This window comes from Sus scrofa, chromosome 2, assembly GCF_054392235.1.
Source record: "Sus scrofa isolate SSC_HxYL_T2T_F1_AM1 chromosome 2, Sscrofa_HxYL_maternal_Yorkshire_Landrace_v2.0, whole genome shotgun sequence".
Classification (NCBI taxonomy): Eukaryota; Metazoa; Chordata; class Mammalia; order Artiodactyla; family Suidae; genus Sus; species Sus scrofa.
In genome coordinates this window covers 43,573,711-43,695,606 of record NC_139384.1, presented here as the reverse complement: position 1 = coordinate 43,695,606, position 121,896 = coordinate 43,573,711, and the positions used below count along the sequence as shown (strand labels likewise).

The 121,896-nt window shown below is 50.3% G+C and overlaps 3 protein-coding genes across 15 annotated transcripts; 1 reads left to right on the top strand and 2 right to left on the bottom strand.

Moving 5' to 3' along the window:
• The first annotated feature begins 3,967 nt into the window (after positions 1-3,967).
• Positions 3,968-8,928, top strand: TMEM86A (transmembrane protein 86A). The gene is made up of 3 exons (XM_003122930.4): positions 3,968-4,095; positions 6,223-6,487; positions 7,357-8,928. Exons 1-3 carry the CDS (start codon positions 4,075-4,077, stop codon positions 7,791-7,793), a joined length of 723 nt encoding a protein of 240 aa, XP_003122978.1. The 5' UTR covers positions 3,968-4,074; the 3' UTR covers positions 7,794-8,928.
• Positions 8,929-10,331: 1,403 nt separating this feature from the next.
• On the bottom strand, positions 10,332-33,077 carry IGSF22 (immunoglobulin superfamily member 22). Its single transcript, XM_085011821.1, is given in 27 exon segments — positions 10,332-10,543; positions 11,957-12,292; positions 13,043-13,159; positions 13,162-13,341; positions 14,975-15,111; positions 15,113-15,162; positions 15,370-15,458; positions 15,924-16,220; positions 17,150-17,278; positions 17,850-18,023; positions 19,041-19,343; positions 20,348-20,644; positions 20,818-20,959; positions 21,046-21,170; positions 22,200-22,484; positions 23,446-23,718; positions 24,339-24,501; positions 25,031-25,144; positions 26,091-26,189; positions 26,191-26,269; positions 26,477-26,516; positions 26,586-26,685; positions 27,806-27,942; positions 28,165-28,296; positions 30,517-30,650; positions 31,857-32,410; positions 32,606-33,077. Coding segments are annotated over 25 exon segments (3,978 nt in total). The 5' UTR covers positions 30,626-30,650; positions 31,857-32,410; positions 32,606-33,077; the 3' UTR covers positions 10,332-10,472.
• A 161-nt stretch (positions 33,078-33,238) lies between these two features.
• Positions 33,239-97,324, bottom strand: PTPN5 (protein tyrosine phosphatase non-receptor type 5). 13 transcript variants are annotated; one of them, XM_085011790.1, is made up of 15 exons: positions 97,118-97,312; positions 91,764-91,884; positions 72,761-72,837; positions 50,343-50,536; positions 49,701-49,808; positions 49,423-49,500; positions 48,689-48,930; positions 46,754-46,943; positions 43,648-43,732; positions 38,543-38,622; positions 38,222-38,359; positions 37,389-37,499; positions 35,060-35,220; positions 34,850-34,963; positions 33,239-34,398 (listed from the first exon to the last, which is right to left on the bottom strand). In XM_085011790.1, exons 3-15 carry the CDS (start codon positions 72,783-72,785, stop codon positions 34,305-34,307), a joined length of 1,620 nt encoding a protein of 539 aa, XP_084867916.1. In that variant the 5' UTR covers positions 72,786-72,837; positions 91,764-91,884; positions 97,118-97,312; the 3' UTR covers positions 33,239-34,304. The 13 variants fall into 13 exon arrangements, with proteins under 13 accessions (XP_084867916.1, XP_084867918.1, XP_084867920.1 ...); XM_085011792.1 differs by having other exon boundaries at positions 91,764-91,924; positions 97,118-97,306; XM_085011794.1 differs by having other exon boundaries at positions 91,760-91,884; positions 97,118-97,306.
• Positions 97,325-121,896: the final 24,572 nt, after the last annotated feature.

Below are 121,896 nucleotides of genomic sequence, written 5' to 3'. Positions count from 1 at the left end.
GCAAATCAAAACTACAATGAGGCACCACCTCACACCGGTCAGAATGGCCATCATTAACAAGTCAACAAATAACAAATGCTGGAGAGGGTGTGGAGAAAAGGGAACCCTCCTTCACTGTTGGTGGGAATGTAAATTGGTACAACCACTATGGAAAACAGTATGGAGGTTCCTCAGAAAACTAAATATATAACTACCATATGACCCAGCAATCCCACTCTTGGGTGTATATCTGGACAAAACTTTCATTGAAAAAGATACATGCACCCCTATGTTCACAGCAGCACTACTCAAAATACCCAAGATATGGAAACAATCTAAATGTCCATCAACAGATGAATGGATTAAGAAGATGTGGTATAATGGAATTCTACTCAACCATAAAAAAGAACAAAATAGAAATTCCCATTGTGGTGCAGTGGAAATGAATCCAAGTAGTAACCATGAGGTTGCAAGTTTGATCCCTGGCCTCGTTCAGTGGGATAAGGATCATGTGTTGCTGTGGCTGTGGTATAGACTGACAGCTGTAGCTCCGATTTAACCCCTTGCCTGGAAACCTTCATATGCCACAGGTGCGGCCCTAAACACCAAAAAAAAAAAAAAAAAAAAAAAAAAAAATTTACAGAACACTGTAAATCAACTATAATGAAAAAAATCAAAATCTGAAAAAAAAATCTAGCAATGTGGGCAGAAACAGTATCTCGAGCTAATTATGCATTTAACAAATATCTATTCAAGATTGTCTTCTATCTTGCTTAATTCACTTTTTGTAGCTGCCACAATGTACTCTAACTAATACAAATTTATATATCAAAAAAAAAATTGTGTGAGAGAAGTAGTTTTGGGTACAGAGAGAAAAGAATGTCTAGTTTCAGGCAGCCCTATCTCATTTTCTGCCTTCTACAATATGCAAGCCAACATAAAAACACTGTGCAGTAAAAACAATTATTTATTTATTTTTTTTGGCTGCACCTGTGACATGCAGATGTTTCTGGGCCAGGGATCAAACCCACACTACAGCAGCAGCTTGAGCCGCAGCAGTGACAACACTGGTTTCCCAATCTTCTGCACCACAATAGAACCCCTACAATTTTGTTTTGAAACAAACAAGAAATCTTCTTCATAGGAATGAAATTAGATAAGCTCTTTCTTTGGGGGAAAGGTGCAGTGCCTCTGCTTTGTTGGTGACTATATCAGCCAGGTTGCTGGTACACTCAAGTATATAACTGATGAGATGGTAGAGATGCGGGCAGGGTTAAGGATACAGGTTTGGGCTGGAAAACTGACATGTCTTTGTCCAATTCCTCCATTATACTGATGAGAAAACTAGGCTCTAAAGAAGTTATGTGCCCAGTTGTATAACTAGTAAGTCATAGAGGAAAAGAGGAGAAGAGGAGAAATTACAGTATTTGTAGCCTTTCTTCCTTCCTTCCTTCCTTCCTTCCTTCCTTCCTTCCTTCCTTCCTTCCTTCTTTCCTTTCTCCCTTTCTTTCTTTCTCTTTCTCTCTTTCTTTTTCTTTCTTTCTTTCTCTCTCTCTTGCACTTTAGTGCCATACCTGCAGCATATGGAAGTTCCCAGACTAGGGGTTGAATAAGACCTGCAGCTGCTGGCCTACACCACAGCCACAGCAATGCTGGATCTGAGCCCGGGTCTGCCACCTACACCAAAGCTCACAGCAATGCTGGATGATTAACCCACTGAGTGAGGCCAAGAATCAAACAGCATCCTCATGGATACTTAGCAGGGTTTGTAACCAGCTGAGCCACAATGGGAATTCCCAATATTTGTAACTTTCAATCCAGTGTCTTTCCAGGAAGCACACTTTGCAGGATAGAGAGAGAGAGAGAGAGAGAGAGAGAGAGAGAGAGAGAGAGAGAGGGAGAGTGTGTGTGTGTGTGTGTGTGTGTGTGTGTGTGTGTATGATAAAGCCTTTGGCAACAATTCTAGTCTCCTATTCTGGTAGGATGAATCTACCCATAGCATCTGGCTAGAAAGAAAGAAGAGTAGGCAGAGTTCACAGACCACTGGGATACTATGTAGGAGGAGCCTGAGAGGGATTGAGTAAGGGTGTGGGTGAACCTCAGTCCCAAGCCTTGATCCTTACCCTTATTGCACCTGGCTCTGCATCTCTGGTTGTCAGGTGTTTGTTTTTTTTTTGTTTGTTTGTTTTTTTTTTGCTGTGGTGTGCAGCTGCTTGATGTGGAGGTCTTAGTTCCCAGGCCGGGGGTGGATCCTGGGCTGCAGTGATGAAAGCACTGAGTCCTAACCACTAGACCACCAGGGAACTCCCTCTAGTTGTCAATTCTATCACTAGAAGAGGGCTGCCCCCTGCTCTGAGAGGGCGTTAGGTAGACCATGCAGGCCTTAGGGAAATTAGGAAGGGTCCAAAAGAAAAAAAGGCAGCCCTTTGTGGGAGGGGCTCATAGGAGACCTCAGTCTGTGGGTTTCTCTCCAGCCAGCACAGGGAGGGGTCCAGCACTAGAGCCTCAGTGTCCCCATCTAAGGATGTTTAAAACTCCTTAATGGCTGCTAATTAGAATTAAGTAGGGCTGGTTACCCCATCTCAATTCCCAAAACCTGACACACAGCTACTTCCCGCCTACTGCCCAGTGGTTAAGATGTATCTGAAATTTCCATCTCTGGGAAGGCTCCTGGACTTAAATTTCCAGAAACCAGCAGCCCTCACCCTTCACCATCCTACACACGTTGGACTTGGGAGGAAGCTTAGAGATCATCTGCTTATCTTATATATGAAGAAATCAAAGCCAGAGAGGGAAATTGATTCACCCAACTACACGGCATGGAAGTGGCAAAACTGGGACTAGATCCCAGTCCATTTGACTGCCTACCAGTTCTTATGTAATTCCCATGATTCTAAACACATTTAGTTCCATATGTGCCTGTGTGCCTTTAATCTGTGTAATATCAACATTAATCTGCTTAAGTTGCAATTTTGGCAGACTTAGTTCACACTCCTTTGGGTCCTTAAGTATGCTTGGGTCTGCCTACCATTTCTGGTATGTTCTTGTGTGTGTTCCAGTTGTCTCTTGAGTTGCGAGAGGTGCTTAAGGGCAATTGAGTAACCGTGTTTTTTTCATGTCTATAGGCTGCTGCATGCCTATATACGTGTCTGTGTAGACCTGTGGTTGTCAGTTTTCTGTCTATGTACCTGTTTGGCACCTAAGGGTGATTGTGATCCTATGATGTGTTTATGCCTATGTGTGGATCTATGGGGCTGCCATGTGTCTGTTTTCATATTGAAAGTGAGTCTGGAGTTCCTGTCCTGGCTCAGCAGAAACCAATCTGACTAGTATCCATAAGGCCGCAGGTTCCATCTCTGGCCTCGCTGGGTGGGTTGAGGATCCAGTGTTGCTGCGAGCTGTGGGGTAGGCCAGCAGCTACAGCTCCGATTCAAATCCTAGCCTGGAAACCTCCATGTGCCACGGGTGCGGCTCTAAAAAGATAAAAAAAAAAAAGAAAAGAAAAAGAACAAAGTTGTGAGTCTGTTGATTATCGCGTGTCCATTTGGATGTGTCTTTGTACGTGGTGAAGATTGTGGATCTACTTGCCACTGTGTCCTTGTTGCATGTTTATAGGCTGAAGGGAATCTGTCTTTGCCTCTCATCCTGGGGTTTTTAGAAAAATGTGTGTAGCCGTGTGTGTCCATGACAGGAATGTGTTTGGCTCATGGCCAATCTTTGTTCTCACCCAGGGCCTGGGGTCGTGGTTACCTTCTGGGATGCCTCGGCCTACATTCCCAGAGAGGCGGGGCCCTGAGGGCCCCATCGCCTGTCCCCAGGGAGATGCCTCTTTGCACAGGGCAGTAGGGGCGGGGTGGGGGGTGGAGTGGGCGGGGCCTAGCCCGCCTCGCCAGCCGAGTCTGGCCCCCACCAACTCTCATTGGCCGTGTCTGCAGTGACGTCGTGGGGATCTCAGACCCAACTCCTCAGCTCCCGGCGCGCGGGAGGTATTGTCGGTTGCCGAGGCTTTGTTGCGTCGTCGCCGCCTTACCTGGCCGCGGACGCGCCGTGGCTGCGGCAGCCCGGAGTGGGGTGCCAGCCTCCGCCTCTGCCGCCATGGTTTCTCCGGTCACTGTGGTGAGTGAGCGAGCCAGCGAACCAGTGTCCGGCGCGGCCGGAGCCCACCGGCCTGGGGACTGGACTGCGGAAGGCCAAGCCGCCGGGGGCCGGGGAAGGGCAGGGATCCCGTGGCTGCCAGCGTCCCCAGGCGGGAGGCGGTGCTGTCACGGTCCCCCGCATCCCAGACCTCGGCGCCCCTCCTCCGCGCGCCCCCGGCCGTCTCCCGGGAGGGAGGAAAACAGTGGGCACGTGACTCGGAAGCGTGACTTTGTTGATCTCTGTGTGTCTGGCGCGGGTCGGCTGGGTCGCTGCTGGGGAGAGGAAGGGGACGGCAGCGAGCCGCGGGCTTGTGCGTGGGCAGATCACAGCCCAGCCTGGGAGAGGGCGGGGGAGGGCAGGAGGGTGACTGGGACCTCCTGAGAATCCTGTTCCAAATTTGTTTCTTCCCTTTCCTCATCTTGTAAACAAATCAGGGGCGGTGCAGGGGACGCCTCTGAGTCTTAGCAGCCTTGATAACGCGTTGGAGGAAAAGGGGTCGTTCTCCGTTGACACTTCTCCTTGTTCAGACTTTCTCACCTGAACCTTTGTCTCTCCCTCGTCCCCCTCCTCCTTCTAGTGTTGGATTCTCTGACTGCGGAAGCCTCCCCAGCTACTACTGCTTGTTTCTCCTTCTAGGAAATATGGGGCTGGGGGGAGGGATGTAGATACTTCCAAGGGCTGGCAGGTGGATACTGGGGCGATCAGGGGACCTTGAGGATAAGCTGTCTGCTCATCTGCTTATGTCCCTGTCCTGACCAGCCGGCATGAGGGACGCTCCACAGGAAGAAACTCAGTCATCTCTTCTCATTGCTCTCACCCCTGGCAGAGCAAGGATGGGCTTAGACCCTGACCCAACCTTTTGCCTCTTCCCAACCTCCTCACAGCCTGATCAGTCCCTGGGTAACCAGGGACTGGTGGTCTGAGAGTCTGTGTACCCAGAACCCTGTACTGGGTGACTTACCCCTGCAGAGGCATATCACTTTGGGCAGAGCAGGAGTATCCCAGGAACCTCAGCTGCTCCTAATCGCTTCCCAGTACCAGAGGCCCAAGGAAGGGAGCTTCAGTGGATCATGGATTCTGAATAGCAGTAGCAGCCCCCTCCCTCAGCTTGCAGTGAGCTTGCATGGCCTTGGACACAACAACCTTTCTTTAGCTGCTCTCCCCCATAATTCTGCTGAGACCAAATCAGCTGCTCCAACTTCCTTTTTTCAGTTCCTCCCTCTCCTCCCAGCCCGTCTGCTGGCTTCAGATCAAAAGCTGGGAAGAGAACCCCTCCCTCCCTTTCGTGCCTTTTTTTCTGAAGTGCCTTGAGTTGCTCGTATTCTCTGGGAAATGAGACTGCCTGATGCCCTCCTCCAACCCCTCCAATGCCTGAATTGCTGGCATTTCAGGGACAGTGTTCTTGCTCCCAACTCATGGGTCCATTTCTGTAGGCAGCATCCCTGTCTCCTCTCCTTGCCCTTGATGGTAACTTTAGGCTGGGGCAGCTGGATGGGAGGCTGACTTGCAGACTGGCCGAGGAGAGAGGCTGTGGGGGCCAAAATGGTTGGCAGTGCCTACCTTCACGCATTCCTGGCACTCACCTGGTGTTTCCAGGCCCTGAGCTGGTGTCCTGTCCCCATTGCTGAGGATCACGAGTTGGCCAGTTGTGGCATCTCTGTGGATCCTGCTGACTCTACTCTATTCCAGACAGTTGGGGGCTGATGCTGGTAGAGAGAGGCTAAAGGGGCTTTGAGGAGGGAGAGAATGGGGGCAGAAAGGGAGAAGAAGCACTGGGCTGCAGGATGGACCCCCTAGCCCAAAGTCGTATTTTTTTTGCCTAGTGAGTGACGATTCTGGTTCTGCCCCAGGGCCAAAAAAGGACATGAGTTGCAGGAACAGTGAAGCCCTTTCTCTTCCTAATCAGGCCTCTGGGTAATGATGGGCTTGTTCGCACTCTGCTGGCTGGTTGGGGCAGGCCAAACTGGGTTGTATTTCAATCCTCCCTGCTTGAGAGGTGGGCCAGTCTCTGAAGTGGATGCCTGGGGTGAGGTTGCGGCTCTGAACCCCCCTCTGGGCTTCTGAGCTCCCACACTCTCAGTGCTGCCCTTGTCCTGTGTTCTCCAGGTGAAGAGTGAGGGACCCAAGCTGGTGCCCTTCTTCAAGGCCATCTGCGTGTATTTTGTGCTCTGGCTGCCTACATCCAGCCCATCATGGATCAGCGCCCTCATCAAGTGCCTGCCCATCTTCTGCCTCTGGCTTTTTCTTCTGGCTCATGGCCTAGGATTCCTGCTGGCCCACCCCAGTGCCACCCGCATCTTTGTGGGGCTCGTCTTCTCTGCTCTAGGTGATGCCTTCCTCATCTGGCAGGACCAGGGCTACTTCGTGCACGGTCAGTCATCGCAGGAGCTACGTGGGAGGAATCCTGGGGTTGGGGACTAGAGGATCCTAGGAGACCAGGATTTGGGAAAGGGAGTTGTTTTGGTTTGTTTTTTTGTTTTGTCTTTTTGCCTTGAGCCACTCCTGCGGCATATGGAGGTTCCCAGGCTAGGGGTCGATCAGAGCTATCTATAGCTGCCGGCCTACACCACAGCCACAGCAACGCAGGATCTGAGCCGCATCTGCAACCCACACCACAGCTCACAGCAATGCCAGATCCTCAACCCACTGAGCGAGGCCAGGGATCAAACCTGCAACCTCATGGTTCCTAGTCAGATTCGTTAACCACTACGCCACGACGGGAACTCCAGGAAGGGAGTTTTTGAGCAAGAATACAGGGAATTTGAGGAGTTCTGAGGCTAAAGACGGTTGGGGCCCCTTTTGGAGGATGACCTTGTGGTGATATGGTGAGCAGCTTGGAGTGCCACAGAAAAGTTGGTGGGCGGTCTTTACCTTCATGGATTTCTTCCCACTCCTGTTACTCCCAAATGAAAACTCCTGGGAAAGGGAAAAAAAAAAAAAAGGAGTTCCCGCTGGGGCACAATAGGATTGGCTGCATCTCTACAGCACCAGGACACAGGTTTAATCCTGACGTGACACTGTGGGTTAAAGTATCTGGCATAGGTTCCTCCCCCAGAGTGACTTGGATCTGATCCGTGGCCCAGGAAGTCCATATGGCCACAGGGTGGCCAAAAATGAAGGAAAAAAAAGAAAAAGGAATCTCTTGGGTTATCCCAAGCTCTCTACTCCCACCCCATCCCCTGTTACTCAGGACTCACCTGAGCTGGCCTTCAACACGCCGTTATCCCCTCTCGCTCCCAGGTCTGCTGATGTTTGCCGTGACCCATATGTTCTACACCTCAGCCTTTGGCATGCGGCCACTGGCTCTTCGGACAGGCCTGGTGATGGCAGTGCTGGCGTGCCTGTGCTATGCCTTCCTCTACCCAGGCCTCTCAGGTGCCTTCACCTACCTGGTGGGGATCTATGTGGCCCTGATCGGCTTCATGGGCTGGCGGGCTATGGCAGGGCTGCAGCTGGTGGGGGCAGCCTGGCGCTGGACCGAGCTGGCGGCGGGCAGTGGGGCACTGCTCTTTATTATCTCAGACCTGATCATCGCCCTCAACAAGTTCTGCTTTCCTGTGCCCTACTCGCGGGCACTCATCATGTCCACCTACTATGCTGCCCAGATGCTCATCGCCCTGTCAGCTGTCGAGAGCCGGGAGCCAGTGGAGGACTACAGACTGAGCAAGGCTGAATGAGGGGCCAGGTTCTGGTCACCCCTCTCTCTTCTCCTGGGGCTGGGGTCCAGAAACTGGGAACTTGTACGAGCTGGCTCAGGATGGCTGCAGTACCAGCCTAGGGCAGCAGGTACCACCTGAGAAATGCCCAAGTTTGAGGGGGTAAACAGGAAAAAGGATCTTTCTAGTAAAGCTAGTGGTCCAGGACAAAGCTGAGAACTACAAAGGGCCAGTCTAATGCCCCTTTCTGGGGCCAGAAGAAGATATATCTCCCCACCTCTACACCATCCAGACGGTCAAAGCCCCTCTGGAGGGCCATGGTGCTCAGCCCCTTGACCTTCCCCCACTTCTTCTAGATGGAAGAGTCTGACTCACCCACTTCCCTTCTTTCTGATCCGCACAGAGTTGAGGGAGAAGGGGAGGAGTCTGTGCTGGGATGACCCGCATCCAGGGCGTGAAGCCCCTGTCACAGGCCCCTAGTCGGGAAGATTGGAGGAGGGCGGAGTCTCCATTTCCCACATCTATCCTTGTTACTTGAACAATCTCAATCTCTGAAGTGTTGGGTGGGAAGGTGAAGGGGTGTCTAGGCAGGAAGGCAAGATTGGGGACCTCTTTGGCCTGGGAATTTGGGGGGCCTAAGGATTCAGGTTGGTCCCATCTCTCTTGAAGGCCAGCCCAGAGCTCAGGCCCCACACCACCACCCTCAGACCCTATCGCTAGGGCTAGGGTGAACCATGCCAAAGGAAGGGGCCAGCCTGTGCATGGGTGTGTGCGTGCATGCATGTTGTGTGTGTGCACACATGTGCACATGCGTGTGTGAGTTCTGTGTGTCATCTCCCAGCCTATCTGTGTCTTTCTCTGCCAGCTGTCTCTGACCTGCTGTGTGTCAAAGTCTTATAGGGAGAGGGCCTCAGGGAGCTGCTGGGGGGTGCTGAGCCTGGCTTCGAGAGCTGGAGCACTCTCCACATACACTCAGTTCTTTCCTTCTTGCCCCTCCTGCACTGGGAGCAAGAGGAGGGGGCTCTAATGACACTCTAGGGTCATAAGACCCAAGGCACATTCAATGCAAGAGGAGCCAGGATGGGACAACTCCATCCTGTTGCTCATGTGAAAAATAAAAAATAAAAACCAAGGGCCATTGGCTGCCCTGCTTGTCTGCCTGTGTGTCATGTGCCTGTCCTGGAGAAGAGGATGGGGGCAAGGTACCAGGGGCCCTGGACGTCCCCACAGCCTGGGTCACAGTCTTGCCCAATGCATCTTGGCACCATGCTGGCTTCCTGGCTCTGATAACACTGTGTGGCTTGGAGTGGGTTTCACTTCCTGGTCATGTGTGAGGATGTAGTTCAGGAGGATGGGGGGGTGGGCAGTATCTGCCACCAACCAAATTTGTCCTTGATGCACTCCCCTGTGCATGGAAGTCCAGCATCTTTAGTGACTCTTAGTTACCCAGTGTCCTCTACCGCTACCTACCTCCTCCCCTCCCCATCCCAGGCCTGATCCAGATTCCCTTTAAGCATCTCCTTTCTCCTTGGACTCTGGGCTCAGTTGAACAGCTGGGAGGAATGAGATCAGACTGTCTGACATAAAGCCCTGGTAGAATAACATGTCATGCCACTCCAGGAGCATTTGCATCTTAACAGGCAGCTCCCTAAACCAGAACTAGAAAGGGGAGCATGGGCTAGTGGTAAATACACCATCAGTTGAGGAGCTGTACTGTTGTGGGGATGTGATAGGGACTCAAGTCCCATATGGGTGTTAGATGAATCAGTATATTTCAAACCAGAGTTTGTATTTTCTTTAGGGACACACCCGCAGCAGATGGAGATTCCCGGCTAGGAGTTGAATCAGAGCTACAGCTTCTGGCTTATGCCACAGCCACAGCAACGCGGGATCCAAGCCATATCTGCAACCTACACACCACAGCTCACGGATCCCGGACTCACTGAGTGAGGCCAGGGATAAAACCCACATCGTCATGGATTCTAACTGGATTCATTTCTGCTGCGCCACAATGGGAGCTCCCTCAAACCAGGGTTTTTACAGGGATCCCTGGCAGGAGCTAGCAAAAGAACAGAGGAGGAAGGCTCAAAGACCCCTTGTTCCAGGAGCTTCTTGAGTTGTGTGTTTTTTTTTTTTTTTTTTTTAAAGGAAGGATTTTCTGTTGTGAAACCTAGTGAGCTGGTGACCATCCCCTTCTAGCTTTCAGATGCTCTAATTCTCAAAACGTGGGAACCCTGGGCACTAAAGAGTCAATGTCCTGATCCCTTCAAGTCCCAGAACTCTGAAGACACATCTATCTGGAGTGAAGAAATGGGAAGAGGGCAAGATGAAGCCAGCAAGACTTTCCCTCCTACACCCTGGGCAGGGTGCGGGGTGCAGTGTGGCTGTGGTAAAGGGGAAGGTAGGGCAAGGCTCAGTCAAAAGAGGGACTGGTCACTTCGCACGTGGGTGGGTTTTGACCAAGCTCTCAGGGGTCTGGGTTCTGCGTATCCTCCGCTCCCAAGCTCATCTCCTTGGTCCCTGCTGCACACCATGGTCAGGAACAGGCGAGGGTGCGCTCAATTTATTGTCCCTTCACTGAATGTTTACATTGACAAGCACCACAGAGTGAACTGTGCTTCCCTCACTGGGACCACACAGAGGACAGGCCAAGAAGCCCTACATTACAACATCCTCCTGATGCCTCGGCTGGGCTGGAGCTCACATAAGGTACTTTGATTTCTTCTGCAGACTCTCAGTGATGGATGCTAGAATTGACTTGGCATCTTTGTCTGAAAGAGCAAAGCAAGTACTCATTAGTGTTAATGATGCTAGGGGCAAGGGAAACTCCAAATTGCTGGGTTTGCAGTCACTATGCAGGAACCAGGGGTTCCTCAATCCTCCCAGCCCCCGTCTTCCAAGGTCAGCTGAGTGTGTGAGGCCAAGAGCTGCCAGTCATTCAGCATTTACTATTTGCCATGCATTGTGCCAGGCACTGCTATGCACCATCTCATTTAATCCTCACAGCAGCCCTAAGACACACATGGGAAAACAAACTCAGAGTGACTTGCCAAGGTCACATGGCTGGTCAGTGTTGGAGCCAGGGCCCTGGGCCCGTGTGCTTACAAGCAGAATTAAGTTGTCAGGGATCTCTCTAGCTGTGGAATGAAAGCTGGATGTCTCCCATAGTGCCTTCCCTGGCCTAGTTCTCTTACACAGTTCGCAGCCACTGTGGAGGCAGCATTTCTGTGCCAGACACTTAGCTGAGCACTTGGGAGACAGGACACGGTCCTTTCTCCAGAGAAAGTCATCTCTAGCAGGATGAAAAAGGTCTGTAACCATGGAGACCATGGACACCAATAGAGTGCCATGGAGACTTCAGAGAGTGGCAGAGGATGAGGCTCGAGAGAGAGGGTGGCAGGGTTAGGGGAAAGCCTTGTTGATTGTGATATTATCTGATAGATCATGGAAAAGCTAGGAGGGAGATGAAGCAACAGGGAGCAAGGCAGGACATCTTTGCATTTAGGGAGTTCATGCTACTAGCTGTTTAGCTCTGAAGACAGTAGGGTAGGTAGGAAGAAATAAAATATTTCCCTATATGAGCAGACATCACACATGTGTGTGCAGAGGGAGGGCCTTCAGTAAATTCCCTTCAGTGCCTCCCATCTATCCTTATCCTAGACCAGTAGCATGTGGAAATTCCCAGGCCAGGGGTCAAACCCATGCCTCAGCAGTGACAACTGGCAGATCCCTAACCCACTGAGCCACCAAGGAACTCCCAGTAGTTTTCAATCTTGGTTGCATATCAGAACCACTAGCAAAATGTTATAGAGATTCCTTCCAGATCCCTGCCAGGGAGATTGTGATTGGAAAGTCTGGTTTAGGGCTGATCACCAGTATCTTTTTCAAATGCAAGTCTAGGCCCACCCAGAGTTGCAAACTACTGACTACTGACTACTGAGGGGTTGCAAACTCCCAGCTCTGCAGAGGCCAGGCACATAACAAATGATATGGAGAGGATGGGACAGTGTTACCGACGATGGCCGGTTAGAGAATGTTTACCCCACCCAATGGCAGAAGAAATAGTGCCAGCCATAGGAATAGAGTCAACAGCCCACGAGATCACCATTTTGCGCCTCTGCTACAGACAGGACACAGCCGGAGCGCCCGCACCCTCCCCAGCCGGCCGGGTGAGGCGCCCTCACTATAGACAGTGAGCTTGCAGCTGCTGCGGTCCTTGCCCAGCTCGTTCTCCACCAACATGCTGTACTCGCCGCTGTCCTTGAGCGTGCAGGTGGGGATGACGATAGTGCACACCCCGCTGGTGGAGTTGTACCAGAATTTGGAATTGGCTGTGATGTTGACGTCGCCCTTGTAGAGGGTCACGGTGGGCTGCGGGTTCCCCAGGAAGGCGCAGGTCATGGTGCAGTCCTGGCCACGCAGCACCCTGTGCGGCCTGAGCGGGATCAGGAAGGGCGGCGCGTGGCGCCAGTCCTGCTGGTACGGCTTCGGCTTGGTGCTCAGGTCTTCGATTGTGAGGGCTGGACGGGCGGGCACCCCACCTGCTGCGCGCCGGCTTAGAGCTCAGAAGGCACCCCGCAGACCCAGCTCAGGAAACCCCCATGACCTAGATTAGATTCCCACACGCTATGAGCTCTGGGCCCTGGCTTTATATTAGTTCTTAAGGTTCCCCTTCCGCCACCCTCCCATCCTCATGCCGCGGCTGGTTTCCAAGACCTAAACCAAATCTGGGGATTTTTTATGCTTTTACAAACCGGGAAGTCCTAGACGTCTTTCCCGCCGCCAGTTTCCAGACTCGAGCTGTTACCTGGCTTGCAATTCCCCATCCAAGTTTTCCCCAGTGCCATCCCAGCCTCCGCTCTCTCCAATTTAGGCCCTTGTTTCAAGTTTGCCCAAGCGATCCCTACCCTCAACCCCTCCCTCCAGGGTTTCTGGATGTCATCCTCACTACGTGGACCCTCCCTGAGTCCTCACCCCAGTTGATTCCTCTGTACAGACCGCGTCTCTGCTCCACGCTCCCGCCCTTTCCTCCTGCACCCACCATCAACCCCTTCCCCAGGGGACCTCCCCACCTCCACATTAGTCCCACGCCTCAGAACACTCTGAAAGAATATTCTCCCCTAGGCTTCCAGACCTCTGCTTTTCTCCCCAGGATCCCCTACATTAACTCAGATTTTACCTCAAATCCTGGGTACCCCTGCCCACCCATTATCTCATCCCCAACATCAGGGATCCTAGAGGTTACCTGAACCTCCAGACCCCAGACTCACTCTTGTCCTTGTTGACATGCCAGGTATCCTTGGAGTCAAGTGGGTCACTGTCACCGATTTCGTTCCGGGCCAGTACTCTGAAGTAGTACTTCCTGCCTGGGATCAAACCCGTCACCTATACTTGTTGCTGAAAACACACTCTGCCGCAGTGAACCAGGTGGCGGTGCTGGCATCCCGCTTCATGATGACGTAGTGAGCCTCGCTATCCTCCTGCACATGGGGGCTGTGGTTCCAGGTCAGAGTCACGGTGTTGGGGACCTCCTCAAACAACTGTCGGTTTGTGGGTGGCCGTGGAAAATCTGGAAGAGTCCGAAGATCCATCAGTAACCCTGGAGGGGGTTAGCTAGAGTTGTGTGACCCCACCCCAGCCGCCTCCCAAGCCCTAAGGAGGATGGGATGGAGCACATTTACCTTCTTCTTCATCCTCTTCTTTTTTTTTTTTTTGCTTTTTTAGGGTCACACCCATGACATATCCAGGTTCCCAGGGTAGGAGTCGAATCTGAGCTACAGCTGCTGGCCTATACCATAGCTCACAGCAACACCAGATCCCCAACCCACTGAACGGGGCCAGGGATTGAACCCACATTCTCATGGATACTGGTCGGATTTGTTTCTGCTGCGCCACTACAGGAATGCCATATTTACCTTCATCTAAATCTCAGGCAGCTGGGGTCTTGGGGTCAGAAAACCTTTTTTTTTTTCCCCCCCAAAAGGCCACCTGTGGTATATGGAAGTTCATGGGCTAGGGGTCAGAACAGAGGTGCAGCTGCCAGCCTATACCACAGCCACAGCAATGTGGGATGTGAGCCTCATCTGCGGCCTACACCACAGCTCATGGCAATGCCAGATCCTTAACTCACTGAGTGAGGCCAGAGATCGAACCCGTATTCTCATGGATACTGGTCAGGTATAACCCAATAAGCCACAACAGGAACTCCCTAGAAAGAACGTTTTTGCTTCTGTTTTTTGCTTTTTAGGGCTGCACCTTGGCATGCGGAGGTTCCCAGGATAGGGGTCGAATAGGAGCTACAGTTGCTGGCCTACACCACAGCCACAGCAACAGCAACATGGATCTGAGCCATGTCTGCGACCTACACCACAGCTCATGGCAACGCCAGATTCTTAACCCACTGAGCGAGGCCAGGAATCAAACCCGTAACCTCAAGTTTCCTAGTCTGATTCGTTTCTGCTGTGCCACAACAGGAGCTCCTACGGTTCAGGAATTCTAATGAAGCTATATGGCCATGACACTGGGACTGTGAAGTTTCCCTAAAAGGGTTCTCCAGATGACCGTATCACAAATTTTAAAAGTATTCCCAATGATATATAGGCAAGTTACCCTAATTTTTTTTTTTCCCTTTTCTAGGGCCGCTCCTGTGGCATATGGAGGTCCCCAGGCTAGGGGTCTAATTGGAGCTGTAGCCGCCGGCCTACGCCAGAGCCACAGCAACGCGGGATCGGAGCCATGTCTGTGACCTGCACCACAGCTCGCGGCAACACCGGATCCTTAACCCACTGAGCAAGGCCAGGGATCGAACCTGCAACCTCATGGCTCCTAGTCAGATTCATTAGCTTCTGAGCCACGACAGGAACTCCACCCCAATTTTTAATGGTTTCATCTCCATCTAGCCCTTCTGTCCCTTACCCATTCTTTGCTCTCTCTCTGCCCACTGACTTTACTCTGCATATTCCCTGAAGCTCACCAGATATGACTGCAGAGGCTGAAATAAGGGCTTGGTCCTAGTTCAATGCCTCTGGGGCTTCAAGATATTGAGATAAAGTAGAAACAACCTTCTCCATTAAGGCAACAGCTGATAAAGTCTTGCTCTGTGGTGCCAGAGATTTCACTATCTTAAGATGTGACTATACAGTGGTAAGAACTCAAACAGGTGCGTGGACGTCCCCGCCCCAGGCCTCTGCCCATTGTCATACCTGCTACACGCACATGGATGTCATAGGATGCCTCTCCAAACTCATTCTGGAGCAAGATGCGGTACACTCCTGAGTCAGAGCGCTTGGTGCTGTTGATGAGGAACTGCGAATGGTTTTTGCTTTTGGTGATGGTTTTTGCTTTTGGGGATGCCATCCTTCTGCCAGATCACGTTGGGTGGTGGTGAGCCCTGGGTATTGACAGGAGATGGCACCAGGGGTCAACGGGGTGTTATGTGTGGGCAGGCCCTCACCCACTCTTAAGGAGTCTCCAGCCAGGCTCTAATGCCAGGGGTCTGGCGAGGCGTAGAGCCAAAGGCTGAGACTATGATAGCTCTCTATAGCAGCATCTTGGTTAAGTGGTGGGCATCTGGGGGCCAAGGTCAGGAATGACTCACAGAGAAGGTGGCATGGATGCAGACAGCTGTCCCAGTGCGAACCACCATGTGACTCTTCAGCCGGGTGCTGAGGTCAAACTTGGGAGCAGCTGAGATAGAGGAGACAGAGGTGGGGGCATGGATCACTCTTTCCAGAAGACTCAGCTTTAAGCCTCCCCTCCAAAGCCTTTCCCAACCTCTCCTCCTTCATGCTCTCCCTGCAGGCCACACAGACCTCTAGCAACTGCAATGCTGTGAATTTTCCTCCATCTGTCTCTCTCTAATAGGAGATGAGACTCTAGGGCAGGTTTTGTGTCTTATTTGTTTTTGTATCCCTAACACCTCCCTTGTCACATGTATATATTCTTTGGCACACAATGCATGGTTTTTTTTTTCTTTTTTGGAAAAGAAGCCCCTGAGGTCATCCCTAGCTCTGTAAAGCCATGACAAATATGGATGGCTTTTTTTTTTGATCACAGCATCACCCAGTTTTTCCTGTGGGATGAGGTCCCAGAGAGGAAGGTGTGGAGCTAGGATGCTGGGCCCTAAACCGAAGCCCTTCCTGCATCCCTCACCTGGTGGTGGCATCACCCGGACCCCCTTGTCTAACTCCACAGGCTCCCCAACCCCAGCCTCGTTCATAGCCCGGATTCGGAAGAAGAATTTCTGCCTCTCAGTGAGGTCTCCCATTGTGGAGCAGGTGCCTGAGATGGGGATCTTTGTTCACTTGGCCCACTCCTTGGTGTCTTCAGCCCGCATCTCAAGGATGTAGCCAGAGGGTGGGTCTCCGTCCATAGGTGCCCTCCAGGCCAGGGAGATGCTGGAGTTGGAGGAATCAGACACGCGCAGGCCCTGCACCAGGCCTGGGGGTTCTGGTTGACACAGGCAACTAGTCAGCCCCCAAACTCCTCTCCACTCAACCCTGTGCCCAGGTCCCACACTCAGTACCCCTGACACCTAACTTTTACCCCCTCTGTCTTCTGCTCTCACAGTTCACATGCTCAATACCCAACCTTGCACCCTCAACAACCTCCAGGTTCAAGTCTCTCACTGACTCAGTACTTACACTCTTGAAGTCAATACCCTCCACATTCAATATACACTATACATTCACCCTCTCGATGTTCAAAACTCCAGCCTTTAGGAGTTCCTGCTATGGCTCAGTGGTTAACGAATCCAACTAGGAATCATGAGGTTGTGGGTTTGATCCCTGGCCTTGCTCAGTGGGTTAAGGATCCGGCGTTGTCATGAGCTGTGGTGTAGGTTGCAGATGCGGCTCGGATCCCACGTTGCTGTGGCTCTGGTGTAGGCCGGCGGCTACAGCTCTGATTAGACCCCTAGCCTGGGAACCTCCACATGCCGCGGGAGTGGCCCTAGAAAAGGCAAAAAGACAAAAAAACAAAAAAACAAAAAACAAAACAAAAACAAACAAAAAACTCCAGTCTTTGGCCCAGCGCATCATCCATGTGCAATATCCCATCCCTAGGCTCGGCACCCTCCCAATCATTTCCCTAACACCCCTTCTCAATCCTCAAACATGCCTCTAAGACCTCACCTACCCAGATATACTCAATGTTTGATCAAAACTTTTTTTCCACCCCACCTCCTCACTGTCCCTGACTCTCAGTCTTTATGTGAAGACTTGTTCTTGTGTGAATCCTGTCCCTCTCTCAGGCTGGCAGTTCCTGGAGAGTGCAGACTCTGTGACCCCCTCCTGATAGACTTTCCCAGGACGAAATCCTCTTTCTACCTCGAATGGCTAATTCCATTATGTGTTGGGGCCTGGCAGCCCCGTACTCACTGACAGGGTCCTTGGCTACCACCGAGCTGGACAGCATACTGGGCTGTCCGGGGCCTGCCTTATTCACCACTACAACTCGGAATTCATATTCTGTGTCTTCCAGGAGACCATCCACAGTGTACTTGGTACCTGGAATGGGAATTTGAGGGGTCATAAGGCCGGGGGTCCAAGAGGACATGGAAGTGACCATAGAGTGAAAGGACATGGAATTATATTTTTTGCTTTTTAGGGCCGCACGCCCAGCATATGTTAGTCGCAGGCTAGGGGTCAAATTGGTGCTACAGCTGCTGGCCTACACCACAGCCACAGCAACATGGGATCCAAGCCACATCTTCGATGTGCACCACAGATCATGGTAACGCTGGATCCTTAACCCACCGAGCAAGGGTAGGGATGGAACCCTCATCCTCACGGATGCCAGTCGGATTTGTTTCCACTGTGCTGCAATAGGAACTTGATGGGATGCTATTAAAATCCCCAAAGGGGCGTTCCTGTCATGGCTCAGTGGTTCCTAGCCTCGGAACTTTCATATGCTGCAGGTGCGACCCTAAAAAGACCAAAAAAAAAAAAAGATAAAAAAAAAACAAACAAAACCCAAAGGAGCTGGAGGATGGGGTATGTTCAGAGCAGCAGAGGTAGGTGGGTCCACCCAACAAAGTCTTCCTTTGTCCCTCCTGGGCCTCTGTCCCTAGGACCTCACCCTGGATGGGGTCTTTGTCCACTGGCACCCACAGGTTGCTGCCTTTCTTCCTCCGCTCCACAACGTAGCCAAGCACTGGGGCTCCCCCATCTTGGGTGGGGGCGCTCCATGTGATGGTCACGGCCTCTTTGGTCACATTAGTCACTTGAGGCTGGGAGGCAAGACCAGGGGGCTCTGTGGGAGACAGAGGGCGGAGCATGTAGATAGTTGCCCACCCCATGCTGACCTCCCTCTGGTCCCCTCCTTAAAATACTTAAGCCAATGATTGCTTTTTTTTTTTTTTTTTTAGGCCCGTGCCCACGGCATATGGAGGTTCCCAGGCTAGGGGTTGAATCACAGCTACAGCCGGCAGCCTATACCACAGCCACAGCAACGCAAGATCTGAGCTGCATCTTCGACCTACACCACAGCTCACGGTCCTTAGCCCACTGAGCGAGGTCAGGGATTGACCCTGTGTCCTCATGGGTACTAGTCAGATTTGTTTCCTCTGAGCCACATAGGAACTCTGGCATCAGCACTTTTTAAAGACCTCAAGAGATTCTAAGGTGTAGCTAAGATGGAGAATCACTGATTTGATTTTTCCAACCTGTGTGATCCCCAATGGCACAGTTTGTAATGTACTATCTTGACACATAGAGACAGAGAGCTCAGTTGGGAGAAGTGTAGTAAGTAATTAATTAACAATCATAATTAAAATGTCAGTGGTGAGAGTTCCCTGGTGGCTCAGTAGGTTAAAGATCTGGCATTGTCACTGCTGTGGGCCATGTCTGATCTCTGGCCAGGGAACTTCTGCATGTCATGGGTGTGGCCAAAACCTCCCCAAATGCCCATGTGTCAAGGGTTTTCTTTGGAAAAAAAAAGTTAGAATGGATTCAAAGTTATCCAAACATCACTCTCCTTTGGGTAAGGGATGGTTTCTGGAATAGAGAAACAAGCGGGGTATTTCCCTGGAGTTGTGCACAGTTCTGGATATACACACGGGAGCTGGCTGTGCACGTGACCTGACTGGAAGAAGTTGAGAATTCCTGCCCCAAATAATGTTCTGCTCTTAACCCTAGAATTAGTCTGTTTCATGGGACTGCTAGAGATGACCCTGTGGCATCCCCCCCACAGACCAGCATTCCTCACTGGCCGAACAGCCCCCACAGTGGCCCCCGAGTTCCCCATTGAGCATGGAGCCGTCTCACTGACCAATAGGATTTCCTGCAAATACTTCCTCTGTCTCCAGCGGGTCGCTCACTCCTTCTGAATTGACGGCCAGGATTCAAAACTGGTAGGCTTTCCCCTCTTCCACCTTGTTGCTGGAGAATTTGGTGACTTTGCTGCCCACCTCGCTGACCTTAATCCAGGGCTTCTTGCCAACTGCTCTCCGTTCCACTATGAACTGTGTCACAGGTCACCCGCCGTTGTCCTTTGGGGCTTTCCACTTCATGTGCACACAATTCCCGGAGAGCTCCAGGAACTCCACCTGGCCTTGGGGAGGCTTGGGACGGTCTGAGGACAGAAGATAGTGTCAGAATGGGGCTTTGGAACAAAGGACCAAAACCACTCACCAGAGGTTCACCTGACTGGGACATGGCTAGATTCTGAGTTTTGTGGATCCCTAAGAGTTTGATCCCTGTTCCCCTGAGATTCCATCTGCTGGGAATAGGTGACCTGGAGACCTGCAGAGCCCCTGCTTCAGCATATGTCCACTGGTCTTCTTTCAGACAAGGTCTCCAGTACTTTTTCTGATTATAGTTTATTTTATAATAACATGTCTGCCAGTTTTCATCCCTTTGGGGTTGAAGGACTGCTGGGGATAATTCACTCCGTGTCCCCAGCACTGACAACACAGAGGAGGTGCTCAACCATGCTGCTGAACCGAATTGAAACCTAAGCCATCCCAACCCACGGCTTGATGGACATGCACGTGGAGGAGGTGGTGATGGGGTGTGTGTGTTGGATGTTGAATGAAAGAGTTCACTAAGGCCAGCTCCTCCTCTCTTTCCCTAACTTTATGTTCAAACCCCATTTCTACTCCCCTTCCACCTTTCCCTACAACCCCGTTTTATCCCTAATCGTATCTCCCCTCCCCTCACTCTACTTCACTTCCAACTCCAGTTCTCTTCCCAACCAAATTTCATCCCTAAATCCCACTTCTCTTTCAGCTCATTTCCACCTTAGTTCCAACCACTTCCTCATCTCCAAGTCAATCACAATACTTAAGGAACATGTGAAGGTCTATTATGGGCTGTGCACTCTGCTACATTCTTTAAATTCCCTTGAGATAGGCATTTAAAAAGAACATCCAGTTTCAGATGAGACACTGAAGCTCAGGAGAGTTAACTGACTTGCCCAAGGCCACCTAGTTAGGACCTTAGGAAGTGGGCTTCTAGCTGCAAAGCCAGGACTTCAATCCCATGCTTAGCCCAAACTCCAATTCTCTTCTCCGCCTGCGTCCTAAGCCCTGAGCAGCAGGTGCCCCCAGCCCAGCCAAGCCAGGGTACTGCCTTCACCCAGCACGCTGAGGTGCAAAGTGGCTGTGGCTGAGCCGTAGTCATTCTTGAGCTTGAGCAGAATAAGGCCGCTGTCCTCCCGCACACAGTTTGAAATGGTGAGCAGCGCTTGCTCTTCCCCAAGCTTCATTGACATGCGTTCCTCCTCCGTCACTTCAATGCCGTCCTTGTACCACGTCACTTTGGGCAGAAGCTTGGCTCGGAAAGGCACCTTGATGTTCGCCGTGTGGCCCACCTTCACGGTCACGGGGTGTGCGGCCAGCGCCTCCAGTAGCGACAGGTCGATGATAGGAGGATCTACAGGGCGGGTCGGCAGGGAAGACTTGCCCAGGAGGGGTGGGGGAGGAGCCGAGGGATGGAGGAGGAGCCTATGGGACTGGGGGAGGAGCTAGGAGCAGGTGGGTGGGCCAAGCGTGGTCTAGATTTGTCTACAGCGGGGGCGGGTGGGGGGGGGGAAGGGGTGATTTTACCTGCAATAAATACTGAGGCTTCACTCTCTGCACCCCTGGCCCGGAATGTGTACTTGCCCTCGTGCTCGGGCCCCATATTGGGGAAGATGAGCTTGTGCACCGCACCCTGCTTCACGATCTGCACGCCAGGCGAGCCCTTGATCTGTGGGGTGAGGAGAGGGCATGAGTGTGAGTGTGTCTGGTGGATCCTTTGCTTCTCCATTCCCTTCCCTGGCCGTTGCCTCGGACCTCCTTGCCATCCTTCAGCCACATGCCCTCCACTTTCTCGTTGTTCAGAACTACGCACAGCTCAGCCGGGGTCCCGGTGGCCGCGTGCACATCAGACATCCCGCTCTTCACCGTGGCCAGCCGCTCTGGAGACAAAGGAGGCAGGGCCTGGGTTAGGATGTTGAGTGGAAAGGGTCGAGGGAAAACGACGCGTGCGGGGGCGTGGGGTGGTCTGTCAAAATCATTTATGATGAAAAGTTGCCAGTCCTGGTGAAGTGGAGACAAATCCGACTAGGAACCATGAAGTTTCGGGTTCTATCCATGGCCTCCCTCAGTAGGTTAAGGATCCTGCATTGCTGTGAGCTGTGGTGTAGCTCGCAGATGCGGCTCAGATCTGGCGTTGTGGTGGCTGTGGTGCAGACTGGTGGCTACAGCGCCGATTGGACCCCCTAGCTGGGAACCTCCATATGCCGCGGGTGTGGCCCTAAAAAGACCAAAAAAAAAAAAAATCGTTTATGATGAGCAAGATGTTTGGAATTGGGTGAATGGGGAATTGACAGTGGAGGGATTGAAGCAGGTAGAGAGAAGGTTGAGGAAAACAGTGGCTGAGGAAAACAGTGGCATTGGGAAATGGCAACCAGGAATTACAGGAGATGGCACATGGGAGGCTGGTCATCAGAGGTTGGTCAGTGGGGACTTAGGATGCTCAGGTGAAGAAGAAGACTAGACAACAGAGATGCAGGTGGTTAGTGGAGTTGGGATCTTTAGCTGTGGTTATGCTGCTCTATGGGATACTCAGCGCTTACTGGGAGTTGAGGGTCAGGTCAGGTCAGTGAGGAATGGTCAGGGACAGCAAGTAGGGGCTGGCCAGGGTCAAAGGGTGTGAAATGATCGGGGTTGATAGGCATGATCAGAGTCTGGAAGTAAAGGATGGATGAAGTCAAGGGATTTTGGACAGAGTTCAAAAGATGAGGAATGATCAGGGCCTGGGAGGTCGGAGATGATCAGAATTTGAGAGATGGGGGTGGTCCCGGGGCAGGGGGAGGTAGAAATAAATCATGGTCTGGAGGAGGGTTGAAGTCAGCAGGGTAAATGGTGAATTCCACAGTAAGAAACTATTAGGGCGGGGCGGCGGTGGGGATTGGTCAGTGAGGACTGACAGGGTGCATATATACCCTCCACGGTGAGTACAGCAGTACTGCAGTATTCAGTGGGGTCCCCATCCTGCATGGCCACCACCGTGTACTCGAGGCTGTCACTGAGCTGCGCGTCATCAATGACCAGCTCTGCTCGCTTGCCCTCATGGCTCGTCCTGTATTTGGGGCTATGCTCCAGCAGCTGCCCGTCCTTCTTCCAGCGCAGGGTCACATCCTTGGACGTCAGCTCACACTCAAGGCATGCATGGCTCTTCTCTTTCACACGTACATTCTTGAGGTTGCTCGCAAACTTTATGGGGATGCCTACAAAGTCAGACAAACACTTGGTCCTGCTCCAAACCTCCCACAACCCTTCTCTACTGCGTGATGTTGCCCCAGTCTTCTTTTTGACCCCAGAAAGCACAAGGCCGTGTGACACGGAGTGCGTTTGCATGCAATGTGTGACTCACAGAGGTACCGGGCAGGGGAGAGTTCCAACTCTGCCTCTCACTTGCTAGCTGATGGTATGCAATGCATTCTCCCTCTGAGTCTCAGTCCTCATACGTAAAATAGGACAATAGCTTTTTACCTCCTTACAGCCCTGCAGTCAGTTTCTCTAATGACTGGAACTCCAGCCATAATTGCATTGTCTCTCAGTGTCTGGACATGTATACATGCTGTTCCCTCTCCTGAGAATGTCCTCTTCTCTTCCCCTTTCTCTGGAAACCATACCTCTTTTCGTTTCTTTTGGTAAAGCTTGGCCATCATTTCATCACATCCTTTCTGACCTTGCCAGGTGGTACCTCTTCTTTGGGTTCTCACAGCCCCCATGTCTCCCTCCATCACAGCAATGATGATTCCATGTCACATGTCAAGTGTGGTTCACGTGTGCGACATGCTTCCTGATGTATCCACCATCACATGAAACTCTCTAAACTAGCTCTAAGAATGCAAGTAGTCTAGAGTGATGTGCTGTAATATATGATATTAGAGCCCTAAAAGTTAATAATTTCTTGGCCGATGATCTCCCCGCTGGTAGTAAGATCCCAGTGTGTCTTGACTCCTTGCTTGAGAACTTTTGTTCTAGTTCCATTTCCCCACCTGCTTCTCCCTCTAGACTAGGAGTTAGGGAGGAGAACCCTCTATCTTCCTAGTATCCATGATAGGCCCTTGCAAGGAGAAGATGGATGGATACATGAATGGATGGGTGGATAGCTGATGGATGGATAGATGGATGGGTGGATGGATGAATGCCCACCCCTCAAGCTCTGGCCCAACCACTCACAGTCAGTATTGAGCTGGGCCTTCTGAACCAGGTTCCCTACCTCGGCAGAGACCTCGCCACTGTCGCTGAGTCTGGCATCCTTGATCTTAAGCGTGTGGGTCAGACCATCTTCAGACACTGTGATCGCATACTCGTCATCCCTCTTCAACTCCTTTCCATTGAACTTCCACACAAAGTTGGGCACTTTCTTGGAGAGGCGGATCTCAAACACTGCTGTCTGGCGCTCTGTCACCTTCGTGGGCTTCATCTCTCCCAAGAACTTCAGTGGCTCATCTGCAGCAAGAAGTAAGAGGGACAGTCATTGGGCTGCATTTCTGGGCCTGCTTGAGGGGTGGGATGGTGAAGGGGGGCAGACAGATTCAGGTATCACTGGCCTCCTGTAACCCACATCCTTCCTTTCACTGCGCTTATGAATCCTGGCATCCTCCCCAGGAATGATAAGACCAATTTTTAAATGAATATTAATTTGTCTGATTTTAGATATGTTCCAGGCACTATTTAGCCAAATTGCACATATTAAAGCATCCATTTATCACGTAGGAAGAGTCTCCTATTAATTCCCATTCTACAGATGGGAAAACAGAGGCAAAGAGAAGTTGCATACCTTGCCCCAAATACACAACTCATAAGTTTGACAGGTGCAGATATTTGAACCCAGTAGTTTAACTCCAGAGACTGTGGATTAACCATCATGCTACACTGCCCAGGGCCCTTTGTCTCAGTCCTCCCCCTTAGACCCCATGTTCGTTTCCTCCGCTAATTCCCAGCCCCATGCAGTCCTTGCATAGCCCCACAGTCTTTTCTCCCATTTCGCCATGGACCCCATCCCTGGATATTCCTCTCCCCTGACCCTGACTGTGTCCTCCTATGCCTCCTGGTGCCCACACGCATACCCAGGACCGTGAGCTCTGCATTCATCCGCTTGTTGCTCACGCACAGGCTGTAGGTGCCTGCGTCGTTCATGTTCACGTTGGTGATTGCCAGCATGTACTTGGTGCCCATCTGCTTCGTGTCATACCTGCCCAGGGAGTACTGGATCCTCAGGGGCTCATCATCCTGCCTCACGGAATAGGGAGAAAAGCTGATGAAGGGGTTTAGGAGATTTCTAGTGGTCCCCATTCCCCAAGGCCAGCCTGAGCTGGAAGGTGCCATATCTATCTCTCCAAAACCCTCAAACACATTCAGACGCCTCTAAGATGTCTCTAGCCTCATCATCTGGCTGGTGGGATCTAGGATCCCTGCCTGCCGCGAGGCCTGAACTCTAAATATGCATGAGTGTCTACTAGACACTTTCTCTTAGAGGCCCAGATGTTTAGTGACCTTCAGGACTCTCTACCCAGCCTTTTCAGATGGGTAGACTGAGGCAGACAGAAAGGAAAGTAACTGTCTTAAAGCAAACAGCAAACTAGTGGATCACTGAAGAATAAAGCCCAGCTCCCAGCCAGTTTCAACCATACCAGGGGGTAGCCTTTTGATGGGCTGGAAGAGAGGACATGGGTGATGGGTAATGAGAGGGTCTTTGAAGGGAACAGGTGCAGAGAAAAAATGATATTCCAGGGTGGGCCTGCCTAGGTGCTCTGCCCACCATGAGCCACGTCATTTTGATATTGGGGTCCTTCAGCTCCATGATGCATTCAAAGACCACCGTGCTGTCCACCTTGGTCTCTATGTCTTCCAGGGGCTTCAGAATCCGGATGGTCTGAGAGATTGTGATAACAAAATGGCAGACCATCTGGAGTCTGCTTAGTCTGTGTCCCCAGTCCTGAAGGAGCCCCTTGGGGGTCTGGGGAGAAATGACCAGGCTGATTAGATAGCTGTGACTTCCCTCCCCCAACCCCCCACATTGATTGACTTGCAGATTTAGGGGGAAATGGATATGGGAAGGGAAAGGAACCACCGTCTGTGGAACAGTCTCTGTATACGTAGGCCCATTACACAGGTCCTCTAAGTCCAATAATGAGGCTCAAGAATTATAAGAATGAGAGTGAGAATGAATGAGAACACCACCACAGAACACATGAAAGAGGAAAGCATAATTTTCATTGCGCAAATGAGGAAACCTAGGTCCAGAGAAACACCCCGCCTTCCAAGGATACTCAGTTAATAAGACAGCAGAACTGGAATTTGTCTTTTTTTTTTTTTTTGTCTTTTTGCTATTTCTTGGGTTGCCCCTGCGGCATATGGAGGTTCCCAGGCTAGGGGTCGAATCGGAGCTGTAGCTGCCAGCCTACGCCAGAGCCACAGCAACGCGGGATCCGAGCCGCGTCTGCAACCTACACCACAGCTCACGGCAACGCTGGATCGTTAACCCACTGAGCAAGGGCAGGGACCGAACCCGCAACCTCATGGTTCCTAGTCGGATTTGTTAACCACTGCGCCACGACGGGAACTCCCAGAACTGGAATTTGAATCCAGGTCCATCTGACTCCAAAGTCCATGCAAATACATCAGGGAGCAGTGAAGAGAGGAGAGATAGAAGGAAGGTGATTTAAGTTCCTTTCCTGCCCCTGCAGTACAGTTTGCCCTTACCTGTGCATGCGCAGAGCAGGAAGACCTTGCCATCGAAAGTCACTCAGGCACTGGAACTTTTTTGGTAAGGCCTAGCCCCTGGCCTGCAGCCCCCTGCCCCCCTGATGGACATTGACCTCCACCTCCACTTTTTTCATCTCTTTGAGCTTCTTGAGCAGCCCCTGGAAGTCGGTGAAACCATACTCCATGCAGACCTTCTCAAAGTCCTTCTTAAAAGGGCACCTTGGACAAAATCTCCAGCATCTCTTTCTCATCTGTCACCTTCTTCTGCTTCTTCTTGGGAGCAGGGGGTCCCCTGGAAGGCAGAGGGTACCAAGCTTGGACTTAAAGCCCTTCTCTGAAGACAAAAGGAGGCTTTTCGAGCCTTGAGATGCCCCTCCCCACTCCATGGATCCTCGGAGGATGGGCTGTTAACTCAGAGCCCTGTTGATAGGGCTTCTAGAAGCTCTGGCCTATAGGGTGGGGGTTCCACGCCCTGGACAGAGGAGCCTCCGAGCCTCACCTCTTCTTCAACATCTTTTTGAAATCCACTTTTTCTTAGCCTGAGTACAGAGAGAGGGATGGGGTCAGACAGGGGGAGGTTGGTCCCCAGGAGGAGGGGGCAGGCTCACCTTCGGTCACCGGCAAGGACACAGTATAGATGGTGTCTGCATGGTCATTGCTTGCGATGCACTTGTAGTTGTCAGAGTCATCCGAGGTCAGTGGCTCCAGCTGGATCAGAGTTAGGCCATTAGTGGGGGAGGTGGGAAGAGAACCACAGAGAGACAGGAAAGGAAGGCGTTTTGGGGGATGGCAGAGGAGCTGAGAATTGGATGTAGGTGTGGATGATCGAGCAGCTTCTCTGATTGGGAGGTGCCAGGGAGCAGTCAGTGTGAGTGTGTCTGTGTGAAGCCTGATTCCACATTAGATTCCCTGCCTTGGCTGTGAGCTTCTGGAGGACAGGGACTTCCCTGGAGTGGTCACGCTACCTGCAGTTTCTGGCACTGGGCTGAGTACTCCTCTGTACCAGGCATTTGGCGGAGCCCCTGAGGAAACCGTGGTGAATGAGCCTTGGTGCCTATAGAAAGGCACTGACATAACCCCTGTGCTCCTAGAAAATGCTTGCTGAATGAATGAGCTTGGCCAGTGGGCGGACTCTGGGGCCGCTTGTGTGTGCAGTGAGGGGCTGAGGGTCCAATCATGGATCTTTGGAAGGAGAAGGAAGCAACTCGCATCCCCGCGGAGGGGGGAGGCTCTCTGCCTTCACAGTGGGAAGTCCCGGCAGGACAAATTGGAACAGGAGAAATCATAGGCCTAGGTCTCTCAGGGACCCATCCCTTCCTTTCCTCAAAAGGTTTGGAGCCAGAGGCTGCAGACGATGGTTAGACCTTAGGCGGACTGGCTCGTGGCATTGCGTTTCTGAAAGACCCCAGAAACCCTCAACCTCACCTACATTCTATGACCAGCTCCCTCTCTCTGTCCAAGCCCTGCCTCCACTCAGTCTGGCTCCACCCACTATGGGCTCCTCCCCTTCAGGCCACACCCATCACTTTGGTCTCACCTCACTTTTGGGCTCCTTCACCTTCAGGAACCTCTTTCTCTTCCATTTGGTCCTGCCCCATGCCTGTCCTAGCTCTGCCTTGCCCTGCCCCTGATTTTGGTCCCCTGCTCACTCTGGCTCCAGCTCCTAACTCACCCTCTCTTATCCCGCCTCTCCTCTAGGGCACTGAGAGCCCCTTTCCCCATCTTCCAGTTCTTGGGTCTCCCTTGTGGATCTCTTGTCTGTGAGAGCACCGGGGGGCCCATCCCGGGGGGCCCAGCCTCCGGCCTTTTCCATAACTGGCCCCCTCACCTTCAGCATGTGCTCCTTGTTAATGCTGTCATAGAACATCTTGGCGGACTCCTTGATAGGGATGCCGCTCTCCCTCTTCCAGGAGACGTGGGGTTTGGGGTTCCCTTGCACCCGGGTTCGGAACACAGCTCTATCCCCTGCAGTGGGCACAGGAACCATTTTTGCCTCCAAACTGCACTTTCTGCCTGCTCCCAGCCCTGGGCAGGGGAGGGACCCTAGGCTTGGCTTGGTGTTACTGTGTATTGGGGGGACAATGGTGGTGGTGATGGTGGCCGCAGCCGTGGCGGTGGTGGCGGCTAGGGCACTGGGGAAGAAAAGGAAGCACCTGGGGGCCTGGGAAGACATTGGGAGAGACGTACCCTCAGGTGTGGTGACTGGGCGAGGTTTCTCCACGAACTCAGGGATGCTCTCGCCGGCAGGGATGCTGGAACTCCGGGTCACCAAGCGGAAGAACTCCGAAGATCTGGAGGACCTCCTTGTCATGAATTCCTCTGTGGTGGCAGGCGGGAGGTCAGAATGGGCTCTGGGCAGAACTTAGCCTGGGATTGAAGGGCTGACCTTTTCTTGAGGGGACAGTGGGGCACTTTAGGTCAGGGGAGTCAGGACTGGCTTTGGCCAAAACAAGGACCTTAGAGTCAGTGGGTCATTGTGTTATGGCTAATTTCAACCACTAGGGGAGCCAATGTCCTACCTACCCCTTAATGGTCAATCTCGTTAAATGGGTCAAGGTCTTAAGTTCTACTTTTTCCTCTTTTATTATTTTTATTTATTTAAATTAATTAGTTAATTAATTATGCTTTTCAGGGCCGCATCTGCGGTGTATGGAAGTTCCCACACTAGGGGTCGAATTGGAGCTGCAGCTGCCCACCTACACCACAGCCATAGCAAGGCCAGGTCCTTAACCCACTGAGTGAGGCCAGATATTAAACCCACATCCTCATGGATACAGTTGGGTTCATAACCCGCCAAGTCACAACAGGAACTCCTACCCCCCCCCCCCCCTTTTTGGTCATTTTTGGCCACCCTGTGGCCCATGAAGCTCCCGGGCCAGAGATCAGATCATAGCCACAGGCACAACCTAAGCCGCAGGTGGCAATGCTGGATCCCTAACCCACTGTGCTGGGCCAGGGGTTGAACCCGCATCTCTGTGGCTCCTAAGATGCCACCAATCCTTTTATGTCACATCAACAGCATCCACAATGGGAATTTCTGTTTTTATTTACTTTTTTTTGGCTGTGCCAACTGTGCACAGAAATTCCCAGGCCAGGGATTGAACCTGCACCACAGTAGTGACCTGAGCCACAGCAGTGACAGCAATGGATCCTTAACCTGTGGAGCCACCAGGGAACTCCTTTTCTCTTTTTTTAGAAGGAAACTTCTCTTTGGGATTTTATTGATCTCTTGGGCTTCTCTTGTGAAGTTCTGGTCACCCAGTAGCATTAAATAGTGATCAGAGGTCTACAGGCTGCACCTGGTCTACAGATGTTTTTATTTGACCTCTGTAATGTTTAGACAAAAAGTAACCACTTGGAGTTCCCGTTGTGGCGCAGTGATTAACGAATCCGACTAGGAACCATGAGGTGGCGGGTTCAGTCCCTGCCCTTGCTCAGTGGGTTAACGATCTGGCGTTGCCGTGAGCTGTGGTGTAGGTTGCAGACGCAGCTGGGATCCCGTGTTGCTGTGTCTCTGGCGTCGGCTGGCGGCTACAGCTCCGACTGGATCCCTAGCCTGGGAACCTCCATATACCGAGGGAGCAGCCCTAGGAAAGACAAAAAGACAAAAAAAAAAAAAAAAAAAAAAAGTAAACTCTGCTAAAAATGGAGAGGGAGTTCCCGTCATGGCTCAGTGGGAACAAATCCGACTAGTATCCATGAGGACGTGGGTTTGATCCCTGGCCTCGGTGGGTTGGGGATCCGGCATTGTGGTGAGCTGTGGTGTAGGTTGCTGACATGGCTTGAATTCGCTCCGATTTGACCCCTACCTAGCCTGGGAATCTCCATATGCCATGGATGCAGCCCTAAAAAAAAAAAAAAAAAAAAAAAAGGAGTTGGTAAAGAGTCTTTATCTGGGCTTGAACTCTGTGCACAAAGGGTTCTGAAGGAGAGGCAACAGCTGGGAGGACGGGTATTCAATATCCTGGTCCCTGGCCATCTTTTAATCACTTTCCTCTAGAGACAATGACTAAAACAATCTGTTCTGCTCTGAGACCGTTTCTCAGCTTTCCCTTGGATCCAACCTCCCCTAAGTCTGGTCCCCAAGGGCCGAGCGCCTGGAAACTCAAGTCACTTGTTTATATGACTCTCTCTACTGGCAGTTCCAAGTCTTCTCTTTTTTAAGTGGAGCAGGGCTAGCATTGTTACTCATGGCTGGTAAGATTGCTACCTCTCTAACTTCCTCCATGCCTGAAATCCTATTGCTGGAGATTCGTGCATTTGCCTATGGCTCTGATTGCCTCAAGCAATTAACAGTCATCCATCACTCATACACATCCATGTGATTGATTTTTCCTAAGCTGTTTTCCTGGAGATCCAATCTGTGGGTGAGCATCCAGCTGGCTAAGCTTTATCAAAGCACAGATTAGAAGACAGGTTGGGAAGGGTTTCTGGGGGTATATTGGGCTCTTGAGGGGCCCAGGAGTCGCCAAGACTGTAGAAAGAAAGGCTGCCCCAACCTGATCCCCCCCTTGCCCGCACTGCTCCCACTCTACTTGCCTCCCACGATCTTGGTTGTCTGGGAGAAGGTCTGCACGTGGGTGGTGGAGCTGGAGAACTCCATGGACACGTGTTTCTGAACCATCTGCTTGTGGTGAATGGTTGTCATGGTGACAGCAGGCGTGGGCACTCACCTGGGAGAACCAGGGAGAGGATGAGGCCACGAAGGACAAAGAAGGGAGCAGGAGAGAGACTCAGAGATGTCCTTATGTGTGTGTCGGGGGGGAAGGGACAGGACAGGTGGGCACACGGGGAGATGGCTGTGCAGAGGAGAGGTCAGTGGCAAGCCTCTTCTCTCTGGCCTCTCTTCTCTTCCCGTGGTGTCTCCCTTTCCCTGGTTGGCTACAAGGACCAATGGGCTTGTCCTCCACTGAGTGACCCCCAAATCCTTCCAAATCCTTGGAGGGGGAGGATGTAGGGCTTAGACTGACCCAGCAAATCCAGTAAGGCCCAGAGGGAGTTGAGGATATCTAGTGATAGCTACATGGAACTAGGGAGGCAGCGCTGGCTGTTTCATCAGAAGGAAATGAAGTCAGACCTGAGAAGGAACTTCCTGATTAAGCCATACCAGAGCAGGCCTTGAAAGGAAACTGCAGATCTTCATGCCCGGCCCTGGGGAGCCCTGGCATGGGGGGAATGCTAAGCCTGATGACAGTGTGTTTCTACAGCTTTGTCACTTGTGATATGGTAAAGACAGAGGTTACATTCTTATTTCCCAAATTTTTCCCCCCTCTGGAATTGATAATTCACAGTTAAAAAATAAAACAATAGAAACTCCGTGTGAAGGAGCTCCCTCCCCTCCCCGGCCCTCTCCCAACCCTCCCCAGCAGGTAACCACTTGCGGTCTCTGGGCTCCTTCTGGAGCTCCTTCACACAAACAGGAGCATGTCTTTGTCTGCACTGTCCTTTTTTACATGTAAAGTAGCCTCGTATACACACTCTTAAGCTCTCTTTTTACTTTATGCCTCGTGGAGAGCTTCCCATCCCAGTTCAAAGTTTCCTCATTCTTGTTAACAGCTCCATAGCACCTTCGATTTCACCAGAGTGGCAGTTTTAAAAACCCTATTCTGTTTAAGAGAAACTATCCAAAGACACTCAGGCCACAACCTTGGCTTCGGGACTCCCAGACCAGTGCCCTTCCAGGGGACTGCACAGTTTTCTTTCGAGCTGGAAGGTGTGGGACTAAACTTTACCCTCTCACCCGGTGATTGATACGTCTCTGCCTGGCCTGTTTTGCTCTCCCAGTTCTGAGACCAGCTCCCCTGTCCCAGCTCCTGCTGTCTCTGGGCTCAGAAGGTAGCAGACTCTGCCCTTTTCCTGAGGGAAGAGGGAAGACTTACCTTAGTGTGACCAATCCTTCTTAACCCTCGACTGCTTTGTCCACGGCCTTGGAGGCTCAGCTGGTGCCTGGGCTGCAGACTGGCCAGTCTCCTTCTCCCTTTGCCCCTGCAATGGGGCCACCAGGAGTCACTGGTTCCTTAAATGTCTGGCCCCCTGGGGGTGATCCCTTACTCAGGCTGTTCAGCTGCCCTAGGCTGGGACACTGCTTTGGGGGATGGGAGGGACTGAGACTGGGGCCAAGGCTGGAGGAATTTTCGGGACCAGGCAGGTGGGCAGGAGGCTGAGGGTGGTGGTCCCTGAGGGACTTTTTTAGCGCAGAGGTTTTGGTTCTTACTGCTGTCGGGTAGGACCTCTCTGAGCTGAGGAGTGCAGGGTAGTGTGAGTGTGTGTGTTCCCACAGGGCTTGGGGAGCAAAGCAACAGGTCTCTGTTTTCCAGCAACTGAACAGGGGTGAGTTGGGGAGAATCTAGTGGGTCTGTCATTTTGCACAAATCCTGAGGGCGGCCACCACTGATGCTGTGCCTTGACAGCCTGAGTGGCCTCACGGGGCCACCTGGGGAGAGAAGAGGGAACTGTTGGTTCTTCTCCCCCCTCCCACTCTTGCAGCACAACCCCCTGATCTGGGCAGGAGGGTAGTATGGCTGGAGTGCAGGCCCCCATGCTCTGGGACCTCCACCCCAGACATCTCTTGTTCTTCCCTATGGGCAGCCCAGACCCTCAACCAGCCCCCTCGAGGCACACTGCTTACCTTGTAAGGACCTGTTGGTTGGTCAGCAGCCCTGCCCTGGCCTCCCTCCTGCCCTGGGGTGACCCACACCTGTCAGCAGGGGCACGACAGCTACTTTTGCTGCATCCCTGGGGGCTGGGGTAAGAATAGAGCGTGAGGGCTACCCTCAGCCTAGGCCTTACAAGGGAAACTGCTGGGTTGCAGCTCTGTTGGGACCTGCAGGGGCTAACATGGGATAAGTGGGCTGGCCAACAGAGAGGGGCCTGGGTGTGACCTGAAAGTCCCCCTCCCTCAGCCTTGACCCCTCTGTTGAAGCTGGTGGCCTGCCAGACACTCTTCTTTCTCTGGAAGCCTCCAACACCTGTCCATGAGGCTCCCCATTGCCCCTGGCTCCTTGCGGGCTGGGAGGGTGGGGTGTGTGGGAGTCCCTGCCCAGGGACTTTGGCTTACTCCCAACCTCCACCAGGAGGCGCTAGATATCATAAAGGCCAGGCTGTGTGTGTGTGTGTGTGTGTGTGTGTGTGTGTGTGTGTGTGTGTCTGCATGCCCACATGCACTTGACTGTGAACCTATACCAGGAGGAGGGGCATGAAGGGAGGTACAGGGGGACGGGAAGTAGAAGGGAGAGGCAATCACACAGACCCAGGAGGCTAGTTTTGCTCAAAATGCTCCGTTTATTGCTCTATTCAATGACCACGAGCAAATTATAAAAAGACACCAAATGTCTCTGTCTGCCGTGGAATAAATATTTAAAGTCAGCAATAAAAACACGTGGCTCCAAGATAACACATGTTGCCAAAGAGTCATGCACGCCCTGCTGACGGGCTCTCAATACACACATGGACATGGGACACACGCAGAGCTACACGGGGCAAGACGGCTGGGAGGGATTTCCCACAGCGACACAGAAGAATGTTTCACACAGATCTGGGGCCGAGTCCCCACTCCACCCTTGGAGCTCCCCCTCTCCCACTAGGGGCCAGGTCCTCCGGGGTCACTGCCCCCACTTGGCCTCCTCCTCCTTGATGCCTCACAGGCTGGTCACTGCCTCCTGAGTGACCCAGAAGCCACCCTGGCTACTCCTCCCCTGACCCCACCCCAGAGATCTCTCCCCCAGCTGAGATCTTGGCCAACCCCCTGGGAGCTCTCTGTGTCTGACCTCCAGGTCCTCAGGCCCCCTCCCCTGCCTGGTCCCAATAACTAGGGGCAAAGTGCGACCTGCCTGTTGGGAGAAGTGGGGCTGGGGTCCAGGGCAGGCACCTCTGCCTGGGCTACCCTGGGGCTGAAGCTCATCACCCCTGGCCCAGGCTGAGGAGACACAGTGTCCGGTACAGACAGCAGATATGGACGGACAGACAGAACACGCTGCGGCAGGACATGTGGAGTGCGGCACAGAAACGTTTTGGATCAAGTAGCAATGGAACCATCGTTAAAAACTGAGGCCCCAGGTCACGCGGTGTGGGTCAGGCCCTGAGGCCCCAGGCCCGGCCTGGAATGTCCCTCCCCCACCCTGCCCCAGTCCCCGGTATGTACAGTAGGAAGAGCTATGTTGGGGGGCAGGGGCCAGGCCGAGGCTCAGGGAGGAGGGGGAGCCGGCTGAAGAGAAGGAAGCAGGAGGGGCGGGGAGCAGGCCAAGAGAGGCAGAGCCCTGGGTGTGGCCGGGATGAGGGCCCAGACCCAGACTGGGTGGTACCCAGAGGACCTCAGGGGAGGAGTGTGATCACTCCAGGGACTGGCGGGACAGCTGCTTCTCGTAGAGGCTCATGACGTGATGCACGAACTGGTACTGTTCACACGTCTGGATCATGCCGCCCCTGCCCAGCAGATGCACAATGGGGATGGGGCTTGGAGGGATGGCCGCAGAAGTGTCCCCTGACCCACAGGGCACCAGTCATCAGTGAGGCACTAGGGCTAGCCTGGCCTTTCTGCAGCTTAGAGAGGCCAACCCTGGCTGGCCACTCCCCCCCTGCCTCTTCTGTCCCTGCCAGCTGTGGCATAGACAGCAGGGTCACGGGTGACATGCACCACCACTCTCAGCCCCTGCCCTTGGGTCCACAAGCTCCACTTCTCTCCGCTCTTCATCCAGCCACCACTGTCTGGATCCGCCTCCTCTAGGCATCTGCCTTCCCTGCTTCCTGTCCACTAGTGGGTCCCCCTGGTGTGCCTCCTCCTGCCCCCCCCACCCCACGCACACACATCAGTCTCTTTCTGCTGCCCCGGGGGACTCTAGCTCCCCACGTGCCCCACCCCCACCCAAGGGCTGACCTGTCCTGACGGAGCTGGCACGTGGTCTTCAGGATGTCCACCACGCCCTCCTGCCGCAGCTGCTGGCAGCAGATGCTGGTGGCGATGAAGCAGCCTGTCCTCCCGATCCCTGCGCTGAGGTCCGAGGGCGTGGGTGGGTGAGGGGCTGGGCAGCCCAGGTGTGGGTCGGGGAGGGGCTGCCCCGCCTCGTAGGTGTCGGGGAGGACTCACCTGCAGTGGACGACGATGGGGGCGCACCGTGGCCCCTCCTGCTGGGCTGCCTCCTCCACCTCCCGCACCAGGTGCAGGAGAGGGGGGGCCCGGTCTGGAGTCTTCTGGTCGGGCCAGGATGTGAACCAGTAATGCTTCAGGCCTCGTTCTTCTGTCCCGCTCTGTCCGGGAGACAGAGGCCCACCACCCCAGATGCCTGTGAACTCTCTGAGCCTACAAACCAGCCCAGAGATGGAGAAGGGACGGGAGCAGGAACCACACGGAGGAAGGACGCAGAGAGTGGGCCCTCAGGCCTCTGCCATCTATACCACATTGCCCACAGCGGTGCCAGACAAGAGAACTGCAAACCAGTTCGGTGACCGGGGCTGGTCAGCAGCGTCAGCGCTGGTCTTCATGAGAGTTCTGTCCCAGCAACTCCAGGATCATCCAAGAGAGGCAGAGAGTCCCTTCCCCAATTCATTCCTAACTCCCAGTCATCCTTGAAAGAGCCCAGAGCCTTGGGACCCTTCCTTGCTCCTCAGTATACAGTCCTGCCCACCCACCCACCCCCATCCTATCCTCTCCACCACCACCTCCATGGCCTTTATCAACCCTTGACTGCGTGAGGCCCTCCCTCCCTGACTGCACCACCCCCACAGTGGTCAAAACCATCTGTCTACACTGAACGCTGCTCACCAGCTCAGAACGCCTTGATGGCTCTCCTTGCTCTCAGAATAAAACCCACCTGCCCCAGTCTTCAGCCTGGCAAATAACACACATGGTACAGGGTTTACCCCTCCAGGCCCGTCTCCTGCTCCTGAGAACTTGTATTTGATGCTCCCGCCCTCCAGATGGTTTGTAGCTCAAACCTCTGCTTCTCTCGCCTCCTTCACACACACACACACACACACACACACACACACTCTCTCTCTCTCTCTCTCTCTCTCTCTCTCTCTCTCTCTCTCTCTCTCTCTCTCTCTCTCTCCTGTGCCCTTACTTTTACTTTCTCCCTGCCTGGAATGCTCTCCCCATTTGTTCGCTTCTTGGCCAGTCAGTACTCATCCTTCAGAACTCCATTTAGCACCACCACTTCCAGGAAGCCCTCCCTGAGCACCCTAGCTGACAGAGTGTCCTTCTTCAGTCTTCTTACTTAGTTCTAGGTCAGTACTTACCATTTTACAGATGCTCTTTGAGGAGAGAGTCCAACAGGCTTTGGACAGCTCTGTATTCCCAGTACCCAACCCAGAATTAAACTCAGGGCAGGTGCTTAGAAAGGTTTATGGACAGAAGTAAGCTGTCCCAGGTCTTTCCTAACCAGGCTTGCAGCACTGAGAAGATGAAGCAGCCTCTGCCTCACCCCCAGCCTCTCTTTTGGGGGAGATAGGAAGCCAGTTCCTTATCTGGCTGTGACAGCTATCCTGGCCTTTGTTCTCCACCTCCTGGCCCTTTCTACCCTAGTGAGCTTATATCTTGGAGCTGCTTAGGTGGGCCCTGCTCTCTAGGGACTCAGGTCTCCTGGACATCCCATCTTGCACCTTCTCTAGTCGGGGGCGGGGTGTGGCTCAGAGGAACGAATCACAGGCCCTTGACATCCTATCCAGGCCCTGTGGCTGCCGGCATCAGCACACTTCCTAGGCTGTTCTGGATAGGATGTCAGCTTCCTGGAAACCAAATCATCTCTTCCAGGCTTGGGGTTATTACAGTGGCACCGTTTTCCCCAAAGATGGATCATAACATTTCTCAAAAAGAGAACCCAATAATTCTCCTGACTCCAAAGGAACAATCTCCTCTATTACGCTGAGCCTGGAAGAAGCACAACCTGGGGGTGGGAGGATGCCTCCCTCCACTCTTCTGGGCTGGTTTGTATTGCTCATATTTCATACGTCTTCTTTTTCTTCCTCTTTTTCTGTAAGGACAGCCTCCCTGTGCAGCCTCAATGCAGCAAGGAGCGGCTGTCCTCTAGTGGACACATTCGGTACTACATGCCAGAAGCCCAGCATCCCAGGTAAAGGACTGTTTCTAGGTAGGGTCTCAAGAAGTTCAGTTCGGACAGTGCTGGAAGCTGCTGAAGCCCCCTTACCCAGACAGTCTTAGACTTGCGACATTTGAAGCAGAGCTGGAAGGCATTATGAACGACAATGTAGATGGAGAGGGCCCTACAGCATGACATGCTGCTGGTCTGGTCCTGCCTCTGGCCCTTTCACCCGACGCTCCCTCACCCCTGCTTATCCGTGGATCGTGGGAACAACACGCGCCTTCATTTCAGCTATCGTGGCCTTTGGGGCCCTGTTAGCTGTGGAGTCCCCCATCCTCCCAGCTGGGTACGGCCCAGCCCAGCCCCAGGCCTCACCCTGAGGGCGATGAGTCGTAGCCGGTAATCCTCAGTGTGGATGACTTTCCGCACGGTGATCTCGACGCCATCGTACACCACCTGCTCCTCCGGCCAATACTCGGTGCACTTCTGCGGGGGGCCCAGACCAGGCTGCGATACTCCCGGTGGCCCCACCACTCTCTCCCCCAGGGCCCCTCGTGGGCCAGCGGGGTGGGGAGAAGGAGAACAGGGCAGAGGCTTTGCAACCTATAAGCTGTTTCCCTTTTCTAAGCCTCAGTTTCCTCATCTGGAAAATGGAAGTAATCCCATGTTGAAGGACATTTGCAGGGGTGGTTAATGAAATGGGCTGTTATGTGTTTTGTTCTTTTTTTTTTTTTTTTTTTTTTTTGCCTTTTAGGGCTGCACTTGTGGCATATGGAAATTCCCAGGATGGGGGTAAATCAGAGCTGCAGCTGCTAGTCTACACTATAGCTCTTGGCAACACCGGATCCTTTAACTCACTGAGTGAGGCCAGGGACCGAACCCATATCCTCGTGGATACTAGTTGGGTTCATAACCTGCTAAGCCACAACGGGAGCTCCCTGTGATAAGTAATAGAAGTAGCCAGTGTCAGCAGGCTGGGCGGCAGCAGAATGTCGTGTTTCAGATCCTTGGCCCGGGAGGTGGAGAGGCCAGCTCCAGGCTCTGCCTCCTACTCTCTGCTTGGCCCTGAGCAACAGACTTAACCTGGCTGAGCCTCACGTTTTCTCACTTTGGCAGGTGGTGAGGTAAATATACCAACCTCACTGGACTGCTGTAAGGATTAATAAGGAAACAAGACGCTGATCCTTGTAAGGTACGGGGGTGCCTACCTCGTTCATCTCCTCGATGTTTGTGATCATGACAATGATGGGCGTGTGCTCCTGCCACACCATGCGCCAGAAGTCGCCGACGGTGCTGACGATGGGTCCCTGAGTGGCGATGTACACCTTCTCTTCCCCACCGTAGCCCTGCGGCCAGCCAAGTCCAGAGCATCAGGGTCAGACGCCCCACTCCCAGAGCCCAGTCCCCACACTCAGGTTCTTTCTGGGGGCCGACAGGAGCCATTCAGACTTAGGGACAAGCCTAGAGGATGGATCCCACTGGCTCGGGCTTCTCTTTCAGGGAGAGGCTGTCGGGATGGAGCTACGTACCCGGATGTAGTTGGCGTTGATGTAGGAACTCAGAGGGTCGTCGGGGTCTGGTGAAGTCAGACACACTCTGCTGTGAGGATCTGGGGTGGGGGAGACAGGTGAGGCTGGGATTTGACCTTGTGCAATCCCTGTGGTGTGGGGCCCATCTCGTCTGGACCATTTCAACCCCCACCCCCCACTTCTTCTGGGACTTGGAGTTCCTCCTTCCCTTGCCCAGGCTGAAGAGAAGGGTACAGAGAGAGGCCCTGAGTCTCTACCTCTGTAGGATCAATGCCATCCCTTGCCTGTGTCGTTTAAGCTGCCCTGTCCCCTCTCACTGTGCCTCATGTTCTGGAGAAAAGAAGGGTGAGTCAATAAGAAATTCCCTAGGGTACACATCCTGCACAGCAGAGCCAGCAACAGCTCGAGTATATACTGTGTCCAACGTGCTACGGAAGCTTGTGAAAGCACATGGTCTTTCTAAGCCTCAGTTTTCTGATCTGTAATATGGGGGTAAAGATGCCCACTTCCTAGGATTGTTGGGAAGATAAATGAGAAAACAGGTGAAGCACCATGCAAACTGTAAAGCATTTTTTTTTTTTTTTTGGCTTTTTAGGGCCTCACATGCTGCATAGTTCCCAGGCTTGGGGTCAATGCAGAGCTGCAGCTGCTGGTCTACATCTCAGCCACAGCAACACCAGATCTGAGCCGCATCTGCAACCTACACCACAGCTCATAGCAATGCTGAATCCTTAAGCCACTGAGCAAGGCCAAGGATCGAACCATCCTCATGGATACTAGTCAGGTTCCTTTTATTTATTTATTTATTTAGGGCCACACCCAAGGCATTTGGAGGTTCCCAGGCTAGGGGTCGAATCGGAGCTACAGCTGCCAGCCTAGGCCACAGCCACAGCCACGCCAGATCCGAGTCGCGCCTGTGACCTACCCCACAGCTCATGGCAACGCCAGATCCTTAACCCACTGAACGAGGCCAGGGATGGAACCCGTCAGCTCATGGTTCCTAGTTGGATTTGATTCTGTTGCACCACGACAGAAACTCCTGTAAAGCACTTTATAACTAAGATATGGGTAGGAAGCTAAGGCAGATAGTTATGATGAAAGGAAGAGTCTTTTACGTCTGAAAGGAGACTGGAGAACCTTGGAGCAGACACACATGTGCACCAAGGGTTTTTCCCCCAATCTATTCACATGTCAGATCCCACAGCAGCAGATTCTCACAACATCCTGCTCTTCTTCCTGGAGGAGGGTCTGTTCTGCTCCAGCTCAAACCTCCCTGGAGAGATGACTCTGTGCTGAGCGCCTGCAGAGGCTGGGCCTGAGCAGGGAGGTTACGCGGCGGGCAGGAAGCTGGGGTCCAGGGCTCTGCTCTAACTGTCACCAGCTCGCTGTCCTCTCCCTTCTCTGGGCCCTGATTCTCTCCTGGGGAGGGAGGGCTGAACTGAAGGCCCTGTCAGCATGCCCACAGGGGCTCTCAGAGGCCAGGGGCGGAGTGGTCAGGAGTCTGCACCGCCAACCAGCGAGTCTGGGTCCTGGCAGTCCATGTGGGCCATTTACTGAGTCCCCCTGTGCCTTCACTGTAAACTGGAACATTTGCTCCATCGCAACCTCACTCATCTCATCAACTCACGGCAACTCCGGATCCTGAACCCACTGAGCAAGGCCAAAGATTGAATCCACAACCTCGTGGTGTCTAGTCGGATTCGTTAACCACCGAGCCACGACGGGAACTCCGGGGCTGCTTTATGACTGCTCTCACTTTAGGTCTCACGACAAGTTAACAGGTCAAAAGAAGGGTCCCTGGAGTTCCCGTCATGGTGTAGTGATTAAGGAATCCGACTAGGAACCATGAGTTTGCAGGTTAGATCCCTGGCCTCGCTCAGTGGGTTAGGGATCTGGCATTGCCATGAGCTGCGGTGTAGGTCGCAGACGCGGCTCGGATCCCGTGTTGCTGTGGCGTAGGCTGGTGGCTACAGTTCCAATTAGATCCCTAGCCTGGGAACCTCCATATGCCACGGGAATGGCTCAAGAAAAGGCAAAAAGACAAAAAAAAAAAAAAAAAAAAAAAAAAAAAGGGTCCCAAATCTGTCAGATGAAATGGGAGGTGACATCCATAACCCTCCCCTCTCCAGGTCGTTCATGCCTTGGCCCCAGTGCCTGAGGTTTTGGCAGGTGACTTGGGGGCAAGGGCACTTGGGGGGTGGGTATCACGTGTGGAGAAAAGCAAGGGTAAACGGAAAGGGCTCTGGGTGCCCCATGGGAGACAGGAGCAGACAGGACTTCGCGGGCCTGTCTGCTCCTGGGCCAAACGCTGGGGCTTTTGCTGTTAAAGAACTGCTGCAAGAATGGTGATGGTGGAGTTCCTGTCGTGGCTCAGTGGAAACGAATCTGACTAGCATCCAAGAGGACTCGAGTTCGATCCCTGGCCTCACCTCGCTCAGTGGGTTAAGGATCTAGCATTGCCTTGAGCTATGGTATAGGTGGTTTGGATCCCGTGTTCCTGTGGCTGTGGTGTAGGCTGGCGGCTGCAGCTCCGATTCGACCCCTAGCCTGAGAACCTCTATATGCCAAGGGTGCGGCCCTAAAAAAAAAAAAAAAAAAGAATGGTGATGGTGCTATTGACCCTACTGAGCATGGGCTCTGATCCTGATTCTGTGCCTGAAAGTGGGGACTCCCAGATTCGCCAGGTATGTCCCTGTCCTCAGCTGCTGGACAGGCAGTCAAGCAGTGTATGGCCTGTGAACACGGGGGCCAAGGGAAGAGGGGGGCCTTGACTTGGCTCCGAAGGAAGAGGGGACACCTGGGCTGTATCTGAAGGACCAGTAGGAGGAGGAGTAGGGACACTGCTCTGTCTGATTCAAGGGTACAGGGCAGGTGGGGGCTGCGGAGAGATGAGACTGGAGAGGAACCAGCTGACAAAAGGTCTTATAAGCTATGCTTTTTTTTTTTTTTTTTTTTTTTTTGTCTTTTTGCCATTTCTTGGGCCGCTCCTACGGCATATGGAGGTTCCCAGGCTAGGGGTCTAATCAGAGCTGTAGCTGCCAGCCTATGCCAGAGCCACAGCAACGTGGGATCCAAGCCACGTTTGCAATCTACACCACAGCTCATGGCAACACTGGATCATCAACCCACTGAGCAAGGGCAGGGATTGAACCCGCAACCTCATGGTTTCTAGTCGGATTCGTTAACCACTGGGCCACTATGGGAACTCCAAGCTATGCTTCTAAGGCCCGAACTCAACTTGAGGATTATAGGGTAACAATGACAGTGTTTAAAGTGGAGAATGACACAATTAGTGTCCTTTTTGCATCACGTTGATGACAATGGTAAAAGATGGACTGGAGGAGAGAATGTGGGAGTCAGGAGACCAATAAGGACATTACTGCAAAGATGCAAGTAAGAAGTGCCAGGGGTCAAAGGGCTGCCTGCCTGGCACAACTCCAGGGGGCACCATGTCAATGCAGTCTAAGTAAATGGCACTCCCGGAAATGTGCTCTATGCAAGGCCACTCCCCCTAAAAGTCACTGGGCAACATGGAAGCCCTCACCCTCAAAAATCATTTGGCAGTGAGGTCGGAGATGGGCAGCTAGATTTGAGGGATACCCATTCATTCACTTATTCATATAGGAGCAGCTCCCCTACATGTCCTCAACGCTGCCTGCTGGGTGACTGGCCCCTCTGTACTGGAACTGTCCCTGGATCTGTCTCTCCCACTAGACTGTGAGCTCCCTGTGTGTTGAGTCTGTGTCTTATTTATGTCGAAATTCTTAGCCCCTGGTCATGGGCTCAGGAAACATGCATCAAATGAATGAGAAAGCAGGCCTCAGGGTGTCCGGGATCTGAGACGGGGATTCTGGCCACACACCCCAGTTGGGTCTCTGAGGGTAGAGGGTCAATTCTTGCTGGTCACAGAAAAGAGTCTCTGTTGGGCTTGGGGGCCTGGAGGCTCAGGGCATAGTTGCAATCCAGTGGGGATGAGATGGAGTGATGGCCCTGCTCCCACACTCCCCCAGTGGCTATTCTGAGTGGTCAGCAAAGCCCAAGGTTGTGGGGTTCTCGAGCCCCTCCCTCCTGGTGGGGCTGGGTGGATGGGAGGTGGGGGGGCGGCAGGAGGAGAAAAGAGGTGAGCAGCCCTGAACACTGCATCCTGGCCTTAAATGGTGCTTTGTTTAACCGGAACTACCTAGACACTGTGTAACCATAGCAACCACAAGTCGATATTTTAAAAGTTAAAAATAAGTCATGACATCTTACATGTTGTTGGAGATGCTGATGGCAAACTGCTTTTTTAAAGCATCATTACTCCATAAACCCAGTGGAGTAGGTTTGCAGGGATTCGTTTTCAACAAGTCATTCTCCAAGCTAGCCCTGAGGCCTCGGGACAGAACTCAGCAGGGGTGATGCGCAGATGGGGGCTTGTTGAAAGTTCCCTAAAAATGACACCCCAGGGCTGAAAGAGGAATATCAGGTCACCTGGTCTAACCACCCCCAAAGGGGTAAAATCCCTATCAGACCTTCCAGGGGACTGCTCAGGCAGTCTAGCTTGAATGCCTTGACTGATGGGGAGCTTACTACCCGACAGCCAGCTCATTTCCTTGTAGGCTGGCTCTGCCCATTAAGAGGACCCACAATCCGGCCAAGGTGAACTCAAGGTAAACAAAAAGAGCCCGATTCTGGGGTCGCAGAGGCCTGGTTTGAAACTCAGTTCTGTACATCTTAGCTGTGTGATGGTGGATGAGCCACTTAACCTCTCTGAGCCTTAACTGTCTCTCTTTAAATTCTGCCCGCTCTGAAAAGACAAAGGAGGTGAAAACACTCTGAAGTCACTGTCTTGGAGCTGCTGTTCTCGTGACCCCTTCTTTCTAGGTTTCTACAGATCCTAGCACAACACTCAGCCAGGGCAAGGGTCTGGAGAGAACTGTGTGAAGGAGAGGGCTGTGGGATGAAATGAAGTGCCCTCTGCCCTCTAAAGGTGGTGTTTCCCTCCACTGGGCACCCCCACCTTCTGGCCCTCCTCCTCGTGACCCTGGAGGCCAAGCTCTGGGGTTAAGGTCTTCCTCAGGGTGAGGGTGAGCCCACTCCCACCCCCGGGAACAACGAGTACTCACTGGGAAGGATGGTTTTGTACCGGTTCTTCCGCACCAGCCCAGGGATGTCATACTCTTTTGGATCCACAAAGTTCATGGGGATTTCCTGCCGGAGGAGGACACGGGGGAGTGAGTAGCAGTGGGCTGGCTTGAGTGCATGTATTCATCCAACAGATATTGACTGTTTTTTTTTTTTTTTTTTCTTTTTAGGGCCACATTCACAGCATATGGAGAGTCCCAGACTAGGGGTCGAATCGGAGCTGCAGCCCCTGGCCTACATCACAGCCGCAGCCATGCAGGATCCAAACTGTGGTCTTTGACCTACACCACAGGTCGTGGCAACGCTGGATCCTTAACCCCTTGAGTGAGGCCAGGGATCGAACCCCAGTACTATGGTTACTAGTTGGGTTCGTTTCTGCTGAGCCACCATGGGAACTCCAACAGATATTAACTATGAAATGAGATCATGCACATAAAACACATCTAGAATAGTCCTGGCATGCGCCGAGTGCCTAAGAAATGTTATTATCATTGTGAGGGTCAGCCTGGAACATAGGAGACACTCAGTAACTGGCTGATGAACAGAGGAGCACAGGAGAAAAAGTGACCTGGCCAATCACTCCCTTCTTCCACACTCCCCGTGCTGCAGCCATGCTGAGTGCTTTGCTGATCCATGCTCCTATCCTGGGTTGTGCTACTTGCTCTGTGGTAACATCCACCCCATCCTCATCTTCTCATGACCTGTCCGTTGTAAATGACACCTCTTCCGAGAAGCCTTCCCTGATTCTCCAGCCGGACTGGAGCCTCCTTCTGGGCTTCCGGGATTGTATTTGCCCCTCCTGAGCACTCTCTGTGTCAGGAGCTCCAAGTCCAAAATTCTCTGCCTGGAATGTGAGGTCTGCTCGAATCTGGCCTTATCCTATCGCCAGCTGCTCTCAAGGGATCCACCCTCCAGTCACCTTCAGCCTCCAGGTCTGAGCTCACGGACCAGTCACATCCCCCTTGATCTCCCCGCCATCATTCCAGCCTTTGAGGTTTACCTCTCGTCCCACCCCGTGTCCTCTGGGCTGACTCCCCAGGGCCTGGCTTCTCTCCGCCCCCTTCCCTCTGTCCACACGCTTGGCTTTTGGATACACTACAGGTGCCTTCTGTACAGCAAGGATCATAATACTCACCTTCTCGGGTGGTTGTCAGAATACAAAGAATAAAAAGCATGTGCAGAGGCGCCCACGGAGTGGGTGTGCGGGCCGAGTTCTTTCTCTCTGGGCAAGACTGACAAGGATCTACTGAACAGGAGAGGACAAAGGGACACAAACTCTTCCCTTAAGGGGAGGTGTGGCCAGAGGAACTCAGAGAGGTGGCCGAGGCTGGGAGGTGAGGAAGGCCTCCTAGGGGTCTCCAGGGTAGGGATGAGGCCAGCGAAGGCACGGCGGCTGGGAGGGCCCAGTCTGAAGTGGACAGTCCCTGGAGAGATGGGGGCATTCATCCAGAAAAGAAGGCTGGGCTCACTCAACTCAGATAAGGCAGGCTGGGCCACAGGCTGGAGAATCTGGACCAGCGAGTCAGAGGGTGATAGAAGGCTTCCCGGAGCAGCTACTCAGAGATTAGAGCCATCCTGTCCACGTAGGGAGCAGGGTGGCCTGGGGCCGGGGGGACCTGTGAGGGGGGCACCCAGTTCCCCATCTCTCTGGCCTCTCCAAGGAGGGACTCTCCCAAATGCTCCTGGCCTCTTGCCCATCCTGCCCATGGAGGTGGACGAGTTACCTGCTGAGTGTGTTTAATTGAGGAACTGGGCTTTCGGGCCCCAGCCCTTTCCTTCCCCCTCCTCTCCTGGCCCTCCTGCCAAGAATTACAGGGCTTCCCCTATGGGGTGAGGCCAGTGATGTGCCAGCGTCATCCCAGGTGGGTGGGTGGAAAGTCTGTTCATCCTGGTGGCTGCTATCAGGAGGCTCACTACTGCTACATACCTCATCCTTATGTTAAACTTCTCCTTCATCAGCAAAAATAAAGGAGGGGGTTCTGTGATCTTCTGTGTCCCAGATCTTTTTTTTTTTTTTTAAAGGGCCGCACCTGCGGGATATGGAGGCTCCCAGGCTAGGAGTTGAATCGGAGCTACAGCTGCCAGCCTATGCCATAGCCACAGCAATGTGGGATTTGAGCTGCATCTGCAACCTACACCACAGCTCACGGCAATGCTGGATCCTTAACCCACTAAGCAAGGCCAGGGATCGAACACACAACTTCATGGTTCCTAGTTGGATTCGTTTCTGCTGCACCATGAAGGGAACTCCATGTCTCAGCTCTTAACTGGCTAAATGCTCAGGCCGGTAAAACAGGGGTATCCATTTATTGGGCCCCTCAAAGTCTGACAGGAGGCAGCTGGATGCTGCTGCAGAATTTAAGGGAGGTGACCAGGACCACCCTAAGCTGGAGCCCCAGAACCAGAGAGATTTCAGAGGATGGGCAATGTTTGGTGATGTCAGGCAGAGGGTGGGGTAGGAAAATGGGAGAGTCAGACAAGGAGGCTGTGTAAGGCTTTCAGAGCACAGTCCTAGGAGATCAAGACTTGGGAATGCCTCAAACACCCATCACTCGATGGGCCCTTGGTACACATTCTGCATCTCTTGAATCCTTGCATCACCCCTGTTATTTATTTATTTTTGTCTTTTTGCCATTTCTTGAGCCGCTCCCGCGGCATATGGAGGTTCCCAGGCTAGGGGTCGAATTGGAGCTGTAGCTGCTGGTCTACACCACAGACACAGCAATGCGGGATCTGAGCCGCATCTGCGACCTACACCACAGCTCACGGCAATGCCGGATCCTTAACCCACTGAGCAAGGCCAGGGATTGAACCCGCAGCCTCATGGTTCCTAGTTGGATTCATTAACCATTGAGCCATGATGGGAACTCCACCCCTGTTATTTTTATGCCCATTTTCCAGATAAGAAACTGAGGCCCAGAGGGGAAGCCGCTTGCCCAAGCCAGTGGGAGAGCTGAGAACAAAATGACATTCCTCTATCAGGTACTGAGTTCGGGGTACTCTGCTCCAAAGCCTTGCTGGGTGGGTGGGGGAATTAACAAGCAGAAAGGGCTGCCCCTGCAGGGTAGCTGGCTCAGGGTGACTCACAAAGAATTCTGCCTGCAGCAGGAAGGGGTCCAGGGCCTTCTCGTGAAGCTCCTCAGCCTGGAGGACACGGGAAGCGCTGAGCAGGTACTCACGGGCTGACTCCTCTCGCGGGGACATGAGATAGCCGAAGCCCTCCTCGTTGCAGCCCGGCGTGCACATGTCCAGGGTCAGGGAGACGTTGGAGCCCCTCCTGGAAGGACCGGGAAGGGGGGGTGAGTATTGGGGTAGGGAGGGCCACTGTCTTGGGGACCTTGGAGCAAGAAGATGAGGGCGAGATGGGGGTAGGAACCGAGTGAGCTCCCGGGAGAGGAGTGGGTGTGACATTACCCCTGACGCAGGGAGCAGGAGGCTCAGCCCGGAGGATTAGGTCTGTCTCCCATCACCTGTCGCCTGCAGCAGACTAGCGAGCTGGGGCCCTGATTTCAAAGGTTCTGTGCAAGGCCATCCCAGCACCCCTCTTCCCCATACTCTCCTCTGTCACTGCTGGAGGCAGTTCCCAGCCTTGTGGTCCAAGAGGCTCACAGAGTGAGGGGTGCCTGGCCAGAGCAGAGAAGCAGGGCACGACCCCCTGTATCCCAGCCATGGGATTGGCAGTCTGCAAGAACGACTCATCGAGGGGAGGCCAGGATCCCTGGCTGCCTGGGAAAGGGGGGTCGCAGGAGTAGCCCAGCAGCAGCAGCAGCAGCAGCAAGGATGAGCAAACTGAATCAACACTATTGTGCTCAAAGTCTGAGGGCACAGAACAGGAAGGCCCTCATAACACTGAAAGGGACACTGGGTCCCAGAGGGGACAAGAACTGTTCAAGCTGGCACAGTAAGGGGGTGGCAGAGCATAAAGAAAAAGCTAGGTTTTCTGACTCTTGTCCAGTGCTCTTTCCATAGCATCATGTGGGCAACTCAATCCTGCTGTGATCTGGCTTACCCAGCCAGGCTCCGAAAAGAAGTTTTTCTTTTTTTTTTTTGGTTTGTTTTTAATTTTTTGTTTTGTCTTTTTTTTTTTTTTCCCATTTCTAGAGCCGCACCCCTGGCATATAGAGGTTCCCAGGCTAGGGGTTGAATCAGAGTTGTGGCCACCGGCCTACACCACAGCCAGAGCAACGCGGGATCTGAGCCACGTCTGCGACTTACACCATAGCTCATGGCAATGCCAGATCCTTAACCCACTGAGCAAGGCCAGGGAACGAACCTGCAATCTCATGGTTCCTATTCGGATTCGTTAACCACTGCGCCACGACGGGAACTCCAAGTTTGTTTTTAATTTTTGTTCTTGCTTTTTAGGACTGCCCCTGCAGCATATGGACGTTCCCAGGCTAGGGGTCTAATTGGAGCTGTAGGTGCCAGCCACAGCAGGATCTGAGCCATGTCTGTGACCTACACCACAGCTCATGGCAATGCCGATCCTTACCCCACTGAGTGAGGCCAGGGATCGAACCTGCGTCCTCATAGATGCTAGTCAGATTCGTTTCTACTGAGCCACAAAGGGAACTCCTGAAAGGAGGGTGTTGACACCTCCCAACACGTGCTCTGTGGAATACTATGAGACAGTATAAAAGTAGGGTTCTGGGGTCAGACGATCTTGAGGAATGCCATACACTACTCCTGTTGATCGATAATGACCACAAGCATGTTAAAGGCCCTGACAAGTCCTACAGCAAAGAAACCTTACTCAGACCACAAGCGTGTATGTGTGAGTGTGCACGAGCATACACTTGTGTATGACTACGTGTTCCTACGCTGGAATAATATTTTTTAGCATTCACCTTGGGGCATTCTGCTCTACATGAATCAGAGCTGAAGAACATGTGTCCATACTGGCGGGGCTATGAGGTCAGCCCTGCTGTGGGCACTGGGAATCAGAGTCAAGCGTCTGCCCTTCTGATCAGGAGCTGAGAGCTCCAGGGCCCACAGAGCCCACCCCTCCTCCACCCCTCCCACCTCTCCTGCAGACCCATGGACTTGACGGTCAGTGAGGCGGGGTCGGCCTCAGGTTTGATGTCCATCACACAGTCAAACACAGGCGTCTCAGGGACGGGATCCAGGTCCAGGAAGTCATCTTCAACCTTCTCCTCCATCCACTCCGAGTAGGTGAAGGAGGGCTGACGGCTCACAGACTGGCGCCTGTCTTCGGGGGGCAGTGGGGCGGGTGGCTCTGGTGGAGCCCTCAGGAGGTACCACACCTAGTTGGGGGCATATGGCATCATGGACCTAGGACCCTGCTGGCTTCTGCCCTGGGGGAAGGGGTATCCATGGGATTGAGTCTCCCACCCCTCTATGTGTTTGGAGCAGACCTGCTCTCCTGGGAGGTGTCTGCACGGCACAGCCCCTCACCAAGATGGGAGGTTCCATCCCTACCATGTCCTCCCAGCCCCTCTCCCTCCCCAACCCTCAGGTTCTTGTGGATTGAAACCTTCTTGGTGGGGTGGCGGGTTCCTCCTCTGGTCTTCTCCCTGCCTCAGCCCCTTTCCCCAGTCGATAACACTGCAAACCAGGTTTGAGAAAAAAGGCGCCCCTCCCCCCAGGCTGGGGACACTGGTGGAAGGAGACAGGAACCCCATCCTCCGCCCTACCCTGAATGTCCAGTCTGTCCATCAAATGGGAGCAGGTGGGGATTGGGTCTCAGGGTCATGGCGGCATGGGGAGCACCAAGGTCAGGTTAGGAGGGGCCTTACCAGGGTGGTGAGGAGGACCACAGACAGAGAGGCCAGCAGCAGACAGGGGATGCCCCAGGTCCCAACGCCCAGCCAGGCCTGGGGAACATCAGACAAACAGGTCAAGGTGATGGGGGTGGGGGAGGCAGGCAGAGCACTCATCTGTTTCAACAGGGTCAAAATCAAGGCTCTGAAAACTTTGGAGCCCGTCTGAGTGGGGGACAGGGGGAAGTACTTCAGGGGCCACTAAGTATCTTCCAAATGCAAAGAAGCCCCACACAGGGCCCCAGCTTACTCACCGAGGGTCCCAGCTGCTCCAGGAGCGAGAGCACAGAGGAGATGAGGTCGGTGGCATTCTGCGACCAGAAGGGGCCATAGCCGCTGAGCCAAAGCATCCCGCAGGCAAGCTGGGGCAGCCGGGGCAGGGGGTGGACAGCACACTGAGTACAGAGCCATGGCTCCTTGACCCCATACCACCCCCCACCATGAGCTCGCCTTCAGCCTCTACCCAGCCCCCCAGAGTTCAGACTGCATAGCTGAGGGAAGGGCCCAGGGCTCTCCCTGGAGAAGAGCTGACTCAAGGGAGCCAAGAGTAAGCCCTTCCCAGAGGGAACCCCACCCCCAAACCCGCCAGGTACCTACAGAAAAAGGAGCATCCCCCCAGAGATGCCTCCATAGACAGGAAGTCCCCAGAAGGACCCTCTCTGGGACAGGGGGTTGGGGGCTGGGCCTGTGTTCCTGTTTCAGAGCATAGGGTGTGAGAGGCTTAGCTATTGGGGCTGTGGCTCAGAACCCCAGGCTTCTCCTCACACCAGCCCCAGGGACACCCAGAAGGTCCCTGGTCCCCCGTGTCCTCGAGCGGCCATCTTGGGGGAGGACGTGGAGGCCTCTTCCTCCAGCCGCCCGCTCTCTGGGCCCTGCGAGGCCTGTGATGTCCTTACCAGGAACTGGGAGGCAGCCAACAGGCACAGGCTGCTCCTGACAGTGAGGGAGGGGCTCCCAGGGCCCCGAGGTGGCGGCTTCTGAGCTGGCTCTGAGGGCGGTGCAGGAGGTGGGGGCGGTGGCATCTCTCTCGGAGAGGCTGCGGGCCCCTCGGCCTGGTCCAGCGCCTCCATCCCTACCGGCGGGGGGAGACCTGCGGAAGGAAGGCCGACACGCGGCGATGACCGGGCCCTGCCGACCTGGCGGGCCGCTCCTTCTGGGGTTGCTGCGGCTTCCACTCCACCGGGATCAGTCAGCGTGGCTCCACTTCCAGCAGTCACCCTCGATTAGCAAAGCAATATTCACCTACCTTCGTCAGAAAGAGCTAAGTGTGGGTGGACAAATTATTTCTCTTTTATTTCTCCAGTAACAGAGTTAAAATGGCAGGAGGTTTTTTTTTTTTTTTTTTTCAGGGAGTTAACATCGTGGTGTTTACGCAGCTTCATTCTTTCCCATTTCTTAAGGAAACAAAAAATAACCACCTCAAACTCAATTAAAAGAGAGAGGGAGGAAAAAAGAAGAAGAAAAAAAAAAAAAAGGCGCAGCATAACCAGGCCGTGACCCTCAACAGCCCACCCACATCTGTCCTCTGGGTTTCTGTCTTCTGTGTTCCATGCCCTGACTGGGCAGTGGACAATGTCACAGCCACAGCCCCTCCCCCACCTCCAGACCCCCACGGTGAATGGGGGGGGCAGTCAGGAGGGCAAGGAGGAAATTCTTGGTGTAGAAGAATTGGTATTAAATGCCTGGAACATGGTTCTGGGTCTGTCCCTAGTTGTGTGACCTTGGGAGAGCCACCCCCTCTCTGGATCACAACTTCCACACCTCAGAAAGGGGAGTTGGGCTCACATGGATTCCTAGCTGTGCCTTACAGAGCCCGAGGTGCTTCTCAGGTGCACGAGCTATGATCCTAGGCCTGTGCCTCAACCGGGGAAGTGTTTGATATCATTCCATCTACTGGATCTCCTCAAAGATGATTCGACACAAGGTTCCACTGCTAAACAAGTCTGAACACCACTGGCCAAGCTCTGAGGTCCCAGTGGAGTGCGAGGATTTCAGCTGCTGAGTCCCAGATGTTGGAGTTCCCCATCCAAACCCACATAGTTCAGTCTGCTGCCAAGAAGAGACGGCCCAGCAAAACGGACACATACAGCTTGGCAGTGGGGGTGCGATGGTCCCCATGTCACTGTGCATATGGAAAAACAGACTCCTTTTATGGTTGGCAGACAATGCCTATGGCCAAGACCACAAGAAACCAACAGAGTTGTTTGTCTTCCGGGACAAATATTTACTGAGCACCTCCCATCACCTGAATCAACAGTGCGGTGCTGAAAGCTGGCTCCTGGAGATACCTGTCTTTCTTTCTTTTTCTTTTTAGGGCCAAACCTGTGGCAAATGGATGTTCCCAGGCTAGGGGGCGAAACAGAGCTGCAGCTGCTGGGCTACACCACAGCCACAGCAACCCTGGATCCGAGCCGAGTTTGTGACCTACACCTCAGCTCAGGGCAACACCGGATCCTTAACCCACTGAGCGAGCCCCAGGGATTGAACCTGCAACCTCATGGTTACTAGTCGGATTCTTTCTGCTACATCACAACGGGAACTCCGAGATAGCTATACTTCTATCCCAGGCTCCTCCTTCCAAACCTTGACCCTGGGTGGCTCCCCACCTGCTGTGTTCCTGCCATACTCCTTGGCAGCATCTTGGGTGGGCCCCTGCCCTGTGTTGCGCACATCCTGTCCGCTCCACCAGGAACATCTCTCCAACATCCTGGCTCCTGAAGTAGGCTCTCCCCTCTCACACACACACTCAGCAACCCATCCCTCCTTCACACGACCACCAGCAGCAAGACACCTGGAGTGTGCACAGCCCTGCTTCGAGTGCTTCACACACGGTAATCTATCCTTTCTTCGTGGTACCCCTACGAAGCTGGCACTACATTATCCTCATTTTACAGAAGAGGAAGATGGGGTGCAGGGAGGTTACGAGACCTGCCCAAGGTCATCTAGATAATAAGTGGTTGAGGTGGGTTTGAACCGAGGCACTTTTTCAGGCTCTGAGCTGTTACACCCACAAGAGTTTGTAAAAATCGTTTGCTGAATATCCTTTCCCCCAGTCCTCTCCAAGTTCCAGGAGGGCAGAGGCAGTATCAGTTTTGTTCATCGTGACTGTCTATAGCATCAAGCACCGGTCCTGGCATGGAAGTCTACAACAAATATCCTAAATGATTGAGGGACGATGGGTGATAAATGATGATGATCATACATTCTCTGAAAAGCTGTGATAAAGACTGTAGCTACTACAGATGAAACATCCAGCATGGCACCTGGCATCGAGTAAGTGCTCAAAAAAGGTCACACTATAATAACACATAATTCCTGCTTTCGAAAGGCTCAAGGCGGCTGAAAACAGATCAGTGGACACATGTTTATAAGGCCGTATATTAAGTGAAAAATCTAAGTGTTGGTGGATTTTGCCCAGGGAGGCTAGAGTTACTAACCACATGAGCAGACAGTTTAGACACTGGTCATCAAGGTGAGAAAGGAAAAGCCACTGCTAAGAGATGAATCACAGAGTTCCCATTGTGGCTCAGTGGAAACGAATCTGAGTAGTAGCCATGAGGACACAGGTTCGATCCCTGGCTTCACTCAGTAGGTAATGATCTGGTGTTGTCGTGAGCTATGCTGTAGGTTGTAGATGAGGCTCGGAGCTCGTGCTGCTGTGGCTGTGGCTGTGGCAGCAGCTGCAGCTCAGGTTCAACCCCTAGCCTGGGAACCTCCATATGCCGAGGGTGGGGGCCCTGGAAAGACCAGAAAAAAAAAAAAAAGAGAGATGGATGATATAGGAAGCCCAGAGTTTCCACTATTGGTAAGCAAAGGGTTGATTACTCAAGTGGCAAGTTCTCCACCCACACCTTCAGAAAACGCAGTCAATGTGTGATGGCAGATGTGGATGGGTGGGAGGGGAACAGCTCAGGGGAGACCTGGCTTGGCTTGTAAGACACACTCTGTGGACTTAGGGCAATTCCTTCTCCTCCCTGGATCTCAGTCTCCTCATCTGTGAGAATAGAAAGAACACAGTGCCCCTCAGACATTTCTGCCATCCTCAGAGAACAGGGGACATGGATCTTTGAGGGAAACCAGCAAATCACATGATCTTGGACTTTACTGCTTTGTTTTAAAATTCATGGGTGCTCTTTATTCTATTCTGTGGTATATCTGTGCTTGTTTTGATCTTAATGTGTTTTTTCCCCTCCCAAAGCTTTGAATCAAATTCATGCTTCAGGAAAATGTTCTACATTTATCCTGTGGCTCTGCCCTCAGGGGTACATGCACCCCAGTCTGAGAAGCCTGGAACTTGCCTGCAATAAAACATCATCATGCTGCCGTTAGAAATGACTGTGTAGATGAATATTTAATAACAGGGACAGAAATTTCGATGGTGTGAAATGGGAAAGACAAGGTTACAAAACAATCTGACCTCCTTGGCCCTTGAAATGAGGAAGGTATAAATGCGCAGATAAAAAGTGGAGAATCCCTGATGGATGGTGAGAGCTTAACCTGAGCGGTGCTTGGAGAGCTGGGCATGTACTAAGTGCTCAGTGAAGGTCATGCACGGTAAATGGGATTTTTTTTTTTTTTTTTGTGGTCTTTTTGCCTTTTCTAGGGCCGCTCCAGTGACATATGCAGGTTCCCAGACTAGGGGTCTAATCGGAGCTGTAGCTGCTGGCCTATGCCACAGCCACAGAAACACCAGATCCGAGCCGTCTGCGACCTACACCACAGCCCATGGCAACGCTGGATCCTTAACCTACTGAGCAAGGCCAGTGATTGAACCCGAAACCTCATGGTTCCTAGTTGGATTCCTTAATCATTTTGAGCCACGATGGGAACCCCCATGAATGGTAAATGGGAAGAAGAGAAGCCGGGTAGCAACATTTGTCCTCTGGGGGAGGGTGAGAGTAGAGAGATTTTTTTCATTGTTTATGTATTCTAGACTCTCACCAATGAGTAAATAGCCACATACACATGCAGATAAATATTTACACATACATCCACATATGTACCCATCATGCATATACTCATATATTTATACTGGGAAAAAATATATTTAAAAAGAGGTCACTGTTCTGAAGATGTTCAGATAGGATGAGGCCCGGTTAATATTCCCGGGTTCAGGGCTCTGATGCCCACCCATCACACCTAAATGCATGTGGAGGGACTTAAGAAACTGAGAGCCAGTGCCAGGATCTGTGAAACCCACCCAGCAGGCAAGCAGCCAATCAGAAGACAGGCCCCCCTGAGGATGCTCACATATCACTTTTGCATATGAAAGATGGTAGGTTAACTGCCTGGCACCTTATGGGGGTGGAAGAAAAACTGCAGGCTGGCGGGGGCCCTGTAAGCACCTCTCAGAGACAAAGGTGGAGGCTGTTTTTTTGCTATTAACCCACAGGATACCTGGCGGCCCTGAAAGCCAGATGAATTCAACTGATGGGTATTCACTGAGCACCTCGTAGATGCCTACCTTTCAGAGCAGTTTATTTAAAAGCTTTTCTGGGCAGAAATCTAAAAAAACTCATTTATTAATGGACTTTTTTTTGGGGGGGGGGAACGCACCCTGGGCAAGCAGAAGTTCCCAGGCCAGGGACTGAACTTGCACAACAACAGTGACCTGAGGCACAGAAGTGACGACTCTGGATCCTTAACCATTAGGTTACCAGGGAACTCTGCAATCTAACATTTTTTTTTTTACTCTGGAAGATACATCTTCAGACACACACTATCTTCTGCCCATAATTCTGGAAGGGATCCACAGACGTCAGGTTAAGAATCCATGATCTCAGGGGTGGGGAGCAGAGGTCTGTGATAAGGTGGTGGAAGTGGGGAGGTGGCGAACTGGGTTGACTTGAGTCCCTGCTCATGCATGTGTGAGTCTGACACACATTTATCGAGCACCAATTATATACTTTGCCAAGCACTAGGCGAGGCTCTGTGGATATAGCAGTGGACAGCACGGTGCCCACCCACTAGACCACAGAGGTCCTGAGCCCTTTTGTCCTCTGGCCTCTGGGTCCCACTCCTAGAGATCACACCAGCCCTTCTCCTCACCCTGCCCACCCTTGCACCCTGTCTTGCTCTGGAATGAGAACGCCACCCCCTTGGCAGGCTCTGTGGAGCCCCCAAGCTCTCATGTACACGCAGTGCCTTCTGCTCTCTCCACAGCCCCCATGAGGTAGACATTAGCATCATCAGCCCCGTTTTGCCCGGGAAAGGCGGCTGCTTGTGTCAAGGGCTGGCTTTTCAACAGTTCACAGCGAGGTAGCTGCTTGCCACGCATGAAGCCCTGACTCAGAGGCAGCTTGCGGATGGTGACAGAACATTGGGCTCCTCGCAGGCTGCCTCCTGTACAGGGTGAAGGGGATTTTCCAGGCATGGAAATCAGGCTGAGCCAGGTTAAGTGGCTTGCCCAAGTACGTGCAGAGCTGAGATGCAAACCCAGGCCTTCCCGGCACCAAGTGATCTTTCTGCTTTGCCACAATGCTTCTCAGGAAAGGGTTGCTGCAGTGAAGGAGGGTGATGAGGAGAGTGGGAAGGAGGGAGTTCCTGTGTCCGGGGGGCGCCTTGAACCCTCACCTGCTGCACAGGGGTGGCAGTGCAGCTTTTGTGCCTGATCCTGGCTGATGGCTCCTCAAAGGCTGTATGGGATGGAAGGAAGGAGCTCCCGAAGGCAGGAGCTTTGCAGCCCAGCCAGAGCTCTGAGGGCCTGGGCAAGGCACGCGGGCACACCACCTAAGCGTTTACCTGGGGCATGTAAAAACACCATGACCCCTCTCCTGCCACCTAGCACCCAAACTCCACCATTAAACAGCAGCCACGTTGTGCCCCAGGGCTGGTGCCACCGCAGATGAGAACCCATGGCTGCTCCTGTCAGTGACTCATCCTTGGAGCTGCCAGCTGCCAGCCACCGGAACTGGAGCCCAAGCCTGGCTCAGCCTGTTCCTGTTTTCATGACGAGGGAGCTTCTGTGCCATTCAGCTTTTCTTCCCTTTACTAACGTGGTCAGAAGGGACCTCCCCACCAGGCCTACCTAGTCACTGGGCCCTGACAGAGAGAATATCACCCTCAGCCCTGCCTGGGCTTCTATACCACAGACAGGCAGAGCCTGACAGGCCCTGAGGGGCATCTGGGGGGTCTGCTAGTTTCTCAGATGGGGAAGCTGAGGCCAACAGGGAAAGTGGCTTGTTGTGGATTGACTGCCAGCCACAGGCAGAGCCAGGACCACTGCTAGTTAACACTTACTGAGCACTCACCATGTGCAGGTGCCATTCTTTTTTTTCTTTTTAGAGCTACACCAGTGGCCCACGGATGTTCCTGGGCTAGGGATCAAATTGGAGCTACAGGTGCTGGCCTACACCACAGCCACACCCACTCCAGATCCGAGCCATGTCTGCGCCCTATGCCACAGCTTACGGCAACATCGGATCTTCAATCCACTGAGGCCAGGGATTCGATTGAGTCCTCATGGCTACTAGTTGGGTTCATAATCCACTGGGCCACAACAGGGACACCTTGCAGGTGCTATTCTAAGTGCCTCACATATAGCAGCACATTTAATCCTCACGACAATCCTAGAAGGTGCGGCTTTTACTCCCATTTTACAGATGAGGAAACTGAGGCACATGGACGTTAAGTCACTTGGCCAAGGTTGGCTAGTAAATGGGCAGAAGCTAGGACTAGAAGCCAGGCACTCTGTGGCAGGGCCCATACCATTAACCAACACACCAGAGGAGACCAGCTCAGGTGATCTGCTCTCCACACCGTATCCTCTTTAAGAAATCTCCAAGACTCCTGCTCCTCCATATTTTTACAAGTATGGCCTCATCTCCGTGGGAGATGGTGCTGGGCTCCACAGGGAGAGGAGAGAGAGAAGGAGAGAGACAGAGAAGGTGAGAGTGAGGGAGAGAGAAGACAGAGTGAGAGGCGCAGAGGGTGCTCAGGAGATGTGGAATGCTGAACTGAAGCCATCGCCTTGACCTTCAGCAGATGGGTCAGTGAGACCGGAGGGTACTGGCATCTCAGCCCTGGGGAAGAGTCCAAAAGTCATCCGAATGGGACTTTTCATTTGTGTGTTGTTTAAAGTCCATGTTCTGGAAGTCCATTGTGGCTCAGTGGTTAACCAATCTGACTAGCATCCATGAGGATGCGGGTTGATCCCTGGGCTTGCTCGGTGGGTTAAGGATCCGGCGTTGCTGTGAGCTGTGGTGTAGGTCACAGACGCGGCTCAGATCCCACATTGCTGTGGCTGTGGTGTAGGGTGGCAGCTACAGTTCCGATTGGACCCCTAACCTGGGAACCTCCATATGCTGCAGGTGCAGCCCAAAATGCCAAAAAAAAAAAAAAAAAAAAAAAAAAAGTAAAAGCAAAAGTAAAATAAAGTCGATGTTCTGGGGATTCGTCTCAAGGGAGGTGAGAAGTTGTACCACAAAGAAGGGGTTGGGCAGCTGCACTGTTCTCCCTCCTGTCTGAGGGAGAACTCTCCAGAAGTCTCCTCAATGACTTGCTTCAAGCTGGAGATTTCTTGGTTCTCGGACCAACACAAAGTGTAAGCCTGTGGGTCTGAGGTCTGGGCTAAGCAGGCACTGCCTCCTGCCAGTCACAGGACTGTATTTCATCCTTTTTCTTAGCAAGCTTGTCAAGGCTTGGTTCCAGCACCCCAGTGACTGTTTTATAAATACCCACTTCTTTGGTCTTTACAACTGTATGAGGTAGAGGGCTGTCCTTCTTTTACAGATAGGATAACAGAGGCCTGGGAGGCTAAGGGACCACCCAAGGCCATCGTGGCTTGTGGACAGAAGAGCCAGGACTCAGAGCCCAGCAGTGTGGCTGTAGCACCTGTCCTATGAACCAGACTTCATGCTGCCGTCCCAAGCTGGGCCTCTGCTGCTTCCTCCTCCTCCTCCTCCCTGTTGGGGGAAGTCAGCCTGAGAAGGAGCTGCAGCCCGTTCTAGGACAGAGGGGGCAAGCCTCCTCCCCTTGGCACAGTCTGCCACACTGAGGCTCGGGGTGGGGGTAGAGATGGGGGAGGGGCAGAGAAAAGCAGGATAGGAACCAAGGGTGACGCTTTGCCTAGAGACGGGGAGGCTGGTGGGGCTGGAGAGTTGTGCTAGGGAAGGGGGCCATTAAGAGGTGAAAATGGGGAGTTCCCGACGTGGTGCAGTGGAAACAAATATGACTTGTATCCATGAGGATGCGGGTTCGATCCCTGGCCTTGCTCAGTGGGTTAAGATCCGGTGTTGCTGTGAGGTGTGGAGTAGGTCGCTGACTCGGCTTGGATCCCATGTTGCTGTGGCTGTGGTGTAGGCCAGCAGCTACAGCTCCTATTCGACTCCTAGCCTGGGAAATTCCATATGCTGTGGGTGCGGCCCTAAAAAGCAATAATGATGATGATGGAGTTCCCGTCATGGCTCAGTGGTTAATGAATCCGACTAGGAACCATGAGGTTGCGGGTTCGATCCCTGGCCTTGCTCAGCGGGTTAAGGATCCAGCATTGCCCTGAGCTGTGGTGTATGTTGCAGACGTGGCTTGGATCCCGAGTTGCTGTGGCTCTGGTGTAGGTGGGTGGCTACATCTCCTATTGGACCCCTAGCATGGGAACCTCTGTATGCCTCGGGAGCGGCCCTAGAAAAGGCAAAAAGACAAAAAAAAAAAAAAAAAAAAAAAAAAAAGATGGTGATGATGATAATAATAATGCTGTTGGAAAGATGGCACTGATGGATTTGCTTGCCACAGGGTTGGCCACAAACTTTCACAACTTATGAAAAATGCATTTAAGTGAAAAGCAATAAGGAAGCACACCTGTAAAAAGACATATCTCCAGGACCTGGCCTTATCCAGTCCAGACCACAGCTCTTGCTGTCCCCATAAGTGGCTTTGTTTCTGGAGAGGAAGCTCCTTGTGGAGGCTCCTAGCGAAAGCTCTGGAGTCACTCAGACTTAGATATGAAGGCCGACTTAGCCATTTACTACTGTGTGACCTTGGGGAAGTGACTCCATCTCTCCTCTGGACAACAGATTCCTGAGACTTGCTGGTTAGAGTCTGAGGATACCAATAGGTAAAAAATGCCGAGTGCTTAGCTTGGTGCCTGGCACACGGAGAGTGCTCAGTAAGCAGCAGCCCGTTTAGAGAGGAGGGGGAAGGCAGGCCTGAGGGACAGGCAGGAGGACCTCCCTGGCATCTGCCAGGTGAGCCCCCCAGGAGGAGAGTGGGTGCCCCGCCCCCATGTGGGCAGGGGCTTTGAGGCTGCTGGCTGGTACCTGGGGTCAGTGCATGGAGTGGGCATGGGCTGGGGGTGGCGGAAGCGGGGCAGCTTTGTCTCTGTCAGTTAATTAAATCTGAAATGCTCACAAGCTTTCAAAACAAAAGGCAACTCAAGTACTCTTTGGATGGGATATAATAAAATGGTTCTATCTGAAATTGCAAACAGCTTTGTGGCTGCAAACAAAGGCTCAGTTCTTTGTGCCTCTGTAGAGCGGAGGCCCAGAAGTACAAGGGTGAAAAGGGTCAATGAAACTCTGCGGGTGCAGTGCCCTCCCTCCCTCCAGCCCTGGCGAGAACTAAAAGATCCAACAGAGAGGCTCTTGGCCTGGTGGGGTGCGGTGGGGTGGGGGAGGTCCCAGGTGCCCGAGACTTCAGCACAGATGCATGGGGAGGGAGGGACAGACCTGGGAGAGGCTCCTGCTCTACCTCCCACTTCACAGATCAGGAAACCGAGGGCAGAGAGTAAGAGGCAGAACCAGGCTTGACACACACGTCTTTAACCCTCTGGTTCAGTTCTCATTCATTAAGCCAGGATGGGATGCTTTGCAGGGGCTTCCTGTGGGTATCTGAAGGTCTGAGGCCTCCCTCCCTGGCAGCAGAAGCCTGGCTCCTGGCTCGGTGTTCCTTGGAAGGTGCCAGTAGGAGCTCTCAGAGGTCTGGGAAAGTCCAGGGGATAGGAGGTGAGCAAGAGTGAGTGACTCAAGGCCCTCAGAGACGGATGTGCTGACCAACCTCAACCCTCCAGAGGTCGCTGCTGCCCTCAGATAATGCTCATCAACTGGGGAGGCTGTCAGCGTTGGCTGACAGCTGTCAAGTGTCAAGAGGCCCGGGGGGCGGTTCTACTTCTATGACTAGTGAGCTGTGTGACCCCAGGCATCTCACTGTCTCTGGGGGCCTCAGAGGTCTCCTGTAAAAAAATTTTTTTTTTTTTTTCCAGGGCTGTACCCACAGCATATGGAAGTTCCCAGGACAGGGGTCAAATCAGAGTTATAGCTGCTGGCCTACGCCACAGCCACAGCAACTGGGGATCTGAGCCACATCTGCGACCTACACCATAGCTCATGGCAACAGTGGATCCTTAACCCACTGAGCAGGGCCAGGGATTGAACCCGCATCCTCATGAATTCTAGTCGGGTTCATGAACCATTGACCCACGAAGGGAACTCCCCTTCTGTAAATTTAAAGAGTGTGCCTAGGGGTTTTTAAGGTCCCTTCCAGTGCTAAAGATTCACTCTTGCCTTGAAAAAACCTAATCTGAGGCCCTGCTTTAGTTTCGTTCAATGGCTTCCTCTTGTTCTCAGGGTGAAGACCCAGATCCCTGCCTTTGCCATCAATTAAGGCCCAGCATGTTCTGGCCCCTGCATGTCTCCCCAGCCTCCACCCACACCATTTCCTCCTGGTTCTCTTGTGTTCCAGCTTCCTCCAGATTCCCTGCTAGCACTAGTCTGGGAAGTAGAAAAATCTAGAAACAAGTGCTTCTGCTCAAATAGTCCTAGGAAGCAGGGAAGCTGAAGTTGCCTCCTGTGCTGTGTTGGGGGTGGGGGGCAGCTGCATGCCCTTCGCTTGGGGGAGCTGGCAGCCTGTGTCCAGAGACATGCCAGGGAATACTACGCAGGCCTCGAGAGCAAAGGGTCAGAGGACATATGGCACGAAGAAGGATCTCAGAAACAGTGCTGAGCAAAAAGAATGAGATCTACAACAACACAATAGGTGAAAATTTCAAAAAAACGGGCGCACAAAATACTGCCACCCATTCTGCAAAAGCACACAGAAACCAACAAAACACACTCTAAACACGTTAACTATGGAGAGAAGGGACGTGGTGGTGGGAGACAAAGAGAATACCTAAGGGAATGAAGCCAGAGAGCCCTGGGGGCTCCCCTGAAGACAACAGGGGCCACACACAGAGGAGCAAGGCTGACCACACTCTTTTTTTTTTTTTTTTTTTTTTGGTCTTTTTGCCTTTTCTAGGGCCACTCCCATGGCATATGGAAGTTCCCAGGCTAGGGGTCTAATGGGAGCTGCAGCCACCAGCCTACACCACAGCCACAGCAACATGGGATCCAAGTCACGCCTGCAACCTACACCACAGTTCACAGCAATGCTGGGTCCTTAACCCGCTGAGCAAGGCCAGGGATCGAACCCGCAACCTCATGGTTCCTAGTCGGATTCGTTAACCAGTGTGCCACAACAGGAACTCCCAAGGTTGGCCACACTCTAGAATCTACATGAATCATGACTGCTTCCTTCCCCTCAGTAAAAACCCAACCCAACCGCTGAGCTGGAAGCGGGCAAGGTCCAGTGGGGAAAAGGATGAAGGAAAGCAGAGGGCCCTTCATCCCGTCTGCAGTGGCAGTGGGAGAGTCACAGAGAGACGAGTCTGCTCCTGCTGCCTTGGGAATCCACTGCCCTGAAGGGGGAAAGGCTTGTGGACGTAGGGAAGCAGAGCCACCTGTCAAGGAGACCCCTGAGTCGTCCCTTCTCCCAACTGGCTCACCCACGTGACATGCTGTGAGTCATTTCGCTGGCTCTCTACAGGGGGGCGGGTTCCACGCCTTGGTGACTGTCTCACAGATCCCCCTGCAGGATTAATGAGTCCCCATGAAGATCCCTGGGGCCGGTTCAGCCCTGGGCTCTGGGCATGCCAGGCTGAGCGGCTTACCTGGGGGGAGGGGACTCACCCCAGAGGGTCCCCACTACCCCTCTTGCCTGGCAAGCGTTAATTAATGTTTTCCAAAATGATTCTGGAAAATATGAGGGGGGGAATCCAGAAGCATAAAGAAAACCCAAGTCATCCACAATCCTACTGCACTGAGAAAGGCACTGGTTTCCTTTAGAGACTCTTCTGGTATTTTTTTCTATCATTGTGGGTGGATTTTTTTTCTCCACAGACCATTCTGCGTACAGTGGGCTCTCTGTACCTGTGGGTTCCTCATCGGTGGATACGGAAGGCATATGCCATTTTATACAAAAGACTTGGGCATTAGTGGATTTTAGTGTCTCCTGGGGACCCTGGAACCAATCCCCTACAGATACGGAGGGACAGCTGTAAAGGCAAATCCTGAGAATATGCCTCTTTGGGTTTCAAGGATTCCATTTTTCAGCAGTATGGCAGACAGCTGGAGGTGCCCTAATAATCCCTGCCTCCTGGTCTTCACACCAAAGTGTCAGATATGGAAGAAAAGCTTTCTTGGCCTTTCTATCCCAACCCGGCAGCAGGTGACTACAGCTGAGTGAATGACCTCCTGTTGATGCCGCAGGGAACAGAAGAACCACCCAGCTGAGACCTGCGTGACCCTCTGAATCATAAACAAATAGAATAGCAGCTGTTTTAAGTCACTAAGTTTTGAGACAGGCAGCAATAGGTAACCAAAGCACAGGTCGAGACTTGAAGAAATGAGTGTAAATGGGAGGAAGAGGCCTTTTTTTTTTTTTTTTTTTTTTTTTAAAGGTATTAAAAAGTTCCCAGAATTCCCGTTGTGGCTGAGTGGTAATGGATCTGACTAGTATCCATGAGGACTGACTTTGAACCCTGGCCATGCTCAGTGGGTTAAGGATCTGGCATTGCCGTGAGCTGTGGTGTAGGGTGCAGACGTGGCTTGGATCTCGTGTTGCTGTGGCTACTGCATAGTGGCAGCTGCAGCTATGATTAGACCCCTAGCCTGGGAACTTTCATATGCCATGGGTGTGGCCCGAAGAAAGAAAGCAAAAAATTAATAAAATAAGATAAAGTAAAATAAAAAAGTTCCTGAGAGCTGGGGTGATTAGTCCTGAGCCAAGTCATGCAGAAAGGTGACAGCATCTGTCACTGCATATCTTAGTTATGCAACGGATGCCCACTGTCTGAAAGGGCTGTAGCATCGACCTGTTGTGGAGACAGGGGACTCAACCAGATGGCCTCTTTTTTTTCCAGTTGCAAAGACTCTCTTTCCAGTTTCACTGTATATCCAGGTAACGCCTAAGAATATCAGAACTATTTCTATACCAGTGAAGGAAAATGCATGACTGGATTTTCCAGAAGGTCTGGCTCCTCTTCCTACCTGACTTTGCAAGCAGACAACACTCCTCCATGTGTCTGCTGGTTCTGTGAGGTCCCCAGCCAGTGGTGAGGGGGTCATGGAAGATACACAAAGCTATGTGAGCCACTCTACTTCTGAAGGACTGGCCTGGGACTTGATGCCTGGGCCATGGGAACATGCAAATGTTTTATTTGTTTGTTTATACTCCACACCCTGGAACAACTGTCATCATCATTATTAGCGGCCATTTATGGAGCACTGTGCAACAAGCAATTTACATGTATTATTAGCTCATTTAAGCCTCTCAAAACCTCTGTGAAAATCTAATTATCACCCTCATTTTGGAGTGAAGAATTTGGAGCTCAAAGTGTTCAGTGGCAGAGCTGAGATTGGAACCTAGGTCTGACTGCGTCCCCCAGCACCCCAAGACCCCCACTGGATGGGCTCCTGCCTCCATATCTGTCCTGGTGGTGTCAGAGAACAATAATCTCTACCATCACTGACCAGTGATGGTACCAGGGTTGGTACGTATGTCTCAAGACAATGATATCGTGACAAAGTGGTCACTAATTAGGGTTCTTAGCTCATCCAAATGGTGCCTTTTCTTTAACTTCTATCCTGAAGACTCAAATCAAAGACAATTCATTGTGCCACCAGCCACAATAAACACAGCTAAATGCATTAAAAGTCTTGAAGGAAAACAGACACATCAAATAAAGAAACAAAAGTCAATGGCACCTAAACTGCTGAGCACTGATGGGCCCAAATGACATCTCAGTAATAACACTATATCCAGGCTTGTGTCCTCTACGTTTGCCCATCTGGGCTCCTGCACCTGTTTCCAGACCAGTGTAAACCAGTACTAGGCACCAGATTAGGGGGCTCTGTGAGAACGAGGGTTAGCAGGTGGGGGATACAGCCCATTTCGAGGTTAACTTGTTCCTGAAGATGCTTTGTGACAGCCGTTTCCTCAAGACATGAACTGGGACCCTAGTCATCCTTCAGGCCACAGTTTACTTATTTTATATATATTTTTTGAGTCAGACAGGATTGGAGTTTGAATGCAATCTTTTTCATGTAACTGGCTTTGGCAATTTGGGTATCTTATCCATGTGGGACATTTATTTCAAAGGATTATTAACATTATTATTATTATTATTATTACTGCTTTTTAGGGCCTCACCCATGGCATATGGAAGTTCCCAGGTCAAATTGGAGCTACAGCTGCCCGCCTACGCCACAGCCACAGTAACACAGGACACGAGTCATGTCTGTGATTTACACCGCAGCTCTCAGCAATGCTGGATCCTTAACCCACTAAGAGAGGCCAGGGATTGAACCTGCATCCTCATGGATACTAGTCGGGTTCCTTACTGCTGAGCCACAATGGGAACTCCCCAGGTCACAGTTTAAAAGCCATTTTTTCCAGGAAGCCTTCCCTGACCCCCCAAGATAAGGTGACATCATTATTGCATCTTTCCATGGGGCCGTGTCCTTCTGAGGGCACGGACCAGGTCTGTCTTGCTCTTTATTGAATCACCAGAGCCTGGCACAGCACTGAGCACAGAGGGGATGTTCAATAAAAGCCTGTCAAATCAAGAACAGGGTCATACCATCTTTGCAAGTGCCCCTTGGTGGCTTCTGGTGAAGACTTTACCCATGTCGTGTTGGGATAGCTGTAAAAACTATGGCCTGACCCTCCCCTGATGGCCAGGGGTAGTCACTGCATGGGTAGGACAGCAAAGATTTCAGCAACACAGGCCTCCCCTTTACTTTATAAAATGCTACCCAAGATGGGCCGGGGTCCCTGGCTGAGACCTAGACTTTGTCCTCCTCACATGGTACAGAGCCTGGGGCTGGGCTGGGTGTAGCTTACAAGACACTGGGACCCAAGGTGGAGAAGTCAGCTGTTCCTACCAAAGGGGCAATGACCTTTGAGACTCAGGCCTTCAGTGTCTACTCACAACCTTGCATAGACCCAGCTAATCAGGACACACTTAAATTGCAGGGTGGCAGTAACTGTTCCTCTCGATACAGTGATGATCGTGACAAACGCATCTCCAATTAGGGTTATTAGGGTTGTCCACTGTAGGGCTGTGGGAGTACCTTGCTCCCAAGATCAGTGTGGTCCCTGGACCTGGGCCTTGTGCTCCCTGTCTTCTGGCCACGCCACTCCTCTTGGGGTGAGAGGTCCACAGGGCCCAGGAGGTGTGCTCATGCCTCCCTTTCCAGGCCATGCCCTGGATACTAGGACTCCAGAACCCTCTGCCTGCAGGAAAGCAGGTATACCCATCAGAGTGGGGACATAACCTTCCCATGTGGGTATCTTTAGGTCTGAGCAGTGGCCACTGGTCAACTCTCAGGGTTGAGTGGACTATGCTGGCCTGTGCAGACGGACGTGCCCCATGCATGCACACGAAGGCCCTGGCTGGGGGGTGGTGCACCACGGGGGGGGGGGGTCCCTTTTGCAGTCTGCCCTTGGTCCCTGGAATTATTAGGAGCAGACCTGCCCATGAACTTGCCCTCTGGAGATGCTGTGGGCCATGGTGATGTCATGCCACCACCAGGGCCTACTGTTGTCTTATTCACCTCCTTACCCTGCTCTGCACCCCTGAGGAAGCCGCTGGTCCCAGGCAAGGCCTGCACTGGTGCTGTTTGTGCAGGAGCAGAGGCCCCGGCATCAGCAGGGTTGCCTGGTTTCTTGCAAATGTGAACACCTACACATAGAAGGGGGGGGGAGTGTGAGTTTGAATGTATAAATGTGTTTGGGTGACTGTGAGCAAGTAAATGAGCAAGGAAGTGAGCAAGCAAGGGGGTGTGCAGGAGAAGGGAAGGAGGGTGAGCTCTTGAAGAAGAACGTGTGCACGCGGGAGAGGAACAAGCTATGCGTGCACATGCATGGACCCGGGGACACATCCATGCCCGCCGTGGCACCTGGGGACTGCATGCAACGTGGGGCTGGGGAAAGGGCCAGGAAGGGGAGGGGAGGGGCGTGCCTGCTCATCTCTGTGTGCATGAGAAGCGGGTGTGGTTGCACGAAAGAGACTTGAGGAGGAAACAGAGAATAAGCAGCGTGTCCATCTCTAGTGGAAGAGGATGGACAACAGGGCAGTGGAGCTAAGTGATCCTGGGTGTGCGCTGTGCCCCCAGCACCTCCCTGTGCTGTGTGAGACACAGACGGGGGGGGGGTGCCCGGGGGACTGCATGAGGGTATGAGCACGTGTGTACGTGAGCCTGAGGCGGTGACAAGTGAGAGCAAACATGAGCATCTGAGAGCCTGTGCGGTACGCCTCTGGGGGTGCGGGAAAGCGTGCCCATCGGGGTGGGGGGCGCAGCCATGGGCTGCCTGCAGGTGTTGGTGATGCTTGAGGGTGTTTCTACCCTGAAATCTCAATCTGGGAGAACTGGATGACCTGCTGGGTGCTGACTTGGGTCTGGGTGACCATGGCCACGAGTGGTGGCCACGTCACCCCTGCCTGGCAGTGCGTGTGGGAATGGGTGAGTCAGCCAGGCGGGGCTGGTCCTCATTCTGCCTCGCCTCAGTCTTGCCCGGTGGGGAAGACAGCTGGGAGGGAGAGAGCTTACTGGAGGGCTGTATTTTTACACCATTATTATGCAATTTTTCCGCAGTGCTGGGTGGGCTCATTCTAAAGGCCCAGTGCTCCCAAGCCCCTGGGCCTGTATAACGCCGCCGTCTCCTTTTATGCCCAAGTTGCACCTTAGGTCAGTGGTTTGGATGATGGACATTGTGAAAGTCTATTCTTGACCAGGTTCCAGGATCGCTTTATTTACAATGCTAGCGCCCTCCACCCTCAAGTCCCTCCCTCCCTCCCTCTCTCTTTCTTTTGTCTTTTTAGGGCCGCACCAGCATCATATGGAGGTTCCCAGGCTAGGGGTCGAATCAGAGCTACAGCTGCTAGCCTGTGCCACCAGATCTAAACCGCATCTGCAAACTACACCACAGCTCATGGCAATGCCGGATCCTTAACCCACTGAGCGAGGCCAGGGATTGAACCTGCATCTTCATGGGTGCTAGTCAAGATTCGTTTCTGCTGTACCAGGATGGGAACTCCCCTCCCTTCTGCCTTCTTTAATTTTCTCCAGAGCACTTATCACCATCTGCTATACTACATATTTTACTTACTTACTATCTTTCTCTTGATAGTGAATAGCTATATTACTTGCTACATTCCAGGCACTGTTCTGAACTCGATTTATTCATTTAATCTGCTGACAGTTCTACATGATAGTGTTATTCCTGCCCTGCCTGTAAATAGAAGGCACAGAGAGGTTACGTAGCTTGCCTACCATCACCCCCATGGTAAATGGTGGAGCCAAGCCTGGGTCCAGGAGGCCTGTGCTTAACTAGGTACCTGTGATGGTGGGTGACTTTCTCAGGTTGGTTCGCTGTTGAATCTCTAGTGCTTACGGAGTGTCCAGCACATGGAGGTGGTTAAGTAAATGGATGTCGCCAGTAAATGGATGAAGGAATGAGTGAATGGCTGTTGGACACGGAGCACGGGATAGAGAGGCAGTTGCCTTCGGAGAGCTCACAGTCCCATGGAGGAAACAGACAAAAAGTTATTTCGATATCATATCAAGGGAGTTTCCCTTGTGGCACAGTGGAAACAAATCTGCCTAGTAGCCATGAGGATGCAGGTTTGATCCCTGGCCTCGCTCCGTGGGTTAAGGATCTGGCGTTGCCCTGAGCTGTGGTGTAGATCACAGATGCAGTTTGGATTCTGTGTCGTTGTGGCTGTGGCGCAGGCTGGTGGCTGCAGCTTCAATTTGACCCCTAGCCTGGGAACTTCCATATGCCATGGGTGCAGCCCTAAAAAGCGAGACAACAGCAACAACAGCAACAAAACCCAACATCATATCAAGATGGCATTGTGGGAATCTCGAGGGGCACATAAGTTGCTGGGCCCTGGCAAGTTAGGCTCTCCTAGAGGGAGGACACAGATGGGGACCATGACATCACCCAACTCCTCCTAACTCCATCCTGGGGACAGACACACCTTAGTTCTTCCTGCCTCAGTCCACAGGGTGCCAGAAGATGACAATCGCTCAATGGTGACAATGGAGGCAGAACGGGGTAGTGACCAGGAGCGTGGGCTCTGCAAAGAAGCTGCCTGGAGCAAATCCTCTAACACTAGCTAAATGACCACAGACAGAAGGTCTAACCTCCTTGGACCTTGGTCCTCTTTTCTATACGATGGGGACAGCAGGAGTGCCCTTGTAGCAGACAGGTTGAGGATCCGGAGTTGGGAGCTTCCACATGCTGTGGGCACCAAAAAAAAAAAAAAAAAAAAAAGATGGGGGCAGCAAATAATATGGACTTTCTAGGGTAGCAGAGAAAATTGCATGAGATATATATTGCAATATTATGACTTATAAAAAATATATAATTGGTCGTTGAGATGACCACAACATGTTTTTATCATATATACTTATCTTATATATTTGGTCTTCATCACCTACCTCACAGCTCCCAAAGCATTTGGAATTTCCTGAGCTGTGAGACCAATGGGATAATATTTGGTCTCTTGTCCTCAGTTCCTGAAAAGCCTTCAGGGAAGGTGACTTTTGGATCCCACCAAAGGTGGGGGCTGGTTGCCAGGAGAACCAACCATGTGATTAGAGCACTGGAACTTTCCAGTCCTAGGTCCGACCTCCAGGGAGAGGAGCTGGGTGTTGAATCATTTGCCAATGGCCAATAATTTAATCAATCATGTTATGTAATAAAGCCTCTGGCAACATCCAAAAGGACAGGACCCTGGGAGCTTCCGGGCTGGTGAACACATGGAGAAGTGAGGAGAACAATGCTAGGGGAGGGACGGAAGTTCCAGGCCCTTTCCCCCTGCCTTGTCCTATGCATCTCTTCCATCTGGATGGTCTGTATCTTTTATACCCTTTTATAAGAAACTGGTGCTCATATTTTTTCCTTTATTTGCTTTTTAGGGCCACACCTGCGGCATATGGAAGTTCCCAGGTCAGGGGTCAAATCGGAGCTACGGCTGTCGGCCTACACCACAGCCACAGCCACGCCAGATCCGAGCCATGTCTTCGACCTACACCACATCTCATGGAAACACCAGATCCTTAAGCCACTGAGCAAGGCTGGGGATTGAACCTGCAACCTCATGGTTCCTAGTTGGATTCATTTCCGTTGTGCCACGATGGGAACTCCAGAAACTGGTGCTCTAGTAAGCAAAATGTTTCTCAGGTCTGCGAGCTGATCGAGTGCATCCATTGAACCCGAGGAGGGATTATGAGAATCTCTCAAATATGGCCGGTTGGTCAGAGTATAGGTAACAACCTGGGCTTGTGACTGATGTCCAAAGTGGAGGGTGGTCTGGTGGGATGGAACCCTCTGCCTGTGGAATCTGATGCTCTCTCCCAGTAGACGGGGTCAGAAATGAGCTGAATTCTTGGACACCTTGCTGGTGTCCCTGCCCCCTGCAGACGCATGAAAGCACTTAGCATGGTGCCTGGCACAAGGCAGGCAATGTGGAGCTGACCACTACTCCTCTTCCATTCTAGGTTGGTTCTTGGCTTTGGGGGAGGAATTCAGGGGGGGGCGGTTGGAATTAAACACATCATGCTATGACTGTGGCCTCTCTGCAGTGGCCTCAACCCATTTTGCAGAAGCAGCTCAGAGCAGGGCAGGAACTAGGTCTGTTTTATTCACCTCAATAATCCCTAGCACCTAGCACAGCACCTGACACATAGTAGGTGCTCAGTAAGTATTTGGTCAATGAATGCTCATGTGATTACATTTGTTTAATTCTTGTCAGGATAAATGTTCTTTCTTTCTTTCTTTGCTTTTTGGGGCTGTACCTATGGCATATGGAGGTTCCCAGGCTAGGGGTTGAATCAGAGATGCAGCTTCTGGTCTACACCACAGCCACAGCAACGAAGGATCCGAGCCTCATCTGCGACCTACACCACAGCTCATGGCAATGCTGGATCCTTAACCACTGAGAGAGGCCAGGGATCAAATCCGCATTCTCATGGATAGCAGTCGGGCTCATTACTGTTGAGCCACAACAGGAACCTCTGAGGATAAATGTTATTGTTGTTGCTTCCATTTGCAAATAAAGGACTAGAGGACCAGCAAGGTTAAGTGACTCAGAGGCCAGACCCCATGCCCTGCCCTCCACACCACGCTACTCTCTGCACTCCTATACATCACATCCTATTTTCCGTGGACTTTTTTCTAGCCAGTGGGGCCATCCCTGGTTGTAGAATCATCTCTGAATTCTATGACTCATATCTGAATCACAGAGCTGTTTAATACTTGAAAGGGACTTGTGATGTCATTTCGACCTCCCACCCACTGTGGAAATTTCCTCTCCAATGTCTATCCAGACAACTCTTGAATGCCTCCAGTGATGGAACACTCATTTTTTTCTTCTTCTTGAATTATAAAGTTCCATGACTGGACTACTTTTAGAGTCAAAAAGAAAGTTCTGCATCTCATGGGCCAACAGGCCTCACTTTAATTTCTATGTATTGGATTTATGCCTTCTTCCTAAGACACATACAGATAAGTATGCTGTTCCCTTACCAAGACAGCCTTTCAGATATTTGCAGACAGTTCTCGCCTCCCTGTGGAGACTTCTTTTCTTCAAATTAGCTGTTTTGGGTCCCCACAAGGACTCCTGTGCCATGGCATCCATCCTGGACCATCGCAACAGGCTGTCCAAAGTGTTTTGAGCAATGCCACCCCCTACTGGATAAGATGTGAATTACATCAAAGGGCTTGATGTGCACTGGGATGCTTGAGATAGGAGCTGGGGGCACCGGCTCATCTTGTGAATAAAACAACAGCTTATTTTATTTTATTTAATTTTTTTAGGGCCACACCCACAGCATATGGAGGCTCCCAGTTAGGGATCCAATTGGAGCTGTAGCTGCCGGCCCACACCACAGCTACAGCAACGCCAGATCTGAGCCATGTCTGAGACCTACACCACAGCTCACCACAACACTGTATCTTTAAACCACTGAGCAAGGGCAGGGATCAAACCAGCTTCCTCATGGATGCTAGTGGGGTTCGTTAACCACTGAGCCACAACAGGAACTCCAACAACAGCTTATTTTAGAGTCATCCCTTTTGAGTCACACCTAGTAATCCACCATGTCTATCTTAAAGAGGATCACTGAAGACTCAACACTCTGAGGTTCCTTGCCAATCATAAGGTTTCTGACAAGGTACAGATCTGCGACTTTAGCATCAGAATTCAAAAGCTGTTGTTTTTTCCTAAGAAGAAGGTTTGGAAGGAGAGATATGTAAATGTATGCAGTGTTATAGGATTATGGTGATTTTTCTTTTTCTTTTTTTTTTCCCCACTTGTCTTTATTTTCCAGTCTTTTTACAATGGATATTTGCTATAAGGAGGGGGAAAAAAACCCCTCCTTCCTTCATTCCTTCCAAAGCGGTTTATCACGGTATTTGGTCTTCAACTGGGATGTGCTGCCACCCCACAGGCAGGAGTGCCTGGGGAATGTTTCTATGGTGACTGCAATGGCCCGTGGTTCAGACACCAGGCTCCCCACAAGTGTGGTCAATGGGACTCAAGCGGCACTATCTGACATTCCCAGCCAGGCTTCTCCACGGGGCTGTCAGGGAGTTTTTCCATGGTGTCCACCTGACTGCTGGCTCCTGCCACGGTCAGGCTGTCTCCTAAGCTTACTTTGCCAAGTCGGCCCGATACACCACCGGCCAGGGATCATGTCCCTGGGGAGGCCTGGAGCCCCCAGTTCTTTACCCTTCTCTCCACCCTCCCCACACACCCTCAGCTGCCTGCTCTTCCCTCCAGCTGAGCTTAGAGCTGCTCCGAATGATAACAGGTCAGAGAGACATCAAGGATGAGAAAAACAAACCCTCATTTAAACAAAGACCTACGGACCCACTGAGTCACTCCTCTCGAGTCAGTTCAGAGCCACCCAGGTTCCTCTCCAGCCCCACTGCCATCTGGGGCTTTCTTCCTCCCTGAGAGCTCAGGGGACACCCGGCTGCTGGGAAGACTCACCCGGCAGCCTCTCGCTGCAGCACATGTCCAGGGCCCCTTGCTCGGAGTCATCAGCGGTGTAGTTCTCTGTCTCACTCCTGTGGCAGAAGAAAAACCAAAAGATGAGGCTGTTGAGCTGGGATCAAGACAAAACCGTGGGAGTTCCCGTCGTGGCTCAATGGTAACGACCCCTACTCGTATCCATCAGGATGCAGGTTTAATCCTTGCCCTTGCTCAGCAGGTTAAGGATCCGGCATTGCCGTGAGCTGTGGTGTAGTCACAGACACGGCTTGGATCTGGGGTGGCTGTGGCTATGGTATAGGCCAGCAGCTGCAGCTCCAATTCGACTCCTAGCCTGGGACCTTCCATATGCTGCAAGTGCAGCCCTAAAAAGACCAAAAAAAAAAAAAAAAAAGACAAAACTTCGAACAAAGAGAAAAAGCCCTCCTTTCTTGTGCTGCATGCCCTGGGAGAACCCTGTCCTGTCAGGGAGACCTGAGGAAAAGGCCACCCTATGGAGGGGTCAGGCTGCAGAGGTGGGAGGGGAATTCTGCAGGTGACTTCCAGGTGGAATAATCAGCAGCCCCATCATCACCACAGAAGCAGAGCTTACTATGTGCAAAGCATTTTGGGAGTTCCTGTCATGGCGCAGTGGAAATGAATCTGACTAGGAACCATGGTGTTGCAGGTTCGATTCCTGGCCTTGCTCAGTGGGTTAAAGGACCCGGTGTTGCTGTGAGCTGTGGTGTAGGTCACAGATGTGGCTCAGATCCCACATTGCTGTGTCTGTGGCGTAGGCTGGCAGCTGTAGCTTCAATTCGACCCCTAGCCTGGGAACCTCCATATGCCGTGGGTGTAGCCCTAAAAAAACCATTTTACAAACTCTATCACACTGAGTCTTCATCAGGACCCAATGGATTAGGGATCATTCCACCAATTCAGAGAAGTTAAGTAACCTGCCTCAAGTCACACAGCTCATGAGGGTGAAGCTGGGTATAAAATCATGGTCTAAGACTGGAGGCTCCCACTCTCACTGCTGTGCCATTCTGCCCCCTTGCCTGTGGGTTTGAACCATGGGTGAGCAAGAGGGATCTGGTAACATACAGTCTGTGTCCAGCTCCCCACACCCGGCACATTTCCTGTGCCTCGGGCAGTAAGAGGTGGCACGCGAAACTCTTTTCCAGAAATAGCTAGAAAAAGTTGCTGTGTATAATATTTGCATGTTGTAAATGTTCTGTCTCATTGTGCAATCAGAAAACCTTCTTTCTAGCTCTCTGGGCACCTTCTAGGACTATGCTGGGGTCTAGCTTTTCTCCATTATCCAGTAAGCTGGAAAAAGTTTGCTGGAGATTAGCCAGACCCTGGCAAGTGTCAGCAGAGCAGCCATGATCCTGAGGGCAACCTCCCTGCTCATGGGACTTCCCCTGCTTCGGGAATGGCCTGCTGTGTAGGTGTGGGCTCCACGGCTCTGCCTGCCCTGCCTGTGTGACTCCTGGCAGTAGGTGACTGATCCGGGGCTGGACACACCAACCAGGCTGGGCCAATCAGATCCTCTCGCCTGCACTTTTCAAATGCATTGGGCGGGGGTGGGGGGGTGGGGCTGGAGCCTGTGGATGCTGATGCTGAATCACGGCAGCCACAGTGCCCTGGCGAGTAGGTCCACAAGCTGCCGCCGGGGGGCCTTGGAGCTGCTTACTTCCTGCCCATCTTGGGTCTTGATTGGACAATATGCTTGTCAAGACCATGAGATGCCCCAGATCCTTCCAATAAATTCCAACATTTTAGCTTAAGCCAGCAGGATTTGATTCCTGAACCTGGCAACCAGAAGAAACTTGAATACAGCCTTTAAGTTTGAGTTGGAGTCTGAGCGGTCAGCTGCCTCTCCACCTGCTATTCCTGCAATCCTGCCTCTCAGACTGGTCCTGAGGCCGACTTCAGGCCCAGCTGCAGATCTGAAATATGGGAAGGGCAGACAGGCTGCGTTAAGGATGACTTTCCTTCTGACTTCTGCTCTCAACTGGCACTGCTTTGTTTTTTCCCCCACTCCAACTGGCAGGGTCTCTGAGAACCCCAAATCCCAGGGTCCAGCTCTCTTGCAGAGAGAAGACTGCTATCTTCAAGGTCCTTTAAATGCCTCTCAAGTCTCCCCCCATTTCTCCCTCTTCACCACCTACATCTTGGTTCAGGGCAGCATATCTTGCCTAGATTATTGCGGCAGTTTTTAAAACTGGTCTCTGGCATCTCCTCGAGCTGGCCTCCAAAACACTCTCTAGGCGGCTCCACTACACATGGCTTCATAGGTTGTGCAGTTTACAACCTGCACAACTGGATAGGGCAGGCCCGAGCTAGAATCAACTCTTTCAAAATGCAGTATTGGAGTTCCTGTCATGGCTCGGCAATTAACAAACTCAAAAAGTATCTATGAGGATGTGGATTCGCTCCCTGGCCTCACTCAGAGGGTTAAGGATCTGGCATTGCTGTGAGCTGTGGTGTGTAGGTCGCAGATGTGGCCTGGATCCGGTGTTGCTGTGGCTGTGGTGTAGGCCAACAGCTGCAGCTCTGATTTAACCCCTGGCCTGGGAACTTCCATATGCCGTGGGTGCGGCCCTAAAAAGACCAAAAAAAAAAAAAAAACCAAAAACAAAAAACCCCCAAAACCAACCCCCCCCCGCAATATTTACTATATACCTTTCCTTAAAAAAAAAAAATACGTCAACAGCATTTTTTTTTCCTGCTTTTTAGGGCTGCACCTGCGGCATATGGAAGTTCCCAGGCTTGGGGTTCAATCGGAGCTACAGCTGCCAGCCTATGTCACAGCCAGCAATGCGGGATCTGAGCTGCATCTGTGACCAACACCACAGCTCATAACCACCCCAGATCCTTAACCCACTGAGCGGGGCCAGGGATCAAACCCACATCCTCATGCATCCTAGTCGGGTTCATTAACCACTGAGCTACGAAGGGAACTCCCCCAACAGCATCTTATTACACATAGAACAAAGACAAAATTCCTTTGACGTGGCTTATTAGGTCTTGCATGGTCTGAGCCCTGTTTATCCCTCCAACTTTATTTCATGTCCTTTTCTCCTTTAACCTCTGCACTGTAGCTACACCAGGACCAGCTCTTTCTTTTGTGGTGCCTTTGCACATGCTTCCTCTGCTTGTCTGGAAAGCCCCCACCTGAGCTCTACCTCCCAGGACTTTTTACTCACAGCACTTGACGAGGTGGGAAATCTCATTTTAACATATGCCATTATTTGATCACCATTAGATGATAAGGGACATGAGGGCAGGCGCCACCATTTCTGTCTTATTTACCATCATATCTTCAAAGTCTCACATGGTGCCTGGCTCACAGCAGATGTTCAGTACACGAACTCTTGTGGAGCAAGTGACTGCTGCCCTGACCATCTTGCAAAAAAACATCAGGATCCTCAAACATGGCCATTAACTGAGTTGTCTTTATGAAGGTGGTTCTGGGATGCCACCTGGAACCCTCCCCCATGGCTGCAAGTCCAGAATTACTTGTCTGGAAGGCCTCTCATTTAGCAGAGGAGGAACTGGAGGCGCGGAATAGAGGTCTGACTTGCCCCAGGTGATACACTGAGTGGGTGGCCACTCGGACTGGGATCAAGAACACCTACCCCCTACCTCCTGATCTGGAGGGTTTTCTTGATCTCAAAGAGCACCCCAGCTGGAGAGCAGTCCCAGAGGCCTGGCCCCTGGCTCGGGGCAGAAAGGGAGCTGAGGTATCCGGATACCTCTGGAAGGGGACCCATGTGTGACTCACAGCTGCTTTCACACCTTAAGCCTCCCAGGCCCCAAGCCGTGTTCAGAATAGCACAGCGCTGCATGTGTGCAGCGGACTCTATAAATAAGCTTCCTAGAAAATGACTAATTTCATAATCAGGAAAGCAGAAAGAGTAGCACCTCTCAACTGTGGAGGAAAATGGAGCGAGAGCCTGCTCTCGGCCCCGCAGTCAAAGGACTCTAGGCAAGCTTGCCAAAACCTGCATGCCTGGGCTGTGGCGGGCAGGAGGGTGTTAATTAGATTTCCAAAGAGACGAGCAGGTCCATTCAGGCTGAATGGAGAAGCCCAGTCGCTGGGCATTGCCCTCCTGCCTCCCCTTCAAGAGAATAGCTGCTTGCAGTGGATTTACTGCAGGCTTCTCCTCTCTCCCTCTCCACGTCTATCAGCCGGGCAACAGGAGCAGAAAACCGGCCTGTGACAAAAGGCCGAAACTTGCTGGGCTGCCCTCTCCTGCCCCCCACTGCTGCGCTTAGGAGCAGAGAACCCTGGAGATAGATTTGGAGATCACCCTGGCTGTCCTTCCTTCACTGATGGAGAATATATGGGAGGGGAAAGAGCCTTTCCGAAGCCGTTGGCCCATTCAACAAGCATCTGCTGAGCACCCCTTGCGAGCGAAGCACCACAGCTCTCCTAGGAAGGCGATGATGAACACGCCAGGCCCTTTCCCTTCACAGCTCCCAGTCTTCCAGGGGAGACATAGGCAAACACGATCATTCCCACACCCGCTTCAATAGGCTGTATGCATTGGGGAGCTCAGCTCAGCTCAGCTTGTGGTGAGGGGTGGGGGTGGGGGATGTCTTCTGCAAGGGGAAGAGAGGACCCGGTTCTTATAGGATGTTTCTAGGGTGGATGAGGGGTCACAAGGGAAAGAACTCCCTTCCTAGTGGGTTCGTGCTGTCAGGAGGCGCCTGGAGTGGATGCCAGCTTTGCCCAGGATGTACTGGAACCTGTGTCCTCTTCCCAGGGGGTGAGGGGCAAGGAGGAGCTGGGATGCTGAAGCCAGGATTCCCGGGTGTGAGGCTGAGCCTCCAGGAACCTCATGATCCAATCCCAGGCAGACATGCTTCCTGTCTGGGGCTCCCAGGACCCTTCGGACACCCTGTACTGTCAACACGGAGCTTCTATCACTCTCCCGAAGCCCTGATCCCAGCAGACATCCTTATTCTCTGAAGCAAACCTGTTCACTCCCACTTCTAGGCCTTCGTGAGTGCTGATACCTTAGCCTGGAGTTTCCTTTCCTCTCCTGCCAAATCTTCCTCATTCTGAACACTATCTCTTCCGTGAAGCACCCCCTGATCTCCTGGGAGGAATCGAGTTCTCTCATTTCCAGGCTCCCCAACAGCCCTGGCTCATACTCCTCTCTGCCTCTGACTTTTTCCGCTGCTAGAGTTAGCTGTTTGTGCCCCTGCCTCCCCTACCAGGCATCTGTGACTTGGGAGCATCCCCTGCCACCAGCCACCTCTGTATCCCAGGTATACAAGCCTATCAAAGCAGGTGTTCAAAGTCAAATGGAGACTGGATGAAGACGATGTCGTACATATGTACAGTGGAACACTACTCAGCCATAACAAAGAACGAAATAATGGCATCTGCAGCAACATGGGTGCAAATAGAAATTTTCATGCTAAGTGAAATAAGTCAGAAAGACAAATAGCATATATATCACTTCTGTGTGCAATCTAAAATAGGGCCCAAATGAACGTGCCTACCAAACAGAAACAGACTCAGACATACAGAATAGGCTTGTGGTTGCCAAGGGGGAGCAGGGAGGGAGTGGGATGGACAGGGAGTTTGGGGTTAGTAGATGCAAACTATTACATTTGGAATGGATAAGCAATGAGGTCCTGCTGTATAGCACAGAGAACTAAATCTAGTCTCTTTGGACAGAACATGATGGAAGATGGTATGAGAAAATGTGTATGTGTGTGTGCATGTATACATATATGACTGGGTAACTATGCTGTATAGCAGAAATTGGCACAATGTTGTAAATCAACTATACCTTAATTAAGAAAAGGCAAACAGATACTGACTCACGGACTTTGAAAAACTTACAGTTTCCAAATGAGACAGGTTGGGGGGTAGGGGGATGCACTGAGGGTTTGGGATGGAAATTCTGTAAAATTTGGTTGTGATGGTTGTTGTATACCTATAAATGTAATAAAATTCATTAACTAAAAAAAAAAAAAAAAAAGAAAAAAAGAAAAGAAAAGGCAAATGGGAGTTCCTGCTGTGGCTCTGTGGGTTAAGAACCTGACTCACATCCATGAGGATATGGGCTCAATCCCTGGCTTCGCTTAGCAGGTTAAAGAATACCTTGATACCACGAGCTGTGGTGCAGGTCACAGATGCGGCGTGGATCCCGCGTAGCTGTGGCTGTGGCCTAGGCCAGTAGCTGCAGCTCTGATTCGACCCCTAGCCTTGGAACTTCCACATGCTGTGGGTGTGGCCCTAAAAAAAAGGAAAAAAAAAAAAAAAAAAAGAGGCAAATGGAGGGCAGTGGCGGGGTCTTAGGGTTGGTGGCTTTGGTATTCTGGGAGGGCAGAATCTAGCTAGGGGCTTCCTAACCTGGAGAAGGTATCCAGAAAGAGACCTATAATGCCATCCAGATTTTCATTAGCACATTCAGCATACAGGCGCCGAGGACATGCTGGCTTCATGGAGACCCAGTCTGCCCAGCTCATGCCAATGAGTCGTGTGTCCCAGAGCACACAGAGGGAGAGGACCCGACCTCCTCCCGCGGCAGAGGCAGGGAAGCCCACACATGCGCACCCACCTTGCTCCCTCATCATCGGTCCCAAGGTGTCTGGATGGAGGGAGGCACCATCTGGGGCCAGGGCAGGATGCTTGCTCAGTAAAAAGCCCATGGCAGATGTGAATAAAGGAGAGAGGATGGCTTTAGAACATCCAGATGGGGGAACTGAGGCAAGAGGAGGTCAGGTGCCTTGTCTCAGGTCACACTGTGTCTGAACAACTGCTTTCAGGGAGTTAAAAACCCAGATTTCCATTTGGGAGTGACCTCTCTCTTCCCCAGGTGCTCTGCCTGTCCTTTGCCACAAGGAGGGCCCAAGACCAGAGGTCAGTTCCCTGTCATTCTGTGTCACACCCCCAAAGCCTTCTAACAAGTAGCTTTCCTGACTAAGTTACTCAGTTTCTGTTGCTGGCAACCACAGAGCTCAGACTGATGCATGCAGTAAACTCGTGGAACAGACAGGCTGTGAGCCCAGGACTCCCAATGCTTAGTTCACTGCTATTTCCATCCTGCCGAGCTGCCTACCCTCCCTGCCCAGCTGTCCACTGTCCAGCCATCTGTCCCCACGTCTGAGCAGACTGCAAACTCAGAGTGTTCTGAATCCCAAACACAGGGTCTGAGTGTTCTCTGCTTGGGATGTGCCCAGATGAATGATGACTTCTCCTCCATGTTGCTCTGTTGGCGGGAGACGCAGGCATGGGCATGGCAGACACCCAAGGGAAGGGAAGACAGAGGGTGCTGGAGGAGCCCATGATGCAAAGGGGTGGGGGTGGGGAGGGCTCAGGAACAGTTTTCCATCTTTCATGGGAGTCTGATTCAGGGGCTGGAACACCCATGTGTTCAGCTAATGTTTCCTAAACACCTGTTATGTGGAGGCCATGGGGTGAGGCCCTGGGGATTCAATGAACCATAGGCTCTCATGGCACCTGGAGGGGGATGCAGGTAAGCAAAAGGCAATGGAACACAGGTGGCCCGTGTGATGGGGAAAATGCAAGGTGTTGCCGTGAGGCCCCTGATGAGGCAGAGGAGTCAGGGAAGATTCCCAGGAAGGGACCTGTGATGAGATCTGAAGGCGGAGGGGGCATAGGAAGCTGTGGAGTGGAGGAGGAGTGGCTGGGTGTTCCAGGCAGAAGGAGGGCACGTGAATGGGCCTGGAGTTGAGAGAAAGCAGGGCACTCTCAAGGAACAGAAAGAAATTCCATCTGGCAAGGGGCCGTGGGAAGGGAGTACGGACAGGGGTGTTTCCCGAGGTGCTCTTTGGTGATGTTCTGGGGTTTTCCTGCTCCCTCCCCGTCTTTCCAGAGACTTCAGGCGACCTTAATCCTCACAACAGCCCTAGGAGGAACATACTATCATTACCTGTAGTTTTGAGATGAGAAAATGGAGCTTCAGAGAAGTGCGGTGACCTGCCCAAGGCCACACAGCTAGTGATGAAAGGTCTGCCTCTCTTGGAGTTCCTGTTGTAGCACAGGGGTTAACGAATCTGACTAGGAACCATGAGGTTGCAGGTTCGATCCCTGGCCTCGCTCAGTGGGTTAAGGATCCGGCATTGCCGTGAGCTGCGGTGTAGGTTGCAGACGCGGCTCGGACCCCGCGTTGCTGTGGCTGTGATGCAGGCCAGCAGCTACAGCTCCGATTCGACTCCTAGCCTGGGAATCTCCATCTACCGCGGGTGTGGCCCTAGAAAAGGCAAAAAGACATAAAAAAAAAAAAAAAAAAGAAAAAAAAGAAAAGAAAGGTCTGCCTCTTGATGCCTATATTCCTAAGCTTTCCTCTCTCCTGGCTTTCAGCCTCTGTTGAAAACAATGCTCTGAAAATAGGAAGAGAGTGAACACGAACGAAACAGCAGACCAGAGCAGCTGCGTTGTAGATTTCCTTTAAAAAATCCTCACCACTCAGTGGAAATGAATCTGACTAGCATCCATGAGGACAGAGGTTCAATCCCTGACCTTGCTCAGTGGGTTAAGGATCTGGCAATTTGGTATTGCCATGATCTGTGGTGTAGGTCGCAGATTCAGCTTGGATCTGATGTTGCTGTGGCTGTGATGTAGGCTGGCAGCTACTGCTCTGATTTGACCCCTAGCCTGGGAACCTCCATAGGCTGTGGGTGCAGCCCTAAAAAGACAAAAGACAAAAAAAAAAAAAATCCTCACCATAGGTCTTTGGGGCAGCACCCCCATTTTACAGATGAAGAAACTGAGGCTCAGGAGGGTGAGGTGCCTCTGTGATCCTCACATGGTAGGTGAGTTTGTCAAGGAGCCTGAGGGAGACTCTACTCCCGAGGGTTCAGAAGGAGGTCACTGCTGCGGGGCCATTACCTTGTGTGACCTCTCCCATGGAATAGGAGGAAGGCTTGCCCTGGTGCCTTCTCCACCTGAAGCAGCAGCCCAGGGAGCCCTCCCTGGGAGACTGGCTGGGGTGGGGAGCGTGACTGATGGTGGCAGCTGTGCTCCATTATTGGACGAACAAATGTGCTTCATGGCCAAGGACCCAGTAGCTGTGGGCTCTAGTCCTAGGCTACTGTGTGACCGTGGGCAAGTCATTTCCTCTGAGTCTCAAGAGCACAAATGAAAATCAAAGGAATTGAGCGTCATGACTTTATTATTTACTTATTTGGGGGACTGCATCCATGGCGTAAATGTCTGGGTCAGGGATCGAATCTGCGCCACAGCGGCTACCCAAGCCACAGCAGTGACAATGCCAGATCCTTAACCTGCTGGGCTACCAGGGAATTCCTGAACTTAATGACTTGAAAGGGCCTTTCCTTAAGGTCAAGTTTCTATTCTGAGGCTATCAAGGTGTGATGAAGTAGAGGTGGCGATTCAGCAGGGAACCAGCAGAGGGCGCCCCCAGTACCAGGGACAAGAGGCCTTGGTCCAAGGATCCTGAGGCAGAGGCTGCCCAACCTTCAAGTGGGCACGTGGGTGCCATCCAAGCCAGTTACTGATAGAGGCCAAGCTCAGCTGTGTTGATTAGTATCACTGTGGACAATCCTTTCTGGGTGATGGACAGGAGCCCAGAAGATCAATTGAAGGGTGGGATTTCAGAATTCAAAGGTCATCTGGTTTAACCCTCTGCTCCCCAAGATTCTGAAAACACCTGTTTCAGTTCCCTCTTATATATCTCCTTTCCCCAAGTATACAGATTAATTTACAAGGAGAAAACGGGCCATTACAAACAGGAAGTCGTGATCACACCTCTTGGGGAGGAGGGGTGCTGTGGCATTCCCATTCTGTTAGATGCTTGCTCCTACCTATAATGGCTTGGAAAGCACTTTTCCCTTTGGCAGAAAAGCCTCTCTTTGAATCTTCTCTGCTTGAAAAACTCTTTAAGACCCTTGAAAACCCTGTTCCAACATGACCCCCTCAGTAGAACCCTCCCTGACTCCCTTAGGAAGACATGGGCACTTCCTGCTGTTCTCGGGCCCTATTTGGTGATTATCTGTTGCTGCCTGTATCCCCACCTCACACGGAGCTACCTGTACACAAACCTGTGGGTTATCGTCACGGCGGCCTCCTATCATTGAGTGTTTACTGCATGCTGGATTCGGTGCCCAGCACTGTGCGTGTATTACCTCATTCATTTCTCACTGTAACCTTATGAGCTAAACACAGTTATCAACCGCCTCCTACACATGTGGAGATTAGGACTTGGAGAGACTGAGTCACTTGCTCAAGGTCACCCAGTGGGTAAGAGGCAGAAGCAGGCTTCAAACTCTGTTGGCCCCAACTCCAAGTCCAGGTGTTGCGGAAACTACTGGGGGGGTACAGCCTCTGATGTGGATGTTCCTGTTCCCTGTATTTAATACTCTACCTGGCACCAGGCAGACAGTCAAGATGTATTCAGGAAAAAGTAAATGAAAGTGGATTTGATTTTCAGCATGTATACATGGCTCATAAAAAATACCACAAAGCACAGGTTTGGGACTAGGCTGCCTGAGTTTGGGTCAAGGCTCCTCATGGGCTGCCTGATCATGGGTAAGATACCTGACTCCTTTGTGCCTCATCTGTGGAATGATGCTGTCTCACTGTCTACACTTCAGAGAGTTCTCAGGGAGATTAAGTGAATTTTGATCCTTATGTGAAGCTTTTACAGGAGATGCATGCAAAACGCTGAGACAAGTTCTCCAGTAAGCTCCTAAAAATCCTGTCAGGCATTGCCTGCATCTCAGGTAATAGAGAACTTTCCCCCACAGTGAGGTCCATGGAGGCTCTGGGATGAGTCTAGTGGTATGCTAGTAAACTGTAAAAATGTAAAAAGTCATGATTTGTGGTGTTGGCCGATTTCCCTGGTGTAAATGCTCCCACCCTGGCTGATTTCAAGCTATGAAGGTGAGGGGTCCTGCCCTGAGTTTTGGATATTAGGAGTTTTACTCAAACTCTCTGTGCCTCAGTTTTCTCATCTGTAAAATGGACCAGTAGCAGTAGTACTTAACTCAAAATATTATTGAGATGAGAAAACATAAAACTCTTATAAGTTCCTAGCATAGAGTCCACTATGTAAATGGTAACTGATATTATTAAGAGTTTTCACAACACTCAGTCTCAATGCTGCTTGTCTGGCTCTGCCACTGGCCCAATCCCAGCACCTGGCCTTCCGCCTGACACCCTGGCAGGCAGAGTCTCCGTCTTGGTCATCTGCCTTCTAGGACTGAGGCCCTGTCCACGCTGGCAGCTCTGCCCCTTCCACTTGGAACTAGAATCTTGACTTAGTGCAGGTACCTCCCCACCCTGGTCACAAATGATTTTGTGCTCCGCTCTCTACCTGCCTCTGGTTTTACCCTAGACATCCCTGATGCCAGCCCTGGACCTGGACTGTCAGGGAGGCCTGGGCCTTGCTCCAGGTCACCCATGACGAGCTCGTGTGGCATCTGTTCTGTTCTTCATCACTTACAATACAAAACCTTTTTTATATTTTTTGGCCACACCCACGGCATGCAGATGTTCCAGGGCTGGGGGTCGAACCCACACCACGGCAGCAACCTGAGCCGAGCCACAGTAGTGACAATGCTGGATCCTTATCCCAGTCCACCACAAAAGAACGCTACAAAATCACTTCTCAAGGGCTTGTATGCAAGGACAGAGGGGAGAGCTGGAGGTACAGAGCTAGGTTTGCCTGCATGCAGCTAGGCAGGTCCCTAGCTCCTGCCATGGCTCACTGTAGGGTTCAGTCCTCCATCAGGGACCCCACCTTCCGATTTAGCCCTCCTGTGTTCAGGCCAGGAAGATCCTGGTGCTTCAGGGTTTGGTTTAAGAATTGGGAGTTCCTGGAGTTCCCGTCGTGGTGCAGTGGTTGGCGAATCTGACTAGGAACCGTGAGGTTGCGGGTTCGATCCCTGGCCTTGCTCAGTGGGTTAAGGATCCGGTGTTGCCGTGAGCTGTGGTGTGGGTTGCAGACTCGGCTTGGATCCCACGTTGCTGTGGCTCTGGCATAAGCCAGTGGCTACAGCTCTGATTAGATCCCTAGCCTGGGAACCTCTATGTGCTGCAGGATCAGCTTAAGAAAAGGCAAAAAAAAAAAAAAAAAAAAAAATTGGTAGTTCCTGTTGTGGTGCAGTGGAAACCAATCCGACTAGGAACCGTGAGGTTGTGGGTTGGATCCCTGGCCTTGCTCAGTGGGTTAAGGATCCGGCGTTGCCGTGAGCTGTGGTGTAGGTTGCCGACGCAGCTTGGATCCCATGTTGCTGTGGCTGTGGTCTAGACCGGCAGCTACAGCTCTGATTCAGCCCCTGGCCTGGGAACCTCCATATGCCACAGGTGAGACCCTAAAAAGCAAAAAAGCAAAAAAAAAAAAAGAATCTGGCAAACTGAGTCACAGGCAGGGTCTGGGAGAGGCAGGGCAGAGGCTGTTTGGAAACATTAGCTGGATTTGAGGTGCCTCTGCCAGGAGAGGGAAGAGAGTGGGAGCCAGGAAGCTGAATGGGAAAGAGAAAAAAATAAAAAGCCAGAGGGGAGCAGGAATCAAAATGAAAAAGGGTCTGATCTCTTGAATTCAGATTTAATAAATATCAGCTGCACACCTACTATGTGCTATGTGCTGATACATTATTTCATCAGACTCTTGTATCACCTTGTGACAAAGACCTCATTACTCACTTTGCATAGGAGTAATAGGCAGTCATGAGAGCTAGGTAAATGGTCCCTCAGGAGAAGACAGCACAGGGCCTGGTCCTGGGCCAAGGATCCTTTCAGAGCCTTGTGCCAAGGGATAAGTGGACAGCTGGAAACTTGGGGCCTGGGGGTACTGTCCACAGAGCCCTCTGTCATGGGTAGAATCCCTCGAAACATAACAGACTGGCCATTTTGCAGTCACACCGCTTAAGGCAGCCACAGTCCTCTGCAAAAAGGATGCATTTGGAGGCAGAGAGACACGGGTGAAAACACTGTGCTCTGCCATCTTCTCCTCACAGGGCCCTGGACCAGTGAGTGTCCTAACTTCTCTGAGTCTCGGTATCTTCCTCTGGGACATGGAAGCAATAGGAGCTGCCGGCTGCAGGTTGTGGTACAGACGGTGCAAGTAAGTAACTGAAGTACAGAAAGTACGAGGCAAGCTGGGGCTGACATCCTCCTTGTCACCACTGCTGACTTGGCTCAAAACTGCATCTCCTGGCTCCCTCTAAATCAACCAGCACGGGAGATGCTCCTGCTCTTTGTCCCAGGCAGTGCCATCAGCTACAGAGCTCTGGCTCCTTTTTCCTCCGGCTCTGCTAGATGTTCTGGAGCTAATGAGACATTGCAGGAGAGACCAGCTTGAGGATGAGCAAGGCCGTCCTGGCCAGAGCCGATCCTCTCCCCCATGGAGACCCCCAGGCTGTTTCTGGGTTCCCCCGGGTCAGACCCAGAGCCTTTAGGAAGGGGGCAAGAAGAACTGAAAACCTGACTTTGCAGGATTCTCCCAACCCTCTTCCACCATGAAAACAGGTCCCCCCCCCCCCCCCCCGGCTATGCTCGCTCTTGCTTCACAGCCTCTGTCTTATCTATTCCTCTTTCCTGGACAGGTCTCCCTGCTCCCCTCCTAGGAGGCATCTCCTGCCTTTCCAGGGACTGCCTGAGCTCACGCTGCCTGCGGAAGCCCCCCAGGGAGTTTAGCACTCTCTCCTGGCTGAATTCTTCCTCTAGCATTTTGATTTGTGACTCGGCACCTGGCAATGGACCGCACTCTTCCCCAGGCTGCTCCCTCGCTCTCCAGTCCATAACCTTGGCTTCTGTGAGCTGCCCAGGTTGCAAAGGGGGAAAGGGATGGGCCTCCTTTTATACACCCCCCGCCCCATGGCAGGGAGTCCAGCGCAGAAAAGGAGGGATGGAAGGCCAGGCAATGTACATCCAGCTCTTTCTGCACATTCAAGTTTGCAAGGAAGATGGAAATGAGTGATCAAGTAGGAGAAAAGAAGAAGTGAGTGAAAAGGAGGGAAAGCGGAGGGGAGGGCAGCTACAGGAGACTCAGGACCACAGTCACAAGAGGACAGGTCAGGCCATCATCCAAGCTGCCTGAGATCATGCTTTAAGGCTCTCTATAGATCACCCCTGGCTCAAAAGACTCCTCTTTGAAAACCCTTGGAACTCACCTCCTCCAGGCAGCCCTCCCTAATTGATTCTGATCTTTTGCCCATCCCCTTGGCTCCCTGAACTGAACTATTATGCATGCATCACTGCCCACTGAATTCCCATGATGCCAGGTCCTCTGTGGAAAGGCTGGAGGTCCCTGCCTCGCTGGCAGTGAGTTAACTTTACATTTATCACCCACAGTCAGAGATTACACTGTGTTTACACCACTTCTATTAATTTCAGAGGGTTCACTGGGGATACATTTTGCACAGTTATTTTACACCCAGTTGGCCTCTAAGTAATCTTGAGACAAGACCTGCTGTAGTCTTACACCTATTTCTTCACTATCGGGCTCTGTGTGTGGGGCCTGTGGGGATGCACAGATGACCAAGGCCCAGCGCCTGCCCTCAACTAGCTTGCAGTCCTGTGAACAGAGTCAAAAACATGCTGAATGTCAATGGAGGCTGTGCAATGCGAGTGCCTGGGGGAGCACAGCGGGAGATTCGGGAAGGCCCACAGGGAGTGATGTTTGAGCATCTCAAGGGCCAGTAGAGTCCACTAGACAGTGGGGAGGCTGCTCCAAGCAGAGGAGACTACAGGGGCAAAGGCCAGGAGAAGTGAAAGGGCAAGGGGAGCTGGGAGGAGGAGGGTGCCTCAGTGCAGTTAACAGCTGGCAGGACAGAGAATTCAGCTTACCCAGTAAGGGGCTTTTTTTTTTTTTGTCTTTTTGTCTTTTTAGGGCTGCACCCACAGCACATGGAAGTTCCCAGGCTAGGGGTCAAATTGGAGCCACAGCTGCCGGCTTATGCCACAGCCACAGCAACGCCAGATCCAAACCACATCTGCGACCTACACCACAGCTCCCAGCAATGCCAGATCCTTAACCTACTGAGGGATCTGAACCCGTAACCTCATGGATCCTAGTCGGGTTCGTTAACTACTGAGCCACGAAAGGAACTCCACGCCAGTACTTATTATTGTAGCTCCCCTCATTATGGACCGCTGTTGCCAGGTTACTCCCTGGTGCCCCTAAAACACACACACACACACACACACACACACACACACACCCCCTCATGGGCAGGGTCCTCCTGGCACAGTAAATACCAGTATGCATGAATGAATTCCATCCCCTCGGATGGAATTCCATCCCCTCCTGAGAGCTTTCTTTTTTTCCACCCACGATGACTCTAAAACACAATAATTCTTCTTCAGAAATGGAGGCTGGATTCATTTGCATTCTGTCCCCTCTCTTCTTTATTACCTCCAACACCATGCAGACCCTACACAAACTTTACTCTACAAAAAAATTAATGGTTTCTTCCTGGACCCTCCACTCCTAAGACTTCATTTAGTGGTCTTTTCTGATGAGTACACAAAAATCAAAAGCACCCTGTGGTTCCTCAAAAAGTTAAACATAGATTTATCCTTTGATCTGGAAATTCTACTTATTAAAAAAAAAATTTTTTTTTTGCTCTTTTTTTTTCTTTTTAGGGCCACACCTGTGGCATATGGAGGTTCTCAAACTAGGGGTCCCATTGGAGCTATAGCCGCTGGCCTACGCCATAGCCACAGCAACGCCAGATCCGAGCTGCGTCTGTGACCTACACCATGGCTCAGGGCAACGCCAGATCCTTAACCCACTGAGCGAAGCCAGGGATCGAACCTACATCCTCATGGTTGCTAGTCAGATTCACTTCCGCTAAGCCATGATGGGAACTCCCAATGTTATTTATTTTTTAAAGGCTGGGTTACACCCTTAGATTTAGATAATCTTCAGAGTCTACCCCAGATAGCCACATGTTACCCGCCACTCAAGTCCCCTGAATCCCTCCTGAGTGGCTTTCAGAGAGTTGGGGAGAAGGGGAACATTTCTGCTCCTTCTTTTTTTTTTTTTTTTTTTTTTTTTGTCTTTTTAGGGCCGTACCCACTGCATTTGGAGGTTCCCAGGCTAGGGGTCCAATCGGAGCTGTAGCCACCGGCCTACGCCAGAGCCACAGCAACGCCAGATCTGAGCTGTGTCTGCGACCTACACCACCGCTCATAGCAATGCCAGATCCCTAACCCACCTAGCAAGGCCAGGGATCGAACCCACAACCCCATGGTTCCCAGTAGGACCGTTTCTGCTGCGCCACGACAGGAACTCCCCTCTGCTCCTTTTTTTGTGGAAGTTCCTGGGCCAGGGATCAAACTGGTGCCAAAGGAGTGAGTGGAGACACAGCAGTGACAACACCAAGTCCTTAACCCACTGAGCCACCAGGGAGCTCCTATTTCTACTCTTAGGAAAGACATGTTAAAGCTCGGTATGTCTCTTCAGGGATGTCAACCAACCTCCTCACCATGCAAAGGAAGGGCAACTTAGGGTCTATATTCTGCTATGACAGTAACTAGATTTGTCCAAGAACAGTTTATCCCCTATATGAGCCCCAAGTTAGGAATTCTCACCCAGATGCTTGCTTACAAACGGCATCTAGCTCAAGGGGATCCCGTCCCAACTCAACATGCTGCATCTCAGGTACAGAAACTTGAGTCAAGGTTGCTTCAAGGGGGACACAGGAAGGAGGGTGGCTTTTAAACTATGGGCTGCAGCTCAGTGAAAAAGCTTTCTTCTAGGAGTCTGGGAATTTTGGAAGCTTTGCCAGATATTGGTGGCCACGGTGCTCATCCCACATCACACCAGATGCAGAAAAGATGGAGATGACACTGAAGAACAGGGGAAAGCCTTATTTTCTATAAGTCATGGTTTAAGGTAAGGAAGAGCTTTTTGGTGATGGCTCTGTTCGAAAATGGAAAGGTTTTTAGTTTTTTTCTTTCAGTGACCTGAGTTTCCAGGTCCTAAAGGCAAGCAGACAAGCAAAATTAGATGAAACTTGGACCAGGGCACCTACAAAGTCTATGATTCTATGAAGACCTAGACCATTTTTCAACTGGAGCCCCCAAAAGGTCTTCCTTGCCTAGTATCGGGCTCCCTATACTTGATGAAAGCATCACATCTTCCACGTGACAGACAGACCGCCTGTCTGCCTCCCATCCACCAGGTCATCTGAGTGCCACAGGAAGCCACACCCCCACACTGTGACAGTGGTTACTGTCCTCCAGGAAAGCAAGAGCGTGGGCCTACACGTAGGACAGACCACAGTGCTTAGTGCTTCGTGGACCCTAGAAACCCAAGCCCTACTTCCTAGGGAAGGGGAAACAGTCTGGGAGAGGGGAAGGACCTTGCCCCAGGTCACCTAATCACGAATAAGCTTAGGACTGAACCCAGGTACTTACACACAGGCAGCTGTGCTGACCCACGCTGCTAAGAATATATTTCCTGATGTGTTGGTTAAATTTTTGGTAAAGGGCGCCATATATTTTGAAATGTTCACACATACCCTGTGTCCAACTTAACGCAGACAAAACGCTTTAAATGATTAACCAGCTTCTGGAGTTTTTCCATTCCCACTTGTAAATCCATTTAAACAATTAATTAGGTGCTTGAAGAATTTACACTGCTATAAATAGGTTCTCCCTCACCACTGCCCTCTCTGCCTTTTTTGGGGGGAAACTGTCAATTTATTGGAGAAGCTGATAATTCCTTGTCCTGCAAATACGGGCCTTGGTGCTAGAGATGACTTGTTTTAAAATCTCTCCAAGGGAAGTGGCTGAGGGCATAAGAGTTGCACGAGGGAAAATTTGAAATGAAGCCAAAAGGTTGTAATTTGTACTGGAAAGGGGCTGAGGGGAAACTGAAGATGTTTCATCTTTTGTTTTTTTAGGGCGATACCCACAGCACGGCCAGGAGGTTCCCAGGCTAGGGGTCTAATTGGAGCTGTAGCTGCCGGCCTACACCACAGTCACAGCAACGCCAGTTCTGAGTTGCGTCTGCGACCTACACCACAGCTCACGGCAACACCGGATCCTTAACCCACTGAGCGAGGCCAGGGATCGAACCCCAGTCCTTATGGATGCCAGTCAGATTTGTTTCCGCTGAGCCACAACGGGAACTCTGAAAATGTTTCCATTTTAATTGCTTTACAGTCATTTCAGGTATGGTTTACTATTTCATCTTTGTCAACAGCCCTATTGAATATGCAAATGTGACTCGAATTTTCATACTTAAATGACAACACAGATATTCAAATCATCTGAGGTTTATCATTTTGACCATACTACAGCTTACAATGCCCTTACTATGCCACGATATCTTTATTTAGCCTGAGATAAGAGATTTTGTACATAAATGGTGGTTTCCAACATTCATTCATTCAACAACTATTTAGTGGGCCACAGCTGAGTGTCGGGCTTGGTTCCCAGGCAAGAAGAACACAAGGATGATAGGACTCCAGCTCTCTGGGACCCCTTAATATCATGTGATTTCTTATTCCTCAGGCCTGTTAGCACCTATGTGATCTGAACCTCCTCTGCGCTCCTGCCTCTTTCCTTTCCACCTTTCCTCTTGACCTATGTCTTATTTATTTATTTATTTAGTCTTTCTGTCCTTTTTAGGGCCGTACCTGTGGCATATGGAGGTTCCCAGGCTACAAGGTCTAATTAGGGGTCTAATTGGAGCTACAGTTGCCAGAGCCACAGCAACTCGGGATCTGAGCCACGTCTGCAACCTACACCACAGCTCACAGCAACGCCAGATCCTTAACCCACTGAGTGAGGCCAGGGATTGAACCCACAACCCATGGTTCCTATTTGGATCTGTTTCCGCTGTGTCACGACGGGAACTCCTTGACCTATGTCTTAAGGCTACACTTGCTGCTCCCTGAAAACACCAAGCTATTCTCACCCTGGGGTCTTTGAGCTTTTGGTCTCCTCTCCCCAGGTCTCCTCCTCACTTCAGCCACCTCTCTGTTCACATACCACTTCCTTAAAGATAATTCTATTTAAAGGTAAATCTCTTCCGCCCAGGCACCCTTTACCTGCCTTTTCCGTCTCCAGAGCACTGCTCATCTCTTGAAATGTTCTATCTTTGCTTATGTTTTCTCTCTCCCTTGGTACAACTTGGGCAGGAAGCTCATCTTTTTCAGCAGTGCATCCCCAGAGCCTAGAACAAACCAGGCATGTAACAGATGTTTTTCATGTATCTGGAGAAAGAATAAATGAATGAATGAATGAATGAAGTGACTGGCTCTGGACAGTTTGGGATGCTCAGTGAGCCAGCTTTGCAGGAGCTGTCATGGTTCTAACAGATCACGGCCCCACTCCTAAGGCTCCCTCCTCCCCCTCCTGCTGGGCTCTTTCTGCGTGCGGCATGCTCAGACTCCAAACCTTGCCATCACTTCTCATGCCCCCCTCCCTCTCCTCCCACATCCAATCCGCTGCCAATTTTGGTGACACTGTGGCCTCCTGCATCAACTCCTCTTTCTCTTCATTCTTACAACCCCCACCCCTCTGGCCAGACCCTCCTTATCTCTTACCTGTACCACTGACATTGTTTCCTATCTGGGCTCCCTGCGAGCAGGCTCTCCCCCTCCAATCTGTTCTCCGTGGGGCAGCCAGAGTGAGTTTCCTAATGGCCACGTTTGATCATGTCTCTTCTCCACTCAAAAACTAAAGAACGATCCCTTGGCTTGGCACTCCATGCCCCCAGCAACTGCCTCCACCTTCCTACCCAGCCTTCCTCCTCATGGCTCCTCTTTTATCCTTTTTGGTCCAGCTGGAATGAACTGCTTTCCAGTTTCTACACAGGCCCTAGAAGCCCCCACTGCCTGGTCTCTGCTCATGCTGTTTCCACTCCTTACAAAATCTTCCTCCTTCCTTCCACTGTATGAATCATTTCAACCCAGCTCAGATGCCACTTAGCTTCTACGAGAAGCCATTCCTTACCTTCCAGAAGAATAAACCCTTCCTTCTCAACTCTTCCCATAGTCATCTGTCTCTGCTTTAGGACAGGTCTCATGAAAGGACAGGCAATGGGGATGCAGAAGAGAGAGTTGAGACTGTGAGGTCAAGGGATCTGAGCTGGAGACACAGCTCTCTGGCTCTCAGACGTCTACAGGACACATCCTTAGTTAGATACATTAAGCTCAGAGCCTGAAGGTCCCCATCTATAAAATAACACTACTCACATCACGGGTATGTTATGAGGACTAGATATAAGCAACAGAGTCTAAGAAAAAGCTTTGACTATAGATAAATGATCAAATTCAATCACTGTTAAGTGCGAAATAACTGATAAACCAAAGTGCCACTTCTCCCAGGGAGCTTCATCGATGTTGCTGAGCCCCACGTCCAGGAAGAGGTCAGTGGGGGAGGGATTTTTGAGAGAGGGAGGGACTTTGAGGCTCTAAAAATCTCATGTCCTTGGGCATTAAGAAGGGAAGAAGTGGAAGGTATATCCATAAAGCTGGGGCCTTAACGCTATTAATAGCTACCGATTCCAAGTTTTTCTATGCCCCGGGCACTGTGCTAAGTACCTTCATAAATGATCTCATCACAGAGAAATAGAAAAGGAAAGCCAGGCCTATAGGCAGTTATATAAATAAGTGCTCCCCTCCCTCCCCCAATGCCCCCCAACACTTCAGACCTGAAAGACATCCTGAAAATCTCCAATCCAATGATCTTATATTTTCTGATGGAGAAATGGAGACCCAGAGAGGTCATACACATTCATGGAAACTGTCCCAGCCAGTGAGGAGGAGACTGGGCCTGGAACCCAGATCTCTTCATTCTTAGGGTGAGAGCCACCAGCTATGCAACAACCCACGGGCCACTGCTCATTATGAAGTCTACGTACATGGCACTTCTGGAGCGCAATGCTATTTACGTGGGGGACAATGTGAGTGGTGGCCCCTGGAGTTATGTCACCTGGTCACCCTGGCTCGGCTCCATGTCAGGCTGCTCACTCTACCCAAGAAGGAAGCTCTTGAGACAAGAGCCTCAGGACCCTAGAGACTGAACCTGTCCTCCTGCCAACATCCCCCACCCAACAGAATCTCCTCAGAGGTGACTGACTTCATCCATACACCATCCAGCTTCACTCCATCAACATACCTCTCCCGGCACCTTCTCTGCATGAGGCCTTAGGTTTAGCTCTGGGGACACCCAGCTGCCCTTGAGGGAGCCTTGCCCTGAGCTACTACCCGAGCCTACTGAGGCTATAAGTCAAGCTTCCCCAGCAGCTCTGTCAGCTACAACAAGAGGCCCCACTCAACACACATGAAGGAGGGAGAGGTGGCTGGACATAAAAGACTCGGGGATCTCTACAAAGGGATGATGAAGGGAGACTGGTTGGATTAGAAGACCTAGGCCCTTAAGGAGGAGGGGAGAGTGAGGGTGATGGCTGCAGTCATGACACAGTGGGGAAGGGGGTGACTCCCTGACCAGGGCATCACCTGGTCCAACTGAGGACACAGGTTCAGTGACTCCCAGGAGAATCAGGGCTAACACCTTGGAAGCTGACTGCCTGTCCAGGACTGCTTCATTCTCCCAAACTAAATCTCAAATCTGGAGTAGCTGCTTAAGAAAGAGCTCCCCTGAGGCTGAAAGAGGTAAATTAAAGGCTGATTTTTTTTTTTTTTTTAACAGTAAGTATGATTGCAAATGAATGGCACCTGCCACTCTAATTGGGGGCAGGGCTGGGATTACAAAGACTTTCCTGATACCCTCAGGTAAATTTGTGGTTTGGGGACATCAATGAGGACAAGGATGGAATTGTATAGGAGAAGAAATGAGTATGAAAGCCAGGGACGCTGGATTCTAACGCAGGCTTTGCCACTAACTCTCTCGTGACCTTGGTTTAGCCACCTCGCTGGGCCTCAGTTTTCCCATCTGTAAAATGAGGGGGTTAAATGAGTTCCCAAGGTTCATCTGGTCCAAACCCTCTAAGCCACATGATCCTTGGTGAGGTAAGCCTCTCTGGGCTCTGACCCGAGCAATCTCCAGGTTTTGCAGGAGCCCGGGCCTCATCCAGGAAAAAGGGGCATGCTGGGGGAGGGGAACGTGCTACGCTTTATTTTGAGGGTGGGTGGGGAAAGGGTGGTTTAAGCTACATGGTCCGGGGGGAGGCGAAGCGAAGGCTGGGAGCCACGGTTTACAGGCCAGCGGGCTAGCGGCGATCTCAAACCTACCCCCGGAGCTTCAGACCCCGGAGCGGTGATGCAGCCAAGAGCCGCGCACCAGCCACAGCAGCAGAGGCTCGGACCCTGGACCGCCATCCCGCTCTCTCCCCTCCCTCTCGCGAACCGCGCACGAGCTTCGTGGGGAGTGGCTGTTGCTCGCTCCCCGCTCCCCAGAGCCTCGGGGGACCCCTCCCCCAGTCCGGGGGCGCCGGGAGCCCCATGGGGGCGTGGCGGGGGCGGGCGTCCGCTTCTCCGCCCGGGGGTCTGGAGGAGGTTTCAGTTGCGGGCCTCCCCGAGAGGGACCCCGCGCCCTCAGCTTCTGGCTTCCCACACAAAGGCGCCGACGGAGGCGCCGCACTTACCGGCCAGAGCGGGCTCCGGGCGCCGGCGAGCTGGCGGGCAGGCTGGCGGGAGGATGTGAGCGCGCGAGTGTGCGTGTCCCTGTGTGTGTCTGCGTGTGTGTGTGTGTGTGTGTGTGTGACGGGAACCTAGCAGAGCTCTGTGCGTCTGCGTGTGCGGGGGCGTCCGTCCGTCGGTCCGTCTGCCCAGCGCTCCGTCCCGCGCTCCGTGCGCGCTCCCTCGCCCGACCGCCTCGCCAAATGCGCTTCAGCTGCGGAGTCTCGGGCGCAGCCGCCAGGTCGGCTCAGCACCCTCTGCCCCGGCTCCGCCCCGCCCCCGGGCGGGCTTGCGCCGATTCCCCGGGAATTGCGCAGGGACCGCGGGGCTGGCGGGCGGGGGGTGGGGGGGAGCTCCGGCGGCGCCCAGAGCCCGAGTGGGGCGGGATCACAGACCCTTAATCCCTGACCCTGATCTCGGGCGCCCCCACCCCGCAACTCAGCTCGGAGTTCCCGCAGGCGCCTCCTCGCGCGGAGGTTGCCTGGACAGGGAGGGCGGGGGAGCGGGAGCTCCGCATCCATTTCATTCATGATTTTCTCCTCTCAGGAGCCCCGGGCCCGAGCTGTGCGGCTACGGCGGCCGCCAGAGGCACCCCGGCGGGGCCGTGCGCGCCGAACCCGGTGTAGGACGAACAGGGAGACAGATGGCGGTAGGGGAAAGAGAGACAAAGGGGTCATAGCCGGAGGTGTGTGTGTGTGTGTGTGTGTGTGTGGGCGGGGGGGGGGGTGTTGCACGGAGCGGGAGCTGTGGCGCTCCCCGCATGGAGCCCTCAGGATGCCGTTGCCACACCTGCGCAGGCGGAGCGGTGGCGTACCGGGGCGCTCACAGTGCCGGCGCCCAGGACACGCTCCAGGGCTCAGAGGAGGCACTCGCCTTCCCACCCTTCTCTGTTCAGTCTCTGAGGAGCAAGACCTCCCTCCTCCAGATCTCAGCCTCCTGACGCACGTCAAGGGGAGCGCCCCGTCTAGGCTTTCCCGTGGGCACCAGGGGCTTGGACACACAAGCAGCTGCCCACTCGGCCTTCAGCCCCATATCCCCTGGAGTGCGACCCCACAGAATGCCGGAGGTTCCTGGCATTCATTCTTTTTTGAGACTTTGGGAGGCGCACAGGGCCGAGACTAAGCTTCGTTTTCATGTAGGGGAAACCAAGGCGTGCCATCATAGGGCTACCACCCTGGTTCCAGCCAGCCGTCCTCTTTCGCCTGGATTTCTGAAATAGCCTCCCTAATGGTCTCCCCGCTGCCACCCTTGGCCCCCTGCAGCTGATTCTCTACGCGGCAGTCCGAGCTATCCTTTTAAAACGTAAGTCAGCTGGCATCGCTCCTTTACTGGATATCCACAGTGGCTCTCCATGCATCCAAATGAAAGCTAAATCTCGTATAATGGCCTGCAAGACCTCTCATGAGCTGGCTGACTTTTAACTCTCTAACCTCACTTACCACTCCCATCACACTGAGCCTTTTGAAGGCATCACCAACACGGCAGCCACCCTGCAGCCTCAGGATCTTTGCACTGCTATTTTTCTCTTCCTGGAAACTAACCCCAGGTAGTCACATGGCTTGCTCCTTTACATCTTAAAGGCATCACCTCAAAGACGCCTCCTGTGACCACCCCTATTTTGAATGCAGACTCCTTCCCTCCCTCCATTTTCTCTGTGTTCCCTGCTGCCAAGGTTCCAGCTCTCCCCTCAGTCCTCTGGCGTCCTTGTTCTCCAGCCTTACCACACTACTCTGGTCTCTAAACAATCCCTGCATTTCCCCATTTCTAGCCTTTTGTTCAGGCTGTGCTTTCAGCCTGGAATGCCATCCCCTCATGTCTTACCTAATTTTTAAGCTCCTTTTCAAATATTTCCATCTCCATAGAGGCTTCTCTCATACTTCCAAGGACACAGCCTTCATTTCTTTTTGTTTGCTGTGATAGTGGTTCCTTGTCTTTTGCCCGAAGTGCACTGTGAAATCCTGAGATAGGACTGGGTTTCCTCTCTCTCCAGTTCCCAGCACAAACAGGACCATCAGTGCATGTTTGTGGATCAGGGGTAGGGAGTGGGAGGCCCTGGGGTGGGTCTTGATTAGTCTTTTTTTTCTAGAAGGGGCGCAGAGCCCAGTTGGATCTTGTTATCCTCAAGTAGTTTCCTGTGGGACAAGAAGAAGGATCAAATGCAGATAACCATGCCATGATGCTTGGTCTGTCCAAAAGTGTGGGTAGATGTGTCAGCTTGGTGCCCAAGGGCCCTCTCTCCCTCCCTGAAAGCATCCTCTCTGTCATTTAGCATAAGGCTGATTTTCCCCAGACAGTGTCAGTGTAGCAATAGCAGCTACTATAAATGAGCCTTTAGTATGTGTTGGGCACTTTTTGGGTTTGTTTTCAGTATTGTTTCATCTTCCTGGCAACTTGGCAAGGCAGGCATTTTGACATCACCATTTTCAGGAGAGGAACCAGAAAGAAGTTACTTACTTAAGGTCCTACCATTAATATGTGAGGGGTGTGTGTTTCAAATTAAGATTTAGCTAATTCCAAAGCCCAAGCTCATAGAGCAGAGACCCTGATGGCTGATGAGGTGAGGGCCTCAGCAGGGTCACCCTGGCCCCTGTTCTTGCTGAAGTCAGCTTGGGAATCCCAGGGGCATGGCTCTCCAGCAGGGATAGGACCTTGCAGATGTCTGTCAGTGGAGCCTGCGATGTCCTGTGGTTGACTTTATGAGGGGCATCCACTAGCCACCACCATAGGACATCACAGGCTCCACTGACAGATACTTGTTTCCACTGCACCACGACAGGAACTCCCTGAGATGGGCATTATTATCCACACCTGACTGCGGAGACTAGGCTTTGAACACAGAGCACACAGCCAGAACTGCCTCCCAAACATTCTTACCTGTGTGCTCTGTGTTCAAAGCCTAGGAAACGAATCTGACTAGGAACCATGAGATTGTGGGTTCGATTGCTGGCCTTGCTCAGTGGGTTAAGGATTCGGTGTTGCCGTGAGCTGTTGTGTAGGTCGCAGACGCGGCTCGGATCCCGAGTTGCTGTGGCTATGGTGTAGGATGGCAGCTACAGGTCCGATTGGGCCCCTAGCCTGGGAACTTCCATATGCCACGGGTGTGGCCCTAAAAAAAAAAAATGCCCATCTCAAAAGGTTATGGTGGGGCAGGACCGTGATGATGTACTAGAAAATAGTAGGGAATCAAAAATGATCTTCCTCCTTTGCTTTTTGCAGGGAGTTTCTATCACATAGAGATATACCTAAACTCGTCTTCTTACCCTGTTTCTGCCCTGTACATCCTCTTATCATTTAAGTGTTCAAGATTCTTATAGTCCACTGAGTGTTTCCCTGGGGTGCAGTTAAGGAAGGGAAGTCTATAACAGTACTTGAGGGCTTTGCATGTTGCTTCTGTGTACTCTCTCCTTTCCTCTTTTTCAAGCACCTGAAAAAGGAAATTCTGTCATTACCAATGAGGAAACTGAGGCACAGAGAGGTCCATGGCCTTGACCCTTTCCCATGGCCCCAGCACTCACTAATTCATGGCAGTAATGAGCTTCTAAGCTACATCTGACTCTGCACTCAGCCAGTAGCACTCTTCCCTAATCCCATCACCCCAGAAAGCAACCCTAACCATTTCCTTTCTCTTCTGGGATGGGGAAAAAGGAGAGTTCTCTGAGGCCCGTGGCAATGAAGTAGTTGGGAGGTTGGGAGGATTTAGGCTTCTTGAGTCATTTTGTGTGACTCATTTACCTTCTCTCTCTTTTTCTTCTTAATTTTTTTAATAACGATTTTTATTTTTTCCATTATAGTTGGTTTCCAGTGTTCTGTCAATTTTCTGCTGTACAGCAGAGTGACCTAGTCTCTCTCACACACACACATATGTATTCTTTTTCTCATATTATCCTCCATCATAAGTGACTAGATATAGTTCCCAGTGCTATACAGCAGGATCTCATTGCTTATCCACTCCAAAGGCAATGGTTTGCATCTATTAACCCCAGATTCCCAGTCCATCCTACTCCCTCTCCCTCCCCCTTGGCAACCACAAGTCCATGATTTTCTTTTCTGTGGAAAGGTTCATTTGTGCCATATATTAGATTCCAGATATAAGTGATATCATATGGTATCTGTCTTTTTCTTTCTGACTTATTTCGCTTAGTATGAGAGTCTCTAGTTCCATCCATGTAGCTGCAAATGGCATTATTTTGTTCTTTTTTATGGCTGAGTAGTATTCCATTGTGTATATACACCACATCTTAATCCATTCATTGGTCAATGGACATTTAGGTTGTTTCCATGTCTTGGCTATTGCGCATAGTGCTTCAATGAACATATGGGTGCATGTGTCTTTTCCAAGGAAAGTTTTGCCCTGATACATGCTCAAGAGTGGGATTGCTGGGTCATATGGTAGTCCTATATATAGTTTACTGAGGTACCTCCATACTGTTTTCCATAGTGGTTGTACCAATTTACTTCCCACCAACAGTGCAGGAGGGTTGCCTTTTCTCCACACCCTCTCCAGCGTTTGTTATTTGTTGACTTGTTAATGATGGCCATTTTGACTGGTGTGGGGTGGTACCTCATAGTAGTTTTGATTTGCATTTCTCTAATAATGAGTGATGTTGAGCATTTTTTTCATGTGCTTATTGGCCATCTGTATGTCTTCTTTGGAGAAATGTCTATTCATTACCTTCTCTTGATGGAGGGAGGAAGAGAGATTTTGGAGAGAGAAAGATGCCAGAGAGTGTCTTGCTGGTGGTTTGTGATGGACTGTTATAGTCAATATTTCTTGCTTTTGACCTCGCTTGCAATGCACTCTATCAGGAATGAAATGTTTTGCTTCAGTGAAAATGTTCCCCATCCAGATTTTTATTTATTTACTTACTTATTTATAACCCACCCCAATCCACAAAGGATTTGAGGTTGCTTACCACAGGAGCAGAAACCATAAAACAACGTTAAAATATCAATAAAGATAGAGAATCAGTACCAAGGAAAATGTAAATTAAGAGACAAGACCAAGGCTTAATAATTACAGCTGATGTTATATTGAGTTCTTCCTGTGTGCAAAGGAATTTGTGTCCATTTTATTTCATTTAATCCTTAAAAGAGTCCTATGAGGTGGGTGCTATTATTATCTTCAATTTGAGGCATAGGGAACCAAGGCTCAGGGAGATTAAATACAATGCCCAAAGTAAGTGGTAGAGCTAGTATTTATATCTACTTTGATTTTGAAACTCATGTCCTGTCCTGCCTCTCAAAGAGACAAAAGACCATACATTTGTAGGCCGCAGCGGTGGCCCCTAGAGTACTGGGCTTGAGCCTCAAGTTCAGTTCTAATCTTCTTGGATATCAAAACGCAAAGGAAACGGCAAGTTACATAGAACTAATGTCCTCACATACTTCTAGTCTATGCTCAGTGTCACTTTCTCAATGAGGCCTAACCTGACCATTCTTTTTAATTGATACTGGAGCCTGCCTCTCCTTGCTCCCTTCTCAGTCCCAGTCTTCCTTTTTCTTTGATTTGATGATGGTACATTTTACCTTCCAACACCTTGGATAATTTATAAACTGTTACATATTACCAATATTATATTCTTCATACAACACACAAGATTCCATAGTATACTCTATAGTAATACATTTATTTATGAACTACAAATTAGATACGCTCTCTGTGTAATACCTTCATTGTGTCATTATCTGTCTTCTTCCATTAGAATACAAGGTTCACATGATGAGCATCGGTGTCTGTTTGTATCACTGATGGAGCCCAAGTGTCACGGACAAGGACTGGTATATAGCAGGTACTCAGTACGTTTTTGTTAAACACTTGAATGATAATTTCAGAGATGAAGGACGGAACACTATATCTAAAGTGGCAAAGTAGGTCGTGTTTTTTTTTTTTTTTTTTTTTTTTGCTAGCTCATATTTTCTTTCCCTTCTCTCCTTTCTTTTCTGCTTCTCTTTCTTTTTCTCGGCTCATTTCCAAGACAAGTTTCAGGCAGTTCTAGCACTTAGCTCTCAGAGCAAGGCTTCAGTTGGGTTTTTCTGACAGTGGAAGACCCTTAGGGTCCCTGTGGTCCGTGGCCACAGCAAATGCATTGTTACAGCAAATGCTTAAATGAGATTTCTTGATGCTGATTTGGGTGGAGTCTCTCAGTGAAAGCCAGATGTTACCCCCTTGCCTAAATCAGCAAAGGTAAATTTTTTAGGGGGTCTAAGAATAGCATCCAAGTACCATTCCCAAGGATTTGGGTTTTGAAGCAGATGCTCTGGGGATGGAGATGGGGAGATCAAAAGCAGAGCTTCTGTGTGAAACAACTGAGTTAAAGGGAGGACATCCTTGTATTCCTAAGAGCTTCCCTCCAGAGTTGTATTTCCTGGCTGCAAGCCTGAAGAGTGAAAAAGCCAAGGTCATTAGCAAGGTTTATCAGAGGAGAACCTGAGTTGAGACCAATTGCTGGGGTGTATGCAGGTGGGGGTGTGATGTGAGCTTGCTTAGGAGCTGGCCACAGATTCTGGCCAAGCCTCCGGGAGCCGCAGACACCAGCCTGTCAGCTCAAGGTGAAGGCCAAGGGCACCTGGCTGCCAATCCCAGAAAGAAACATCAGAAACACTTGTCTCAGGAGGAGTGGGAGTCTGAACTTTGTCTCTTCCGTGGTCTCTGCCCTGGGCTCCCACAAAGCAGATTATTCAACAAATACCTTATTGAGTGCCTACTCTGAGTTGGCCACTGTTCCAGAAGCTGGGTACATGTCAGAGAACAAGATAGTGGGCTTCTGTGCTCTCATGGAATTTATATTTTAGTGGGGACACACTGCCAATGAACCGGGTTAAAACAATAATAAAAAGGGTGATTTCCAACAGAAGTGAGTGCAATGAAGAAAAAGGAAAGAAAGTGGGGTGACAGGGAGTATAGGTGGAGAGGGGACACTTTTGATTGGGTGTTTGGGGGAGACCTCTCTGAAGAGATAACATTTGAACCTGGACTTAACTTACAAGGAGCAGCCAACTGAACAGAGAAAGGGAGGAGCTTCCAGGCAGAACTTTCCCTTCTGGGCCCATCTGGATGGCCAGAGTGAGAGGGGAGGCGGGAGGGGAGGGAGGGGCCAGGCGGCAGCGGAGAAGTTCTGGGAGGTTTCTTAGTGGGGGGAGTGATGAGGAACCTTAAGTGTTCCAGATGCAACAGCATCACACAAGCACCAAGAATCCCAGCCCTTCCACTCTCAGAGGGCCCCCAGAGGCTGTATAGCCCCATTCTTCCCAAGCTGGTTCTGTCTCAGAGTCATTTAGGGGGAACTGTTAAAAAATATGGATTCTCAGGCTCCTACCTGAAAAATCTAGTTCTGGGGGTGGAGGCGAGGCTCCATCTTAAGGAAGTTCCCCCAGTGATTCTGCTGATTGGCCAGGGCTAGGAACCACCAGGGTTAGGAACCACCAGCCTGGAAGGGCCCCACTTGGGAAGAGGCTAGTGAAATTCAGGAAGGAGAAATGCCTTTCGTGCCTGAAGTCCCACAGTGAGTTAAATGGGCAACCAATTTCCTGACCCCACAGCAGGGCATGGCCAAGGGTCCTTGGCAGCAAGTCACCGAAGTGACCATTGGCTAACCTCAGCCAAGGGGATTTATTAAAAGACCATGGAGAAGCTCAGAGACAGAAGGGAAGGCTGAAGAACCATGCTTAGAAAGGTGGGGCTCAGGAAGCTTCTGACGTTTGCAGGGTTAGGCACATCTCCACAGCCGCATCCAAATCCTTCCTGCCCCTCAAAGTCCTTGAGGAGTAAGAGTTCCATTGGCTGAGTTCTGGTGCGGGCTCACCCTACCAGCTAGAGGAGGGCACACCTGGATGGACAGTCCCATCTAGACATCACCCAAGATTTATTCCAAAGGAAAATCAGAATTATCAAGAGAGCCGCCAACGATGTCCACGACACCTGGTACCTCAGAGGGTTGTAAAGATCAGTCATCATCGCTGCTGTGATCATAACATACTTGTGAAATACTTATAATGTGCCAAATTCTATTCAAAGCAGGCCATATATATTAGCTAATTTAACTCATACTTCAGGTCTGTGGGGTAGGTACTGAGGTAGGTACTGAGTCGGGAAACTGGAGCAGAGAAGGTATGTCGCAGTTGCCTAGATTCTGCTTTTATAGGTTCCAAAGCCCATTTATACCTGTCATCTAATTTGCTCCTATGACAACCTGTAAGGACAGGTTTCTTTGTTTGTTTTTTGTCTTTTTAGGGCCACACCCGCAGCATAAGGAGGTTCCCAGGCTAGGGGTCGAATTGGAACTGTAGCTGCTGGCCTACGCCAGAGCCACAGCAACGGCAGATCCAAGCCGCGCCTGTGACCTACCCCACAGCTCATGGCAACGCCAGATCCTTAACCCACTGAGCGAGGCCAGGGATTGAACCTGCAACCTCATGGTTCCTAGTTGGATTTTTTTCTGCCGTGCCATGATGGGAACTCCAGGACAGGCATTTTTACAGATGGAGAAAGTGCGTGCGCATACTCCAGAGTCACACTGCTAGTCAGTGGTGGAGTCTTTGGATTCATGTATTCACTCATTCATGTGTTCACTCATTCATTCATCAAATATCGAGTGGCCGTCAGGGGTCAGGACTGTGCTGAGTTCTGGAAGTTCTCTGGATAACAGCTGCCATTTCTTCTCTGCACGAGTGTCACCAACTGCAGGGGCCACAACGAGAGAAAAAGCTGGAGCGTGAGTGTGGGTCAGGAACCAAACCAAACCAAGGCCCTCCTGTTAAGGAGTTTGGCTTTCATCTCAAGGGCAACCGTGAAAGGATTTTAAGCCGGGAACTTGTGTGTGATGAAGGCCCCTCTGACAGCAGTATGCAGAATGGACTGGAGGGGCTAAGAGTAAAGGTGGGGAGTTAGGGAGAAGATGCCGTGATTCAGGTGAAAAGTCGCCTGAATTGGTTGCCGGGATGACGATGATGCTGGGATGAGGATGATGGTGCTGGAGATGGAAGGAAGTGAACAGAGTCAGAGACAAGATGCAGAACTGACAGGACTTGCTGATTGGATGAGAGTGGAGGGGCCAGGAGGGGTTTAAGATAAGGGCAAGGATTTTTTTTTTCTAACTTAATGAAAACATACTTTATTGCTTAAAAAATTCTCACCATCATCTGAGCCTTCCTGAGTTGTTGCAGTAATGTCAAAGACCACTGATTATAGATCACCAAAACAAATTTAATAATAGTGAAAAACTTTGAAATATTGCAAGAGTTGCTGAAACATCACACAGAGCCATGAAGTGAACAAGAGCTATTGGAAAGATGGCCCCCATAGACTTGCTTGATGCATGGTAGGGCAAGGATTTTGACTTGGGCAACTAGGTGAAGTGCTGGTGCCATATACTTGGGTAGAGCTAGCTGAGGGACTGCTTTGGTGGGGGAGATGATTCACTCTGTTTTGGACAAGTGGTGTCCCAGTGGGATGGGGACATGGAGAGATTCAGGAGCCTGTAGGCCTTTGGCCTCCAGATCCTATGCTCTACCCACAATGCCTTGCTAATTTAGAATCGGTCTGTAAAGAACCCTTGGAAACCCATAGACCGTCAGGTCAGACCTTAGCAAGTACCCCCTCACATTTCAGATGAGGAAACAGGGGCCAAAGAAAAGTGGTTTCTGGAAGGTCACAAAGTGACTGGCTGGCTGAGCTGAAACCAGATCCCAGAGGTTCCCCGAAGGCCCCCTTCCTACCATCCTCAGTACCCTGGTCCAGAGGGTGCCCACCAGGAACTCGCAGCCCAATGCAGACTCCAGAAGGGCTCTGTCTGGCCTACAACTAATTCAAATTAGTTGCTATCATTAAAAAAAAAAAAAGACATTGCAAGTACAAATCCATGTAAAAATAACAGGAGATCTGGTAATTTCAAGCTTACAGGCCCACATGGCAGTGACCCATGCATCTGGGTAGCAGTTGCTCCCTTGAGGCAGGGTGTGTCCAGTTTGCCACAGTCTCTACCCACCTCCATAACCAAGGGCCTGTGTTATTTGTCATTTGTCAGGATGTTTGCTCTTGTTTTTCTTCAAGGGGAAAGTCACATATTCCCTGTAACCTGTCTAAGGGATCTCTTATCTGACCCTGGCTTGCTTCATTTCCTTGGTCCCTGTAAGCATTCAAGTTCTGACCCTATCACTTCCCTTCTGTGAACCGTTCCTCATTTGTAAAGTGAGGCATTTGAATGTGATGATTCCAAGGTCCTTTCTAATTCCAGCTTGCTAGGCTCTCCAAGTCTGCACTTCAGAAATGCACTGTGCTATTGACAATGCTTAATTGTTCTGCAGATGGTTTTGAGGGATTGCTCACCCTTGACTCTTTTGTCCTTGAATTATGATTTATCTAAGCCCTTGGAAGAAAAATGCCTTTTGTTTTGGGAGTTTATCCTTCATCTTTTGATTTTGGAAAAAATAAAAGAGTCCTTCAAACAATGCAGTATAGCTGCAGTTGCTAGGAAGGGCGAGCAGCCACAGAGGCTGCCTGGAGACAAGGCCGTCAGAAAACTCCTGTCTCCCTTCCTTCCCTCCCTTCTCTCCACCCCCCCTCCTTCCTACCCTCACTCCTTCCCCTCCATCCCTCTTCTCCTCTCTCTCTCTCTTTTGAGCAAAGATGTCATAATCAATAACCCCTTCTAGAAAGACCAATCGCAGGAGTTCCTGTTGTGGCGCAGCAGAAACAAATCCAACTAGGAACCACGAGGTTGCGGGTTCGGTCCTTGGCCTTGCTCAGTTCTGGCGTTGCTGTGAGCTGTGGTGTAGGTTGCAGACGTGGCTTGAATCTGGCATTGCTGTGGCTCCAATTTGACCCCTAGCCTGGGAATCTCCTTAGGCTGTGGGTGTGGCCCTAAAAAGCAAAAAAACAAAAAAACCCCCCAAAAAACCAATCTTAATTACCGATAGAGTTTAGGCTGCCCTGAAAACGAAGGGTATTTCAAAAACCATCCCATACCAGCCACACTATTAAATACTCAGTGGAATGACCTGCTGGGTTTTAATTCTGCTTTTGCCACTGTTGTCTGACCTTGAGCAAGTAATTTATTTTTCTCTGGGCCCCAGTTTCCCCAGCTGTAAAACAGGAGGTTGAAGGAAATGCTTGGATGTTCTTGTAGTTCCTTCTAGCCCTAATATTTTAGAAGATTTAGACAGTAAGATAGCAGCAGTAGGTAATGGCTCTATGACTCTCTTTCCAGGTCAGCAAGGCTCTGGGAGCCCTTCATCTTGAAGCATAATATTCAGCTGTAGGTCCTGGGCTTTCTCTCCTCTGGCTATTTAATCAATGGTAAAGAAAGGATTTCTCTGCACCCTTCTCAGTAGATGTGATATGCCCTGGGTATCTGCCTTTTAGTACCTTACTTTCAGCATCATTCCTTTATTGCAGAAAGGGCCAGTGACAGGACCTAAATGTCTCCAGTTAATTATTTTACAAGTCTGGTATGGCCCCTCAGGTTTCAGAGGTCTCCAGTGGCAGGGATGATTAAGTGACGATTTAAGCATCAAGTGCGCCCCCTGGTGACCTATTGAAAAATTGCAGAAAGGCTCAGGCATTCAGCAAATACTGAAGGTAAATCCTGCGTCTGCCTAACCTTCAAGGCAGGATTTTAAAAATGGACATATATGTCCTATATAAAGTAATATATAGTCTACAAATGGGGTGTTATATCTTTTAAGCTTGTATTTCCTCCCTCAGATCCAGCCTTAGCCCATTTGGCAGGTCCACCTCTTGCCCTTCAGTTCTTTTTTTATTTTGCTTTTTAGGACCAAACCCACGGCATATGGAAGTTCCCCAGCTAGGGGTCGAATCAGAGCTGTAGCTGCCGGCCTACACCACAGCCACAGCAACTTGGGATCCAAGCTGTGTCTGCGACCAACACCACAACTCATAGCAGCGCCAGATCCCTGACCCACTGAGCAAGGCCAGGGATCGAACCCTCATCCTCATGGATGCTAATCAGATTCGTTTCCACTGCATCACAATAGGAACTCCCACTCTTCAGTTCTTGACTTGGCAGTTGGTGTGAGGATATATTGAGTTTGGCTCTGCCATCCTTTAGTTACATCTGTCTCTCGGTGCAACAGTGGAATTGGTTATTCTAGGATATAATCAGCTCCCTGTTGTTGGAGATGTAGAAGCAAATGTTGCCAGCATCCTTCTTGGGACCTTATTAGGAAAGGGTAGGGATAAAGTTAGTTCCACTGATTCAAATGATCAAATATTTATCGAGTACCTACTATACCCCAGAAACTTCCTAAAAGACAGGATGTGCAAGTTGTGAACAAAACAAAGTCATTGTTTTATGAGCTTACATTTTATTGGGAGTGGGAAATAACCCCCAATGTTACTTTATAATCAGAGAGTCTAAGATTCATCAGTTCCATGGAATGGTAGCCTGATGCGGAAAACATTTGTAACAGGTTTTGGCCAGGGACTCAGGGCCCTAAGGAGATATTGTATAACAGAGTTAAAGCAATTGAGGCCTCTGGGCAGCACGCTGATAGATAGGAGCTCCACCACTAGGAGCTGTTCTGGGTCCTGAAAGTGGAGAGGCTGGTTCAAGATTTTTGTTCTCCAGGGTACAATTAATTCTGGGTGTAGCCTGTGGATGGGAGGAGAGGGGAAAGAGAAACACGTACAGGCATCAGGAGTTGCATATATTCACAAGTTACCAGAGCCTGAAGTTATCTTCAAGATGATCTTTCCAACATCCTCTTTTTTTTTTGGTCTTTTTATGGCCACACCCATGGCATATGGCGGTTCCCAGGCTAAGGGGTTGAATTAGAGCTGTAGCCACTGGTCTGTGCCACAGCCACAGCAACACCAGATCTGAGCCAAATCTGCAACCTACACCACAGCTCATGGCAATGCCCGATTCTTAACCCACTGAGCGAGGCCAGGGATTGAACCTTTGTCCTCATGAATACTAGTCAGATTCATTTCCACTGAGCCACAGTGGGAACTCCTAACATCCCCATTTTAGAGATGGAATAATTGAGACACAGAGAGAAATGCCTTTCCTGAAATCATAGTTGATGATCATTAGCAAATGGGAATTAAAAATTGAGTTTGTATTATTGACAGGAGAACAAACATTATAAATTAGTATGAGTAGTGTGATTCTAATTTTGATTAAAAATCATATGTGATTATCCTTTGGATTGCAAGGATTTAAAATTTTCTTTGATGTGCAATGATGTATTTAAAAAATATTCTACAGTGAGAAAACATAATTGCGAAAAAACATTATTCAAAAGAACTAGTACTTTCAGTGATTCCAAGGAAATAAAGCAAAACCCAGCAGCAGTGGTGGAATGCACACACCACGCACACAATTTTTTTCCTCTTTTCATGAATCTTCCATATTTAAAAAAATAACCATTGTAGAGATTGCTAGTCTTCCCAGTATGCATATTCAGCAGGATTATCCTTCCTTGGGGTTTCTCTTCCTTGGCTTTTGTTTATTGTTGGATCATGTAACCAGTTCTGACCAATAAGTGGTGACCCATGTGATTAGAGAAAATGGTCAGAATTGCCTTGGAGCCACTGCATTTAATTTCCAGTGCAACCGTTCTAACACCAAGGAACTCCAAGTCTTGTGTTGAGATTGAGGTACCTTAAAATAGAAGCTTCCTGCACTGCTGAGCAGTGGGCCAGGAGGGCAGCTACCCTGAAGCTTGGCATGCTATAGATTTTGTATGAAAAGGAAATAAACTTTTACTGGGTTATGCCCTGAGATTATGGTGGTATTTGCTGCCACGGCATCACCTAGTCTATTCCAACGAATATAGTAACACATATAACTTATATACTATATATAACTTACATACTAAAAAGAATTATTACCAGAGTTCCCTTATAGTGCAGTAGGTTAAGGATCCAGTGTTGTCACTGCAGCGGCTCTGCTTGCTGCTGTGCTGTGGGTTTGGTCCCTGGCCTGGGAATTTCCACATGCCTTGGGTGCACCCCCCAAAAAAATTATTGCTATTCCATGAAATATAATCAAACATGTACCGTAATCAGAAATGTTCCCATTGTGGCTCAGCAGGTTAAAAACCCGACGTAGTGTCTCTGAGGATGTGGGTTCGATCCTTGGCCTTACTCAGTGGGTTAAAAATCTGGCATTGCCCCAAGTGGCAGCATAGGTCGAAGACGTGGCTCAGATCTGGTGTTGCCGTCGCTGTGGTGTAGGCCAGCAGCTGTGGCTCTGATTTAACCCCTAGCCCAGGAACCCCAGTGTGGCTACAAATTAAAAAAAAAAAATGTTTGTATCTGCAGTTTCCATTGTGGTGCAGCGCAAACAAATCCGACTAGGAACCATGAGGTTGTGGGTTTGATCCCTGGCCTCGCTCAGTGGGTTAAGGATCTGGCATTGCTGTGAGCTGGGGTGTAGTTTGCAGATACGGCTCGGATCTGGCTTTGCTGTGGCTGTGGTGTAGGCTGACAGCTGAAGCTCCGATTCAACCCCTAGCCTGGGAACCTCCACATATTGTGGGTGCAGCCCTAAAAAGCCAAAAAAAATATTTTTTTAAATGTCAAATTATGTTTGTAATGAATAATCATACTAAGATTGATTTGCAGTCAAGATCGCTTTTTTCAATGAAGGGATATTGGTTTGTAATGAATGATTAGCTCAATCATAGACATGTAGTATTATTGGGAGGGACCTCAAAGTTTTATTTTGCACATTCTCCAAGTTCATATATAGAGAGGTATTAAAAACCTCTCTACTACAAAAACCATCTACTTCAAATGAGTTGTCTAAACCAGTGGGTTTCCAAACCTTGCCAAGCTGAGTTACCAGGAGAATGTAACAAAAATTGAGACTCCTAAGTCACACCCTGGAGTTTTGGCTAAGGAGATCTAGGATAGGAGGACCTAGAAATGGTGTTTTGAGACATCTGCTGTGTGATTTCAATCACAGGTCTGGGACTCACAGGTTTATTAGAGGATGACTTTCAAATTGCATTTGTCAATTCTTAAAATTAAGCTTCATTTCAATTTTGTATTCATGTTAAAACTGAAATCACTTTTGTAAATTCAGGTCAAATTCTCTAGAAGCAGAATCCAAAATGGGGATTCATGTGCATGAGATTTATTAAAGCGGGCTCTCAGGAAAAACCTGTAAGGGAACGAAGAAAGCTGCACAGGGAGGGAGAAGAAGCCGCGTCATAATATGATTTCAGCAAAGTCTAGTCTCAGCATGATCTTGCAGGGACTTCAGAAGTGCAAATTGCACCATAGAGCTTATCTCACCTTGAGTCAAGGAAGCTGGGCTTCTTCTGCACCCCCACCCCCACCACTGGGTAGTCATTGGCCATAGGCAGCCTTGGTTGGGGGGTAATGTAAATTGTGAGGGGGCTGTGATCACCCAAAGATAATTTGGGGGTGGGGTTTGGTGAGCTCTTAGCTGGAATTCAGTTGACAGCTGGGGAATAAGTGTATGAAACTGGAAGAGGGGAGCTCAGGGGCACCAATAGCATCTGCTATAGTCTCCTTCTCCTATCACTTAGGTCCACTTGCATCTCAGGTTGAATTCACTTCCTCTTGTCTTTGCTTCTCCAGGATTCTGGATGGCCACAATTTGTAGTGAAAGATACAAGAGAGGGATGGAATGAGTTACAGCCCCCAGTTCTGTAGCTGGCCTCCAGGCTGCCACTGACACTTACCATTTTGCTTCTTTCTTCACCCATTAGAACTTCTCTTCACCTTTGCTTACTTAGCATCTTTGCTGGTCTAGGTGGTTTGACTTGGTGGAGTGACCTAGATCTTGGGGCCAGGGGTTGGGGGACATCTGAACCCCTTGTTATCATGTCTTTATCAGGCCATGATTGTTTCCCATTTATGGTTAAACTTGGGCATGAGAGGAGGAAGAAGAAGAAGAGAATATATTTGCAATAGTAGCAAATTCTTTTTTTTTTTTTTTTTTTTGGTCTTTTTGCCATTTCTTGGGCTACTCCCGTGGCATAGAGAGGTTCCCAGGCTAGGGGTTGAATCGGAGCTGTAGCCACCGGCCTATGCCAGAGCCACAGCAATGCGGGATCCGAGCTGCGTCTGCAACCTATACCACAGCTCATGGCAGCGCCGGGTCCTTAACCCACTGAGCAAGGCCAGAGATCGAACCCGCAACCTCATGGTTACTAGTCGGATTCGTTAACCATTGAGCCACGACGGGAACTCCAATAGTAGCAAATTCTTAGTGGTAAGAATAGGTCACTCCTGGAAGTATGATGAAGCTTGCTTGGGCTGGTGGTGTACTGGCATAAGGAGCACAACGTATCCAGGAGGCAGCCAGAGTTTTAAGGTCAATGAGACTCTTAACTGATTCATTCATTTTATTGAAATATAATTGATTTACATTATTGTGCTAATTTCTGCTATACAGAAAATGATTCAGCTATATATATGTATATATGTGTATATATACACATACACAGCCCCATTTCCATTATGGTTTATCATAGGATATTGAATATAGTTCCCTGTGCAACACAGTAAGACCTTGCTGTTTATCCATTCTATATACACCAGTTTGCATCTGCTAATCCCAAACTCCCATTCCATCCCTCCTTCCCCTTTTATAACCACTAGTCTGTTCTCTATGTCTGTGAATGAGATTCTTATTTTGTTCCCTGGTATAAACAAGCTCCTTCTCAGGACCAGGATCTCTAGATTCCTGAGTCCAGAGATGCAGGCATGGGAAGCAGATTCCCTAAGTGGGTCATAGGAAGTAGAGGTGAGTGGGGGGCCCTCTTGTTTCTCTCTCTTGGTTCCTGGATGGAATATTTTGCCCATGAGGGACATTCCACCTATAAGGGCTATTGGGTTAAGGATACCTGACACCTTGCCTGCATCTTTAAGAGGCCATTTAAGCAGTATCGGATTAGCCACTTTGGGATGTGTGATATGTGATAAGACTGGTGGGTTCCACGTGCCCATTGTTTTCTTCTTTGGCCATTAATAGGGCTCCTTGGTCCAAGGCAATAGTGTCCGTGGCTCCCTGTTGGTAAATCAGCTACCATGTGCAGGAATGGGACTAGAATGAGGAGAATGAGGTGCCTCGGGTGCACACCTTAAGATGACACTCTGTACTTTTTTGTATTGTCTCCCCTGGATCCTGGCCCTGTTCCATGAGCCTTCGGATACTGGCACTCATGGAGACACTTTAGGCAAGAAAGGCAAATGATGTCCCCAGAATATGTGCCGGTCCTAGTCAGGATGGATTGCTGCCATTTCCAGGATGGAAGTTATGGCTCAAATGCCAGTAGGTGGCTGATTGGCCTCCTTGAGGGATGGTACCATATTGGGAGCCCGGGTTTTGGTCTCTGTTGCTGACAGCTTGGACATGAGCAGTGGCGGTAGCCAGATCAACCTTGGTGAGAGGGATATGGTGCTATAGGGCCGGTGTCTAATCTCCATCTCTGTTGCCATGACTGCTCCACTCACCATCCCATTGCACCAACACTGGAGTGGCCAAGGACAGAGGTTGGCTAACATCTCCTGGATCTTGTCCACTTGATTGTTTCATGCCTTTCCTGGAGCAGAAGCTCTCTGGTGGGTGCTGATGTGGGGTACAAAGTGTACATACAGTTCATTGGCTTTTAATAGCTTCACAGAGTTGCACAAACATCCCCACAATGTAATTTTAGTCCATTTCATCACCCCAAAAAGAAACCCTGTACCCTTTAGCAGTTATTCCCATTCTTGGTCCTCTCCCCATCCCCCAGTCCTAGCCCCAAGCAACCACTAATCTCCTTTCTGTCTCTATGGATTTTTCTGTTCTGTGCATTTCACATAAACAAAATCATAGAATTTGTGGTTTTTTGTGTCTGGCTTCTCGTACTGAACATAGTGTTTGCAAGGTTCATCTCTAACATGTATCAGTACTTCCTTATTTTTTATTGCCAAATGTTGGCCATTCTATGGATATACATTTGGTTTATGCATTCATCAAATGATGTACATTTAGGTTGTTTCCACGTATTGGCAGTTATGAATAATGCTGCTATGAACATTTGCGCACAGGTTTTTGAGTGGACATATTTTTTCATTTCTCTTGGGTTGCTGGGTCAGATGGTAACTCTATCTTTAGCATTTTGAGAAACTGCCAAACGTTCCCCACAGCGGCTTCGCCATTTTATATTTCCACCAGCAATGTATGAGTGTTGCTCTTTTTCTACTGCAGATGCCCTTAGAACCATGGGATCTGGGGGTCATATGGCTCATGTGACAGGGTTGCTCGTTCTCCAGGCAGAACTTGCTGCAGAAACCCTCTCTTGCTTTGGGTTCTTCTCAAAACTGGCCTCCTTCCACATCATTCAATAGATAGGTCAGAGCAGGATCCCCCCGTGTGAACTCTGCTGCTTCCAAAACCCCAAGAGGCTTACCAAGGCTCTTTCTTGGTGGCAGTAGGTATAAGGAACAATAGCCTGTCTTTTACTTTGAAGGGGATGTCCTGACAAATCACTGAACTCCCTAAAAACTTCACAGATAGGGGAAGCAAGCCCCTGAATATTTGCGATATTATCTCTTGGATATCCAGATTAGTTCCCACTTCATGATGACCAGGTCTAGTTAATATGATGTCATCCATGTAGAGGACCCATATGATATTTTCTGGAATGTTCTGATGGTCCATGTCTCTTCAGAATATTTTGCAACAGAGGAGGTCCTGTTGTGGCCCAGTGGTAACAAACTTGACTCATATCCATGAGGACATGGGTTTGATGCCTGGCCTCGCTCAGTGGGTTAAAGGAACCGATGTTGCCGTGAGCTGTGGTATAGGTTGCAGATGTGGCTCAGATCTGCGTTGCTGTGGTTGTGGTGTAGGCTGGCAGCTGCGGCTCTGATTTGACCCCTAAGCTGGGAACTCCTATATGCTGCAGGTGTGGCCTTAAAAAGACCAAAAAAAAAAAAAATTTTTTTTTTTTGCAACAGAGAGCATAATTGTTATATACTTTTGCCTGTCATACCTGAAGCAAAATCCTTCCAGTCCTGCTTCCTGGTGGGTATTAAAAATAATGCATTTGCCTCATCAAAAGCCATACCATGTACCAGAGGCCATGTTACTATGTTCTAGTGAAGATGGCAGATCTAGCACAGCAGTTGTACTTGGTACTGCTTCAGTCAGTAGTCCATTGTCATCTGCCGTGTTCATTTGCTTTTACAAAGGCCAGACTAGTGAATCAAATGGACATATGGGCAAGACAACAACCTCTGCATCATTTAAATCTTCAAGGATAGTACTAATCTTTGCTATTCCCCTGGGAATGCAATGTTGTTTTTTTATTTATTATTTTGTCTCAAAGAGGGTATAGTTTCAGGGACTTCCATTTGATCTTTCACTCTATAGTGGCTTTTACTCTATAGGCCAAGGAACCAATATGGGCTTTTGCTAACTGCTAGGTAATATCGTTCCAATTATATATTTAAGAGCTGGGGAGATGGTTACCAGTTGGTCTGTGGACTTGGTGGGTTCACTGTTGAGATGGACTTGACCCAGGATTCCATTTATTACTTCACCTTCATCTGCTATTTCTGTTATAGGGGGCAGTGATGGTGCTTTGGATCCCTGGTGTCAGTTCAGACTCTGTAAATAACAGCCCAAAGATCTAGGTATTTCTTTTAACCCAAACATTGTACTACAGTTACCCAAATACTGGCAGTTACCCAAATACTTTGAGAAAGGACTGGAGGAATCACTACTATCCACACTTATTTTAGGGTGTGTCCCCAAGGGGACTCAGCCTTTCTGTCTTTTAAAAAATTAAAATATGGATTTTTTTAAAAAAGCTTTTTTTGGGAAACAATTTCAAACTTACAGAAAAATTGTATGACAAGTACAAAGAAATTTTGCATGGTCTCTCTGAAAAGCCCCATTCAAGTTTCATCAGGAATATCCTTTATGGGAGTTCCCTTCGTGGCGCAGCAGTTAACAAACCAGACTTGGATCTATGAGGATGTGGATTCAATCCCTGGCTTCACTCAGTGAATTAAGGATCCAGCATTGCTGTGAGCTGTGGTGTAGGTCGCAGACGCGGCTCAGATCCCATGTTGCTATGGCTGTCACATAGGATGGTGGCTGCAGCTCTGATTCAACCCCTGGCCTGGGAACCTCCATATGCGGTGGGTATGGCCCTGAAAAAAAAAAAAAAAAAAAAAAGAAGAATGTCCTGTATAACATCTAGTCCAGGATCACATGTTCCATTCACATGTCTTGTCTCTGTGGTCACCTTCAATTAGCAACAGCTCCTCTGTATTTCCATAACTTTCATGACTTCTATGTTTTCTTGAAGAGCACAAGTCCCTCAAAATGGTTTTGTTCAACATTTATACATGAATAGAACTAGGCCATACATATTGGCCAGAATACACAGAATTGATGTTATATTTTGGAAATCCCTGGGTCAGGGATCGAATCTTAGCCACAACTGCGACCTGTGCCACAGCTGCAGCAACGCTGGATCCTTAAATCCTTAACCCACTGTGCCAGGGATCCATCCTGCACCTCAGCAATGACCAGAGCCGTTGCAGAGGCAATACATGACCCTTAACCCACTGCACCACAGCAGAAACTTCCAATGCTGTATTTTTCTGATTGCAACCCTACATAAATGTGGATTTGTCCTGTCATGGGTGGTATTAATTTGATCACTTGGTCAGGATGGTGTCTGCCATGTTTCTCTGCTATAGTTACTTTCCTCCCTTCTGTAAATGGTAAGAATTTTGCTGGGAAATACTTTGAAGCTATGGTAAATTCCATTCCTCATCCCATTTTAGCACACTAGTTTTAGCATCCAATGCTATTTCTTGCCTTAATTACTACTTCAGTGGTTGCCATGAGGACTCATTGATTTCTGTTATTCAGTGAGTTATAATCTGGTACTATCTATTCTTTATTTTGATGATCCAGTTGTATCAGATATTTCCAGTGAGAGTTCCCTTGGGCTGGTTTCTGTGTTTGTTTTATGTGCCTCCCATCATATTTTGAACATTTCTCTATTTTCTAGAATAATAAGACTTTTCCAGGGTCATTTTGTTTTTTTCTTGCTCTAGTCCTGAAATCAGCCATTTTTTTTTCTCTGAAGTAGTCTTTCTTGGAGACTGATATTTAGAATTGAAGATTTATTGGAGTATTGCTCCTTCCAGGCCTCCTCAATTGTCAGAATCAGAATATATATATATATACACACATACACATATATATGTATATATATGTGTGTGTGTGTGCATGTGTGTGTGTGTGCATTTGTGTGTGTATACATACACATAAATATGGCTATTCCTATTTGCATATGTTAAAAACTGCTAGTTTATACCTGTACCTCCAATTCCAATCCAGTACCAATCCAACAGGGTTCATAGCTTTCCCTGTAATTATTTGTATTTGTTTTTTTCAAGCTTGAGAAATCTGGGTTTCATTATGCTTCACATATTTATTCATTTGCGGAACCTCCTGAATATGACCAATAACCTGACCCTACTGGGCCAGTGCTCTGCTTGGAACCCTCCTCGTGGAGGCCCTGATACTTCTTCTCTGCTCACCCCCTTGCTCCAATGTCTTCCTTGCATGGGCTCATCAACCTCCCTTTCAGTTCTGGGTCTGAGACTTGACTCAGGTCTGAAAACTGGATAAAGCATCGTGAACCTCTATTAAGGTGGCTGACCTCAGCCTTCTGCCCATTCATTCTTCACTTCCTTTGGTTTTGTATGTTAAGTGATATCTTTGATGCCTGAAAATCTTTACTGCCCCAAAGAATAATTGAGTGGTCTATTTCCCATTGGGTCTTCCAGGTCAGAACCCCAGCTGCTGTTCTGACATTGCTGCTTATTGTGGTTAATTAAGGCTATCTGATGATTAATGCTGTAGTTTGGCCTCTACTGGTCTAGAATCCTATCATCCCTACTGAAACCAGGGAGCCCAACTCTGTGACAGCATCTTCTACTGTCAGCTCCAGCCTCCGGCTGCAGAGCTTCTCAACTATCTGACATTCTCCTCATTCACTCCTTTTCACCTTGGTAGAGCTAGCATCCTCTGGGGCATTCTGAGTAGCAGAGTCTGAAATGGGGATTCCTGGGATTAGTGAGTGGAGTGTTCTGAGGAGAAACCTGTAAGAGAGTGAGGGAAGCAGAATAGGGAAGCGGCAAAGCTAAGCATGGAAATTGTTTCAGGTAAAGTCAAGTCTCATCTTGGCCTTGAGTCTAAACTTTGGTGCAGGGTCTGTGCCATCTTGAGGCAAGAAAGAAAGGTTTTTTAAAAACTTCCTCCTCAGCCAGGCATATCTGGGTCAGGCAGCTCCAGTCACCTAAGAACAAGCCTTTGGAGAAGGCAGCAGGTGTGAGCTACTAGCAGTGGTACCTGCACCAACTGGTAGGTGCACAAATGGAGCCAAAACAGTGAAAGGAGTCTCAGGGATCTGGACAGGTAACCAAGAGTGTCTGCTCTCCCTGGACAGACCTCAACCCTAGTCAGCTCTGAACCTGCTCAGTTTATGTCTGCACCCTCTCAGCTGACATGTCTGGAGAAGGAATGTTACTGAGTGGTATCACTTTTAAAACAACCAGTAGCTTCAGTTGAATATTCGATGCTACCAGGTCACTATGGATATTTCTCTAGGGCACTCATCTCTTGTTCTCCTTGATGACTCTTCCTTGGCTCCCTCTTTCCTTAAGCTTCCAGCACCTTCATCATCCTCACTCTCAGCTGATGAGTTAACTGGGATGATAGAAACAACCAGAGGAGAAAATCCTCAAAGCTCCATCTCTACATGTGTCACCTACCAGCATCTTTAACCAGGTACCTTCTCTTCCCTTCTGTTAATATAGGTGAACCTTCTTTCCTTCCCTTCTTTACTGTAGATGAATTATCGCTTTTCCTACCAAGGCCAATCCTATGGTGGTGGTAGGAGTGGGAGTGAAGTTGAAGCCGCACTCAGATGGCACTGCTGACCCAGCAGGGGCCACTCTTATTCAAGTTTAAGGGCTGTGCTGTCCAGAGCTGGGAGGGAACAGGGGAAGAAATATTTTGACCTCTCTCCTTCTTCCTGATCTCCTGCCGATGCCTTCAATTGGCTGAACCAAAGAAGCCTATGTGTTGTAGTCAATAGAAAGTAGCCTCTCAGGGCACAGAGAAAGGCAGAGTAGGTGAAGAACTGGTTGAGGTAGGGGCAATGGACAACAACCAGCACATGTGTGACCTATATAATGGTGATTTCCAAATTTCTCTCTCCATTGGAACCTTTTAATTCCAGACTCATATAGATCTACTTGCCTGTTAAATTAGTTTATCTATTGCTCCATAAAAAATTACCATAAATTTAGAGGCTTGAAGCAGCATGTATTTATTGTTTCACAGTTTCTGTAGGTTGACAGATTTTCAGTCTGGGTTGAACCTACACACATGGGTCCTGTTATAAGGACTCTTGTGACCGTGACTTTTGGATAGTTTCAAGTTGTCTTCCTAGGGGAGCAGGATTGAAACAAATAACCATCTCTTTCTCATAATGGTTGTACTGGTGAAAATTTATAGTGAGACCAGTATTCTGGGCTGTTTTGCCCTCTGCTTATGGAGGCCCCCAGAGAGCTTCAGGGGAGAGGAGAACTCCTCCCCATGGTGTGACCACAGCTCTCGACCAGTAATGGGACAAGTATAATGATTCCTCACATACTTTTGCTGAACCTCAGATTTTCCTGAAGGGGGAACTGAGAGAATAAAGCTATGGTGAACAAGAGGAATACAGTGGTTATGAAAATCGTGCTGATTTTTCACTTTATTTGTTAAAGATACAGGATGGACACACTCACACACCTGGGTGGACAGGTCCTATAGTTTGGCATAATCTAAATTAATAGAAAAAAAATTTTCACCTCTGTCAACTAGAGAGAACAATGTCTAATCAACTTTTCAGCCTCTGACATTTAACATTCTGCTATCTGCTTATCTTTTCATCCTTATTTATTACTTCTCTTCTCGTATTATTTGATATCATCTTCCAAAACCCCACCCAGGTAAGACATGGTTAATGAATCCTAGAATCTTGTCACACTGAGTCCAGCTAGAGCTGGAGAATTCTTCTAAGACAGCACTCTCCAGACTCTACTGGTGTTAGGCTGAGAGAGGGAGAGAGGAAACCTCCACATCGTTTGATTCTCCCTAAGTAGTTTTGGTGCATTTCTTGAAATTATGACTTCTGGCTTTCCCTGTCAGCATCTCTTCCTGTAGAAATTTTTCTTGTCTGAAATGTAGGCACCTCCTAGGATTGTTAGAGTATCAAAAGACCAAAAAAGATAGCTGTTAAAATCTTGCTTTGTAAATGAAGAGCTGTACAAAGGTAGCTCTGAGATGGTAGTTATTGGTAGCCAACATGCCCCACCCTCAAGAGAACACCTGAGGTACTATATTTTGTCCATTTCTACATTTGTACATCTTGAACTTCCAGTCTCTAGGATTGTGAGAAAAAAAATTGCGTTATTTAAGCCACCCAGGTATTTTCTTAAGGCAACCCAAGCTAAGACAGGCAAAGATTTCTTACATAGGATACAGAAAAGCATATATAATAAAAGAAGAATATTGCTAAAATAAACTTTATCAAAAGCTAAGACTTGGCTCTTTGAGAGACTTCTTAAAGAGAATGAAAATATTCATAATGCATAAAATTGACAAAAGATATGTGTATAAAAACACAACTCAATAATGAAAAGAAAGAAATTACAAAATGGTCAAAAAATGTGCACAGGCCATTCAGTAAACAAGATATGTAAATGACAAATATACACATAAGATATTGCACGTTATTATCAGAGATACAAATGCAAATTAAAGTTGCCATGCAATACTACTAAAATGTCTAGAATTAAAAAGAATATACCAAGTACTAGCAAGAATTTGGAGGAATGGAAACTCTCAGGCATCATTGGTGGGAATGTAAAATGGTGCAACTTTGAAAAAATAGGTTGGCATATTTTTATAAAGTTAAACATATACTTTCCATTTAGCCCAATCCACTCCTAGGTATTTACCCAAGAAAAGTAACTCTGTGTGTGTGTGTGTGTGTGTGTGTGTGTGTGTGTGTGTGTGTGTGTGAATGTAAAGACTTAATCATGTGTGTTCAAAGCAGTTTTATTTACAGTTTCCAAAGACTTGAAACAATCTAGATATTCAACAACAGGTGACTGGATACACAAATTTTGTATATTCACTCAGTGGAGTTATGACTCAGGAATAAAAAGAATGAAGTATGGATGTATGCAACAAAGAAATAAGATGCAAAAGATTACACAATGTAATAGTCCATTCTAAATCAGGAAAAATTATTCTCTAGTAACAGAATAGAGATCAGTGGTTGTCTGGGCCAGTGGGTGGGGTTGAGAGATTGCAACAAAACATGTGGGAACTTGTTGAAGCAATAGAGAAGTTCTGTATCTTGACTGGTGGTGGTGATTGCATGCACACAGGCACATATATATGATATATATGTCAAAATTAATTTACATTCATAACATACATACAATTTTTGATATGTAAATTTTAGTTTAATAAGGTTGACTAGAAAAATATGGAAAGTAAGAACTCTAGGGATAAAAGTTGCCCTGTAAATGGACTAAATACAGTTTTATTAAAGGACAAAAGATGATAGCACAGATATATATGTCATACATTGATACTGGTGAACAAAGTTTTTAGGGAATTAAATGTGTTCAAATAAAAGGTGATTAAAACTGTGCTAGTGGTACACAGGTGTTAGCTGCTATCATCATCATCATCAAATTCCATCTTAGCTCTTTGCTGTCTGATGAATAATAGAACAAATCTCCATGGACACCAAAAGTTAAAGTTTATTACACTAACCAAGATTTTGTATGAGCTTGTTACACAAATGAATTGATGTGTGAAAACAAGGGGAAAAAAATTGAAAGGAGGGGCTCAGGGGACAGAAGTGACCATGAGAACAAAACCCCAGTGTGACTCAAAAATTAAAAGTACAACAAAAGGGACAGAACACCACTTAAGATACAAATGTATTCCATCATCACAAAGATTCCTTGTGCTATCCTTACAGTCACAATTCTCCCTTTCTCTTTCCCTTGTCTTACTCTTGGTAATCACAAATCTGTTCTCCAAATCTATAATGTTGTCATTTCAGGAACATTATATAGATGGTAATATAAATAGCCTTTTGAGATTGGCTTTAAAACCATTTTTTTTATTGACATATAGTTGATATACAATATTATATGTTAGTGTATGATATAGTGAGTCACAATTTTTAAAGTTTATACTCCAGTTAGAGTTATTATAAAATACTGGCTTTGTTCTCTGTATTGTATATTATATCCTTGTAGCTTACTTTATACCTAACAGTTTGTATCTCCTACTCCCCTACCTCTTTATTCCCCCCTCCCTTCCATGTCCTCACTGGTAACCACTAGTTTGTTTTCTGTATCTGTGAGTCTGCTTCTTTTTTGTTATATTCATTAGTTTATTATATTTTTTTAGATTACACATGTAAATCATATTGTACAGTCTTTGTTTGTCTGACTAAATACCTCCAAGTCCATCCATGTTGCTGCAAATAGCAAAATTTCATTTTTCTTC

What these genes read in the sequence shown, in the direction of transcription:
- TMEM86A (XM_003122930.4), top strand. Translation starts at nt 4,075, where the DNA reads ATGGTTTCTCCGGTCACTGTG. An exon ending in TGGTTTCTCCGGTCACTGTG is followed by an intron (nt 4,096 to 6,222) that starts GTGAGTGAGCGA and finishes TGTGTTCTCCAG; the next exon opens with GTGAAGAGTGAGGGACCCAA. An exon ending in CCAGGGCTACTTCGTGCACG is followed by an intron (nt 6,488 to 7,356) that starts GTCAGTCATCGC and finishes TCTCGCTCCCAG; the next exon opens with GTCTGCTGATGTTTGCCGTG.
- PTPN5 (XM_085011793.1), bottom strand. Translation starts at nt 72,785, where the DNA reads ATGTGCTGCAGCGAGAGGCTGCCGG. An exon ending in TGGAGCAGCTGGGACCCTCG is followed by an intron (nt 49,501 to 49,700) that starts GTGAGTAAGCTG and finishes GATGTTCCCCAG; the next exon opens with GCCTGGCTGGGCGTTGGGAC. An exon ending in TGCCAGCTCCGTCAGGACAG is followed by an intron (nt 34,399 to 34,849) that starts GTCAGCCCTTGG and finishes TCTGCTGGGCAG; the next exon opens with GGGCGGCATGATCCAGACGT.